The sequence below is a fragment of the Tamandua tetradactyla genome, chromosome 4, assembly GCF_023851605.1.
Source record: "Tamandua tetradactyla isolate mTamTet1 chromosome 4, mTamTet1.pri, whole genome shotgun sequence".
Lineage (NCBI taxonomy): Eukaryota > Metazoa > Chordata > Mammalia > Pilosa > Myrmecophagidae > Tamandua > Tamandua tetradactyla.
The window spans coordinates 19,854,982-19,999,160 of record NC_135330.1 but is presented as its reverse complement, the minus strand read 5'-3'; the positions used below and the strand labels follow the sequence as shown (position 1 = coordinate 19,999,160).

Sequence of the window (144,179 nt, the reverse complement as noted above, 5' to 3'; positions counted from 1 at the left end):
TAGATTCCTGATCCACTTGAAGAATGAGCGAGAATGAAATCATTGGTGCTATTTTAAGTCACTAAGTTTTGGTATAATTTATTATGTGGCAATAGCTCACTGGAATGAGTGTCTACTCACTAAAAAAACTCTTCATTTTGAAATAATGTCGAGCATACAGAATAGTTGCAAAAATATTACAAACCCCATACAGAGAACCCCAACATACTCCCAACCTCCCGATTCCCAGATCCACACATTTTAACATTTTGCCATATCATTATCTCTTAACTATCTATCTATCCATCTTTCTATCTCTATCAAATTTTCTGTATATTTGAGAGCAAGTTGCACACACTGTATTCCTTAAACACTTAAGACTTTCATGTATAGTTCCTATGAATAAGGATATTTATTTTTGTAATTACCTTAACTGTACTTGACAAGTTTAAGAAATTTAATGTTTAAATTAGGCTTACATTCTATGTTTCAATATTTTCTTATGTCCCAATAATGTCCTTTTGCACCTTTTCTCCTCCATTATTAGATCCCATCCAGTAACAGGTATTGCATTTAATTGTCATCGTCATTATCTCTTTCATTTCTGTTTCTTTTTGTAAATTGTGGAAACATATACAACATAATTCTTTCCGTCCCAGTCCCTCCCAAGTATACCATTCGGTGGCATTAATCACATACGCAATGTGTGGTACCCTTACCACCATCCGTTACTATAACTTTCCCTTTACCCCAAACAGGAACCCCTCACCTGTTTTGCATTAACTCCTTCTTGTCCCTGCCCCCACTCCTGGTAACCTTTCTGTTTCTCCAAGTTTTCGTATTCTCAGATATTTTCTTTTCGCTTACTGTGAGGCTTAAATGTAACATCCTCAGCAGCTTTGATACCAACTTAATAACTTCAATAGCATTCATAAACTATGCTCCTATACCCCTCCATCCCCACACCTATATGCAGTTCTAGTCACAAATGACATATTTATACAGTATGAGTCCAAAACCCTTGATTTATTATTCCACTTTATGCGTTTGCCTTTTTAGATTCTATAGAAGTAAAAAGTGGAGTTACAAATAAAAAATACAACTGTACTGGTATTTTTATTTACCTTTTAATAAAAGTGCCATTATCTTTACTTGAGATCTTTATTTTTCATGTGGCTTCGGTTAATTGTCCAGTATTCTTTTCTTTCAACCTGCAGAACTTCCTTTATTATTTCTTGTAGAGCAATCTAGTGTTGACAAAATTCCTCAATTTTCATTTATCTGGGGATGTCTTAATTCCTCTTTCATATTTGAAAGACAGTTTTGCTTTGCACAGAATTCTTCGTTGTCAGTTTTTGGTTTTCAGCAATTTAAATATGTCTTCCCACTGCCAGTGGGAAATCAGCACAATCTTATTAAGGTTCAGTAGTTTGTGACACGTTGCTTCTCACTTGTGGCTTTCAGAATTCTCTATCTTTGACATTTGGCAGTTTGATTATAACATAGCGTGGTATGGATCTATTTGGGTTTACACTGTTTGGAATTTGTGAGCATCTTGGATGTGTATATTCATGTCTTGAATTAAATTTGGGACATTTTCAGCCTTTATTTCCTAGACCATTGTGGTAGTTAGAGTCAGTTGTCAACTTGGCCAGGTGAAGATGCTTGCTGTGGACATGAGCCAATGGCATGTGAACCTCATCTGTTCCTGATTACATCTGCAGTTGTCTAGGAGGCGTGCCTGCAATGGATGACATTTGACTTAATTGGCTGGTGCTTAAATGAGAGAGCGCAATGTAGCACAGACCAAGCAGCTCAGCATACCTCATCTCAGCACTTGCAGCTCAGCCCAGGCCTTTGGAGATGCAAAAAGGAATCACCCCAGGGAAAGACGTTGGAACCCAGAGACCTGGAGAGAAGGCCCGCAGAGATCGCTTTGTGCCTTCCCACGTAAGAAAGAACCTCGGTCGAAAGTTAGCTGTCTTTCCTCTGAAGAACTATACATTAACTAAATAAATCCCCGTTTATTGAAAGCCAATCTGTCTCTGGTTTGTTGCATTCCAGCAGCTAGCAAACTAGAACAACCATCCTCTCTGCCCCTTTCTCACTTTCCTGTCTTCCTGGGACCCCCACTGTGTGTGTATTGATACGTCTGATGGCATCCCATTGATTCCTCAGGCTCTGCCCAAGTTTCTTTATTCTTTCCTCCATCTTTCCTCTTTCCTCAGACTGGATGATTTCAATTGTCTTATCATCAGGTTCATTGATTCTCTCTACTGTTAAGCTCCAGTCTGCTGTTGAATCCCTCTAGTGAATTTTTAATTTCTGTTAACTATGGACTTCAGCTCTGTTTGGTACATTTTTATAGTTTCTGTCTCTCTATTGATATTCTCTTTGTGTTCATCTATCATTTTCCTGATTTACTTTAGTTCTTTGTCCTGTTTTCCTTTAGCTCTTTGAGCATTTAGGACTATTTTTTGAAAGTCTTTTTCTGGTATGTCCCAGGTCTGGTCCTCCTTATTGATAACTTCTAATTCTTTAATCTTCAACAGGATCATCACTTCCTGTTTCTTTTTATGTTTTATAATATTTTGTTGAAATCTGTACATTTTGATATTTTAATATGCTATTGCTGCGATTTAGACTCTGAGGGTCTGTTCCTTAAGCTTATCTCCTGCTAGTGTTATGGCAGAAATTTCCTTGAATTCCAGGAGCTAGCAAATATAAAAAAGAAGGAAAAAATTAAAACCCTTTCCAAGTTTTTGCAGATTGATCTGTACAATCTGCATATGGGATTAGCTATACGATGAGTTTGAAGAACAGCTCCAGGCCAAAGAGTCCTCCCTGATCCTTTCTGCACATGTCTCTTATCTTGAGGTCCTAGGATTTACCCTGTTTACACAGGTAACAGATGTTTCCCTGGGAAGGTTTCCTCGTGTTCTAGGCAGTGGACTATGTTTCAACCAGCAATCTCTTGCCCCAGGAAACACAATTTAGGCCATCATGGCCTTTTGTAGGGAATGTGGTGAGCTGCCTTCTACCTGCAGGAGAAGATATTGGATGGGAAACCCCTCAGGTAACTACCAGACAGATTGGGCCACATATATGTGCTCCCAGGATGTGCATGAAGGTTACTCTCCCCCTCTGGAACTGGGACCAGCATCAGCACTGGGACATCAGGCTCATTCCATGACTGAGCTGATAAGGGGAGGGAGAAAGTCCAGTTAGGGCATCACAAGATCCTACTGCTTTTAGGTAGCTTTTCCTGGATTTGGAGCTTGCCCTGTTACTGCAGAACTTTAACTGTTTTCTAGAGCCAGTTCTTGCTGTCTGTTCAAAGCTTCTGTGGGGGAAGGAGCCCTGAAGTACATCACTCCATCACCTTAATTTTTTTTTTTTTTTTTTTTTTAGGTGCATGGTCTGGAAATTGAAGCTGGGCCTCCTGCATGGAAGGCAAGCATTCTACCACTGAATCCCCCCTCCCCCCACCCCTGTACTCATTTTTAAATCTTGAATTATTTGTTCTGTCTTCTCCATTGTATTGAAAAGCCCCTATGAAAGAATAATTCCTGGTTCCTGGATCTTTTTCTCCTTTATGTTTTTCACAGTGCCTGAAGAGGGAACTGTGTTCATTGGGGAAGTTTGTAAGCAGCCAAATTTGGGTAGTTGCTCATTGACTTCTCATTAATGTGTATTTACTGACTGGCTTCTACTCCCAATTTAAGCCTGAGATGGTGAACTCTGTTATCCTGAGAATAGGATCTAATGTTGGGAGTTCCTGGACTAATCCCTTCATGCATTAGTGAATCAGTGCAGTGCCTTAGGCCAGACAGCTCAAGATATCTGTTTCACTGTCTCTTAAGATGTTGAAAGGGATATTAAAGCTTCTTGACATCTGAGGGCTGTTATACAGAATGATTACTTGATTTTCATAATTGTTTTATTTGTATAAAAATTGTGCTTTGAAATAGATTCTTTGGCAGAGACAAACAACCCCACAAGCCTAAACTAAATCTGCTTAGTTGGTTAACAAAACTTAGGTTCAATGGTGATCTACATTCTCTGGCATAAATTAGAGGAAGGAATCTAAGGACTTAAGGAACTGGAAATGTTGACATAGATTTATCATATGCATACGTGCTCACCTTATTCTTGACTATTTTCTGGGAGAATCCAGAGAATATTCTCTTTATTAAGACATTGATAAATGCATTAGTGAGGGGAGCATGAACATTCTTGAATGGTTCTGTGGTAATTGTACTTTGTAGTCTGGGTATGACTGTGGGAGATGGCACTATTGAATTAGGTTCCTTGATTCCACTGATTCGTGTCTAATTGATCACTGTAGTTTTAGGAATGACATTGATGGGCAGTTTAGTAAGGTATTACTCCAATTAAACAAGCAGAAAAACTCTTGGTCTGATAAGCAAAAATCAGGCTTCAGTTTCCACAATGGGAAATCATGATGGATCTCTGATCCATTTCTCAAACCTATGCCAATTTGTAGCTTGAAGTCCATTAATTAAAAGGGAGACCACATACATACCCTTAAGGAATAACCCTTCAATATGTACTATAAATCTTCCTCCAAGTCTTTTTCAAAAAGGTCCTATGACCATTTGCTAGGATACTATTCAGAGATTATTAGACACTGACTCTGAGTTGATTCTAATCCCTAGGGCTTTGAAATATCACCAGATGGCTTGATGGAGGGGTGGAATAACTTATTGAAGATTCAATTGTAGTATAGCCTGGGAGATTAGGGTGCTTCCCTATAGGAGATAAGATAGTATTGTATGTATTTGAAAAATTGATCAATATTTATTCAAAGCTGTTTTTCTCCTGGGTCCAGAGTACATGGATCCAGGTATAAAGGAATGGAAATGGGGATAGCTCATTCAGATAATTTTTGCTTCCTATTTCCCATGGAGAGGGAGTGATACCCTTTGGTGAACACTGACATGAGACAGAAATATCCTTATACTTTATACCCCCAAACTTCATCCATATAACCCTTTCCTAGTTTTTCTTGTCATTAATATTTCTATCTTGTTCTTTCTAAATCACTGATCAACGAGTTAAATTGTAATGGGCTTTACTACTTTAGAAATATTTATTCCTGAAGGCTAAATGCTTACACTGGTACAGAGGTAGATTTTCCGCAAATATGGATTCCAACATCCCTGTATATGCATGTAGTTCTTCACATCAAAGGTGAAGGCTATTTAGTCTCTCCTTGAATATGGACTGGTCTTGTGACTTGCTTTGACTGGTAGAATTTGGAAGGAGTGATGTTCTAGGTCTTCTGAGCACAGACCTTAAGATGATTTACAGCTTAAATTTCCCTTCTTTGGGGATGTCAGCTGTCATATTACAAAGAAGCTTGGGTTAGACTATTGAATGATGAGAAATTATGTGGAGAGAGAGAGCTCATGTGGAGGAGCATCAAGGCACCAGGCATGTGAGTGAAGCCTCTCTGGGTCTTCCAGCTCAGCCAGACATCAGCTGAATGCGGCCAGTGAGTGGTCCCAGCTGATGCCACATGAAGAATGGCCCAGATGAGCCCTGCCTGAATTTCTGTACCACAGAATTTTTAGAAGTAATTAATCATGGTTTTGATCCACTAAGTTTATGAATGGGCTTGTTATACAACCATAGATATGTTAAAAGGATACAAAGATAGTCCCATTAAAATTGAACATTCAACATTGAGTAAGTTGGGCTCCTCATGCCACTGAGCCAACAGACAGAGAAGGTTACTGTATTGGCTGGGATGATTGATCCCAGTTACCATGGGGAAATGGGATAGCTGCTACACAATAAAGGCAGAGAAGACTTTCTGGAACTCAGGAAATTCACAGGCAAGGGAAGAAGGTGACTGGTACTTCCTTTTCCAATAGTAAGGGTTAATAAAGACCATAGCAACTGTATTAGTCAGGGTTCTCGAGGTAACCTTGCCAAGTTGATACACGAACCTAATCATCATAGTAAAGACAGGAATTTTAGGGACTCAGATTTTTCATCAGTGAAGGTGTGGGACACCCAAATGACCAAGGTGCTGGTTAATAGATAGGGGGCATCAAATGGGCAGTGGAAGGTGAAAGTATAAATAGTAAACCCAGCTTCACATCTGGTTATGGAAACAAGGACTATGTATTTTACACACACACACACACACACACATACTCCCTAATGGTTTATTTTTGCCTCCATTCCCCTTCCTCTACTATTTTGTGTGAGGAGTGTTTGTTGGTGACTAATGTTATAGTGTAGTTCACAGATGACTAGAGCATGAAGAGCCATCCCAGGACCTGATGGGGAGAACTATATGTTCTCTGGAGAGCCTAGATTTTAAATAAGATATCATTGATGTCTTTGTGTCTCCTCTTAATAGGAAGAAATTGACAGCTTCTTTATTTGATTTACAGTTGCCTCTTATAAGATCAGGATATAAATGTGCTGTAAAACAGTTCAATATGGGTAGAAGGGTGAGGATGGATACTAAGTAGCCAAAGGGGTGAACAGAGCTGACCATTGGTCTGTTTACTATTTCATCCATCCCTCATGATTCTCCTGCTCTGTTCTCAAGGGGGCTGGTCCCTGCAAGCTGAATTTCCCAGGATCCTGAGTCAAGTGGCTTCTGGTTGGGAGTGACCAATGGATTATATTTATGGGAAATTAGAGGGAAATTGGAGGAGGAGAAGGTCAGCATTTTTTCCCTTCCTCTCTCTGCCCCAGGCCACATCTCCAGTAGTAGCTGCTTCTCTTTTATAGCTTCATCTCCCTCAAGACAAGCTTGCCATGTTTCCAGCTTCCCGTGGAAGGCCCTTGGTCCCTGAGCTCTGGTGATGCAACCTCTTTTCTTTGACCCTCTAGATTAGGGGGTTGTAGTTTCCTGCTTTGCTAACTTTTGGGTTGCCTTACTGTTTTATGTTTGGCTCTGTAATTACTTTTATGGATTAAATTCCTTCTATTTTAGATAATTAAAGAAGTTTTAGTTATACCCAAATAGAGGGATTGGAAATACTGGACCACTATTATTATCATGCTGTTTTAGTTTCCTAGCTGCAAAAACAAATACCATACAATGCATTGGCTTTACAATAGGAATTTATTGACTCACAATTTCAAAGCCTAGAAGGCTTGCTTTCTCCTGCGATTGATATCTTCTGGTTGGCTGGAATTCTTTGGGTTTTTTTTGTTTGTTTGTTTTTCTGTCACATGGCACATGGTAGTGTCTTCTCCTTTCTTTTCTGGGTCCCATTGACTCCCAATTTCTTGCTTCTCCCATGGCTTTGCCTTCTGTGTCCAATTTCCTTTGCTTATAAGGACTTCAACCATATTTGAGTAAGGTCATTCAGATTGGTTCCATCTTAATAACATCTTCTAAATTGCTATTTACAAATGGATCCATACCCATAACCAAGGGTTGGGGCCTGACTATGCCTTTTGTGGGAGTCATGGTTCAATCCACAACACATGCCTTTAGGAAATGGATGAAGAAAGTATTTTATTTCTGCATGAAATTACCTGAGAATGTTAGAAGAAGCTACATCCCACTAATAACTCCTTGGCTGGATTTATTCAAAGCCAAAATAACTTAATAGATTAGGTCATGGGATCATAAAGGATATAATATTTTGACCACATGATTAATCTTTCAGCCTAATGGTCTGGCATTGAATAGATTCATCATTTAAGAAGCTTGTATTCTTGGACCTATCTTACTTAGTCTTATCTCAAATGATGAACAAATGTTGGTATTTTCTGATAAAAAGAAAAACTTTGGGGTGAATGTTAAAATTTTTATTATGTGAACATTTGGTAATTGTTGAATTTGCATGAGAGAAGTATTTTAAGTGATACTGATTATTTTTAGAACCTTTGAATACCTTTTTATAGAAAAGCAGAAACAGTGCCTGTGTGGTACAGTCTACCCATTGAATATAAACAGGAAAATATTCTGGTGTCTGGGTAGGTGGGTCTCAGTTGTTCTAACATAGACCCTTTCCTTAGGTTGTTTTGTCAGTGTAAAGAAACTGTATGGGAGAATTAGTTTAAAGGACAGGTAGGAAATATATTAAATTTATATATATCAATTACCATATAACTAGTGGAAATAAATCAGGAAAAAAGGAAAATGGGGGAGAAAAGTGAAATTTGATAGGAACAGGAAAAAGGAAGCAAGAAATAGGATGAGAAACAGAGAGAAAAGGGTACTAGGATTGAGTAGGAATAGAGGTAGCAACTCCCAAGTCCATAGTGTATGGCTGTAGCCATAGTAGTCCAATCTAATCTAGTGAAAGCCAGTTGCCTACTTTCATTCTTCTACTAATTTGTATCACTTGACCTCTGTGATGGAGAATTATCCCTTAAAGGTACTGTCATGGTTAGGGACAGGTGTCAACTTGGCCAAGTTGTGGTACCTGTTCACCTGATTGGGCAAGCGCTGGCCTCTCTGTTGCAATGAGGACATTTCATAGGATTAGGTCATGATCACGTCAGCTACATCCACAGCTGATTCCATTTGTAATCAGCCAAAGGGGAGTGTCTTCTGCAATTAGTGATGCTAAATCCAATCATGGGAAGCCTTTTAAGGAGGACTCAGAGGAGACAGGTTGCATTCCTGCTTTGGCTGGTGAGCCTCTCCTGTGGAGTTCGTCCAGGCCATCCATTGGAGTCATCGGCTTCGCAGCCTGCCCTGTGGATTTTGGACTCTGCGTTCCTACGGTCACGTGAGACACTTTCATAAATTTTATATTTGCAAGTGTTCCCTGTTGGTTCTGTTTCTCTAGAGAACCCTAACTAATACAGGTACCATGAGGGAAAACAAAGATAAGAGCAGTGTAGACACCTTTAAGCCAAAATGACACAGGGAAAGGGGCTTGATACATTTTAGGACACGTGTCCTCAGGGGTTTGATGATCTTGTCTCTTTGGATCAGGATGGCTGGCTGAGCCCCATCCCATTTCCCTGGTCCTTGCAAAATAATACTGGTATGGGAGTATGAGCCAAAGAAAATGTCTTTGGCCAGCTTTGGACCTGAGAATAAGAGGGTGAGAAGGTTGGGTTTCACTCCTATTTCAGAGGCAATTTCATCCATGTGGCATCTTGCAAGCAACACATGGACTTTTCAAGAATCTGAAACCAGAAGGGAACAATAAGAACCCCTTACCAGATTCTTATCCCCATCTTCACCTACAAGTACTGTTTCCCTTTCTTATATGACATGGAACTTGGTGTATGGAGAAGATTAGCTCAATTAATCCCATTTTTCATGTGTATGAATTGAGTGAAATAAAATAACTCTCTGTTCATACTCACGTTAGTTTCTATTCTTTAATAATTGCTGGAGTTATTTGATAGTCATAGACATGTTCATTGAATTTTTTTTGTATTTTAATGGATTATTCTCCTTTTCTAATTTCTATATTTTGGACTATTTCACTTTGTCCCAAAGTTGGTTGCCACTGCACATAGGAAGTCACTTTGGTCTTTAGGTGTTGACTTATGAATTATAAGAAGTATAGATTGGGTGATAGAAATAAGATTCTCATGTAGCTTAGCTCACATAATAATATCAATTAGCTTGTTTTAAGATTTCTTTGAAATATCATTTTTGTTTCTCCAATTAGAGTTAGCGTATGTTCCTAGAGTTTTGGTTTTCCATGTATAGATAATTTAACATGTGTGAAGAATCTCAACAAGTTCTAAACCTGCTCTTAATTTTGATCTTTGAGAGAAAATTTCCACTGTGATTAATCCACCTAGAGGTTCTTAATGACACCAAATAAAAAATAATTTTTCTGAATAATTTTATTAATTGTTCATATTATTTTGCCTGAGTTAAGTGCTTCAAATGAATAAATTAGTCCCTCATTCCTTCATTTGTTTCCTGATGAACTTTATTTAAAAGACCAGAACTTGCTGGTAAAGAGACATGTACCAGCAGTAAAAACCTACTCTCTCATGAAATCTTGTTTGACTCTGATTTCTCAGTGATAAGCATATAAAGGCATGTAGCATTATTACTTGAAGAAATTGATTTGGTTTTATTATAGTTAAATTTCTTACAGTTCTTCTAGTTTGTTTCTCTTCTGTTCACTGATGTTGGCCAGTGTTTCAGTTTGCAAAAACTGATGAAAAGCATTATACCGGAAATGGATTGGCTTTTATAAAGGGGATTTATTAAGGTATGAGTTACAGCCCTAAGGCTATGAAAATGTCCAAATTAAGGCACCAAGAAAAGGATAGCTTCTCAGAGGAAAGGTAGTATCTGGGTTCCTCTGTCTCATGGGAAGGCACATGGTGACGTCTGCTGGCCCTCCTGGGTTGGTTTTAAAATGGCTCTCTCAGCTCTTGTGGGTCCTTCTAGTTTCTCCTGGGGGGCTTTCCTTCTGCATCTTCAAAACTAAGTGTCTAGGTGTCTGCTCTCTGTATCAGCTTTGTGCTCTTTCTCTCATGTGAGATAAAAGGGAGTGAATGTTAATTTTATTTGGAAAGACGAACTAAGTGACTGTCTCAAAGAGGAATAACAATTCATCCAAATTTCACTCCTCAATACTTTTCTTGTGCCCTCAAAAAATATCAGATTAAAACTATTGCAATCAAATAAAATGACAGATTTTTGTCATCCTTTCCAAACATTTATTCTAACTTACTTTAGTCTGTGGGAGATTGCAAATGATTGCACTGGGTGTTTGTGGTCTGAGAAACTTTGATGCATGCAAATTGCAAATGAATCTGTATCAAGGTAAACATTTCAGTATAGTAGCAAGGCCTACTGCATTATGAAAAAGAGAGTAATAATGAGAGATAACGTTACAAAATGGGAGTATTTTAGATTCTATGTGCTAAAATAAATACCATATAATGATAGGCTTAAAGATTGGGAATTTATTGGCTCATGGTTTTGAGGCTAGGAGACGTTCAAAATCAAGGTATCACAAGGCGATTCCTTCTCTCTGAAGACTGACTATCTGGACTATCTGTTGGCAGTATTAGGGTACCTTGGCTTTTCCATCACATGCGATGTACATGCAGTGTTTTCTCCTTTCTCTTCCGGCTGTTTCTCATGGTTTTCTCCCTCTCTCTGTCTGAATTTCATTCTGCTTATGAAGGACTCCAGTCATCTCTAGAATAAAGCCCAACCTCTTTCATTGGGCCATATCTTAACTAAAGTACCATCTTGAAGAGATCTTATTTATAATGGATCCAAATCCCTCAAATACAGACCAACACCGAGAACATAATCTAAACTGGGGTACATAATTCAGTCCACCATAGGGGCTATTTGGACGTCTACAGTCGCAGCACTGTCTGTTGCAATGTATAGTACCCTCCTTGATGTTAATGGTGAGGAAAGAGTTTACAATAAACCATAAAATTTTCTCCTAATGAATCAATTAAGTGAAAGATGCATGCTACATCTTGGGGTTACAAATAAGAGATAGTGCCCCTTTTGCTCTCAAGGCATATATGATTTGTGATGGTTCAGATAAGTAAACAGGAAGTTACAATATAGTGATAATTATCATGACAGGGGAAGTAAATTATGCTTGTGTCCCCCTCTTATTCCAACAATCAAAAATAAAATAGTAAAAGCCAAGGGGATAAAGGTAGTACAACATGCAAAGGGTCGGAGCTGTTGGAGCTGCTGGGATATTTTAGGAATCTAATTTCTTCCTCCTATGCTCACAAGGAAGAAGAGGTGGTGATTATCTCCTCTATTTAGGAGATTCTATTTTAGGTTGGAAAGTGACTTTCAAGGTGCTCTAATTCCTGTTAACCTGGAACATTGGAGGGCATCTGTAGGGCTTACAGTCTACATTCTAGGTCTCTGATTGTCATCCCTACTCCAATTGTGAATTAAAAAAAAAATCTAAAGCCATAACTGTGCTGTGGTTGCAGACCATAAATAGAATGACTGAATTTAGCATTTAATTTATGTTCTACCTACTGATTGATCAAGGAAATGGGGAGATCGTCATTTAGAATACTCATAAAGGCAATGTCTATGGAGTTAGCATTATTCCAAACTCGGTTCCAATACCATGCTCCCCATCTTGTACTAAGGAACACCTGGAAGAGAGAGGAAAGAATATACAACAATCATTTCCTTTCATTGATGGTGTGTTTTATTAATAAAGAAATGTTTAATTGAATGATAAGTCATATTATTTTCTCTGTTTTTGTCATCCTATCCCATTCTCCTAAAAATCTTCATTTCACATATTTTTGCTGATAATGCCCTTTTCCCTCTCCCTCTCCTTTCTTTGAGGAAGACTCAACTTGAAAATTAAGCAACGTATTTGATTATGTTTTCTCCCTTCCAATTGCTTCTCTAAACACCAAAGTGAAAGGCTTTATGAGAGGCTAATTATCTTTGAGAAAACAGGTATTAAATATTTAAATATGAAGGGCCATCAGGCTACAGTCTAGACTACAAGTGAGCTATGCCCTTTATGAAACAGAGTGTGAGAACACAGTTGACTTATTAATTAATGATTAATATTCAAAGATCACATGTTCTGGTTCTATACATATGTTGTGAATGCAAAAATGAATGGAGGGCAGGCCGCGGTGGCTCAGCAGGCAGAGTTCTTGCCTGCCATGCCAGAGACCCAGGTTTGATTCCCGGTGCCTACCCATGGCAAAAAAAAAAAAAGAATAAAGCATGCTTCATTATTGCATGCAGATCATGTCTAAAACAGGGCACAGAGTACCAAATCTGTTCCTCAATGGGGTTGAGTTCATATGTTATATCTGCTCCAGAATTCTGAATGCCAATGATAACTATTCTTTTCTTTACGAATTTTTCTTTTGTCTCGTAGTCACAGCTATGTATATATGGACTTTTAAACCTTTTGATACCTGTGGAAAAAAAAAAAAGTAGAATTGCTCAGACCCAGAATGTCAATAGGAAATGAGATAAAAACACCTAATAGAAAAATGCTTATAATGCTCACATGTCATAGGTGTAGCTCTAAGGGCTTTACTTATATTAAATCGTTTAATGCTTGCAACTCACCGAGGGTAACACTAATATTATTCAAATCATTGGAAAAGAAGAAAAACTACTTCTCCTTACAGACTTACCTATGGGATACATTTGGGGGCTATGTACCAACGTGTCTCTGGAAACCATCTTTCTGGTGACCTACCTGGAAAGAACTGAAGTAGCAAAAAGGAGTCGGTGTAGTGACCACCGTACACCATGACCCCTCCAAAGGTGTGGACTTCTTGCCTCCCCCATTCTCAACCACGACATCCCACCGGCCAGTGGAAGGGAAGTCAGGATGCTTCTTCATACTGCACACCTTTGTCTGGGAACAAAGAACAATCATGATCTCTGGCCACCAGTTTTTAATTTCATCCTTTTCTGGACTTGCAGAACAGATAGTTCACAGCTCCTACTCTGGGTGGGGTCTAGCACCCAATTCTCTATCCTACATCTTTGGAAATGTATAAGCCTGAGTAAGGCTGTGGCGATGGCAATATAGTACAATATATATATAGTACAGTAGAGTATCAAAAGTACCAGATATATTAACTGCTATACATGTACCCAAATGTAAATAAGAAAATAGAATTGGAATACAGTGTTCTAGTGAGCAACTTTGACTTTCCTCGTAAGAGTCCTAATGCAATGTCAGTACTATATGGAAATTGTGGCAATTCTGCAGATGAGAACAGACCCTGCTTTGATAGTCTTGAGTCTGTCTGGACTCCACATTGAGTGGTGGTTATGATAAATTCACTATTTTCTTACCAGAAATCTTATTTTTTTTTTGTTTTTACATGGGCAGGCTCCAGGAATTGAACCCGGGTCCTCTGGCATCTCAGGCAAGCATTCCTGCCTGCTGAGCCACTGTGGCCCGCCCCTGATGTATTTTTTAAGGTTGAAGTGCTTGGTGTACATCTGGACATACTCCATAATTTTGGAATTATGCAAATAATTGGACTAATAATCAGGAGCAGGATAGTCACTTTAGGCTGTCATTTCCTTAGAAATGTTGCAGGTCACAGGTTTGTGCACACTGGGCTTTCAACCTTCAGGATTCTCCTGCAGGAAACAAAGACATCCGGACTGAACAACATGAGATTTCTGGGTCTAACATTTTCCTCAAAGTACAAAGCATAATGGAGAAGGTCAAATAGTGAAGGTAAATAATTCCTCTCAGTTATCTCAATTACTTTAAGGCTTTGACTCAACTTCCTCAGGAAGGAAAATACACCCTGGGGTTCAGGTACTGACCCTGATAAGGGCAATGGAGTTACAGGCAAAGCTGTATGGGGTGTCCTTACTTTCCTAGGCCACATTTCCAGCAATCTCTTCACAACAATGATAAAGGATCACATTAAAAAATATATCCCATCAATTATTTTATTTGGTCTTCACAATAAACTTATGATGCTGATATGATTATTATCTCCATTTAAATTTGACAAACTGTGGTATGGAAATGTTAAGTTCCCAAGTTATGTTGTCAAGTAAGTAGGCTAATTGGTGCTTGAACCTTCGTCTTCTAAGTCTGACTTCTAGGTTCTTTTCAATATATAATGATGCAATCTACAGCTATATGATTCATGAATCATTGATTGTACACTTTGGATGATTACATGGTATGCAAATATATAATATATATCAATTATAAATAAATAAATATAGATAATAATGCAATCTAAAGAAAAAGAAGAGTGAATATTTACATTCTATGAAGAAATGACATTGAAATAAGGGTTAAAGTAATAAAGTCATCAAAATAGAAGGGGAGGTGATAGTTTTGAAGATGGAGAAAAAATGGTAGATGGGCTAGTGGGAATTCCCTGTGTTTCCTTCAAAAGGTGGAAGGTTCAGAGATAAATAGGGAAATGAAGGCTGGCAGAAATAAATAATAATTGTGGAGGATCTAAAAAGTAATGCAGCAGCTAAAAACAATAATCAATCTGCCAGTGTATAAAGTATTTTTACCTTTGTTGATTCTATATGAATTAATATTTAAAGAGTAAGATATTATGATTTGACAAAAGTAGAATAATGAACATTTAATACTGCACATTATTAAATTGTCTTTGAATATGTTTCCAAATTGTCTTTTCATTAAATAGAATTTATGGCTCATTACACGTTCAATGAGACCAAAGTCTGATTGTACATAAAATTTCATTTTACAACAAACAGAAGCAAACTTTCAGGGTGTGCCGATTTGAAAGGATTTATGTACCCTAGAAAAGCCATGCTTTAATCCTAATCCAATTTTGTGGCATTTCTGAGCAAAATAAATCTTTCTTCCTTTGTTCTCAAAGAGTAGGTGAAGTTCTGAAATACAGGCAATGTCTTCCTTACACCTGTTTTCTGAATTACCTTAAACCTAACTTGATCGGCTTCCTTCTTTTCTCTAAATACCAGGTTATACAAATATAAAACAGCCTCTCAAAATTCAGAAATAACAATTACCACTCCAGACTAAATGTGACTCTATAAGAGCTTACAATCTAGGCCCCAGGTTTTTCATAAGTATTTTCTAAATGAGATCATACAATACTTGCTCTTTTGTTTCTGGCTTATTTTGCCTTACCAAATGTCCCACATGTTCATTCACATCATTGGATGCCTCACAACTTGGTTCCTTTTTATAGCAGCCTAATGTTTGATCGTATATATGTACCATCGTTTGCCAATCTACTTCTCAGTCAGTGTATCTTTCAGCCACCTCCATCTACTGGGCTGTATGTATAATGTCCAAAGTGAACAGTCCGTCAATTTTAGATAATTTCATTGTTCCCGAGAGAAAGATAGCCAATTAACATACCCTCACCAAATAGAAAAATCCAAACCTCCTCCTAAAACTTGCCTTTCCTTGGTACTGCTGCGGTACTATTGATATTTTCCTGTTAAACACAGCCCATAGCATACATTTCCCCCCATACCCTGAAATGATATACTCTTTGTACAAGATTGATACCTTTGCAGTAGTTCGTACAAGAACTTATTTATGTTTTTAGTGTTAATCAGTGGGGCACATGAGTCTGTACAACCCCTTTTAATCATGTTCACCTTCAATATGGTAATATTACTTATAGACCCACTAGTGAACCACTTTCATTTCTATCTATTCACTTATAATTAAGATCAATGTCATTAGCTAATTGTTCGCCCATATCAAACTTCTACGTATGTCTAGGTCCTCTATATTCTGTATTTTACCTTTAGTATGGTCATAAAAGTGGAATCATACAGTATCTATCCTTTTGTGTCTGGCATATTTCACTCAGCATTATGCCCTCAAGTCTCATCCACCTTGTCATGTGGCTCAGGAAGTCATTTCATCTTATTGCTGTGTAATACTCCATCCATTAACATTTTGTTAATCCACTCATCTGTTAATGGGCACTTGGGTTGCTTCTGTCTTTTGGCAATTGTGAATAATGCTGCTATGAACATCGGTGTGCAAATGTCTGTTTGTGTCATTGCTTTCAGCTCTTCTGGGTATATTCCATGTAGTGGTATTGCCAGGTCATAAAGCAACTCAATATCTAGTTTTTTGAGGAACTGCCTGACTGTCTTCCATGGCAGCTGTACCATCATACATTCCCACCAGCAGTGCATGAGTGTCCCAATTTCTTCACATCCTCTCCAACATCTGTCGTTTCTTGTTTGTTTAATAGCAGTCATGCATATAGGTGTGAGGTGGTATCTCCTTGTAGTCTTGATCTTCATTTCCCTTATAGCTAATGAGAATAAGCATCTCTTCATGTGCTTTTTAGCTATCTGTATTTGCTTTTCAGAAAAATGTCTATTCGCAAGTCTAGCCCATTTTATAATTGAGTTTTTTGTTCTTTTGTTGTTGAGTTGTATGATTTCTTTATGTATACAGGGTATCGACCCTCTATCCAATATGTGATTTCCAAATATTTTCTCTCATTGAGTTGGCTGCCTCTTCCTTCCTTTGACAAAGTCCTTTGAGGCACAGGGCATTTTATTTTAAGGAGTTCCCATTTATCTATTTTTTCCTTAAATGGGCAGTAAATGAACAGTTCCCCCAGACTCATTTACTGAAAAGACTCTTGTCCAAGTTTAGTGGATTTGGGGGCCTTGTCAAAGATCAGTTTGACCATAGAAATAGTGGTCTATTTCTGTAGTCTTGATTCAATTCCATTGGTCAATACTCCTATCTTTGTGCCAGTACCATGCTGTTTCGACCACTGTGGCTTTATAATAAGTTTTAAAATCAAAAAGTGTTAATCCTCCCACTTTGGGATGGGAGGATTTTTTAGCTATTTGGGGTCTCTTTCCCTTCCAGATGAATTTGGTAACCAGCTTTTCCAAGTCTTCAAAGTAAGTTGTTGATATTTGGATTGGTATTGCATTGAATCTATAGATCAATTTGAGTCAAATTGACATCTTAACTATATTTAACCTTCCTATCCATTAGCAGGGACTATCTTTCCACCTGTTTAGATCCTCTTTGATGTCTTTTAGCAGTGTTATATAGTTTTCTGTGTACAAGTCCTTTACATCCCTACTTAAGTTCATTCCTAGGTACTTGATTATTTTAGTTACTATTTTGAATGGAATTTTTTCCTCAATTGACTCCTCAGTTAGTTCATTTCTTGTGTACAGAAACCTTACTGATTTTTGCACATTAGTTTTATATCCTGTCACCTTGCTGAATTTATTAATTAGCTCAAGTTACTTTGCTATAGATTTCTCAGGACTTTCCAAGTATAATATCATGTTATCTGCAAATAATGAAAGTTTTACTTCTTCCTTTCCAGGTTGGGTATCTTTTATTACTTCTTCCTGCCTGATTGCTCTAGCCAAAACTTCTAGTACAATGTGGAATAATAGTGTTGACAGAGGGCATCCTTGTCTTGTTCCAATCTTAGGGGAAAGCTTTCAATCTCTCTCCATTGAGTACAATGCTGGCTATTAGTTTTTCATATATGCCTTTTATCATATTGTGGAAGTTACCTTTGATTCTTACCTTTTGGAGTGTTTTTATCAGAAAGGATGTGAATTTTGGGAATGAGATTTCAGCATCAATAGAGTTGATCATGTGATTTTTCCCTTTCATTTTGTTAATGTGCTGTATTACATTAATTGATTTTATTTGTTGAACCATCCTTGCATTCTGGTATAAAGCCCACTTGGTTGTGGTGTATAATTCTTTTAATGTGCTGTTGGATTCAATTTGCAAGTATTTTGTTAAAAATTTTTACAGCTATATTGTTAGGGAAATTGGCCTGTAGTTTTCCTTTCTTGTAGCATATTTACCTGGTTTTGGTATTAAAGTGATGTTAGTTTCATAAAATGAGTTAGATAGTGTTCCTTTTTCCTCAATTTTTTTGAAAAGTTTGAGCAAGATTGGTGTTAGTTCTTTTTGGAATGTTTGATAAACTTCCCCTGTGAAACCATGTTTTTACGAAGCTTTTCTTTGTAAGAAAATTTTTGATGACTGATTGAATCTTTTTATTTGTAATTGGTTTGTTGAGATCTATTTCTTTTTGAGTCAATATAGCTTGTTTATGTGTTTCCAGGAATTTTCTTACTTCATCTAAGTTGTCTAGTTTGTTGACATAAAGTTGTTCATAGTATTCTCTTATGATTTTTAAAAATTTCTTCAGGGTCTCTGATAATGACCCCATTCTCATTTCTGATTTTGTTTATTTGTATCCTCTCTCTTTTTGTCTTTGTCAGCTTTGCTAGTAGTCCACTGATTTTATTGATTTTCTCAAAGAACCAACTTTTGGTTTTATTGATTCTTTCTATTGTTCTTTTGTTTTCCCATTCATTGAACTGTTTTAATTTTTGTTATTTCTGTTTTTTCCATTTGGTTTGGAGTTAGTTTGCTGTTCTTTCTCAAGTTCCTCCAGGTGAGCAGTTAGGTCCTCGATTTTTGCTCTTTCTTCTTCTTCTTTTTTTTTTTTTTCACTTTTTTATTGTATAGTAAAATATATATACAAAGCAAAGAAATAAAAAAACAATAGTTTTCAAAGCACTCTTCAAAAAGTGGTTACAGGATAGATCCCAGAGTTTTTCATGGGCTACCACATGATCCTCTCATATTTTTCCTTCTAGCTGCTCCAGAATATAGGAGGCTAGAGGGCTTAAATACTTTTTAATCATCACAATTGACTTTCTTCTTCCTTTTTTTTGTGAACAATAACATATATACAAAAAAGCTATAAATTTCAAAGCATAGCACCACAATTAGTTTTAGAACATATTTTAGACTTTGACATGGGTTACAATTTCACAATTTTAGGTTTTTACATCTAGCTGTTCTAAAATACTGGAGACTAAAAGAGATATCAATTTAATGATTCAACACTCATATTCATTTGTTAAGTCCTATCTTCTATGTATAACTCCACCATCACCTTTATTCTTCCTATACCTCTCTTTGGGGTTGTTTGGCCTATGGCAATTCTAAATTTTTCAGATTGGAAGGGTATGTCACTAATATGGGGTAGGGAGATAGAACTGTCTGATTTTCTGGAGAACCTGGGCTAGATTTCAAGACTTATCTGGACTGGGGACCTATCTGGAGGTTGTAGGTTTCTGGAAAGTTACTCTAGTGCATGGAACCCTTGTGAAATCTTATAAATTGCCCTAGCTGTTCTTTAGAATTGGCTGGAATGGTCCTGGTTGGGGGTTGGCAGGTTATGATAGGTAGCAAGGTCTACCTGAAGCTTGCATAAGAGCAACCTCCAGAGTAGCCTCTTGACTCTATTTGAATTCTCTTTGCCACTGATATTTTATTAATTACATTTCTTTTTCCCCTTTTGGTCAGGATGTAATTGTTGATCCCATGGTGCCAGGTCTAGATTCATCCCTGTGAGTCATCTCCCATGTTGCCAGAGAGACTTTCACCCCTGGATGTCATGTCCCACGTAGGGGAGGGCAATGATTTCACTTGCAGAGTTTGGTTTAGAGAGACGAAGGCTACATCTGAGCAACAACAGAGGTCCTCCAGAAGTAACTCTTAGGCATGCCTATAGGTAGTCTAGGTTTCTCCGCTACTTACATAAGCTTCACAAGAGTAAACCTCATGATCAAGGGCATGGCCTGTTGATTTAGGTATCCCTAAAGTTTGACACAATATCAGGGGGTCCCCTGATGGTAAGGTTTAATAGTGCTATAGTCTTTCTCCCCTCCCTTAGGGGATTTTGCCAAAACTTCTTGATTATTTGCTTAATTTGCTCTAGGATGTTTCCAGGCATTACAATAATCTATACAGGATTAAAGGACCTCTTTTTTATTCTGTGCTTCCTGTGTTTCAATTGTTCAAATTAGCTATACAGATAGGTTGAATTTGATCATGCACTACAGAAAATTTCAGTTCCAGATCAAATAAACCTTTCTTTACTTGGTCTCAAAGAGTTTGTGTGGCTCTAAAATATAGACACTGCCTTCCTTACCCCTGTGTTCTGAATTACTTTAACCTCAACGTGTTTGGCTTCATTCTTATCTCTAAATATCAGGTTATATATATATATATATATATGTATATAAAACAGCCTCTCAAAATCCAGAAATAATAATCACTGCTCTGGACTTAATGTGTCTGCTCTAAAAACTTACAATCTAGGCCCTTGTTTTCTTATAAGCATTTTCTAAAGGTGACCATACCATTGCTGTTTTTTTTTTGTTTCTGGCTTATTTTGTCTCAACAAATGTTCCACATGTTCATTCACAATATTGCATGCCTCATGACATTGTTTCTTTTTGTAGCAGCACAACCTTCGTTCATAAGTATATACCATCGTTCACAAATCTACTTCTTCACGTGTGCATCCTTCAGCCACCTGCATTCATTGAGCATCATGTAGAGGGCCCAAAGTCCACAGTCCATCAACATCCTCAATTTTAGATAATTTCATTGTTCCCAAGAGACAGAAAACCAATAAACACACCCTCACCAAATAGGAAATCTAAACCTCCTCTTAACTTTTGTCCCACACCCCATCATTTACCTTTGCTGTTGCTGTGGTAGTACTTTTGGTTTCCTTTTGAACATAGCTCATAGCATGCAATAGCAGTTTTCCCCCAGTACCCTGGACTTAAACACTCTTTATACAATAATCGTATCTTTGAAGTAATTCTTACAAGAACTCATTCATATATCTAGTGTGAGTCAGTGGGGCATGTAGGTCTACACAACCCCTTTCAATCTTGTTCATCTTCAATATGGTAATATTAGACCCACTAGAGAATTGCCTTCACTCTTATCTTTTCCCTCACATCATTGGCATTCAACCTCATTAGCTAATGGTTCGCCCACCTCTACCTTCTAGGTATTTCTAAGTCCCCTATATTTTGTATTATAATCCTGGGATTATACCTTTATGCTGGTCATAAAAGTGGAATCATACAGTATCTGTCCTTTTGTGCCTGGTTAATTTCACTCAGCATTATGTCCTCAAGGCTCAACCATCTTGTCATGTGCTTCAGGATGTTATTTTGTCCTACTGCTGCATAATATTCCATCGTATGTATATACCACATTTTGTTGATCCACTTATCTGTTGATGGGCATTTAGTTTGTTTCCATCTTTTGGCAATTGTGAATAATGCTGCTATGAACATTGGTGTGCAAATGTCTGTTTGTGTCATTGCTTTCAGCTCTTCTGGGTATATATGCCAAGTAGTGCTTTTGCTGGGTGATAGAACAACTCAATATTTAGCTTCCTAAGGAACTGTCAAACAGTCTTCCATACTGGCCGCACCATTATACATTCCCACAAGCAATGCATAAGTGTCCCAGTTTCTCCGTATCCTCTCCAACATTTATAGTTTCCTGTTTGTTTAATAGCAGCCATTCTTATAGATGTGAGGTGGTATCTCATTGTAGTCTTGATCTGCATTTCCCTTATAGCCAGTGAAAATGAGCATCTCTTCATGTGCTTTTGAGCCATCTGTATTTGCTCTTAAGAAAAATGCCTATTCATAATCTTTAGCCCATTTTATAATTGGATTGTTTGTTCTTTTGTTGTTGAATTGTATGATTTTTTTGTATATACAAGAAATCAAACCTTTGTCTGATATGTGATTTCCAAATATTTTCTCCCATTGAGTTGGCTGCCTCTTCACCTTTTGACAAAGTCTTTTGAGGTGCAGAAAAAATTTGATTTTTTTGGGGGGGTGCATGGTCTGGGAATCGAACCCGGTTCTCTGACATGGAAGGTGGGCATTCTAATCACTGAACTACCCATACACCCCAGAAGCATTTGATTTTGAGGAGTTCCCATTTATCTGTTTTTCTTTTGTTGCTTTTGCTTTGGGTGTAAAGTTTAGGAAGCTTCCTCCTATTATAGGTCTTGAAGATGTTTCCCTACATTATCTTCTAGAAGCTTTATGGTGCTAGTTCTTATATTTAGGTGTTTGATCCACATTAAGTTATTTTTGTGTAGGGTATAAGGTAAGGGTCCTTTTTCATTCTTTCAGCTATTGATATCCAGTTCTCCCCATGCCCATTTATTGAAAATACTATTTTGTCCCTTTTCAGAGGATTTGGGGACCTCGTCAAAAATCAGTTGGCCATAGATTTGGTGGTCTATTTCTGCACTCTCAATTTGATTCCTTTGGTCAATGCTTCTGTCTTTGTGCCAGTACCAGACTGTTTTGACCACTGTGGTTTTATAATAGGTTTGAAAGTCAGGGAGTGTTAATCCTCCCATTTCGTTCTTCTTTTTTTTTTTTTAGGATGCTTTTAGCTATTCAGGGTCTCTTTCCCTTCCAGATGAATTTGGTAGTTAGCTTTTCCAATTCTTCAAAGTAGGTTGTTGGAATTTTGATTGGTACGGTGTTGAATCTGTAGGTCAACTGACATCTTAGCTATATTTAGCCTTTCTATCTAATGGAAGGGAATGTCTTTCCACCTGTTCAGTTCTCCTTTGATTTCTTTTAGCAATGTTATATAGTTTTCTGTGTATAAGTCCTTTATGTCCCTAGTTAAGTTCATTCCTAAGTATTTGACTCTCTTAGTTGCTATTTTGAGTGGAATTTTTTCCTTAACTGACTCGTCAGCTAGGTCATTGCTTGTGTATAGAAATGTTACTTATTTTTGCACATTAATTTTTATATCCTGCCACCTTGCTGAATTTGTTTATTAGCTCAAGGAACTTTGCTGTAGAATTCTCAGGATCTTCCAAGTATAGTATCATGTAATCTGCAAATAATGAGAGTTTTACTTCTTCCTTTCCAATTTGGATGCCTTTTATTTCTTTGTCTTGCCTGATTGCTCTAGCTAGAACTTCTAGCACAATATTGAATAATAGTGGTGGCAGTGGGCATCTTTGTCTTGTACCTGATGTTAGGGGGAAGCTTTCAGTCTCCACTGAGTACAATGCTGGCTATTTTTTCATATATTCCCTTTATCATATTGAGGTAGTTGTCTTTGATTCCTATCTTTTGGAGGGTTTTTATCAGAAAAGAATGATGAATTTTATTGAATGCTTTCTCAACATCAATCAAGATCATTATGTGATTTTTCCCTTTTGATTTATTAATGTGCTGTATTACATTAATTGATTTTCTTGTGTTGAACCATCCTTGCATTCCTGATATAAAGCCCACTTGGTCATGGTGTAAAATTCTTTTAATGTGCTGTTGGATTTGATTTGCTAGTATTTTATTGAGAATTTCTGCATATATGTTCATTAGGGAGATTGGCCTGTAGTTTTCCTTTCTTATAGCATCATTACCCAATTTTGGAATTAAAATGATATTAGCTTCATAAATTGAGTTAGGTAGAGTTCCTTTTTCCTCAATTTTTTGGAAAAGTTTGAGCAGGATTGGTGTTATTTCTATCTGGAATGTTTGATAAAATTCCTCTGTGAAGCCATCTGGCCCTGGGCTTTTCTTTGTAGGAAAATTTTTGATGACTGATTGAATGCCTTTACTTTAATTAGTTTGCTGAGATTTTCTATTTCTTCCTGAGTCATTGTAGCTTGTTTGTGTGTCTCCAGGAATTTGTCCATTTCATCTAAGTTGTCCAGTTTGTTGGCATATAGGTGTTTGTAGTATCCTCTTATGATTTCTTTTATTTCTTCAGGGTCTGTGGTAATGCAGCCCTTCTCATTTCTGATTTTGTTTATTTCCATCCTCTTTCTTTTTTTTTCTTCATCAGTCTTGCTAGTGGTCCATCAATTTTATTGATTTTCTCAAAGAATCAACTTTTGGTTTTATTGATTCTCTCTATTGTTCTTTCATTCTCCCATTCATTTACCTCTGCTTTACTCTTTGTTATTTCTCTTCTCCTATTTGCTTTGGGGTTAGTTTCTTGTACTTTCTCAAGTTCCTCCAGGTGTGCTGTTAAGTCCTCAATTTTTGCTATTTCTTGTTTTTTAATATAGGCATTTAGGGTAATAAATTTCCCTCTCAGCACAGCTTTTGCCACATCCCATAAGTTCTGATAAGTTGTGTTCTCATTTTCATTCATCTCCAGATAGCTACTGATTTCTATTGCAATTTCTTCTTTGACCCACTGGTTGTTTAAGAGTGTGCTTTTTAATCTCCATGTTTTTGTGAATGTTCTTGTTCTTTGGTGGTTACTGAGATCCAGTTTCATCCCATTGTTATCAGATAAAGTACTTTGAATAATTTCAATGTTTTTAAATTTATAAAGTCCTGTTTTGTGCCCCAGCATATGATCTATCCTGGAGAATGTTCCATGAGCACTAGAGAAGAATGTATATCCTTGTGCTTTGGAGTGCAATGACCTATATATGTCTTTTATGTCTAACTCATTTATCAAGTTATTTAACTTCCCCATTTCCTTGTTGATCTTCTGTCTGGTTGTTCTATCTACAGAGGAGATTGGTGCATTGAAATCTCTTGCTATTATTGTTGAAACATCTACTGCTCCCTTCAGTTTTACCAGTGGCTGTCTCTTGTACTTTGGTGCTCCTTGAATGGGAGCATAAACATTTATTATTGTTATATCTTCTTGGTGAATTGACCCTTTAATTAGTATATAGTATCCTTCTTTGTCTCTTATGATGTCTTTACATTTAAAGTCTATTTTGTCTGATATTAGTATAGCTACTCCTGTTTTCTTTTGGTTACAACTTGTGTGGAAAATCTTTTTCTATCATTTCACTTTCAATCTATTTGTATCCTTGTGTCTAAGATAAGTCTCTTAAAAGCAGCGTATAGCAGGATTATGTTTCTTAATCCATTCTGCCAATCTATATCATTTAATTGGTAAGTTTAGCCCATTAACATTCAAAGTTATTACTGAAAATGCACTTCTTGAATCAACCATCTTATCTATTTTTTTGGTCAGATCTATATATTTTTTTCCCTCTTTCTCTTTGTATTCTTTAAATTACTGCTAGTGGCACTCTTAATTTCTGTCCCCTTTCTCCAGATCTCCCTCTCCTGTCTTTTTTTTTTTCAGCTAGCAGAACTCCTTTTAGTGTTTCTTGTAGGGCCAGTCTCTTGTTGACAAATTCTTTAATCTCTCCTTCAATTTTGAAGGACAACTTGGCTGGGCACAGAATTCTTGGCTGGAAGTCTTTCGCTTTCAGAATCTTGAATATATCATACCACTGCCTTCTTGCCTCCAGGGTGCTGGTTGAGTAGTCTGAACTCAGTCTTATTTGGTTTCCCTTGTATATAGTAGATTGTTTTTCTTTTGCTGCTTTCAGAATTTTCTGCTTCTCTTCAACATTTGACAGACTGATTAGTATGTGCCTTGGGAAGGCCTATTTGGATTTATTCTGTTTGGAGTTCTCTGGGCTTCTTTGACTTGTATATTTATGCCCTTTATGAGGGTTGGGAAGTTTATCCCCATTATATCCTCAACTACTCTTCCTAGCCCTTTAATTCTCTCTTCTCCTTCTGGGACACCAATGATTCTTATATTTGTGCATTTTGTTTTGTCTACCATTTCCCTGAGTTCCTATTCATTGTTTTCCATCGTTTTTTTTTGCCATTTGCTGTTTTCAGTCTTTAAAGTTAATTTTCCTGTCCTCTATATCACTTATTCTTTCTTCTGTCTCTTCAAATCTGGTGTTGTGTGCCTCTAGTATGTTTTTTATTTGATCAACAGAGTCTTTAATCTCTGTGATAGCTGCTATTTTTCTATTTATTCTTTCAAATTCTTCTTTATGCTCTTCTACTGTCTTCTTGATCTCCTTTATGCCATTTGCTATCCCACTTATTTTATTAAGTAGAGTTATATGAAGATCTTTGATTAGTTCTTCCAATGTCTGTGTCTCCTCTGGTGTTTTAATTTGGTTATTAGGCAGGGCTATATCTGTCTGCATTGTGATATGCTTAATGATCTTCTGCTGTCTTCATGGCACATAAATATCTTGACTGATTTACTTTGGGAGTTGATTTCTTTCAATAGTCTAAGGCCTTATGTTTACAGGATGGTTGTACAGCAGGAAGCAGGGCACGGGGTGGAGCACTGAGTGCAGTGATTTGTTACAGGGCAGGTATAGGCACAGGTTGGGGATGTTATACTGATGCTTGTGAATGTGGGCACCCAGCAGCCAGTGAAGATGTAGCTGTGTGGGTGCACCAGTCTGGGGGGTGTAACCCTGGTGTTACAGGGCACTTAGTGCTCATGCGTAGAGCTGTGGCAGCAGGTCGGTGTTATGCCATCATGTACTGGTGGCAGATATGACCTGGCCATACATGTTGGCGTGTTCTCAGAGCTGGGAAGTGTGGCTGAGGGCTGTGCACATGTGTGGTTCTAGGACTGCTGTAAAGTGCGGTACCAGAGCCGAATGATGTGATTGGGGGCCTGTGCGCATGTGTGGGCCTGGGAGTGCTATAAATGGATGTGCAGAACTCAGGGGTGGGGTGGGGTGGTGAGATTATGCAACACTATGGGCAGTGGGGCAGGGGTATGGAGGTCAGTGCCCACAGCCTTTATGCACCGGCAACAGCCTATAGGGAACAGGGAGGGGAAGGCAGTGCTCAGGAGGGATGCCGGAGAGATGGGTTGGGCTGCACTTGGGGTAGGGGTATGGAGCAGGTACATGAACTGGGGGCTGTTGAGGTGGGGGCACCTAGAGTGTGGGGAATGGGAGAGGGTGATGGGGTCTGGGTACGTGGGGTGTGGGGTGAGTCGTCAGTCATAGGGCTGTGCTGAGGGTAGTGCACCCAAGGAACATGGCCTGGCTTATTTCCCAGTCCTGGGCTCCTGTCTGTGCACTCCTACAGGCTCTGTCACTCAACTCCTCCTCGCCAGGCTCCAGCCCTCTTCCTCTCAATTCCTCAGCCTCTGCAACCAGGGCTGCCCCATGTGGTGCAGAAGGCTTTCCCAGGTCAGCCACACTCCCAATCACGGCCTCAGTCACCCTCCTGTCCCTTCTCTAACTTTTCCATGGAGCAGGCCTCATCTCAAGTTACTCTATTCAGCCATCTTCCCGGAAATCCTGTCCATGCACTCTTGAGGGCTCTGGGCCTCCATTTGGAAATGGGCTCTAGGGTATTTGCACTAGCTGGATAGTCTCCACTTCTCTGCATCTCAATTCTTCGGCTTTTACAACCAGGGCTTCTTTGTGTGGAAGACCTTCCCAGGTCACTTACACCCTGGAATTGCTGTCCCAGTCACCTTCCCATCCCTTCTCTAGCTGTTCTTTGGAATAGGGGTGAACTTGACCTATCCTATTCCTCCATCTCCCTGGAACTCCTTCTGCTTGAAATCTTCAGTAAGTCATTTGTTTAACATTATTGTATGTTTTATAGAAATATTAATTTGGCGTTTGGTTTGGTATTCATTGTATTACTATATAAATTTTGTTATGTATTGTTTTTCCTAATAGAACATAAACTCCTAGAACTCTGAATTTGGCTTCTGTTACATTCTTGAGTCTTGCACATAATGAAAAAGACAATTATTTACTAAATTGAAGAAGTAAATATTTGAACATGGCCTAACATTAAATAAATTATATTTGTTATAGTACCTTATTAATTAATTTAAAATAATAGATCCTGATAGCTATTGCACTCTCTTTAAAAAAACCAGGCCATTATTTAACTTCTAGTCAGTATTGACACAGTTATGATAATAAAGGTAAATGCAATAAAAAGCACCCCCCAGACATTTATAGCCATCAAGAAACTTTGTTTAGAGTCTTGTCTTTGACACTTATGTGGTGGGAGATGCAATAACACTATGAAATTTTAGCGTTGATACAAGAACCCTCGTTAAAAGTATTAGATCTTGAACTTTTTTGTTGCTGCTCATGAATAATTTTGAAGAACTGATAGAAGTTGTGGTGTTTCTCATTAGAAAACTGACCATGCATTGTACACACAGGCGTTTGATGCAGAACATGAATTTGAGAACTTTCTGAGGTCTGTTTATAGGTCCATGGACTGTTTCCTATGTTGCTCAGTTTTGCTTTTTATGCAGTTCACAAATTTGTTCTGCAGTTAAGAAGTTTACAATTTCATACTGAGATCATTTTGTTTCTTTAATGACTAATTTTCTTGGCTGGGAGGCCATTCTGCCTCAACAAATGATGGTGAGATAATGCTCCATTGTGTGGACTATAGAAAAATTGACCCAGTGAAAATTCTGGTAAATATTAAGAGAGAAAATACTATATATTTGAAATTACCAGATAGTAAATTGATTACCACTTTTTAATTTTTGTCCTATCCCCAGATTACTACCCCCCACTATTGTCTCTTTATAAACTACAGAAGCCTTAGGATTTATCTTGTCAACTCGTTGATTCCCTTCTTCCCCTAATATGGTCTGTAGTGGGGAAACAGAAAGCATTACATCCAGTCAAGTGGAAACAGTAAGGAAGGAAATCATGTGTTGGTTGGAGCATTGGCCAGAAGGCCACAAGGCCCAGGTTTGATCCCAATGCTGCGACCAACTAGCTAAGTGAGTAATGCAAGCCCCTCAGCTTCCTTGGTTCTTGGTCCTCCTTTATAACAGAAGAGGTAAATTAGATAACTGGTAAGGCCACATCTATAGCTCTGAAATGCAATGGTATGTAAACAAGCAAGCAAATTTGTATGTAAGGGCTAAGATAGTGATAACATAAGGTTCCACTTTGATTTTCCTGCTTAGAAATATTTACAGATGCTACTAAGAATTTGCTGTAAAACTCAAGAAGTGCCCATACCTGATGTCCCTCTATAACCTCCCCTAATCTTCACCAGTTCTGTAGATTAAAAGCATTTATAACCATATCATGTAATAGAGAAATCCTTTCAGCAGTCAAATTCTGTGCCACCTGATAGCAGAATGACATTCTTTTAATGGAGAAAAAGCTCAACATACAATCAATTGATGAAATTAGAAATGTAAAAGCAAACAGAAAAAGATTCAAAGGCACAAAACCCTTTGAAGTATTGTGTTCTAGTTTTACAAACTAACGTAAAACTTAGTAGTCTATTGTTATAAACATCTAATTTGGGGCCTCCTTTAAGCATATTTCTATTCTGAATTGGAAGTTGTTGGAGGTGGAGGACATACAGATGAATTCTTTTTACTGATATTTTCAAATCCATAAAACTGCAGTTACTTTGTTTTTCTCAAAATTTTTATTTCCCTCTTTCCAAAAGATTCTAGGCAATAAGCTCTCTCTTCCTGTCATTGATAGACTGTATTCAAACTTATTTTCTATCAAAGTTTACATAAAGGTAGAGGATCTTTTATCACCATGGGCTTTTTTTGAGGGGATATGTGGACTCTTTAAACCTTCTATCACCTCTCACTTTGCATTTCTTACCCTGATAAGAAGTACCTTTTGTAGGTAGGTATGGAATGAAGGTGATAATATACTTGTAACTGTTTTTCTTCCTAAAGCATTTACAAAAACTTTTGTTATTACATATATAAAATACAATAAAACTAATCTTAAGCAAGAAGAAAAGTTAAATTTGACTCTGAAGCCCTCAGTGTTGCAGCATAATGAACTTTTTAATATTGAAAAATGGAGAGTGAATGTGTTGTTTCCTGCACTATCAGATGGATAAAGTTTACCTTTTTGTGATAGTTTAGATATTATGACTCCTCCTTGTTTCCCTTTCTTTTCCACTTAAATAAATTAGTTATGGTTGTTAAATGAGCATATTGTCTCTACTTTTTAAAGCCCAGTCATTGTTATTGATTGCATATAAGGAGTTAAAGGAGTAAATTAAATGTTTGTATTAGGGAAAGAGTCTGCTATAAATTAAGCATTTAACCTCACTAGGAGTAATCAAAGAAGTACTGATGAGATGGGGGCAGGTTTGTGTGAGTTCTGCTGCCACACCTGCTGTGTCACCCTGGCTTCTTTTCTGTTGTCCCAGGTCACCCCAACACTATCACCGCCACAACTGGGTGCCTCCCCACTGAGGAAAGTCTTCTCTACGGTCACGTTCTCACCACTGTCTTCTGCTACCGCTGGACCTGGGATATAGTTTACTCTACTGTATTTTTACATAACCTATCTCCTTTTTTAGAGGATGAGATCCTTATACAGAGTCCATATTACGCATATGTTTAATAAGGGTGGGGGACAAAATGAGAATAGAGGGAAAGGATTGGAAAAGTGATATCATGGGATAATATCTGATCACTAGAAAAGTGAGCTAGGAATAGTGCCTCAAAAATAAGCAATCAGGAGAGCAGACAGCGCCTACAGAAACCTCAAAAATGAGAGAAATGACAGAAAATTCACAGCAGAGCTGACAGATGTGGACACGTGGAGAACAGAGACACAGATGTCTGGAGATGCATGGAACCCAGCAGATGTTGCCATGAGATGTTAAGCAAACCAGAATCTGGAGAGAGCCAAGGGAAGCCAGGAGATGAAAACCAACCCTGGAGAAGCAAAGTGAGGAACCCCCACAGGAAGAGAGGCTGAAAGCAATGAACACAGGAGCAAGGGACCAGCAGATGCCAGCCATGTGACTACCAGAAACTACAGAGGTGTTTCTGATCCATTGGTCTTTCTTGAGTGAAGGTAACCTCTTGTAGGTGCCTTAATTTGGACACTTTCACTTCCTTAGAATGTAAACTTGTAACTTATTAAATTCCCCTTTTAAAAGCCAAAAAAAATAAAAAATAAAAAAAAGGCAATCAGTAGGCTTTCTACTCAAAGTTTCCCATGCTATTAGCATATGTACCACTTTGCTACTCATGGGAAATAAATTTCATTGAAGGAGATGGTAAATAATTCATTAAGGCAGTTGAGAAGGTTTCAAGTCTTTGCATCCAAGGGCTTGGTATTTCAATAAAGTCACTAACAATGGAATACACCCCAGGCACCCACTGGCTTCTTTTCCTCTTCCAGCATTACCACAACAACATGCTTCGATGCAGACGTGTCTGCTGAAAACTCCACAACTATTGCTATGAATGATTAAAAGAGGACAAACCACACTGTTCTAGCTTTATCTCACTTAGGAAGAAATCTTACTGTTGCATTACCCTGTCCAACCTATTTTCCTGGGAATCTTTGGCTGTGGTCTACGGGTGTATCTCCTCTTCAAATGTGCTTTCCAATAGCTCAAATATGCAGACAAGTAGAGGAAACAATATGAAGCACATCTCCCCAGCTGTGTGCAGAGGGACAAATGGGTTGTGTGTGGGCTGGACTAGGAATTCCCTTTGTCCTCAGGCGTGGTAAGGAGTGTCCTAGGGCTGCTGCCTCCCCAAGGCCAGTCACATGAAACCTCCAGGCAGCCTCATGTTCACTCATGTGACCTAAACATTTCATTATTTTTGATGTGTGCTGTGAAGTTAAAAGGATTGGGAAGCACTGATGGACACACCAGTCAGATTGACATATATCGTCATGTTCACTTTAGAATACTTTCTGAAAAAATAAAATATTACAGAAACAGCTAAAGCTCTGTAACCCTCATCACCCCCCTCCATCCCATTTCTTCTTCTACCCTCCCCAAAAGTAACCACTGTCCTGGAAGTGGTGAGTATCCTTACTGTGTACATGCAACGCTGAGGTACCCAGGTGTGCACACTTTTTAATTGACACGTTTGTGTTTGCAATTTTTACTTAAGTGATCTCACACTCTAAGCATTATTTCACAATTTATTTTTTTCATGAAAGAAATTTTTAAATATTTGTGCAGTTTATCACAGGCATTGTCCACCACAAAATTCACTGTGTTATACATTCCTATGTTTTAACCACTAACTTTCCTTCTTTTGACACACCGGACTCTAAAATTCCCCTTTCTACCACACTCACACACCATTCCCCACTGTTAATTATTCTCACGATAACATGTTACCAGCATCTCTGCCCATTTCCAAATGTTTAAGTTCACCCTAGTTAAACATTCTGCACATAGTAAGCAATCAGTCCTCATTCTTTAGCATCATTCTATGTCCTGGTAACCTATATTCTATATTGTATATCTATCAGTTTAAATAATATAATTAGTTCATATCAATGAGATCATAAAATATTTCCCTTTTGTGTCTGAGTTACTTCACTTAACATAATGTCCTCAAGGTTCATCCATATGAAGCATGAAGTCACATGCTTCAGTACTTCTTTCCTTCTTAGTGCTGAATAATATTCCATTTATAAAAAAAAACACATTTTGTTTATCCATTCATCTTTGATGGATACTTGGATTGTTTCCATGTTTTGGCAATTGTGAATAATGCCATTATAAACATTGTTGTGTAAATGTCTATTCGCGTCCCTGCTTTCAGATCTTACAGATATATCCCATTTGCTAGTTTGAATCTGTTGTGGACCCCAGAAAAGCCATGTCCTTTAATCCTCATTCAGTATTGCTGGGTGGGGGCCTTTTGATTGTTCCCATGGAAATGTGAACCTCCCAACTGTGGGCAGTAACTTTTGAATAGATGGTTTCCATGGAGATGTGTCTCCATCCATTCAAGGTGGGGTTGCTTACTGGAGCACTTTAAGAGGGAACCATTTTGGGAAAACTTGAGAGCCCATGCAGCAGGGACCTTTGGAGATGAAGAAGGAAAATGCACCCCAGGGGAGCTTCATGAAACAAGCCTGGAGAGAAAGTTAGCAGACGTCACTATGTTTACTATGTGCCTTTCCAGTTGAGAAAGAAACCCTGAACGTCATAGGCCTTCTTGAACCAAGACATCTTTCCTTGGATGCCCTAGATTGGTCATTTCTATAGCCTTGCTTCAATTTGGACATTCTCACAGCCTGAGAACATGTAAATTTGCAACTTAATAAATTCCCCTTTTAAAAAGCTGTTCCATTTCTGGTATATCACATTTCTACAGCTTGCAAACTAGAATACCCTGAGTAGTAGGATTCCTGGGTCATAAGGAAACTCTGTACTTAGCTTCTTGAGGAACTGTCAAAATGTCCTCCACAGCAGCTGTAACATTTTGCATTCCCACTAGCAGTAAATAAGTGTTCCAATTTCTGCACATCTTCTCCAACACTTGTAGATGCCTGTATCTTTAATAGCGGCCATTCTAGTAGGTATGAGATATCTTATTATGGTTTTGATTTGCATTTCCCTAATAGCTAGTGAAGTTGTGCATCTTTTTCTTTGCCTCTTATAATCTGTATTCCCTCTTTGGAGAAATGTCTTTTCATGTCCTTTGCCCATTTTTAAATTGGATTGTTTGACTTTTTATTGTTGAGTTGTAGGATTACTTTATATATGCTGGGTACCAAATCCTTATCAGATAAGTGGTTTCCAAACAGTTTCTCCCATTGAGTTGGTTGCCTTTTCATGTTTTTGACAAAGTTCTTTGAAGCAGTGGAAGTATTCTATTTTGAGGAGTTCCCATTGATCTGTTTTTTCTTTTATTGCTTGTGCTTTGGGTATAAAGTCTAAAAAACTGCTGCCTATCGTTAGATCTTGAAAATGTTTCCCTACATTTTCTTCTAGGGTTTTTATGGTATTGGTTCTTATATTCCAAATAAAATTGATATTTAGCTTTTCCATTTCTGCAAAGTAGTCTGTTGGAATTTTGATTGATATTGCATTTGAATCTGTAGATAAATTTGGGTAGAATTGCCATCTTAATGATATTTAGTCTTCCGATCAATGAACACAGAATGTCTTTCCATTTATTCAAGTTCTTTGATTTCTTTTAGCAATGTTCTATAGTTTTCTGCAAACAAGTCCTTTGTATCCTTGGTTAAATTTATTCCTAGCTATTTAATTCTTTTCGGTACTATTACAAATAGATTTTTTTCTTAATTACCTCATAGGATAGCTCATTATGAGGGTAAAGAAACACCATTGATTTTTGCGGACTGATCTCATATCTTGCACTTTGCTGAACTTGCTTATTAGCTCAAGTAGATTTGCTGTCATTTTTTTCTGGATTTTCTAAATATAGGATTATGTCATCTGCAAATAGTGACAATTTTACTTCTTCCTTTCCCATTTGAATGCCTTTTATTTCTTTTTCTTGCCCAATTGCTCTAGCTAGAACTTCTAGCACAGTGTTGAATAGCAGTGGTGACAGTGGACAGCCTTGCCTTGTTCCCAATCTTAGAGGGAAAACTGTCAGTCTCTAAACATTGAGTGTGATGTTAGCTGTAGGTTTTTCATGTATACTCTTTATCATGTTGAGGAATTTTCTTTTGATTTCTATCTTTTGAAGTGTTTTTATCAGGAAAGGGTGATGAGTTTTATCAAATGCTTTTTTTCTGAGTCAATTGAATTGATCTTGTGGGTTCTCCCTTTTAATTTGTTAATGTAGTGTATTACATTAATTGATTTTCTTGTGTTGAACCATCCTTGTGTTCCTGGTATAAACCCCACTTGATCATGGTGTATAATTCTTTTAACGTGCTGAGGATTCAATTTGCTAATTTTTTTTTGAGAATTTTTGCATCTGTGTTCATTAGGGAGATTGGCTTGTAGTTTTCCATTCTTGTGGCATATTTATCCTGTCTTGGTATTAAAATATCAGCTTCATAAGTTGAGTTAGGTAGAGTTCCTTTTTCCTCATTTTTTGGGAAAAGTCTGAGCAGGTTTGGTGTTAGTTCTTTCTGAAATGTTTGATAAAATTTCCCTGTTAAGCCATCTGGCCCTGGGCTTTCTTTGTAGGAAGATTTTTGATGACTTATTGAATCTCCTTACTTGTGATTGGTTGTTGAGATCTGTTTCTTTGTGAGTCATTGTAGCTTGTTTGCATGCAATTTGTCCATTCATCTAAGTTGTCTAGCTTGTTGGCATACAGTTGTTCATAGTAACCACTTATCATCATGTTTATATTGTCAGGGTTCATGGTAATGCCCCCCCCCCATTTCTGATTTTATGTATTTCCAGCTTCTCTCTTTTTGTCTTTGTTAGTCTAGCTAAGTGTTTATTGACTTTTTGATCTTCTCAAAGATCAACTTTTGGTTTTTTTGATTCTCTCTACTATCTTTTTGTTCTCCATTTCATTAATTTTTGCTCTATTCTTTGTTATTTCTTTCCTTCAGGTGGCTTTGAGATTAGTTTGCTGTTCTTTCTCCTTATTCACCAGTTGTTCAGTGAGGCCATTGATTTTAACTGTTTATTCCTTTTTAATGTAGGCATTTAGGCTAAAATTTCCCTCTCAGCACCGCCTTCACTCAGCACCACATCCCATAATTTTTCTCCCTATTGTTTTAAACTGTTTTATTAGCCCTACAAATGCAGGACTTACAAAAACTTGCTGCAAATGTTGGGTGAGTGTTTGGCATGTGTATGTATAATATATCACTTATCCCATAAGTTTTGATGTGTTTTGTTTTTGCTTTAATTCATCTCAAGATATTTACTGATTCCTCTTGCAATTTCTTTTTTGACCCATGATTGTTTAAAAGCATGCTGTTTAACCTCCAAATATTTGTGTATCTTGATTCTGTTATTGATTTCCACTTTCATTCCAAGATGATCAGAGAAAGTACTTGGTATAATTTCAATCTTTGTAAATGTATTAAGACCTGCTTTGTGCCCCAACATTTGGTCTGTCCTTGAGAATGTTCGATGAGTCTTTGAGAAGAATGTGTGTCCAGTTGTTTTAGGATGAAGTGTTCTGTATATGTCTGTTAGGTCTAGTTCATTTATTGTAATTCTAAGGCTCTCTGTTTCTTTACTGATCTTCTGTTTAGTTGCTCTCTACATTAGAGAGAGTGATGTGTTGAAGTCTCCCACTATTATGATAGAGTCATCTATTATTCCCTTCATGTTTGCCTCATGTACTTTGGGACACCTTGATTAGGAGCATAGATATTTATGACTGTTATTTCTTCATGCTGAATTATTATTTTTATTATTATAGTGTCCTTCTTTATGTCTTATAAAATTTTTGCATTTGAAGTCTGTTTTGTCTGTTGTTAGTATAACCACCTTAGATTTCTTTTAGTTGCTACTTGTGTGGAACATCTTTTTCCATACTTTCATTTTCAATCTATTTGCATATTTGGGTATAAGATGAGTCTTCTATAAACAACATAGAGAGGAATCATATTTTAAATCCATTTGCCAATCTGTATCTTTTGATTGGAGAACTTAGTCCATTAACATTCAGAATGATTATTGTAAAGCAAGCTCTTGATTCAATTGTCTTATCCTTTGATTTTCTTTCTTTCTTTCTTTCTTTTTTCTTTATAAGTGCATGGTCTGGGAATTGAACCCAGGTCTCCTACATAGAAGGCAAGCATTCTACCACTGAACCACTTGTGCACCCTATCCTTTGGTTTCATTTGTCAGATCTATTTTTCTCTCTCTCTTTTTATCCCTTAAGTTACTCTTACTAATATACTTCAATTCTGTACCCTTCTCCAGACTTCCCTCTCCTGTCTTTTCTTTTCACCAGGCAGGACTCCCTTTAGTAATTCTTGTAGGGCTGATCTCTTATTAATGAACTCTCTCAGCTTCTGTTTATCTGTGAATATTTTAAACTTTCCCTCATTTTTGATGGACAGCTTTGCTGGATAGAGAATTCCTGGTTGGTAGTTTTTCTCTTTCAGTATCTTAAGTATATCATTAGTTTTTCTCTTTCAGTATCTTAAGTATATCATATCACTGCCTTCTTGCTTCCATGGTGTCTGATGAGAAATCAACTTAGTCTTATTTAACTTCCCTTGTGTGCAGTGAATCGCTTTTCTCTTGCTACTTTCAGAATTTTCTTCTTCTCTTCAGCATTTGACAGTCTGATTACTATGTGTCTTGGAGTTGGTCTATTCAGATTTATTCTCTTTGGAATATGGTGGGCTTCTTGGACTTGCATATTTTTCTTCTATAAAGGTTGGGAAGTTTTCAGCCACTATTTCTTTGGATATTCCTCCTGGCCCCTTTCCCTTCTTTTCTCCTTCTGGGACACCCATGATGTGTATATTTTCAAACTTTGTGTTGTCAATCATTTTCCTGAAACTCCACTCAAGTTTTTCCACTTTTTCTCCATTTTTTTGTCTGTTTAAATTCAGTTGATCTGTCTTATGATTCACTGATTTTTCTTCTGCCTCTTCAAATGTGCTGTTGCGTGTCTCCAATATATTTTTGATTTCGCCTACAGCGTCTTTTATTTCCATAATATCTGTTATTTTTTCTGTGTATTCTTTCAAATTCTTTATGTTCTTCTACTGTCTTCTTAATATCCTTTATTTCTTCATGCACATTTTCCTTCACTTCTTTGAATATATTCAGGAACTTTTGGCACATATTTGATTAGTTTTTCTAGAATCTGTATGTCCTCTGACTTTTTGATCTCTTCCTTTGACTGGGCCATTTCTTCTTGAGTTTTGGTATGCCTTGTGATTTTTTTGCTGTTATCTGGTCACAGGATTATATTGGTTGGTCTATTTTGAAGGTTGATTTCTCCCTCTTGTCTAGGGTTAATTGTTTCCTGTGTTTGTATTATGGCACTGCTTTTACAGTTAGGTCACCCATATTTCTTAGCCAAACAGGGCTGGGTACCCACGCAGGGTGTATAGGCCAGCTCTGATGGGCCTAGGATAGGGTCTGGAGAGGCTCTGAAAAGCCCTGCAGTTCCTCTGCACTTTCTGGCCTTTCCAGCAGATGGCACTGTTTGGTGACTTGTCCTCAGAAACTGTTTTCCTTCGGGAGCCTCAGCAGCATCTGACTGGGTGGGGTTAAAACTGCAGAATTCCTATACAGTCACGTTGCCAGCCAAAACCTGGCTCACTGTGGGGCTGTGTCCCCCACTGTACTTGCAGCACAGGACTCCCCCAGCTGCCCCAGATTATAGCCAGGCCCCAGTCAAGGATCAGGCCACCTGCTGCTGTTTTTCCCAAGGGTAGGGGATCGACACCAGGACCCGGGGCTGGAAACAGTCTCTGTCTACATTTTCTCACACTCTTCATTCCTTACTCAGCTGAGCATTGAAATGTTGTCCCCTGTCACCTGGGTCCCCAAGCAACTCAGGTAGGTTCTGCCTGGTTAACTGCAGCTTTTAGAGAAGATTTGGTGGTTCCCTCCCTGATCCTTCAGTTGGAAGCTCTTTCTTGCTGCCCTTTTGTATTCTACCCTCCCCCATGGCTAAAGTCCCGCTGTATGCCCCTGTCGGCTTGGGTCTTTGTGTCTGGATATAGGTGGGGCTCCATCTCACTGCTTTGAGACATTTTATAGAATGTGTCTCTGGTGTCCCTCTGGGAACTAAGAGCTGGGTGAGACCGAGTGAGGGGGAAGGGAGAGGACCAGCTGGTCCTGGACGAAAGTTTTCTACCCGATATTTTTCTCTTTCTTCCGTTGAGCATTTGTGAGATCCTTCTCCAGTCTATGCCTTCCTACAGAGTTCTGAACAAGTGAGAATTGTCCTTTTCTTTTGCTGACTCTCTGGGGAGGGGTTTTCAGTAGCTGTTTATATCACCATGTTGATGACATCACTTCCTTCTCAATTTATTTTTAATTAGGCATTGTATTTTTAATATTTTAAACTTTGATTCATATGCATTTACAAGGATCACTGATACATTGTTATTTATTATTACCTTATTTGTATTTCCTGTTTACCACATCTTTTCTTAGTTCCCATCCCCTCCCGCCCTTTATCTTTCAATTTATACTGTTTGCATTTTTTTTCACCACTTACCTTCCTTTTTTCTACTGGTTTGGAAGTTATGTATTCTTTTTCTATTCTTTACTGACAAATCTTAAATCTTACTATGTATACTTGTTTAATCATGAGAGTTATTGAATGATATAAGAACCTTAGATTACTTGAAATAGAATCACTCCTCATTTCCCCATATTTCACTTATTTTGAGTAACCATTGTAAGGAATTTCATTTCTATCTTATTTTTAACTAGCTCCAATCAATAATTAATCTTTAATAGTTAATTATTTTTTGCAATTACTCATTTGTTTGTTGATATTTTGTATACTATTGCTCCTTGCAGTCCATTCTGTACTTCTAGTTCAGTTTTATTTACACTGAAGAAGACATTTAGTAGTTCTTTCAGAAAAAGGCTCTGAGCAGTAAATCCTGTAGCTGGTAAATTTTCAGTCTTTGTAAAAAGCAAACAAACAGAAAAACTCCACAATAACCCAGGCTTTGTTTTGCCTTCTTGAATTATAGTTATAGAATTTCTAGCTTTAGAATTCCTTCCTCTTAGTGCTCTGAAGATAATTTTCTGGCCTCTTGTGTTGCTGACAAGAAATATATCAATCTAATTAGTGTTTCTTTGAAAATAATGTTCTTCCCCCTTCTGAGTTTGTTTTTTTTTTTGAAATTTTCTCTTTGTCTTTGGTATTATTCAGTATCCCAATAAATATATGTAAGTTAGAATTTAAAACTTATTCTCTTTAGACCTTTTCAATAAATATTCCTGTCAGGTACCAAATCTGAAAATTCATAGCCATTCTCTCTTTGAATATTGCCCGCCTGCCATTTTTTTTCCTATTGTTTCTCTCTGGAACTTCTATTATACTTATGTTGGTCTTTCTTCTATTGACCACATGTATGCTAAACTCTTCTAAAAAGTATTTTCTACCATGTTTTCTTTTTAGCCGCCAAGTGGCCCTGAATGGCAGCCTTCCCTTGTTTGAAGCTATGAGTAACTGTGAGTGTCTTCCATGTATCCAAGCATCATTGTGTTGTGATCTACTATCCAAAGAATCTATAATCATAGCCAATATCATATAATTATAAATGAATTAATGATTTCCTGGTTTGTCAGTTTCTTGCCTTGGAAATTTATACACCCTGTTTACTGTAAATTTGGACTCCACACCCATGTGTGTTATATGCCTGGTGTTTTGATCTCCCATGGGAGTCTATTTTTCATCACTCAGAGTCTTGGGAAAGGATAAGCCTTCTTGATGCTTTCTGAGAGCATAACATTCTTCTAGTATACCTATTACTCAGAGGGTAACCTTTTTATGGTCCTGGCTCTTTACAGGGATCATACTTTGATATTCTCTTGTCATGTGGAATTCATACTCAGTTTAGTTTTAAAATTCCAGCCCATTGCCTATTGTGTCTATTGAGTCCAATAGCTCCTTTGTCATCAGAGATTTCAAGTTCCCTCTTCATTTTTAACCCAGGAGTTTCCTATCTTTATTTGAATTTGTTATATTATTTGTTGTGTTAGTCAGGGTTCCCCAAGGAAACAGAACCAACAAGAGATATCAATAAGTATGAGATTTTATAAAAGTGTCTCATGCAACTCTGGGGATGCACGAGTCCAAATTCCATAGGGCAGCCATGAGTTGGTGACAACAATGAGGGTTTTTGATGAATTCCCAGGAGAGGCTGGCTGGCTGAAGTAGAGATGAAAGTTCTCTTCTAACTGCTAAAGTTGTCAATCAGTCTTGTGACTGTTGAAGTTATCAATCAGTCTTTGGCTTAAATGGTTTAAATCCAGCTGATTGGATTCTCTGATTGCCAAAGACACTCCCCTTAGTTGATTGTAGATGTAATCAACTATATATGCAACCAACTGACTGGTGATTAAAGTCCACAAAATGTCCTCATCATAACGGTTAGGCTTGCTTGACCAGACAACTGGGCATGATCACCTGGCCAAGCTGAAACATGAACCTAGCCATCACAATTGTTATATTTGTTTGTGTGCAAAGGGAATTTGAATGGTTGTCCATGGTAACTCAGCCTACCAGATTATTAGAATCAGAAATCTCTTGATCCTATAAATTTTTAGAACCCAGAGTCTTTTGATAATCTCTATGGATCCTCTTTTATTTATGCATTAGTAATTAATATGTAGTTATCATCTATTTACCCTTGACCTTGAGAAGGGACTCCTCCAAGACTGGAGGGCAGGAGGGACACAAGGCAGATGGGGGTGGGGTTTTGAGGAGTCTTATATTTGATGGCATTAATTTTCTTAATGATGTAGGAGGTAGAACCACAGCCTAAGGGTGAGGGAGGATGAGATTGCGCTGAATCTGGGGTAAAGACTTTTCTAAGTGATGTAGCAGAAGTGCAGTATCCAGGCTGTGAGAAAGGTCCTGGGATAAGCATTCTTAGATAGGGCCTGGGGATGAACTGGACAGGGAGAGCATGCAGATGGCCCAAGTTCAGCAGAGTCCCAGCTCACGCAAGCTGCATTCCAGCCACATTCCAACCGATGGCAGTGGGACCTTCCTCCATTTCATCAGACTGAGGGTCCAAGAAGGGCTGTGCTGTAGGCTGCACCCTAGAATGTCTACTGCTGATTAGGGGAAGGGAGGCAAAGCGGGAAAGTGCATCACTATCATAATCTATTAATTAGTGTAGTTTAAATTGGTGGACGATCTCTGGATTTATATAACATATATTTGCCCAGTTGCTCTGTTAGCTAATCACATGTCAGATGAGAGATCTTTAACCAGGAGCCTGTGAGTAGAGCCATTCACTGGGGTGCAGGACGAAAGTATTACACTTCTACTCTATTTACTTTAGCTTTAAAAGCTAAATTATTGTATTCAAAATATGAATCTAAACTGGCATAACCTGTCAAAAGGCCAAAGGCACACGCCCTAGGAGATGGTCCTGGGGCAATGGAGGGTTTAACCCTGACACCCGCCATCATTTGCTCTCAGCATAGGGTCACCTGTGGCCATTTACCTGAGCTGGATTAAATGGATTTATAGAGCATGTTATTTTAGTTTAAGTTAACTAACCTTCTCAAAAAGGACAAGTAGCTTAAAAATTATTGTCAAGAAATCCTTGATTAAAGATAATATTAATAAATGCAAGCACCAGTTAACAAAGAGCCTGAGCTACTATATCTCTGATTCCTAGTATGAGATCTTCACCTGGCACATTAAGAGGTAAAAAATAATAAAAATTTATTCAATTTGTCACATTCTCTTGTTTTGTCAGTGTGGAGAGGTAATTGGGTGCCATGTACCCCAATATCCTGCCTTTAACAGACTTTGTTTTTAGTGTGTTCATTTTGTGAAACTTGATTTATACAGGCCTAGCCTAGAATTTATATAATATGTATTATGTAAAATTGAAATCCCAAATAAAGGCTTTTAGCTCTAGTTGTAGAATGTTTGCACGAAACATTTTACATAAGTGGAAGGTGAAATAAAAAACCCCTAAAGTGAATGAAGCTTTTCACCCTCATTTACCTTTCTAATTTAGCAACTTAATTAATAGTGGAAGTGTAAGGCAGCAGAGAGAGATACAAACAACTGCCCCTTGACCTAAGAAAGTTCTGAGAATTGTCTCAGGTTGAGGACATATTTTCTCTGAGAGTGTATGAACTTCCAGCCTCCAGTCCATTTCTGTGCTAATGTAGGCAATGCCTTAATGGGATATCTTACCCAGAGAATACTCATGGCTAGCCCTGAATACAAGAAAAGAAATTGTTTTCCTGATGTCAATCCTATTCTGGGTAAGTTTAGTGCCTGATAGACTCTACTTGCATTTTATGTTGTGTATACTTTTAAATCTAAGTGTTAAGTTTTTGGGAAAACTTCCTCAACTTCCAACAGCCACTGGCACCACCTGAAATACTGCAGTAATTCAAGCAATTCAATTCTGACTCTACCAGACTCAGACCCCACAGGTTAAGGGCACAATTCTCTACAAGACACCAGTTGCAAGTTCAGGCACCAGTTGCAAGTTCAGGGGCTGAGACCACCCACACCTCTGATCAACTGACTACAAATTCAGGTGTTCCCACCATCAACCCTGGCTCAATAATTTGCTAGAACAATTCACAGAACTGATCGAATGTGCTACATTTATGAGTATAGTTTAATTATAGTTAAAGGGCCCAAATGACAAGCCCCCAAAAGAGATGTATGCAGTGGAAGGGGTTTCAAATACAAGTTTCCTTGTCCTCTCCACACCGGAATCAGAACACATCATTCTCCCAGCACTGCAGTGATGTATTTTCTCAATCATGGTAGCTCATCATGGCTTCCAGTGTATCCAGTTTATTGGGGTCTCATTATGTAGGCATGGTTGATGGAATCAATGTCCACATGGCTGAGCTCAATCTGCAGCCCTCTCACCTCCAAGAGGTTGGGGAGTTGAGCTGATATGATGTGGTGCAAAACCCCAACTTCCTAATCACATGCTGGTCTTTAGATGTGACCAGCCCCCATGCTTAGATTGCAGGTGTGGCTGGCCCCACCCTGCAGCTATCACCTATGGTCCTCGGCCTACCATGAGGCACAGAAGGTACCTCTGTCAAAGGAAATGCCAAATAGCCAAAGGTTACCTCTTGTAACCCCAACAAAGTCATGTTCAGGTCCTATCTCTTCATCCTGTGGGCATGAACCTATCTGTAAATAGGACCTTTGAAGATGTTCATTAGTCAAGTTGTTCCCAAATGGAATGAATCCAATATGGCGGAAGTCCTTATAAGCAAAGCAAATTGGGGTAGAAGGTGAAGCCATGGGAGAAGCAAGAAGTTAGAAGTCAAGGGAACCCAGAAGAGAAAGGAGAAAACGCCATTATGTGCATTGCTGTGTGACAAAAAGCTGAGGAAGTGCAAAGATTGGTGGCCAGCCAGAAAACACCCACCAGGGAAGAGGGCAAGCCTTCTAGCCTCTGAAACTATGAGCTGGTAAACTCCTTTTGTTAAGCCCACACTTTGTGTGTTATTTATTTTAGCAGTAGAAAACTAAAACACCTCCCTAGGAACTGGGGACAAAGATCAGCCAAGTTTTTCGTTATGCTACACTAAGATAAACTAAAACTTTGGAATGATAGGATATCTGCAGTTTGTTTAAAGGAGCAAAAAGAATTTATTTTTAAATAACGTAAAATCTCCTATTTTCTGTAAAAAGTACTAGTGCTTACTGACAATTTATAATATCATAAGTATTTACTGAGAATTTTTGGGATGGGAGAGACCTTAGGTGAGGAACTTGAAGCCCAGGTTGGTTAAGTGAGCAGTGTGCAGCAGTTAAAAACAAAAACAAAAACAGACAATCCATAGACTTGGAGGTAGATAGATGGACATGACTTTGTATCCTAGTTCTTACTGGCTGTGTGACTTTAGGCAACCTACTTAACCTCTCTGATTAATTTAACCTTATAAATCTGGGCAAAGTAGACGGTATCTATCTCACAGTTTGCCTGGAGTATATAAGTCCTTGCCAGTGCTGGCTAACTGGGTATACAAGATTTTGTGGCTGACAGGAGCAGAGGGTGAAACAGAATTCAAGTATATTTTTGTCATATCACATTGACTAAATTGCCTTCAAAGAAAGGGAGATTCCTCTCCAGCATTTTGGTACCTTGCACCCCCTAAATTTTATTGTGTATTTTCAAGATATTTTTTTCAATCCTGAGAATGGCTTTCCTCTATGTGCCCTCCTAGGCACACAGAGGAAAATGAAATACTCGGCACCCCCACCCCATCACCCTATCCACCTGGTACTGTTGAACTGAGTACAGATTGCAGCTGATATTGGTGTGCTCCTTAGCGGTACTTTTGCTGCAAGATCAGAAAAGAAACTGGATCCTTCTCTGAGAAGAGCAGTTTCTTTGCTTAGGGGATGACTGTGGAATCAAGTGAGAGAGCAACACCCTTTGAGCCCCACATCTCTCCCACTCCCCAACCTGGGCTGGCGTGGGTGGGACCACACCTCCAGAGAAGCGTGGAGAGTTGGGAGGTGCTCCTTAATTAGGCTAGTGGCTGGAGGATGAAAGTGTCTTTATCGGATGGTGATGCAATTCATTTCTTTAGGATGAATTTCACTGGTATTGTCAATGGGGGAAATTAACAAGCAACTTTCACAATTTTGCATTTCCTTTGAAACTAAGGAGGAAGAATGATCCAAGTACATGGCCATTGTGTGTGTGTGTGTGTGTGTGTGTGTGTGTGAGAGAGAGAGAGAGAGAGAGAGAGAGAGAGAGAAATCATTCAAGGAAACTATGGTCTACCGAATGAGCTTCAGAATCAGTGGGATGTTTTCTTGGGGGCACGCATAACCCAAATTCCTGTAGATTTAAAAAGATCCTTGGTATCTAGATGCAAAAAATCATTATTGGGTCACAGCAGGGAACATACCATTAATACAGAAGGAAAGTCTTAATTGGTATATGGAAAAGCATTTGAGTACATAATTGAGTTAAAATTCTGTGGGCTTATTATACAATTCCAGGGAGCGGTCCTACAGGCACGGTTTTGTGACTTGGATTTCTGGAATAAATCTCCTAGAAGGACTCTTGCCTCTGTTGATGAGAGTAGCAGTAATGAAAAGACACAAAGTAAAAGTGAACTGTGGTTAGTTATATATGTTTATTTTGTAGTTTTTGTGACGCTGCATTATCCTAGATCCATTTATCTCTTTAGTCAACTAATAATTTTTGGATGACAGTTTTATTCCAGCTGCTGTACTTGGCAGTGGGGTATGCACTGGTGTTACTGTAATTTCTGATACACTAGTATTCAACTTCCCAGGCTAAAATCAAAATTTTAATTCACAATGTTCATTGATCCATGTTGGGATAGTGCTGTACACAAGTGTGTGCTACAAATCTTGTAAACTATCTACTGTTTAAAGAGAAATGGTTTCAGAGGTTTTACTTGGGAATTTGTAAGAGAAATTCCTGAGGTGGGAATGTCTCTCCAACCCCTACAAAATATATGCAATGAAAAAAATGAATTAGTTGTCTGTCCTCCCACATGGAGACTAAATCTTGGGTTTGGGACTTAGATTAAAATACTGAGATTCTCATATTGGAATATGGCATCTTTCTCCATTGTTCTAATTTTCCTTTAGGTTGCTGGAGGAAGTTACACTATTTTGTGTGTGTACGGGCTACAGTTGTTGAAAATGTTAATATATTTTGCCACTATTAGTGTTAGAATTAGCATCTCCAAGATAATTTAGTTGTACAAGCACGTGGCCCTAGAGCTTTTAAAGAGTAATTCTTTGATTCTTTTGTTTGGTTAACCATTTCATCACCCTTTTTTTTAAAAAATTCTTTTTTGTGACAATTTTGGAAATTTACTTTTTTCTCAGAAAATCAGCATCCTTAATTAAGATGTTTCATATATGAATCCATAATAGCAGCCAAATAATTTTTTGAAAATTTCTGTATCTGTTTTTAGGCCCCTTTCTTCTCAATTTTGTGTTTTCTCCCACATTGTATAGAGGAATTTCACTCTAGAATGCCCAATTCTGTATTTTACGTCTCTTTTTCGAGTGTACCTTTAAAATTTCCATTCATAAAGATGTTTGTGGTTGGCATCTTTTACTGAGAAGGTCTTTGTATTTCCTTTCTCTTCTTTTCCCTCCAGATTAGAGCTAGTAGAAGCCAGGGCCGCCCTGTGGCTTGCTCACCAGGGGAACTGAGTGGCCAGGGCAGCGGCTAGCCTCTGCCTCCTCAACTGAGTGCCAGCACGAATCTCATAGGCGTTGCTTTACGCATTGCTTTATGCTTTGAGCTCACAGATTTAAAAGAGGCAAAGACACCCAAAACAATAGAAACACACCAATTAAAACAAGACCATTTAGACAAAACAATACAGAAGCAAGATGAAATAAAGTTTTAACTAAAGTTAATAGTAATAAAATATTGAGGAGTAGAAAATCATACATCCAAAAAGAAATAATGTACTCATCAAGAGAATAATGAATTAGAAAATAGAAAAGCAGTACAATGAATTTATAATGCTAAGACATAAGTCTTTAAAAACAAAAAAAGCAAACCTCTTAAGGGAGAAAGGACACAGTGTTGCCTAAATAGTGCTTCTGAATACATTCTCTTCATCACAGTCATTCCATGAACAAATTGGAACCATAATAAATACTCATTAAAATTTAATTAGTACAGATACTGCTTACGATCAGATCCTCTTCCTCATTCAATATCTAAATCCCTTTGGATAAAACTCAAGGTAGGCTTCTTTACAATAAATTCTTCTTTAAAACAAAAACACTGTCAGTTATGGATAATCACCCTTTGTATAGTTTCTCCTAAATATGTGTCTGATTGATGATATTTTTGGATTCAAATTTGTCAGTGTTTTTTTTTTCCACACCCCCATTAGGTCAGTTGCAGCCAAGAGCAGTGATCCTGGATGTTCTTTATTTTCTTATATCCTTTCTGAGCCTTAGAACAGTACCCTCACCTGTATGCATAACATTTATTTAGTGAATATGTCATTATTATTGGTTCTGAAATTGGTGTGTTCTGTGATCCTTTGACCTCAGAAAAAGCTTCTGTGGACCTTTTTTTTTTTTTTTTTTAAAAAAAATGCTTTCAAGTTTAAAAATAAAAAGTGTTCAAGTTTATAAGTCCTAATAGGAAAGTATTTTCCGAATGGATACCCGAATGGCAAACCTATGTAAAATGTGTCAGCTGCATGAAGAGGTCAGAGGTACACTGGTTTGTATTATTGCGACATTCATTAAGTAATCTAGGTTGCTTTCCCTCCAGCAAACTGTCAAAAGGACGTTATGCTTGACTTCCAAATTTGGCTGACAATTTACCGAGGAGATTCGTAACCTTTGGATTGCTCTGATGTTCGGACTTATTTGCTGGGTTCTGGCCACATCCTGAAAAGCCCCCATAACTTCCGGATCCCCCGTGGCTGAGAAAACCTGTGGATCGCTAAGAATTTCATGGATCCCAGGCACAGCTGCCATTCCAGGCATGTCTCCTGCCATTCCAGGCATCCCCTCAGGAAGCAGCCTGGTAAACAGCCCCACTGAGATCCTGATTGCTTTCCGGCTTCTTCTTCCCTCTGGGCTGTCTCCTGCTCTTCCCCAGCCTTCTTAACTCTTTCTATTCTTTCTTTGCTCTCTCGCTCCTCACGCTTTTGCTTACACTTCCTCCGATGTTCTGTAATTTTCTGGGCCCTCGGTTGAACTTGCCTGAGCATTGCACTAACATCTTCATCATAATCCAGTTCACAAACAAGGGCAAGGTTGTGAGCTGCCTCTTCCCAGCAGCCCAGAAGTCTGTGCACTTTCCCTCATGACTTGTGAGGCTGAGCTGAATCAGGATTTATTCTCCTGGCTCTGTCACAGTCTTGGATGGCAGCTTTGGGCATCTATAATTGGATGAAGACACTGGCCTCTTGGCACACAGAACGGCCAAGCGAGGATTCAGCTTAATGGCACCTGTGAGCCAGGTGATGGATGGCTTTCTGTAGTTCACCATCATTCATTGCATCGGTGACAGCCACTTTCTCATCATTTCCCTGAACCATCATCTCCTCAGCTTCATCTCCCATTCCTTGAGGTGCACCAGTGTCTGGTTCAATGAATACCTTCATTGTCAATTTTTAGATCACTTTCCTCACTTGATGTTCTTCTGTCTTTATGTTTTCCTCTGTCTTCTTACTATCAGTTTTTTCTTCCTTGAAATTTTCTTCACCACCCGTGCTCTTCACCCACTCCCTCAGGAAGCACATTTCCTGGGTGTGCAATGCTGGGATCCTGATTACACATTTTCCCTTTACGGGGATCATGGTTCTGAGGCTGTGGGAAGTGACGGGCATGGCGGAGAAAGCTGCGGTTTGATTCCAGCCCCGAGCCCTAGCTCAGAGGAATCGCGTGGAAGGCGCTGGCTACCTGTGCATCTTTAAAAAGTTCCTTTACTTGAATCACAGAAATAGTTGGAAACATGTTGAATATGGAAACATGTTTCTCCTCTCTGGAGACAACCACTGTTACTAATCTCTTGGATAATGACAACTCACGGATAACTTTATTTATAAATTTTCTTCTTTCACACTTTTTAGCATACTCTAAATGCTGCATGTAAGTTTTTTTTTTAACTAATTGATATATTTTGGAGATGAGGTGAGGGAGGTTTTCTCTCCTAAGACTAATATGGGAGACTTCAAAAAGAAGCCCTATTTGGTAGAGTTTACAACTAGAGTTTTAATTAAAGTTCTGATATTTGATTGGTCAGGACATTTTTAATATCTTGAGAATGAATCAGTTTGATAAGATTCAAGAGTGACCAGAAGGATTTCAAGATTTGTCTGAGATTTTGTCCATGACAGAATGGATTGAAGGGAGTGGTGATGCAAAAGAATAAACTTGCTTTCCATTGAGTCCTTACAATAGCCAGCTCATTAAATAAATGGTTGGATTTATCAAGCAATTCCTTCTTACTGACATTAAACTGCTGCCTATTTTTTTTTTTTTTTTTGCTTTAAAAAAAACATGCATCAGTGAATCTTTACAGATAAATTTCACATGATTGCATCTGGAAATTCCTAGGAGGGAAATAAGCCAGACACATAAGGATGGATAGTGTATGACTCCACTTTTATGGCTACGGTAAAGGTAAAATCAGAGGCTTATAATGTAGAATACAGGGGAGTTAGAAATACATAGAAGAGATGGGTGAACGGTTAGCTAATGAGGTTGAACTCAAATGTAAGGGGATAGATAGAAGTGAAGGTGAGTCCCCAGTGGCTCTGTAAGTAATATTGCCTTATTGAAGGTGAACATGATTGAAAGGGGTTGTGTAGACCCATGTGTCCTACTAATTAACACTAGAAATATAAATTAGTTCTTGTAAGAACTACTTCAAAGGTATGATTCATGTAGAAGGAGTGTTTAAATCCAAGGTACAAGGGGAAACCTGCTGTTGCATGCCATGGGCTATGTTTAACAAAAATGGCCTCACACCATGGAAGCCCAACTCTGCAAGTGAAATCATTGCCCGACCCCCTATGTGGGACATGACATCCAGTGGTGAAAGTCTCCCTGGCGGCGTGGAAGATGGCTCCCAGGGATGAGTCCAGCCCTGGTACCATGGGATCAACAATTCTATCCTGACCAAAAACACGAAAAGAAGTATAATTAATAAAGTATTAGTGGCTGAGAAAGTTCAAATAGAGTCAAGAGGCTACTCTGGAGGTCACTTTTACGCAAGCTGACTATCATTAATGTATACTGTATAATTTCCTTATGGTCTGTTGCCAGTATAAAAATAAAATTTTAAAAACTATTGACTTTGTAATATCCAGCTATCTTGCTAAAATGTTCATTAGTTCCAGCAGTTGTTTGGAATTTCTCTGGATACATTATACTATCTGAGAACTTTTTTTAAAGAAGTCTTTCTTATTTTCAAAATTTTATGTCTTTCGTTTTATTTTTCTTACCTTATTGTACTTGGTAGGATCTCCAGAGCAGTGCTGAATAGAAGTTAGTGGACATCCTTATCTTCGTTCCAAAACCACAAGGAAAGTGTCCAATATTGCACCATTAGTAAAGGCTTATCTGTAGGTTTTTCTCATAGATTATCTTTTTTAGATGGAAGATTTCCTTCTAATCTTAGTTTGCTGAGTCTATTTTTAAAAAATCATAATGGATATTGAATTAATTAATGCTTTTCTGTATCTATTGAAATAGTCACAAGGTTTTTCTACTTTATTCTAGTAGTATAATGAATCACATTTTTATTTATTTGTTTGCTTGTTTGTTTACTTGTTTATTTATTTATTTGCTTGCAGCATGTCGTAGTTTCTTCATTGCCAAAGCAAAGACCATGCAATGGGTTGGCTTAACAATGGGAATTTATTGCCTCATGGTTTTTTTTTTTTACATGAATGAAGACAATTCAGCTATATTTCATGAAATTTATACAAAATCAATTTGTAGTGGATCATTAAAAGTAGTATTTAGAATACATATATAGAATTATTCACCATGTAAAGAAGATAATTTTATTAAAAACAAAATACCAATGATCCATAATCTCACTGAGAATTGATAAATGAGAAAAGCTATGTTTATTTTTCTAGCAGTAATGTTTTAGACAATTTTTTATAAAGGTATTAAATAAGTCATAATGGAAAATATTCTAGTAGTTTTTAATTAGGAGGTGGAACCTTCACTTTATCCCAATATTTTCTTCAGAGGTAGACTTTGTTTTTATTTCAATAAGTTCTTCTACTCGAGCCAGTACACTTTCAATCAAATCAAATGTAAAAAGAGCTGAATGTAAGACCTTAAGCTGCATTTCAGGAGGCATGTTAGGGATCTTCTCTCCACCTACTGTTATAGAACAAAGATCTTTACACTTCTGGGCTTCTTTGCTATTTTCTTGGCTATTTTTAATTTCTGCTTCATAGTGTGCCTTTGACATATTAAGTCCTGTATGGAGTGGCTTTAAGAAATTATTCTCAATCTTTCCAAGTTCTGTCCATAATCCAGTCTGACTGTCATTTTCATTATCTTTGATAACCAAATACCTCAATAAATTTAATGAAGCCATGATCCTATCTGAGTTTTGCAGTAAATCTGTTTCAGCACCTTCTGGGAGAAAGAGTACTAAATCCAGAAGGGAAATTAGCTGTGGTCCTGTAAACCATCTGTTGTTAGGTGTTCTCTTTAATGAAACATCAATTTGATTTTTGATATTCTGAATAATAAAGGCTTCCACACCCGAATGATTACTTGTATTCAATAAGCACCTAAACAATGTATATTTGCCTTGTGAGTCCAACTTGTTAATATATAGCTGAAGCATAGCTAAACCCTTTTTCCTCAATGTCTCAATGGGGCAAAGTGTCGTTACTTTCACTAAACTCTGAGGTACAGTAAGAAAACTCTTGATTTCTAAATACTGATGAAGTAGACTGTTGTCTTCCAGTCTCAATAAACCATCCTCCAACAGATTCAATCCCTTGGAGAAAACAGACTCTTCTGTTCTTTGCAAAAAGACTTCAACATGCCCCATATTAAGTTGCAGAAGGTACGATGGGCTGAGGACCACTGGAAGTCGATCAATACTGATACCCTGTACAAATACTAGATATGCCAGAGAAGCCATAGAGTCTGCTAATTGTTTGTCTTCTTCTTCCTCAAATTCAAGGTAATTCCAAATCCTCTTTTTCCTTCCATGATTCAAAATCATTTTGGGAAAAGAGTCTCCCATTGCTGATAAAAAACCTATTATTTCAGATGCAAAATACCTTAAAGGATCATTTTCAGCTTCTTCAGGCTGTTCATGGAATTGTGCTGTCAGCAAAGGGTATTTCAAGCTCTTGAAACAAAATTTCAGTAATTCATCCTTTAACTTTTCCTTTTCCAGTGAGTTTTCTTTGTCATCAATGACTTCTTCCACAAAAGGTTTAGTGAACTCTATTAAGGCCTTACAGCACCGACAAAGGCCATAGTCATCTGTTTGTATTTGTTCTTTTGAGTATGGAACAGGAAGAAGAGACAGCTGATTCCAAAGGGTCGACAACGCTAACCCAACTGAGTATGCCTTGTTGTTAGGACGTTTCTGAATCACTGTCTGTAATGGTTGAAGTAAAAGGAGAATAATTTGTGATATCTGTTTTCCAGAGGGTTCTTCAATCAGTTCAAGTAAACCCAACAATAATTCCTTTGGATTACATAACTTTACCAATAGATTAAGCATCAAAAAATAATCTTTTCTTTTATCATCTTCCTTATCATTCCATGAAAGGCACCGAACAACAGGACCAACAAGATTCCAGCCCATGTTCTTGATAATGACCTTATTCTTTTCATTTTGAATAATTTCTAATAGTTGGTCACTATGTCCTTCATCTATACACCTTTGGCCTGCTAACTGAAACAGGCTAAAATCTTCTTCTTTAAAATTTTGCTCTTCTAGGATTTGACATCTTTTTATTATGGATTGAAGCTCTTCCACAGCCATTCTTGGTTATTTTTCCCTGTTTTGATCCAGTCGGCCCTCTAGCCGTCCGCTGCCTCATGGTTTTGAGGGTAGGAGAAGTCCAAATTGAGGTGTCATGAAGGCGATGCTTTCTTCCTGAAGACTGGCATTCTGGGGCTGGCTGCTCGTGATCGCTGGTCCTTGGCTCCTCTGTCACATGACACTGCATGTGGAAGCCTCTCCTGGTCTCTTCCTTCTCTTCTGGGTTCCACTGATGTTCAGCTTCTGGCTCCTACCTCAGTGGCTTTTTTCTCTCTCTGTTACCTTTCCTATTAGGCCTTTAGTAACAGGATCAAGACCCATCCTGGGTCATACCATATCAGAAGAACCTCATCAAAAGGTCCTGTTTACATAGGTTCACTCCCACGGGAATGGATTAAGTTTAAGAACATGTTTTTCTGGTTTTCATGATTTTGAAGGTGTGGATTAATGTTCATTTGTTGAGTACGGAAAATTCTCATCCATTTTCTTTTAAAACATTGTTGCTCTCTCTCATCTTCTCTGTGACTCTATTAGTTATATATTGGACCTTTTAATTTTATCCACCCTGTCTTTTAATTTCTTTTTCTGCATTTTCCAAACATTATCTCTTTGCGTGGCATTCTGAATCATTTACTAAGATTCATCTTTCAGTTTTCTAATTCTGCCTTTGGGTGTTGTGCTGGTTTGAAAGGATTTCTGTACCCTAGAAAAGTCATGTTTTATGGGAGCATCTTGTGGGAGCAGCGGTTTCTTCTAATTCCTATTTGGTACTATAGGTTGGAAACTTGATTGGGTTATCTCCACGGGGATGTGATTCAATCAACTATGGGTATTAAATTTGATTACATGGAGATGTGTCTCTACCCATTCTAAGTGAGTCTTGATTAGTTTACTGGACTCCTATAAAAGAGGAGACATTTTTTGGAGAGAATGCCTTTTGAGAATGATGAGAAAGCCACAGCAAAGCCAAGCAGAACCACGAGACTGAGAGAACCAGAGTCGACCAGCCAGCAAACTTTGGAGATTCTAACAGACCAGAGAAGGATGATAGATTAACAAGAGCCATGACGCAGAGCCCACCAACCAGTGACCTTTGGAGATGAAGGAGAATGCCCCTGGGGTTGCTTCATGAAGCGAGAGATCTGGAGAAGAAGCTAGCAGACGGCACCATGTTCACCAGGTGCCTTTCCATCTGAACTTCATTGGCCTCCTTGAATATAAGCTATCTTTCCATGGATGCCTTAGATTGGACATTTCCATAGATTTACTTTGATCGGGATTTTCATGGCCTTAGAACTGTAAATTTGTAACTTATTAAATTCCTGATTTTAAAAAGCCATTCCATTTCTGGTGTATTGCATCCCGGTAGCTAACAAACTAGAACAGGTGTGTCAAAATTGCTGTTTAAGCCAATTTCTTAAATAATTTCAATTACCATAGTTTTATTTTCTTGATACTTTTTTCAAATCTGAGGGATCATTTTTTAATAGTTTTTGTTCTTTTATGCAGATTTATATGTAAAAGTTTTATCTTTTTAATCATTTTAATCATACTTATTTTTGAGTCTATTTTTTCACCTCCATGCTTCCTTCACTCTTGTCCATTCTCTATACCACACGTAGAATGATTGTTTTCAAATGAGGATCAGATTATAAAACTTCCCTGTTCAACTTCTTTAAAAGGTTTCCATCATAATTACTAACACACCCCTTTTCCCCCTGTCTGTTTTCCTTTTCTCCAGATATTTAAAAAACCCGTTCCCTCCTTTCCTTCAAATCTGTGCTCAAATATCACCTAATCAGGGAGGCCTTTGCAACAGACTCCTCTCTTGCACTGTCTCGTGCTCCCTCTACCTCACCTCTAATTCTAGCCTCATCTGTGGTAAACAGTACTTTGCGCGCTTCCTCTTGTCTCAGGCTGACAGCCTCTGCCTCAAGTTCATCCACCAAGTTTCCCACTTTATGACAAGGGACACCTTCAACAATGAGAACTCCTGAGGGAGTGCACTTAGCCCATACTCCTTGGAAATGCTTGAAAATGCTCAGGGACAGCCCTCAGATAATGAGGGATGAGAACCAGTGGATAAATTTTCTTGCCTCCTATCTTTTCTTTTTAACATTTTTTATTGTGAAATATAACATGTATACATTTTTTTCTTTTTCTAAAAAATAATTAATTATTTTTTATTAAAACATGTATTTCTGTCTCTTATCTTTTGCACAATTTTGGGAGGGAAAAAACCCTGTTACCCTTGGCAGTAATAACATTCCTTTATATGGACTTTCTTCTCCTATCCTGTCCAACTTTTTCTGCTGCCTCACTCCTGTTCCTGGGATCACCTCCATGACAAACCAGCTGCTCACATCCCTTACTTCAGGCTTGGATTTTGAGTGAATTCAACATAAGACACCTTCCCTAGCCACCCATCTAAAATTGCATCCTATTTTGTTTTGCCCTTACCTTGCTTTATTTTTATCCTTACCACATATTACTGTGTGACATAAGATTATATATTTGCATGTTTATTTGTTTATAAAGTACCTCAACTGAATGTTGTTTTCCTCGTTGTAGTATTCCCCAAGGGCGTAGAAAAATGCCCGACACATAGAGGGCACTCATGTGTTTTATTGAATATGGAGGATGGATGAAACACAGTGTGTGGTGGTGAATCCTGCTGCTTTTGCCTTGGTTTCTCAATGACAAGACACTTCCTCTTGATGGACTGTTTCTACGTGTGTTATAATTTTTGGTGATCAGATCATCTTAGTCCTATGTGGTGTGGATTGTTGATGTTTTCATCCAAACTGGTTTTATATTTGATTCTGTCAGACAGAATGATATAATGAGAAACAGCCACTGGCATTGAGTTTTTGTTCATTTTTCCTTCATTTCTAATACATATTACTTCATATACAGCAGTGCAATTTTTTTGTAGCATAAAGTTTCATAGTTATAATTGATCAATTTTGAATTGCATCATTTACCATTACAAATTGTTTAATTTACTGTTTTGCCTTAAATTCTTCTTCTGATTTTAACATAGAAAACTTTATTTTTTTCTTTACACATTTGCCTGATATATTAACATTGGCAAGTATTTTAATCTTTAATCATTTGGGACCCTTTGTTTCCCTTATGTAACCTGGAGTTAGATTTTAAATTCCAATATGAGAAATTTTTAAAAATTTGTCAGTTTAATCCATTTCCATTTATTCATATATTTTGTGTTCCTTGTGTCATCTTGTTATGTTTCCTTTTCCTTGTGCTCTTGCAATTTTCTTTCTTTTGCTTTATATGCTATGTTTTTAAAGAGGGAGTCTTAGATAATCTTTCTACTAATAGCCATAATAAAACATTTCTCTCTCTTTTTTTAAAATCTTTTTTTATTGTGGAATATAACATATATACAAAAAGCAATAAATTTCCAAGTACATTTTAACAAGTAGTTATAGAACAAATTTTAAAGTTAGGTATGGGTTGCATTTCCATGATTTGTCATTTTTTTCTTCTAGTGTTCCAAGACACTGGAGACCAACAGAAATATCATATAATGATTCAGCAGTCATACTCATTTGTTAAATCCTATCTTCTCTGTTATACTCCTCCTTCTCTTCAAATAACGTATATAAATAAAGCAGTAAATTTCAAAGTACATCGGAACAATTAGTTGTATAACAGATTTCAGAGTTTAGTATGGGTTACAATTCCACAATTGTAGATTTTTATTTCTAGCTGCTCTAAGATACTGGAGGCTAAAAGAAATACCATTATAATGATTCAGCGCTCATACTCATTTGTTAAACCCTATCTTCTCTGTTTAACTCCACCATCTCCTCTGATTTTTCTTCCATTCTTTAAGGTATTTGGGCTATGCCCATTCTAACTTTTTCACATTGGAAGGGGCTGTCAATAATATGGGATAGGGGGATGGTACTAGTTGATGTTCTGGAAAGGCTGGCCCCTCTGCATTTCAGGACTTATCCGGTCCATGTACCCATTTAAATGTGGTTGTAGGTTTTGAAAAGTTACCCTAGTGTATGGAAGCTTTGTAGAATCTTATATAATGTCCTAGGTTATTCTTCAGATTGGCAGGAATGGTTTTGGTTGGGGTTTGGTAAGATGATAGGTAGTAGTGTCTAACAGGCATGTGTAAAAGTAGCCTCTTTACTCTCTTTGAACTCTCTCAGCCACTGATACCTTATTAGTTACACTTCTTTCCCCCCTTTTGGTCAGATGGTATTGTTGCTCCCGCGGTCCCAATGCCAGGCTCATCCCTGGGAGCCACCTCCCACACCGCCAGTGAGACTTTCACCCCTGGCTGTCATATCCCACATAAGGGGCAGGCAATGATTTCACCCGCATAGTTGGGCTTAGAGAGAGAGGCCACATTGGAACAACAAAAGAGGTTTTCTGGAAGTAACTCTTAGGCGTAACTATAGGAAGGCTAAGCTTCTCTGCTACATATGTAAACTTCACAAGAGTAAGCCTCAAGATCAAGGGCATGGCCTATTGGTTTAAGTGTCCCTAACGTTTGACATAGTATCAGGGGTTTCCCTGGTGGTAAAGTTTAATAGTTGCATAATTTTCCTCCCATCCCTCAGGGGACTTTGTTAATACTTTTGATTATCTGCTTAATATACTCTGGGATGTATCCAGGCATTACATTAAGCTATACAGGATTAAAGTCTTTCCTTATTCTGGGCTCCCTGTGTTGGAATTGTTTAAATGATCTATCCGGACAGGTTGAGTTAGATTATGTGCTACAGAAAATCTAGGTTCTGGACATAAAACTTTCTTCCTTTGGTCTCAAAGAGTAGGTGAAGTTCTAAAATACAGGCAATGTCTTCCTTACCCCTGTATTCTGAGTTACCTTAATCCCTTTCCAACTGGCTTCATTCTTATCTCTAAATACCAGGTTATACATATGTAGAATAGGCCCTCAATATCCAGAAATAACAATTACCACTCTGGATTAAATGTGGCTGCTATAAGAGTTTACAATCTAGGCCCCAGTTTTCTTATAAAATATTTTCTAAATGGGATTATACAATATTTGCTCTTTCGTTTCTGGCTTATTTTGCCTCACCAAATGTCCCATAATGAAGTATTTCTGAAGCATTCTTTAAGCTGTATTTTTATTATTTTTTGGAGTCCAGAATAAAATTGAACTTTAAACCCTCCCCTCACTTTGTAACTTTTATACTAATTAAGTATCAGTTGCCTCTCTTAGTAAAAGGTAGAATTTGGGAAGATGTACAAAAGCCAGAAGCAAGAATGGAAACATTTCTTGGACAACACTATTTCCCTTTGCCTTTAGCTGTGAAAGCAACAGAACTGCTGGTCTCCTGCTGTATGAGAGGATTGCTTGAAATATGTAGACCAAAGCTATCAGTATCCTAATAAATAATATGATTGTGGGTTTGTACTATTACAAGACATTCTCTTTTCATCTTTTCTCTTTTGGAGAGTGTTTTTGCTTTGAGAGATGAGACTTGCTACATGTTACTGAACAAACTTCTAGAGGGCTATGACAATCCAGAGTTCACTTGATTTTGAAGAAATATTACAAAAATAGAGTCACAAGTTCATTTGTCCCAGACTATAAGTTTCTTGCGGGCAGAGGTCATATCTTAGTCATCCTTGCAACCCAAGACTGAAGACATTGTAGACCCACAATCATATAAATTGAAATAATTCAATGATTTAACATAAAATATACCCCAGTATTTTTTTGCCATCTTTTAATGACAACTTTGCCAAAGTCAAAAAAACCTAGAAATGAGGCTGCTGGGATTTAATTGGCACTAATATTTTCAAGTGGTTTAAATTCAAATTTACTTTTAACTTATTTTTTAAAAAGCCCAGTATCTAATTATCTCTAATATTTAGGTCTAGATTTAAGTCCTGCCTTTGTAGTTAGCAAACTGTGCTTTGGGAAGAATTTCCATGAGTTTGTGAAATCTCCTTTTCTCTTAATTGCTTTTTTGTCAGGTACCCCTTGAGCGATTAAATATTCTGTTACTCACGTCAAAATCATCAAGCTGTGTTTGCAGAGCTCATGGGATTATGTCATAGGATTATGGCTGTATACAGATAGAGGATTTATCTCTACAGTAGAGAGAAAATGGCAAGGTACGAGATTAAGTTGACTTTCCGTGGCCAAAGGCAAACAGTAATCAGCAGTGAAAGGAAATATTCTTGTCACACCTACAACACTGCATTGTTTTGAAGCAGTTGTATAGACCTCTCTACCTATCAGAGAATACTCAATACTCACAAATTATACATGGCCAAGAAAACATTGTTTTTAAAATATTCCAAATGTGACTTTACAAAGTGAGATTCACCTTAACAGTTTCACCTGTTCAGTAATTATGAACCTGCTTCTTATAAAACCCCTTTGTGAGTGAAATTCCCTTACTCCTGTTTTTATTATTCAACATGTAAATGTTTATTGAACATCTACTATGTGCCAGTTATTTTTCTAGCCACTGAGAATAAAGAGATAAAAAGACATTGTCCTGGCAGTGCAACGGTAGCTCAGTGGCAGAATTCTCACCCGCAATGTGGAAGACCGGAGTTCAATTCCCAAGCCCTGTACATGCCAAGAAAAAAAAATAGACATTGTCCCTGCCTTTCAATGTATTGCAGAAAAGACAACTTTGCCAGAGTTGCAATGACAAGACACTGCAAAGCCCTGTAGTGTTTATTCTAAACATGGTATGTGAAGGGTATGGTGGTACAGAGAGGAGGCAGAGTTTGCCCAGTTAGCTGCTGTGCCAGTTTGAAACTGTCATGTACCCCAGAAAAGCCATCTCCTTTAATCCTCATGCAGTATTGCTGGATGGGACCTTTTTTATTGTTTCCATGGAGAGTTGACCCACCCAATTGTGGGTGGTAACTTTTGATTAGATGGTTTCCATGGAGATGTGTCTCCACCCATTCAAGGTGGGGTTGCTTACTGGAGCCCTTTAAGAGGGAACCATTTTGGAAAAAGCTTTAGAGTCATGAGAGCCACCAGAACCGACAGAGCCCCCAGGACAGAGCCCACACAGCCAGAGACCTCTGGAGATGAAGAAGGAAACGGGAGTTTCATTAAACAAGAAACCGAGAGAGAGAGCTAGCAGATGTTGCCATGTGCCCTCCCAGCTGAAAGAGAAACCCTGAACTTTGTAGGCCTTTCCTGAGTGAAGGTAACCTGCTGTTGGCCCCTTAACTTGGACATTTTCACAGTCTTAGAACTGTAAACTTGCAACTTAATAAATTCCCCTTTTTAAAAGTCATTCCATTTTTGGTATATAGCATTCTAGCAGCTAGTAAACTAGAACAGCTGCCTTGTCAATTACTACTGCTTGAGTAGAGTCAGTTACTCCTGTTGTAATTCAAGTTGCAAGATTTAGTATTCTTAAATTGCTCCGTGTATAACAGACCACACTGTCACCTTTTTCAGTTTCTTTGGTCTGTGACATAGAAAATAGCCAATTCAAAGAGCAGCGAGTTTAAAGAATATGTTTCCAACATCATATTCTCTGTGGTGCTTTCTTTCATCTTGATATGGAGGTAATTGAGATTTTTAGATGACTCCATTATTCCATATATTTGAAGCCTCTTCAATACACACAGATTATCCTGTGAGAAATGGATTTACCTATAAAAAGCCTTACTGTCACAGAGGAAGTGTAATGGCATCATTTTTAGTTCAGGTCCCATCAGGAAATTGCCCTTGGAGCTGAGAGGAGACGAGTGGCATCTGGAGGATATAGTGATAACTGCGATGCAGTTTAGGAAGAAAGAGGAAATTTCAGAGCCACACAGGTGAGGATAGAAGCTGTTCATAAAGAAATGCAAGCAGAGATGAAGCATAAACTTTTAGAGGAAGAGAGTTATTTTACAAATATCATTGAAGAGACTCAGTGCTTACATTTTAGCAAATGAAAATAGGCTAAATTAAATTGCAATTCAGTTATAAGGAGATTTTATTTTCCAAGACTTCACAGAGAGGAAATTTCTTTTTTGTCTCTGGGTACTCTATGAAAATCAGAACACTTCTGTATTATTTACTGTGAACATTTTTTTGAGAGATCTATCCAGCTCTCAGTGACTTCCTTAATTGCTCCCTCTCAATTCAAGGGGTGAACTCACAGCAACTATGTCAGTATAAAATGACTCTGTCCTCTTCATAAGCTAAGCTGCTCGGTCCAAGGATAGGTACTTGACCCAGGTTGGGCCAGTGTCCCTTCACTGGGAATTTAAAACAGGAGCTGAGGAAGTCTTAGTTTCCTCACGTCACTGTCCCTGTAACTCAGCTTGGAACATATGGGCAGTCATGTTATGCCTTGCAGTCTGGGAGGAGAGCTCTGTCTGTGGAAAGGGGAGAAAAGGAAGCAACTGTAAGACAGACGCAGATCAGGGAAGGAGATCAGTACTTTTCATGGTTCTGGATCCAATCCTTCTTAAAATCAGAGTTAATAACCCTGCACACTTATCAAAACATTCTCTCTTTTGCTTAATTTAGCTCTCTACTACAAAGGACCTGACAAATTGGCATTAGTGCTTCATTTAACTGTAAAATAAACCATAATAAGTTCTTTTTCCAAAGTGCATATTCCATCATTGGCAGCCAACCCCTTTGTCATCTTCACAAAGAACTCATGTGCCATTGTTATAGTCAAGTCTCTGGGACAGTGGATGCCTCCTTGTTGATCAGTTACAATTTGGGGCCCAGAGTTGGTAGACAGCAACCTCTACAAGGCTATTTCATTCTCGCTTTCTGTCTCCTGTGCTGAGTTTTACATATCAATATTGTTTCTTAAACAACCTGCTCTTTTATTTTTCTTTTTATAGAAAAATCTTCACATACATACAGCCCATACATGGTATACGATCAGTGGCACACAGTATCATCACATAGTTGTGTATTCATCACTATGATTATTTTTAGAACATTTGTGTCTCTCCAGGGAAAGATATAAAAAGAAAAATTTCATACATCCCATACCCCTTATCCCTCCCTCTCATTGACCACCAGTATTTCAATCTACCCAATTTTTTACCCTTTATCTGCCCATCATTATTTCTTTATTTTTATCCTTATTTATTTTTTTTTAACATCTGTCCATATCCTGGATAAAAGGAGTAACAGATACAAGGTTTTCACAATCACTTGGTCACACTGTAAAAGCTATATCATTATAACATCATCTTCAATGATCAAGGCTGCTGGAACACAGCACAACAGTCTTAGGTACTTCACTCTAGCTATTCTAATATACCATAAACTAAAAAGGGAAATCTATATAATGTATAAGAATAACCTCCAGGAGAACCTCTCAACTTTGTTTAAAATCTCTCAGTCACTGAGACTATATTTTAACTCATTTCTCTCTTCTCCCTTTTGGTCAAGAAGGTTTTCTCAAGCCCATGAAGCTGGGTCCTGGCTCATTCCAGGAGATCTGTCTCACATTGCCAGGGAGGTTTACACCCTTGGGAGTCATGGCCCAAAAAGAGGGAGGGCAGTGTGTTCACCTGCCGAGTTGGCTTAGAGAGACCATATCTGGGCAACAAAAGAGGGTCTTAGGGGGTGATCCTTAGGCATAATTCACTTAGCTTCTCCTTTGTAGAAGAACCTATTATAGGAATAAGTTTCATAGGGGTAAACCCCAAGATCGAGGGCTCAGCCTATTGAATGGATTGTCCCCACTGCTTGGAAGAATATCAGGAATTCCCCAAATGGGGAAGTTGAATAGTTCCTCCTTTCTTCACAGTCCCCCAAGGAGACTTTGCAAATACTTTATTACTCACTGCCCAAATTACTCTGGGATATATCAGGCTTCACACTAACCTGTACAAACCAACCAGATCTCATGCCCTATTCGAGATTCCATGTACTTACAGTGTTCAACTTAACTGACCATACACGTTAAATTAGTTAATGCACTACCCAGATCATAAATTTTTCACCAAATAAGCACCTCTCCCTTTGGTATCACACAGAAGTTGAAGTTTTAAAATACGCCCATATCATCTTTTACCCTGTGTTCTGATATACCTTAGGCTTATCCAGATCAGCTTCATTCATATCTCTAGTCAAAGTTTAATCACTTTTTCAACTTTTTTCTAACAGTTACTATAAGGGGTACTGCTGACTTTCATAGCTTCAGAGCTCTAACTCTGAGTCTCAGGTGTCATATAAATATCCACAGTTTCTGGGAATGATCAGAAACAACCTCATCTTAATTTATGTGTTTAAAGGGTTCTAATGTTAAGGATTTCCTCAATTGCACAATAAGAACTGCTGCTAGTTATCTGTGCCCAGTACCTTTCTCAGTGTTTAACACAGATTGTTTATTTTCACAATAATCTTATGAGGGATGTACTATAATCATCTCCCTTTTACTGGTAAGAAAATAGAAACCCAAAGAGGTTAAATGAGTCACCCAACATTACTCAGCTAGAAAGTGATAGAGCCAAGATGCAAACCCAGTTCCATCTGACCCCAAACTGGTCTCCCTCCTAACCACTCTGTGGCCACTCTCTAAGCCTCCCTTGCCTTCCACAGCTGGGAGGGAAGGATGCCAAAAGGCATCTCTTTAAGTTTCCAGCTGAAGCTTCATTGGACGCTCCAAACCACTCCAAAGGCTGTCTTCTTCTCCTTTCCTCTCACCAGCTTTTTTGCACCAGGAACTATTTATTGCTATTGTTTTTTCTCCTCCTGTGTTGTGAGGGATCATTCCTACCTAGAATCAAGGGCATCCATGGATATCTGTAGAAAAAAAGAAAAAAAAATTGCTCTTAGAATCTTCCATACTCCTGAAATCCAAAACTCAGGAGACAACAATAAAGGAAATACTTTTTATATTTATTTTTAATTTTTTAATTAAAAAATATAACAACAAACAGACACATTCTTAACGTATGATCATTCCATTCTATGTATATAATCTGTAATTCACAATATCATCACATAGTTGCATATTCATCATCATGATCATTTCTTAGAACATTTGTATCAATTCAGAAAAAGAAATAAAAAGATAACAGAAAAAAATTCATACATTACTCCTTACTCCTCCTTTTCATTGATCACTAGCATTTCAATCTAAATTTATTTTAACATTTGTTCCCCCTATTATTTATTTTTATCCCATATATTTTACTTGTCTGTTGATAAGGTAGATAAAAGGAGCATCAGACACAAGGTTTTCACAATCACACAGTCACATTGTGAAAGCGATATCATTATACAGTCATCTCCAATAAACATGGCTACTGGAACACAGCTCTACATTTTCAGGCAGTTCCCTCTAGCCTCTCCATTATACCTTGAATAACAAGGTGATATCTATTTAACACTTAAGAATAATCTCCAGGATAACCTCTCGACTCTGTTTGGAATCTCTCATCCATCGATACCTTGTTTTGTCTCATTTCGCTCTTCCCCCTTTTGGTCCAGAAGATTTTCTCCATCCCTTGTTGCTGAGTCCTAGCTCATTCTAGGATTTCTGTTCCACATTGCTAGGAAGGTTCACACCCCTGGGAGTCATGTCCCACGAAAACAGGGGGAGGGCAGTGAGTTTGCTTGTTGTGTTGGCTGGAGAGAGAGGCCAATCTTAGCAAAAAAAGAGGTTCTCTTGGGGGTGACTATTGGGCCTAATTTTAAGTAGGCTTGACCTATTCTTTGTGGGGTTAAGTTTCATATGAACAAACCCCAAGATTGGGGGCTCAGCCTATTGCTTTGGTTGTCCCCACTGCTTGTGAGACTATCAAGAATTATCCACTTGGGGAAGTTGAATTTTCCCTCTTTCTGACCTTTCCCCAAAGGGGACTTTGCAAATACTTCTTTACTCACTGTTCAGATCACTCTGGGATTTATTGGGGCATCACTCTGGATAAACCTACAAAATTTCCTGCCCTACTCAAGGTTCCATGTACTTATGGTGTTCAATTAAGCTGTCCACATAAGTTATATTAGGAGCTGCACTAGTCAAAATAGAAATTTTGTACCAAATAAACATTTTTTTGCTTTAGTCTCACACATAAGTTAAAGTTTTAAAATATTAATTACCATCTATTTTCAACACCCTGCAGTAATGATATTCTAAAGGAACTACTTTGATGTAGTTTATGTAATCTCTTGAAGCAGTCTCAGGCACTATTTAATATTAACTAAGCTGAGCTGGTGGCTGAAATTGTTCCTATTGCCAGGCAAAGTGCCATTCAGTGAATTCAAACCAAAATCTAAATGTCATTCAGAGTCAGTGATAGCCTCGGATCCTCAACAGATTTTGGTGACTTTAATATCCGAACGTGTGTATGTGTGTTTCTTAAACTTCTAAACCACCTTAACCAACACACTTACTCTGACAACTTACTGAAGTGTTCCTTAATCTTGGGCAACAAATGCATTGTTTCTATTTTTGCGTGTAAATTTAGATTTAGTTTTTCCATAGGTAAAATTTTCATATGGTTCAAAAATGGAAACTATATACAAAATATCCTTTCACCCCACCCCACCCTTGTCTACACCCTCCTTTGCTCTCTCTAATCCTATCTAACCCTACTTTCATTAGTTTTTGGAACATCCTTCCAGTGTTTTTTATTTAATGTAAATGCAAGCAAATATATATGTATATTTCTATTCGTCCCCCTTTCTTACTTGTAAAGCAGTGTAATATACACCTTGTTCTGTACTTTTTTTCACTTAACAAATACCCTAGAGATTGCTCCATATCAACACAGAGGATTCTCTCTTGCTTTTTTGCAGTTATGTCATATTCATTGAGAAGCTGAGCCTACAAAGTACGTGAGAAACTATAATTCCAATACTTCTTCATATTTTTGCCCCACCTGCAGAGTTTTATTTGTGGACACCACACTTCTAGGGATACCACTCTCATTCCCAGCCCTCCCTGAGACTCCCCAGTGTCTCATCACCACTAGTCTAAGCCCACTATTCTCTGATAATCTCCATTTATGGATCAGTGTAGAAAGATGGAAGTGCAGTAGGGCACAGAAGAGTGGGAAACTACTTTAACGGGCTCAAAAAGTATGACAAATTTATGACCAGTAGAGCATCTCAGGTCTCTGGGTCAGAATAGCAAATGTGGAGAAAGGGCTGCTTGAGAGCCAGCCAAATGTCATATTAAAATAAAATTCTACTGAGCTGTTTGGTTGGTCCTTAGTGTCCTTTTTTTCTTCATATTTTCTTTCTTTTGTGCACCTTCTTTATGTCTTCATTTCAATATTTTAATGTTATGACAAGAATATATAGAATATATGCTACATCCTAAATAGCTTTCAGCATTCGCATCTCAGACTTTCACCGAATAGTTTTAGTGGCATTATCCTTAACTCTTCTTTCGCATTTGATTCCCAATATGTGAGCCATGGGACGAGTCTGGACACAACACTGTTCCTAAAAGCTTCAGGGTCCAAAGTTGGACTGATCTGGGTTCAAATCCAGAGTTATTTAATCAGTAATATATAAATGGATATTTGGGGTGTTTCCAATGTTTTGTAATTAAAAGCAATGCTGCAGTAAATGACCTTGATGGGCCCTCTTTAAATGAAAAATAATTCTTAAAGCTTTACAACTTTGATTTAAATTCTTTTTTTAAACTTACAAATGTACAAACCTAAAATCCAGGCATAAACTTCTTATACATATGGCTCTTATATTACTCTAAAACCAAAGCAAATTTAAAAATCTAATGCAAACAAATGTCTACCATTGATTTAATGTAGCAGATGCCATTGTGATGAAACTAAGGGCGCTCACAATAAGAGCATTATATAAACTACAGCAGTTCTTTGCCATCAGCATGGCTACACCACCATGTGCTATGGGATGAATTGCCTTTTCTTTTCACATTTGAACTACTACAAAAATGTTTTGCCTTCACTTAGTTGCTTATCCCTTACATATTACATTCTCAGTTCTGAAGTGATTAAAAACCTGTTCTTGTTGCCACCGATATAGTCATGAACATCGACAAATTTGGTCCCTGGTCATCCAGATGATCTAGAATATACTTATATTAATTTAAAAAATTTTTAAAAATTAAAAAAAAATTTATGCTTACATTAATTTAAAAAACTTACAATTTATCATGTAAATTGTTCCAGAAAAACATGTACATTCTTTAAGAGAAGCACAGACTAATGGGCTATATGGAGAGAATGTATTGATGCCCACATAGACTGTTTAACCTGCTCTTGGGCAAGTTAAACTGCTTTTTGGTCACAATAATAATACACCAGGTGACCCAAAACTAACAAAGTCAGATGTGTCCATGCTCTTGTCCTCAAACCCACATGGCTCCTAGCCAGACTTCTGCGTCTCTGAGTTAGTCTTTAGCAGGCCTCCTGTTTGCATGCCTGCCAGTTGTTCCCTAAAGGCTCCCTAATGTTGCCTTCCAACTGGAGGTGGGGAGGCCCAATAGCCGATATGACCTCTGCCAGCGGGTATGACCTGTGCCAGCGGGTATGACCTCTGCCAGCGGGTATGACTTGGCAGGACCCCTAGATTCTGCTTGTGTTCAGCCAGTTAAATCCTGGGCAGGGAGTCTAGGTCCAAATCCCAGCTCATCAGTCACTAGCTCCTTCCTTCAATTTGCTGAAATGAAAAATGGGACTAGAAATGCTGCTAAAAGTCACTCTGCTCTTCTTGGAAAATACACAAATTGTATAGGAAAATCTGTATAATCATCTGTCTCTGGTGAGAATTTTCTTGCAAATATTTGCATAGAGTGATGGGATTGATCACAGCTTTGACTCAGCATATTGCTTTAATTCTGTTATCTGTTCATTCACTCAGGCTTTTTTTAGAGCTGTGCATTTGCACTGAACTGAGAACAAAGGAGGTGAAAAGATGACTTCAGAATTTGGAGAATGAATTTAAATATTGTCATATCAAAAGTTCTAAGTCTGCTCTCTTGTCCCAGGTTTTGTTCATGTTTTATAGTTATTCATCTGTCCTAGATTTCTCTTGAAGGATCAAATTAGATGGCATTAATATAGTGCATTTCATAATCTTTATTATGCAAATGCAGCTACAAATGGGACTTATTTACATGATAAAATTGCCTCTGTGAGTCAGGATTCTGCCTCCAGGTGGAAGTGATCTTGTGTGCCCATCTTATAAGCAAAAACACTTTTCCAGAGAGGGTTCTAGAAAAATGCCTTTTCCACCCATCTTGCTGGCTCCCACTTTTTCTCTTTCCAGCCTTCTTTGCAATTTGGGGCATATTCTACAGTGCCACCATTCGCAGACATCCCCACCCTCAGAGTCTTTCCCTGACCACTTTATTTTAAAAAGCAATAGTCTCCTCCCAGTCACTTACTATTGCCTTAACCTGCCTTATTTTATTTCTGGTCTTTCTCCTTCCTTGACATGATGTTTATCTATCTATTTAGTGTCTGTCTTTCCCAAGGACTGTAAACCCCATGAGAGCAGGGAATTTGCTTTTCTTGTCGACTGCTGTATCCCTACTGCCTAGGACAGTACTGGAGGCTCAGGAAATATTTGTTGTCCAGACAAATAAATAATGGATGAACGAGTGAGTGAAATTTCAAAAATGGAAAATACTGCTCACACAGTGTTAAACAGTGCTGCTTTTTTTTAGGGTCACAGTAGATTCATGCTTCAACTGGCTCTGTCTGCTAATTAAGCAGTATACTGGAGCCAGGCAATGGAAGGATTTTCTGAGACTATAAGGGACCTACCTGCCCATGCTTTGAATCGTATGCAGCTGGGGTACTAAGCGACGAGCCACCCACTGTGATGTACACTTGAATGCCAATAACTAAAAAACCTGTGACCCTGCGAGTCCCTGTCATGGACATATCATTGCATGCGGGCGAAGCTGCCTCATGGTGGGCAACGCCAGCAGACTGTACTTCTTGACCGCTGACTGGGTGATCTCCTCCCAGGCTTTGGGAACAGTGACAGCACAGATGCACGAGTGGAACCACAAGATCTACTGGATCTGGGAGTTCCTGGGCCTTAATCCCCACTCCTTGAGATGCCGCAGGCCAGCTCACATATCTGTTTCATCATCACACACAAGAAGGGGTATTAATGTTTCCCGGGAGCTAAAGGACATTCTATAGAGTAATTAGCTCATGTTTCAAATTGCTTCACATTTATGTCTTATTACTTTGAAAGAGACTCCGACAAAGATTCAGGGAAAACCACATGTCAAAAATACTAAGCTTATAACATGTACTCTTAGTCATTTACTCCCTTCAGGCGCAGGCCTGTCCAGTGGGAATGATTAGTCAGGAGTGTTTGTTGAGCTTCACTGTGCAGTTCTTTTTTGGATGTCGTCTGTAGAGGAGGAGAGGGTGGTGGCTTTTTGGAACAACATGCCCTACAAAAGATCCAGGTGTTCTGAGGTATCTGCAGTGGATAGATCCATTCTCAGTAATACGTACATCTTATTTGGGGCTTCCTTTGGTATATCAGACTCCATCTGTCCTGAAGGGACAGATAGTAGAGTTATATCCAGCCCTGTCTCTACAAATACCGTGGGTCAGCCCCTCACTTTATGGTGTCTGAGACTTCTATAGACTCAAAGACAGCAGAATTTTCCTTAGCGTTCTCTAGATTGACATTACTGCTGTCATGCTCAAATGCCTTTGAAGCATAAAATGTGTTTGAGGACTTTGGCCTACATACCTATTTCTTTCTTAAATTTTTATTAATAAAACCAGTCAACATACAACATGAACATTCTTAACGTATGAACATTCCGTACTTGGTGTGCAATCAATGGCTCACAATATCATCACATAGTTGTATATTCATCATCATGATCATTTCTCAGAACATTTACATCACTCCAGAAAAAGGAATAAAGAGAAAAAAAGAAAAAATGCATACATAGCATACCCCTTATCCCTCCTTCTCATTGACCACGAGTATTTCCCTCTACCCAATTTATTTTAACGTTTGTTCCCCCTATTATTTATTTATTTTAATCCATATTTTTTACTCATCTGTCCCACATCCCTATATCTAATAAAACTTCTTTTCGTCCTCAAGGATTAGCTTGACAGATGTTTGTTTTTTAACTTTCATAAAACAGCATACTTATCATCAAAATTAACATTTGGGGCGGGCATACTTAGTATGCCAGAGCACTATATCAATTAGGAGGCACTTGGATTCTGAAAATTACACATGTAATACCCCTAAAAGGTGAAAGTATTGAGAGTTTGAAGAAGTTGAAAAGAATTTTCTTTGGAGGCTTTCCAGTCTTGACTTGGATAAACTTTTTCAGGTGCATAGTATGAATTCAGGGGAGTTTTGTTGTCCGCAGTGTCCCAGTAGTTTTATGTATGTCATTTGTCAAAGGTCAAGATCTAACTTGTTGACCTCCTCAGGAGCATAGGAATATAGCAGAAATTTAGAATAGCATAATAATATAATATCTAAACCTACAGGGCACCACCTATGCTTTCTGGATTTATTCCTCATGACTTCTCTGTGGAGTAGGAACTATTTTTATTCACGCAGAACTGATATCATTCAGGACACAGGCGATGTGGCTGAGTAAGACAACTTGCCCAGTTTCCTACAGCAAGAGGTAGGTAGGATTGGGATTTGAACCCAGGTCAGTCCGACTTTGGACCCTGAGGGTTTTAGGAACAGTGTTGGGTCCAGACTCCTCCCATGGCTCACATATTGGGAATTGAATGTGAAAGAGTTAAGGATAATACTACCAAAATTTCATTCAATGAAGGTTTGAGATGGGAAAGCTGAAAGCTATTTATAGTATAGCATACATTCTATATATTCCCATTATAACATTAAAGTATTAAAGTGAAGACATAAGGAAGGTATACAAAAGAAAAAAAAAGGTACACTAATGATCAACCAAACAGCACAGTAGAATTTTATTTTTATTTATTTATATTTTTTACATGGGTAGGCACTGGGAAATGAACCCAGGTCTCCGGCATGGTAGGCGAGAACTCTGCCTGCTAAGCCACCAGTAGAATTTTATTTTAAAATGACATTTGGGGCAGTGTGATGGTGGCTCAGCGGGTAGAATTCTCGCCTGCCATGCTGGAGACCTGGGTTCTATTCCTGGTGCCTGCCCATGCCAAAAAAAAAAAAAAAAAAAAGACATTTGGCTGGCTCTCAAGCAACCCCTTCTCCACATTTGCTATTCTGACCCAGAGACCTGAGATACTCTACTGGTCATAACTTTGTGATACTTTTTGAACTGGTTAAAGTAGTTTCCCACTCTTCTGTGCCCTACTGCACTTCCATCTTCCTACGCTGATTCATAAATGGTGATTATCAGAGAATAGTGGGCTTAGACTAGTGATGGCGAGATGCTGGGGAGTCTCAGGGAGTGCTGGGAATGAGAACAGTATTCCTAGAAGTGTGGTGTCCACAAATAAAACTCTGCCGGTGGGGCAAACATATAAAGAAATATTGGAATTATGGTTTCTCGTGTACTTTGCAGTTTCAGCTTACCCATGAATCAGTGTAGGGAAAAAATATGACAAGGTAGAGATGAAATAGATGAATGATGACTAGAAAGTGGGAAATTAACTGGATTGGGGTATCAATTTGCCCTTCAGGTTCTGTTCTGTGAAAAGTCTCCCACCATAGCGAGAGGAAAGCTGGGTCAAGCTCATGATGGGGAGATTATTTGGAATAACAGTAATATCCAATATTGGTGGCTTGATTAAACAACTTACAAGTAGGACAAAAGAGTATGTATGGTATAATCCCATTTTTGAAGAAAAAATTAATGTAGATATCCTCAATGAACCTTGACATTATATTAATTAGAAACACAAATGAACTTGTCAACTTGAAAATTGTCTACCTTGGTATCATATGAAAATTATTTCACTAAAGAATTACAGAGTCAGGGCCATAAATGGGTAATGTATACATGAGTGAGGTTGAAATAATAGCTATTTAGTAGGATAGCTATTTTCTGAGTGCTCAAGATGTGGTAGGTACTAGTTTAAGCGTCTTCAGTGTATTAACTTATTTAAACTTCATTATACCCTTTGAGGTTGTCCTTGAATTAGGTACCTCATGGGTGGGCCACAGTGGCTCAGTGGCAGAGTTCTCACCTGCCATGCCAGACACCCGGGTTCAATTACCGGTGCCTGCCCATTCAAAAAAAAAGAATTAGGTACCTCAATTTAGACATGTTCTTCATCTAAATCATGCTATAAGCTGGAACTCATTGTAAATAGGGTCTCTTAAAGATGTGATTTTAGTTAAGCTGTGGCTCAACTGAATGAGAGTGGGCCTTGACCCAGATTACCTCCTTTGTAAGAAAAAGAAATTCAGACCCAGGGAGAAAAAGCCTACAGAAGAGCTGGAAGCCAGAAGTCAGTGGAATCCAGAAGAGAAAGGAGAGGATGCTGCCATAACATGAGGCAGGGATATAAGCTAAGGAATCCCAGGGATGGCTGGCAGCCCAGGCTTTGGGGCAAATCTCACTTTGTCAATACCTTGAATTTGGACTTCTCATAGTCTCATAACTGTGAGCCAATAAATTCCCATTGTTTTAGCTGACCCATTTTGTGATATTTGATATTGCAGTGAGAAAAACTATGACAGGTAGGTACTGCATCTTCACCCCTATTTTACAGAAGAGGAAACTGAACATGTGAGGGCAAATAACCTGCCTAGATCACAGAGTTGACACAGAGCCAAGATATGAGCTCAAGCTGTCTGGCTCCAGAGCACAAACCCTTGGAAACTAAACATTACTGCCTCTTATATAAATAAACAAATCAGAGCCTCCAGATAACTTATGACAAGTGTACCCAAGTGTGAAAATAGAGGAATATTCCAGACCCTAGAATAAGTTTTCAAGAGAGCCTCTTAAGTTATTGATGGAGCAAATATTTTAGATATACATGGCTTCTGCTAGTGCTTGAGTAAATTGAGTCATTGACCTACTAAAGAACCTGTCAACTGAATGCACAGAATCTTGAGACCACAGATAAATTCAGTTAAAAGTCCCCTCAATCTCTTATTCATTGTATTAATACCATAATGTCTTCCAGAATTTTTAACAAAATTATAACAATGTGGCTATAGACTCAAATCATCTCAAGCCCTTGGACATATATGTTGATATTTTATTATCATGAAAATGATGAGACTCAATAATATTATTAGAGAAAGTTTGGGGTGATGATTGACCACACACTTCAAATCCATTTTGAGTTGAGAAACAATTCAAGATCAAGACACAGGAGTCAGCCAGATGGAAATGAAGACACTAACTTTATTACTGGCTGATGTTAGAATATGGCTTTGACTTGCAGTTCCAATGAGGACTCCTAATAGTTTCCTCCTAAATCTTAAGCCTAGGATGACCCATCATTTATCCAAATTTATCCCAAATTGCTGCTGGAAGAACCCAATAGTTAGAGAGACAGAGAGAGACTTCAAATGCAATAAGAAACTTCAGTCTGCATGGTGAAGAAAAGATGGACCCCAGTGAAGGCTCAACTCTCATTCACAAAAGGGATGAGAAGGTGAAGGTGATTTTCTAATGGAGGTTCCTCCTGAAACAGGAGACCAGGACAATGTAGATTTTCCCTTAACAATGTATATCTCAATTACATTTTTAACATCTATGGTTATTTTTGGGAAGCTATTCAGTCAACTCTGAAATAGTTTTGATTATTTGGAGCTGCTTTTTACAGTGAATTCTACCTAAGATGGAAAAAATAAGCCTTATCCAGTGCCAAGCAGTTGACCTTTTGGATGTTTAATTGAAAAGTCAGAGTGAGGGCACCATAGCAAACATTTTTCTTTAAAGTAAAACTGGATTTTTAACCAGAAATAACTGGCACATTTCAATCTCCTTTTCACCACACCTCCTCTTCCACCTTAACCTTAGGCTTTTTAAAAATAGATAATATGTTTTAAAAATTTTGATCTTTGAGGGGACTAAATAGATAAGTGATTCTGCTAGCTGGCTTTTGCTAGATGCAAATGGCAAAGATTAGTTATTTCACATCTAAACTTTATTATTTTTGATACATGTTTCTCAACTTTTAACTGGCCTATAAATCTTAAAACCCCTTCAAATGTTACCTCACTTGTATTGGGCTATAATTCACAGATTAAATATTTAGAGGGCTCAACAGGAAGCTTAAAGCTAAATATGCTTTAGAATCCTTGTTAAAATTATTTTGTCAGGATAAAAATCTTTTGGTCATGTGCCGGTTTGAAAGGATGTATGGACCCTAGAAAAGCCATATTTTAATCTAAATCCCATTTCGTAAAGGCAGAATAATCCCTATTCAATACTATATGTTTGAAACTGTAATTAGATCATCTCCCTGGAGGTGTGATTTAATCAAGAGTGGTTGTTAAGCTGGATTAGGTGACAACATGTCTCCACTTATTTGGGTGGGTCTTGATAAGTTTCTGGAGTCCTATAAAAGAGGAAACATTTTGGAGAATCAAAGAAATTCAGAGAGAGCAGAGCAGAACGACATAGCCATGAGAAACAGAGTCCACCAGCCAGTGACCTTTGGAAATGAAGAAGGAAAATGTCTCCCAGGGATCTTCATGAAACAAGAAGTCAGGAGAAGAAGTTAGCAGATGATGCTGTGTTTGCCATGTGCCCTTCCAGATGAGAGAGAAACTCTGACCGTGTTCACCATGTGCCTTTCCACTTTGGAAATGAAGAAGGAAAATGTCTCCCATGGATCTTCATGAAACAGGAAGTCAGGAGAAGAAGCTAGCAGATGATGCTGTGTTTGCCATGTGCCCTTCCAGATGAGAGAGAAACTCTGACCGTGTTCACCATGTGCCTTTCCAGATAAGAGAGAAACTCTGACTGTGTTTGCCGTGTGCCTTCTCACTTGAGAGAGAAACCTGAACTTCATTGGCCTTCTTAGACCAAGGTATCTTTTCCTGGATGCCGTTGATTGGACATTTCTATAGACTTGTTTTAATTGGGACAATTTCTCAGCCTTAGAGCTGTAAACTAGCAACTTATTAAATTCTTCTTTTTAAAAGCCATTCTGTTTCTGGTATATTGCATTCCTGCAGCTACCAAACTAGAACAGGTCATGTCATATAAAGCAGAGCAGGGGGCCTCAATCAGCGATTAGCCTATGTGGAACAGATTCAAAACCAAACTAAAGAGAATCCTGGCCTTGGGAGTGAGTCCTCCTTGGGCTCACATCTTCGGTAGGTGGGAAGGTCTTTTATAGAGACAGGTGTCCTATTCAGCCTCTCAGCCTCCACAAAAGGTGAACCCTTTTCTATTACAGCTGAGATGTAAAAACCTGTGATCATAATGTTTATCTTAAAAAATTTCTCTATTCCAGATGTGTTCAGAGATGGCAAGCTCAACATTTATTAAATTTTCTGTGAAGAGAAATAATATTTAGCAAAGAGTGTTCCAAAGACAGTAGTCCAACTATTCTAAAATAGAGCACGGTGACAAACCTCATCCGGGAAAGGAGAGGAACCAGATCACAATGACTCACGTCCCTGCTGAATTGCTCTTAGGGAATTGCACCTGTTCTAGTTCCCAATCTGCTGGAATGTGATATACCAGAAAATGGAACGGCGTTTAAAAGGGGGAATTTATTAAGTTGTTAGTTTACAGTTCTAAGACTGTGAAAATGTCCAAATTAAAGCAAGGCTATAGAAATGTTCAGTCTAAGGCATCCAGGGAAAGATACCTTGATTCAAGAAGGCTGATGAAGTTCAGGGTTTCTCTCTCAGCTAGGAAGGCACATGGAGAACATGGTAATGTCTGCTAGCTTTCTCTCCAGGCTTCTTGTTTCATGAAGCTCCTCTGGGTGCATTTTTCTTCTTCATCTCCAAACGTCTCTGGCTGCATGGGCTCTTGTGGTTCTCATGGCTCTGAACCTTTCTCCAAAATGTTTCCTCTTTTAAAGGAACCAATCAAGACCTACCTGGAATGGGTGGAGCCACATCTCCCTCTTAATTAATCAAAAGTTAATACCCACAATTGGGCATCACATCTCCCTGGAGATAATCTAATCAAGCTTCCAACCTACAGTGTTGAATAGGGATTGAAAGAAGCAGCTGCCTCCACAGATGGATCAGGATTAAAATATGGCTTTTCTAGGGCACATAATCCTTTCAAACTGGCACAGCACCTAACTCAGATTCTATTGCAATTAGGTTAAGGATGTCATGAAGGATACTATTGCTACAAAATAGTGTTCTCATTAATAAGAATCCCCGTAGAAGCTCTTGCTTCATCTTAATGTTAAGCATAGTTATTATTCTCCTTGGCAATTGGTCTGTTCTTATCTCATGAATCTTATGAGTTGAATATGTGACCAAGTTTTTCTTTTTGGTTTGGTTAATACTTGAATTTGTGGCCCAACAGTGGCACATGTATAAATCATTATAGAATATAAGTTTTTTTTTCCTCTAAAATCTTTATTCAGAAATTCTCAAACTTACAAAAGAACTGAAGGAATAGTACAATGAATGCTTGAATACCCTTCACCTCAATTCACCAATTATCCCTTTCATTTCTTTTTCTCTTATAAATGCACACACACACACACACATACATACTGTTTTGCTAAAACTTTAGAAAATATATTATAGACATTGGTACTTTACTTTTTAAACATCTGCATACATCTGTTAAAAATAGGATGCCCATATACATAACCATAATGCCTTTATTACACCAGATAATATTAACATTAATAAGATCATCTAATATGTAGTGTATATTTAAATTTCCCCTCTTGTGCCAAAATTGTCAAAGTTCAAATATTGTATTTGGTCATTATGACCATTTAGTATTTTTTATATGGGATCTTTTTCCTGCACATTCTTAGTTTTTTTTTTATGACATTGAATGTCTTTTAGAGGGCAAGCAAGAATTCTTGAGAATATCATCATTTCTCATTTTTCTGATTATTCCTCATGATTACATTCAGTTATGTTTCTTTGGCAACAATACTACCCAGGTATTTTAGTTTGCTAAGACTGCCAGAATGCAATACATCTGAGATGGAGATAGATTGGCTTTTATAAAGGGGACTGATTAAGTTACAAATTTACTATTTTGGGAAGGCGCATGGTGATGTCTGCAGGCCCTCTCTCCCAGTATCTGGGCTCAAATGGCTTTCCTGGGAGTGTTTCCTTTCTGCATCTCCAAATGTCTGGGTCTGAACCAGCTCCAAGTGCTGAGCTGAGGTGTGCCAGGCTGCTGAGTTCTGCAGAGCTCTGCTGAGCTTTTTCTCTTCTGACTTCTCCTACTAAGCCTCATTCATTGAGGAAGGCACTCCCATTAGCTGACTGCAGATGTAATCAGCTATAGATTTATTTCTCATGCCGATGATTTACGTCCATAGCCACAGAACAACTGGGCACCACCACCTGGCCAAGTTGACTCCTGAACCTAACTATCACATGTAGGTTATGTTGGATTTCTTATTGCGTCATATCGGAGACTGCAAAATTTCAGATTTATCTTCTATTGACAGTGCTGTTACATGGCCTGATTAAGGTGGTGAGTGCCAGATCTGTCCACTGAAAAAGAACACTTTTCCTTTGCAATAAATATGTTATCTGTGGGGTGTAATAAATATGTAATCTTTAGATCATAGATTGCTTCTTTTTTTTTTAACATGGGCAGATACCAGGAATTGAACCCAGGTCTCTGGTATGGCAGGCATGAACTCTGTCACTGAGCCACCGTGGCCCACCCCATAGATTGCTTTTTTAAAATTATTTTTTTAAAATTTGGAATGCTTCATGAATTTGCGTGTCATCCTTGCACAGGGGCCATGCTAATCTTCTCCATATTGTTCCAATTTTAGAATATGTGCCACCGAAGCAAGCACCATAGATTGCTTTTTAAAGCCTTATTCTTGGTTCCATTTTGCCTGTATCCTTGTTTTTTTTTTTTCAGTTGAACCACACTGTTAATTGCTGTTATAATTTTAGTATAACTGTAAGTCACTTCAAATTACTTCAGAAAAAAGTGGAGTTAAAACACACATTTTCAAAGCTCTCTTCATGAAAGGACTTTAGAAAATCATTATTGGAGTAATATTGTTTTCACTGAAATATCCATATGTGAGTTAGTTCAACAAATGTCTTTTTCTATAAAATTGATTGTCTTCATTTTGATACAATTTGAATGCAAATGAGTTGTTTTTCTCTAGTTCCTTAAGCATCTATGCCTATGTGAGCTTAAAGACATAATACTTAAATGATGACTGTGATGGTTTGAAGCTGTATGTACCCCAGAAAAACACGTTCTTAAATCTAATCCATTCCTGTGGGTGTAAATGCATTGTAAATAGAACCTTCGGATGAGGTTACTTCAGTTACGTCATGTTCTACCTCAACCAGGATGACTCTCAATCCTAATACTGGAGTCCTTTTTAAATGGAAAAGAGAGAGAGTAAAAGCAACAGAAGCAAGAAGCTGAAAGCAATGAAACCTAGAAAAGAAGGGAGAGACAGCAGATGCCACCATGTACCTGCCATGTAGCTTAGGAGCCAAGGATCACCGGCAGCTAGTCTTCTGGAAGAAAGCATTACCTGGATGATATCTTCAAAATTGTAAGCTTGTAAACTAATAAACTCCTATTGTTTAAGCTGAACCACTTTGTGGTATCTGCTTTGAGCAACCTAAGAAACTAAGACAATGACTACTATGGGAAAAAAGAAAAAAGAGCACAATTCCCTAGAGTCACATCCTCACGGGTGTGCAGATCCAGTGTCTGAGTGAGGATAACTTTCCCGTCCCAGTCCATTTCCCTGGCCACTGCAGATGACATTGATATGGGGTTAAGGGCCCAAGGAAAATCTCTTTGTCCAGCTTTGTATCCCAGTGGAGGTGGGAGATCAGGCTGGGTTTGACTCCTATTTTGGATGCAATTTCATTAATATAATTGCTATACTCCACTCGACATGTATCTTTTGAGCTTTTCATAAATCTGGAACCAACAGAAAATATTAGAGGCTCAATAACAGATTTCAGTCACTCTTCACCCCTGAATTTCTACTGAATTAGTCCAATGGAAGTCACTTTTGCTTTTTTTTATCTTCTACTTATTAAACCATCTTAATCTTATTCACCTGCATTATCTTCCTTATTAGACTACAGTTTAGAAGGATAAGATATGGATTCCTTACATCTTTAAAGTGCCCCAAGTACACATTAGAATGACATGCTTATAGAAGGTATTGAATGAATGAATGCATGATCTCTTAGACATTGATTTCTCTTCTAGATACAAAATCCATTTTCATTACGTAAACCTTCTGATTGGCGAGAGATATGAGTTGAGTGGAACAAACTGTCAAACTCCAATGCTCATTTCGTGTCTCCAAGTTGCATGATATGCAAATATTTTCTATTATTCATTTTTTAAAGTTACAGGTATAGGCTTTGTATTTGAATACTTCCAAACAGTTACAAATTAGTTTTTGTTTACTTTTATATGATTTATTCCAAATACTTAGAAATTAAAAATCTCTATAAAATTACTCTTGGGTCAATGAGAAAACAAAATGGTAGTATTTTAAAGATCTCAAATCTCATCAAAATTTCCAGAAGAAATAAATTGGCATTACTAGAGAAATAAATAATAATAAAGAGAAACAGATTAAGCAGACAACATAAATCTGAATGAAACAACAAAATAAAGAAAGAAGGAATAAGAAATTAAAGTAAAAGACTAAATTGAAGAATTGGGGAAAAAGGAGAATTGACAAATGAATCCCAAACATGGCTCTTTGAAGAATAAAAAATACACAATAAAAGGATGAACCTCCTGAAGTTTAATCAATAAAAAAGATAGAAGGCACAAATTCAGGCATAAAAAATAGATAAGAAAGGGATTTTATACAAGGATAGGGATGACATTAAAATTATTGGGGATACCTAACATAGCTGAAATGTTTAATTAATGGCATTTCAAATTTTCAAGGAACATGAAACCCACCTTCTATTTAGATTATTTCCAACTGTACAAAAGCACTAAAATTTTCATTCAGTTTGCAAGGATGATAATAAAAATAGGAAAAAGGGAATAAGAGGAAAAGGACATCATAGACCAATCCTATTTGTGAAATTAGATGTAAAAATATAAATGAAATCCTATCAAATAAAATTTTCAGTATTTAAAAATAATCATATACAATGACCAAGTAGACTGTATTCCTGGAAAATAAGAAATATTTAATATAACTAAATATAAGTGTCAACTATATTTTTATTTTATCATGCTATAATTATATTTAAAATATTCTAAATAATATTAAATTATGACTCAATATGTCAAATGTGAAAGTCTATGCCATTTTAGAATATGACCAAAAGGCAGTTAGTTGATAAGTTCAATAACCACTTCTTTGCACAAATTTGTCATGAAAGTATATTTTCTCGATTTTCAGGAGCCATTATCATAGTTGATGGTAAAACACAAAGGGGTTAGTCTTAACATAGTCAGGAATAAAACAAGAATATCTGTATTTCTATAATATCTAAAGTCATCCTCCAAGTTATAGCCAAGATAGTAACAATAGAAAAAGGTATAAATATAAGAAAGAGCCAAAATTAGTTATTTTCATTGTGTACCTAGCAAACCTAATGCAATCAAGTACAAATCTCTCATAGCCAATAAGAGAGTAAGGCCTGATTAGAAAATAATTACTTAAATCAATAGCTTTTACTCAAGCTAACAATAATCAATTAGAAAATACAAAGGGAAATTTTTCATTTATTTTAATTACAAAAATATAAACTACTAAGATTAATTTAAGTAGAGACATATAAGATCCAAAATATATAAATGACATTTATATATCATATTTAGTTTTATGTTGGTATAATTGGCTTATTTATGAAATTGTGATAAACTTACGCTATCATTTCTTCTAAAGTTTTCCTAAGAGTGTAAGTTCAAAAAACAACAATGAAAAAGAATATAAATTGATTATAGATGAGCAAAGTACATAGAATAGATGTTTGACAAATTGAAATGTGTATGTACTTGAGCTATTCTTTTCTTTTCTTTTTTTTTTTTTATTAACGGAAAGAAAAAAAAAAAGAAATTAACACAACATTTAGAAATCATACCATTCTACATATGCACTCAGTAATTCTTAACATCATCACATAGATGCATGATCATTGTTTCTTAGTACATTTGCATCGGTTTAGAGGAACTAGCAACACAACAGAAAAAGATATAAAATGTTAATATAAAGAAAAGAAATAAAAGTAGTAATAATAGTAAAAAACAACAACAACAAACAAACCAACAAGCAAACAAAAACAAAAAAAACCCTATAGCTCAGATGCAGCTTCATTCAGTATTTTAACATGATTACTTTACAATTAGGTATTATTGTGCTGTCCATTTTTGAGTTTTTGTATCTAGTCCTGTTGCACAGTCTGTATCCCTTCAGCTTCAATTACCCATTGTCTTACCCTGTTTCTAACTCCTGCTGAACTCTGTTACCAATGACATATTTCAAGTTTATTCTCGAATGTCCGTTCACATCAGTGGGACCATACAGTATTTGTCCTTTAGTTTTTGGCTGGATTCACTCAGCATAATATTCTCTAGGTCCATCCATGTTATTACATGGTTCATAAGTTTATCTTGTCTTAAAGCTGCATAATATTCCATCGTATGTATATACCACAGTTTGTTTAGCCACTCTTCTGTTGATGGAGATTTTGGCTGTTTCCATCTCTTTGCAATTGTAAATAACGCTGCTATAAACATTGGTGTGCAAATGTCCGTTTGTGTCTTTGCCCTTAAGTCCTTTGAGTAGATACCTAGCAATGGTATTGCTGGGTCGTATGGCAATTCTATATTCAGCTTTTTGAGGAACCGCCAAACTGCCTTCCACAGTGGTTGCACCCTTTGACATTCCCACCAACAGTGGATAAGTGTGCCTCTTTCTCCGCATCCTCTCCAGCACTTGTCATTTTCTGTTTTGTTGATAATGGCCATTCTGGTGGGTGTGAGATGATATCTCATTGTGGTTTTGATTTGCATTTCTCTAATGGCCAGGGACATTGAGCATCTCTTCATGTGCCTCTTGGCCATCCGTATTTCTTCTTCTGGTAGGTGTCTTTTTAAGTCTTTTTCCCATTTTGTAATTGGGTTGGCTGTCTTTTTGTTGTTGAGTTGAACAATCTCTTTATAAATTCTGGATACTAGACCTTTATCTGATATGTCGTTTCCAAATATTGTCTCCCATTGTGTAGGCTGTCTTTCTACTTTCTTGATGAAGTTCTTTGATGCACAAAAGTGTTTAATTTTGAGGAGCTCCCATTTATTTATTTCCTTCTTCAGTGTTCTTGCTTTAGGTTTAAGGTCCATAAAACCGCCTCCAGTTGTAAGATCCATAAGATATCTCCCAACATTTTCCTCTAACTGTTTTATGGTCTTAGACCTAATGTTTACATCTTTGATCCATTTTGAGTTAACTTTTGTATAGGGTGTGAGAGATGGGTCTTCTTTCATTCTTTTGCATATGGATATCCAGTTCTCTAGGCACCATTTATTGAAGAGACTGTTCTGTCCCAGGTGAGTTGGCTTGACTGCCTTATCAAAGATCAAATGTCCATAGATGAGAGGGTCTATATCTGAGCATTCTATTCGATTCCATTGGTCGATATATCTATCTTTATGCCAATACCATGCTGTTTTGACCACTGTGGCTTCATAATATGCCTTAAAGTCAGGCAGCGCGAGACCTCCAGTTTCGTTTTTTTTCCTCAAGATGTTTTTAGCAATTTGGGGCACCCTGCCCTTCCAGATAAATTTGCTTATTGGTTTTTCTATTTCTGAAAAATAAGTTGTTGGGATTTTGATTGGTATTGCATTGAATCTGTAAATCAATTTAGGTAGGATTGACATCTTGACTATATTTAGTCTTCCAATCCATGAACACGGTATGCCCTTCCATCTATTTAGGTCTTCTGTGATTTCTTTTAACAGTTTTTTGTAGTTTTCTTTATATAGGTTTTTTGTCTCTTTGGTTAAATTTATTCCTAGGTATTTTATTCTTTTAGTTGCGATTGTAAATGGGATTCGTTTCTTGATTTCCCCCTCAGCTTGTTCATTACTAGTGTATAGAAAAGCTACAGATATTTGAATGTTGATCTTGTAGCCTGCTACTTTGCTGTACTCATTTATTAGCTCTAGTAATTTTGTTGTGGATTTTTCTGGGTTTTCTACATATAGTATCATATCGTCTGCAAACAGTGATAGTTTTACTTCTTCCTTTCCAATTTTGATGCCTTGTATTTCTTTTTCTTGCCTAATTGCTCTGGCTAGAACTTCCAACACAATGTTGAATAATAGTGGTGATAGTGGACATCCTTGTCTTGTTCCTGATCTTAGGGGGAAAGTTTTCAATTTTTCCCCATTGAGGATGATATTAGCTGTGGGTTTTTCATATATTCCCTCTATCATTTTAAGGAAGTTCCCTTGTATTCCTATCTTTTGAAGTGTTTTCTGCAGGAAAGGATGTTGAATCTTGTCAAATGCCTTCTCTGCATCAATTGAGATGATCATGTGATTTTTCTGCTTTGATTTGTTGATATGGTGTATTACATTAATTGATTTTCTTATGTTGAACCATCCTTGCATACCTGGGATGAATCCTACTTGGTCATGATGTATAATTCTTTTAATGTGTTGTTGGATACGATTTGCTAGAATTTTATTGAGAATTTTTGCATCTGTATTCATTAGAGAGATTGGTCTGTAGTTTTCTTTTTTTGTAATATCTTTGCCTGGTTTTGGTATGAGGGTGATGTTGGCTTCATAGAATGAATTAGGTAGTTTTCCCTCCACTTCGATTATGTTGAACAGTTTGAGGAGAGTAGGTACTAATTCTTTCTGGAATGTTTGATAGAATTCACATGTGAAGCCGTCTGGTCCTGGACTTTTCTTTTTAGGGAGCTTTTGAATAACTAATTCAATCTCTTTACTTGTGATTGGTTTGTTGAGGTCGTCTATTTCTTCTTGAGTCAAAGTTGGTTGTTCATGTCTTTCCAGGAACCTATCCATTTCTTCTAAATTGTTGTATGTATTAGCGTAAAGTTGTTCATAGTATCCTGTTATTACCTCCTTTATTTCTGTGAGGTCAGTAGTTATGTCTCCTCTTTCATTTCTAATCTTATTTATTTGCATCCTCTCTCTTCTTCTTTTTGTCAATCTTGCTAAGGGCCCATCAATCTTGTTGATTTTCTCATAGAACCAACTTCTGGTCTTATTGATTTTCTCTATTGTTTTCATGTTTTCAGTTTCATTTATTTCTGCTCTAATCTTTGTTATTTCTTTCCTTTTGCTTGCTTTGGGATTAGTTTGCTGTTCTTTCTCCAGTTCTTCCAAGTGGACAGTTAATTCCTGCATTTTTGCCTTTTCTTCTTTTCTGATAAAGGCATTTAGGGCAATAAATTTCCCTCTTAGCACTGCCTTTGCTGCATCCCATAAGTTTTGATATGTTGTGTCTTCATTTTCATTTGCCTCTAGGTATTTACTAATTTCTCTTGCAATTTCTTCTTTGACCCACTTGTTGTTTAAGAGTGTGTTGTTGAGCCTCCATGTATTTATGAATTTTCTGGCACTCCGCCTATTATTGATTTCCAACTTCATTCCTTTATGATCCGAGAAAGTGTTGTGTATGATTTCAATATTTTTAAATTTGTTAAGACTTGCTTTGTGACCCAGCATATGGTCTATCTTTGAGAATGATCCATGAGCACTTGAGAAAAAGGTGTATCCTGCTGTTGTGGGATGTAATGTCCTATAAATGTCTGTTAAGTCAAGCTCATTTATAGTAATATCCAGGTTCTCTATTTCTTTATTGATCCTCTGTGTAGATGTTCTGTCCATTGATGAGAGTGGTGAATTGAAGTCTCCAACTATTATGGTATATGTGTCTATTTCCCTTTTCAGTGTTTGCAGTGTATTCCTCACGTATTTTGGGGCATTCTGGTTCGGTGCATAAATATTTATGATTGTTATGTCTTCTTGCTTAATTGTTCCTTTTAATAGTATATAGTGTCCTTCTTTGTCTCTTTTAACTGTTTTACATTTGAAGTCTAACTTGTTGGATATTAGTATAGCCACTCCTGCTCTTTTCTGGTTGTTATTTGCATGAAATATCTTTTCCCAACCTTTCACTTTCAACCTATATTTATCTTTGGGTCTAAGATGTGGTTCCTGTAGACAGCATATAGAAGGATCCTGTTTTTTAATCCATTCTGCCAGTCTATGTCTTTTAATTGGGGAATTCAGTCCATTAACATTTAGAGTTATTACTGTTTGGATAATATTTTCCTCTACCATTTTGCCTTTTGTATTATATATATCATATCTGACTTTCCTTCTTTCTACACTTTTCTCCATGTCTCTCTCTTCTGTCTTTTTGGTTCTGACTCTAGTGCTTCCTTTAGTATTTCTTGCAGAGCTGGTCTCTTGGTCACAAATTCTCTTAGTGACTTTTTGTCTGAGAATGTTTTAATTTCTCCCTCATTTTTGAAGGACAATTTTGCTGGATATAGGAGTCTTGGCTGGCAGTTTTTCTCTTTTAGTAACTTAAATATATCATCCCACTGTCTTCTAGCTTCCATGGTTTCTGCTGAGAAATCTACACATAGTCTTATTGGGTTTCCCTTGTATGTGATGGATTGTTTTTCTCTCGCTGCTTTCAAGATCCTCTCTTTCTCTTTGACCTCTGACATTCTAACTAGTAAGTGTCTTGGGGAACGCCTATTTGTGTCTAATCTCTTTGGGGTGCGCTGCACTTCTTGGATCTGTAATTTTAGGTCTTTCATAAGAGTTGGGAAATTTTCAGTGATAATTTCTTCCATTAGTTTTTCTCCTCCTTTTCCCTTCTCTTCTCCTTCTGGGATACCCACTACACGTATATTTGTACGGTTCACATTGTCCTTGAGTTCCCTGATACCTTGTTCAAATTTTTCCATTCTTTTCTGGATAGTTTCTGTTTCTTTTTGGAATTCAGATGTTTCATCCTCCAAATCACTAATTCTATCTTCTGTTTCTTTAAATCTGTCATTGTAGGTATCCATTGTTTTTTCCATCTTTTCTACTTTATCTTTCACTTCCATAAGTTCTGTGATTTGTTTTTTCAGTTTTTCTATTTCTTCTTTATGTTCAGCCCATGTCTTCTTCATGTCCTCCCTCAATTTATCGATTTCGTTTTTGAAGAGGTTTTCCATTTCTGTTCGTATATTCAGCATTAGTTGTTTCAGCTCCTGTATCTCATTTGAACTATTGGTTTCTTCGTTTGACTGGGCCATATGTTCAATTTTCTGAGCGTGATCCGTTATCTTCTGCTGGCGTCTGGGCATTTAGTCAGATTTCCCTGGGTGTTCGACCCCACAGGTTGAAAGATTTTTCTGTGCAATCTCTGGGTTCTGTTTTTCTTATCCTGCCCAGTAGGTGGCGCTCGTGGCACACGTTTGTCTACGGGTTCCACCAGTGAAAGTTGCTGTGGGTCCTTTAACTCTGGAAAATTCTCGCCGTAGGGGAGGTTCGGCAGCCGAAGCGTCTTGGAAGAATGCCAGCCGGCCTGGGGTTCCGAATGCGGGGAGGATCGCCGGCCGCCGCAGCATGGGAGAGCGTCCGGCCGAATTAGCTAGTCGGCCCGGGGCACCAAGCGTGGCGGGAGGGCGCCAGCTGTCGCAGCCCGGGAGAGTGCACTATTCCCAGCCGACGGGGGAGTCACGTGTTTGGAAGGGATCCCCCAGTCACTGTTCTCTGCAGGCTGGGAATTTCCGACCCAACTATCTCAGTTGTTCCGGGGGGCCTCGTGTGGTGGGGGCACCAGCTGCCGTGGCCTAAGGGGACCGCCTTTCCAATTCTACCAGCTGGTCTGGGAAGGTGGAAGGGAGGGACTCCGGTCGCTTGCCGTCCCACCCAGGAAAGCCCGTGCCCCTTGGTGATCTCACCGGAGCTGGTTCTCCCAGATAGTCAGCCGTTCCAGGATGGGGTACGCCGTCCCTTTGCTCTCCCTCGTGGCTCCGGGAGCTGCTCTGTATTATCTCCACTCCCCCAGTAGCTGTTCTGGAGGAGGAAAGGTGAGGGCGGCAAGGCTGTAGAGGCTGGTGTTGAAGGAGCCGGTGAAGGCGGGGGAAGAGGGCACCATGGTGGTTGGAGAGCGACCGGAGCAGGAGGGGGAGGAGGGGGGAGAAGGAGGGTGGGCGGGTCGGCTGCTGCGGGGCGTGGGCGCCGCGCGGCGGGCTGGCGGAGAAAGAGAGGGGAGAAGGAGGGCGGGCGGGTCGGCTGCTGCGGGGCGTGGGCGCCGCGCGGCGAGCTATTCTTTTCTTGATTATACATTTGAAAGCATTTTTTTTAGATTCTGAATTAATTAATTTCTCATGTAGTTCTTGTGACTTCAGATCTTACAACGAGTAAAGGAACTATTTATTTCTTCCCTTGTTTCTTTTTTTTCTCTCTTTTTTTATTAATTAAAAAAATTAACTAACACAACATTTAGAAATCATTCCATTCTACATATGCAATCATTAATTCTTAACATCATCACATAGATGCATGATCATCATTTCTTAGTACATTTGCATCGATTTAGAAAAAGAAATAGCGAGACAACAGAAAAAGAAATAAAATGATAATACAGAGAAAAAATAAAAATAAAAAATATATTAAAAAAACTATAGCTCAGATGCAGCTTCATTCAGTGTTTTAACATAATTACATTACAATTAGGTAGTATTGTGCTGTCCATTTTTGAGTTTTTGTATCCAGTCCTGTTGCACAGTCTGTATCCCTTCAGCTCCAATTACCTATTATCTTACCCTATTTCTAACTCCTGATGTTCTCTGTTACCAATGACATATTCCAAGTTTATTCTCTAATGTCGGTTCACATCAGTGGGACCATACAGTATTTGTCCTTTAGTTTTTGGCTAGTCTCACTCAGCATAATGTTCTCTAGGTCCATCCATGTTATTATATCCTTCATAAGTTTATCCTGTCTTAAAGCTGCATAATATTCCATCGTATGTATATACCACAGTTTGTTTAGCCACTCTTCTGTTGATGGACATTTTGGCTGTTTCCATCTCTTTGCAATTGTAAATAACGCTGCTATAAACATTGGTGTGCAAATGTCCGTTTGTGTCTTTGCCCTAAAGTCTTTTGAGTAGATACCTAGCAATGGTCCTGCTGGGTCGTATGGCAATTCTATATTCAGTTTTTTGAGGAACCGCCAAACTGCCTTCCACAGTGGTTGCACCATTTGACATTCCCACCAACAGTGGATAAGTGTGCCTCTTTCTCCACATCCTTTCCAGCACTTGTCATTTTTTGTTTTGTTGATAATGGCCATTCTGGTGGGTGTGAGATGATATCTCATTGTGGTTTTGATTTGCATTTCTCTAATGGCCAGGGACATTGAGCATCTCTTCATGTTCCTTTTGGCCATTTGTATTTCTTCTTCTGATAGGTGTCTGTTCAAGTCTTATTCCCATTTTGTAATTGGGTTAGCTGTCTTTTTGTTGTTGAGTTAAACAATCTCTTTATAAATTCTGGATACTAGACCTTTATCTGATATGTCGTTTCCAAATATTGTCTCCCATTATGTAGGCTGTCTTTCTACTTTCTTGATGAAGTTCTTTGATGCACAAAAGTGTTTAATTTTGAGGAGCTCCCATTTATTTCTTTCTTTCTTCAGTGCTCTTGCTTTAGGTTTAAGGTCCATAAAACCACCTCCAATTGTAAGAGTCATAAGATATCTCCCTACATTTTCCTCTAACTATTTTATGGTCTTAGACCTAATGTTTAGATCTCTGATCCATTTTGAGTTAACTTTTGTATAGGGTGTGAGGTACGGGTCCTCTTTCATTCTTTTGCATATGGATATCCAGTTCTCTAGGCACCATTTATTGAAGAGACTGCTCTGTCCCAGGTGAGTTGGCTTGACTGCCTTATCAAAGATCAAATGTCCATAGATGAGAGGTTCTATATCTGAGCACTCTATTCGATTCCATTGGTCGATATATCTATCTTTATGCCAATTTACCATGCTGTTTTGACCACTGTGGCTTCATAATATGCCTTAAAGTCCAGCAGCGTGAGACCTCCAGCTTCGTTTTTTTTCCTCAAGATACTTTTAGCAATTCAGGGCACCCTGCCCTTCCAGATAAATTTGCTTATTGGTTTTTCTATTTCTGAAAAATAAGTTGTTGGGATTTTGATTGGTATTGCATTGAATTTGTAAATCAATTTAGGTAGAATTGAGATCTTAACTATATTTAGTCTTCCAATCCATGAACACGGTAAGCCCTTCCATCTATTTAGGTATTCTGTGATTTCTTTTAATATTTTTTTGTAATTTTCTTTGTATAGGTCTTTTGTCTCTTTAGTTAAATTTATTCCTAAGTATTTTATTCTTTTAGTTGCAATTGTAAATGGGATTCGTTTCTTGATTTCCCCCTCAGCTTGTTCATTGCTAGTGTATAGAAACACTACAGATTTTTGAATGTTGATCTTGTAACCTGCTACTTTGCTGTACTCATTTATTAGCTCTAGTAGTTTTGTTGTGGATTTTTCCAGGTTTTCGACATATAGTATCATATCGTCTGCAAACAGTGATAGTTTTACTTCTTCCTTTCCAGTTTTGATGCCTTGTATTTCTTTTTCTTGTCTAATTGCTCTGGCTAGAACCTCCAACATGATGTTGAATAATAGTGGTGATAATGGACATCCTTGTCTTGTTCCTGATCTTAGGGGGAAAGTTTTCAATTTTTCCCCATTGAGGATGATATTAGCTGTGGGTTTTTCATATATTCCCTCTATCATTTTAAGGAAGTTCCCTTGTATTCCTATCCTTTGAAGTGTTTTCAACAGGAAAGGATGTTGAATCTTGTCAAATGCCTTCTCTGCATCAATTGAGATGATCATGTGATTTTTCTGCTTTGATTTGTTGATATGGTGTATTACATTAATTGATTTTCTTATGTTGAACCATCCTTGCATACCTGGGATGAATCCTACTTGGCCATGATGTATAATTCTTTTAATGTGTTGCTGGATTCGGTTTGCTAGAATTTTGCTGAGGATTTTTGCATCTATATTCATTAGAGAGATTGGTCTGTAGGTTTCTTTTTTTGTGATATCTTTGCCTGGTTTTGGTATGAGGGTGATGTTGGCTTCATAGAATGAATCAGGTAGCTTTCCTTCCACTTCAATTTTTTTGAAGAGTTTGAGCAGAGTTGGTACTAATTCTTTCTGGAATGTTTGGTAGAATTCACATGTGAAGCCTTCTGGTCCTGGACTTTTCTTTTTGGGAAGCTTTTGAATGACTGATTCAATTTCTTTACTTGTGATTGGTTTGTTGAGGTCATCTATTTCTTCTTGAGTCAAAGTTGGTTGTTCATGCCTTTCTAGGAACTTGTCTATTTCATCTACATTGTTGTATTTATTAGCGTAAAGTTGTTCATAGTATCCTGTTATTATCTCCTTTATTTCTGTGAGGTCAGTGGTTATGTCTCCTCCTCCATTTCTGATCTTATTTATTTGCATCCTCTCTCTTCTTCTTTTTGTCAATCTTACTAAGGGCCCATCAATCTTGTTGATTTTCTCATAGAACCAACTTCTGGTCTTACTGATTTTCTCTATTGTTTTCATGTTCTCAATTTCATTTATTTCTCCTCTAATCTTTGTTATTTCTTTCCTTTTGCTTGCTTTGGGGTTAGTTTGCTGTTTTTTCTCCAGTTCTTCCAAGTGGACACATAATTCCCGAATTTTTGCCCTTTCTTCTTTTCTGATATAGGCTTTTAGGGCAATAAATTTCCCTCTTAGCACTGCCTTTGCTGCATCCCATAGGTTTTGATATGTTGTGTTTTCATTTTCATTCGCCTGGAGATATTTATGAATTTCTCTTGTAATTTCTTCCTTGACACACTGGTTGTTTTAAGAGTGTGTTGTTGAGCCTCCACGTATTTGTGAATTTTCTGGCAGTCTGCCTATTATTGATTTCCAACATCATTCCTTTATGATCCGAGAAAGTGTTGTGTATGATTTCAATCTTTTTAAATTTGTTGAGACTTGCTTTGTGACCCAGCATATGGTCTATCTTTGAGAATGTCCATGAGCACTTGAGAAAAAGGTGTATCCTGCTGTTGTGGGATGTAATGTCCTATAAATGTCTGTTAAGTCTAGCTCATTTATTGTAATATTCAAATTATCTGTTTCTTTATTGATCCTCTGTCTAGATGTTCTGTCCATTGATGAGAGTGGGGAATTGAAGTCTCCAACTATTATGGTATATGTATCTATTTCCCTTTTCAGTGTTTGCAGTGTATTCCTCACGTATTTTGGGGCATTCTGATTCGGTGCATAAATATTTATGATTGTTATGTCTTCTTGTTTAATTGTTCCTTTTATTAGTAGATAGCATCCTTCTTTGTCTCTTTTAACTGTTTTACATTTGAAGTCTAATTTGTTGGATAGTATAGCTACTCCTGCTCTTTTCTGGTTGTTATTTGCATGAAATATCTTTTCCCAACCTTTCACTTTCAATCTATGTTTATCTTTGGGTCTAAGATGTGTTTCCTGTAGACAGCATGTAGAAGGATCCTGTTTTTTAATCCTTTCTGCCAGTCTATGTCTTTTGATTGGGGAATTCAGTCCATTAACATTTAGTGTTATTACTGTTTGGGTAATACTTTCCTCTACCATTTTGCCTTTTGTATTATATATTTCATATCTGACTTTCCTTCTTTCTACACTCTTCTCCATACCTCTCTCTTCTGTCTTTTTGTATCTGACTCTAGTGCTCTCTTTAGTATATCTTGCAGAACTTGTTTCTTGGTCACAAATTCTCTCAGTGACTTTTTGTCTGAGAATGTTTTAATTTCTCCCTCATTTTTGAAGGACAATTTTGCTGGATATAGGAGTCTTGGTTGGCAGTTTTTCTCTTTTAGTAATTTAAATATATCATCCCACTGTCTTCTAGCCTCCATGGTTTCTGCTGAGAAATCTACACATAGTCTTATTGGGTTTCCCTTGTATGTGATGGATTGTTTTTCTCTTGTTGCTTTCAAGATCCTCTCTTTCTCTTTGACCTCTGACATTCTAACTAGTAAGTGTCTTGGAGAATGCCTATTTGGATCTATTCTCTTTGGGGTGCTCTTCACTTCTTGGATATGTAATTTTAGGTCTTTCATAAGAGTTGGGAAATTTTCAGTGATAATTTCTTCCATTAGTTTTTCTCCTCCTTTTCCCTTCTCTTCTCCTTCTGGGACACCCACAACACGTATATTTGTGCGCTTCATATTATCATTCAATTCCCTGAGCCCCTGCTCAAATTTTTCCATTCTTTCCCCTATAGTTTCTGTTTCTTTTTGGATTTCAGATGTTCCATCCTCCAGTTCACTAATTCTAACCTCTATCTCTTTAAATCTACCATTGTAGGTTTTCATTGTTTTTTTCATCTCTTCTACTGTATCTTTCATTCCCATAAGTTCTGTGATTTGTTTTTTCAGATTTTCCATTTCTTCTTTTTGTTCATCCCATGCCTTCTTCATGTCTTCCCTCAATTTATTGATTTGGTTTTTGCAGAGGTTTTCCATTTCTGTTCATATGTTCAGAATTAGTTGTCTCAGCTCCTGTATCTCATTTGAGCTATTGGCTTGTTCCTTTAACTGGGCCATATCTTCAATTTTCCTGGTGTGATTTGTTATTTTTTGCTGGCGTCTGGGCATTTAATCAGATTTCCCTGAGTGTGGGACCCAGCAGGTTGAAAGGCTTTCTTGTGAAGTCTCTGGGCTCTGTTTTTCTTATCCTGCCCAGTATGTGGTGCTTGTCTGTCTGCAGGTCCCACCAGCAAAAGATTTTGTGGCTCCTTTAACTTTGGAAGACTCTCGCTGCTGGGTGTATGGTGGAAACAAAGGAAAGGTTGTAGGTTGGTTTTAATGGCTTCAAATTGTGAAGTTCTGGGATCTGAATTCCTTGAGAGAGGGATTCCACCTGAGTTGTGTCTCACCCGTCCTGCGGGGAAGGTTCAGGTGGTAGAGAAAGCAGCCTGTTTCTGCGTTCAGGGCAGTTGCAACCTGTGTAATCCCAGTGCTGAGCCCAGAGGCAACCAAGCCTCAGTAGAAACAGCCGCAGAAGTCTCTGTTTTGCCCCTTTCCTCTTTTTCAGTTAGCCCAATAGGCGACTTCCACCTTGATCAGTTTAGCCTGAACTGAGGGCCTATTTTTAGTAGTCAGAAGTTGTTCATTAATGCCACTATTAGTGTTAGGTTGGACTCAGTTTCTACTACTGTTGGAGACTCTTTCCTTTCCTTCCGGGAAGTCGCCTGTGGGGGAGGGGTGCCGGCCACCACGGCTTGGGGAACTGCTGATCCGAGGCTCCCAGCCGGCCCGGGAAACTGCGTGTGTGTGAGGGGCGCCAGTCGCCGGCTACTGCGGCTTGGGGAACCGTGATCCGAGGCTCCCAGCCATCCGGGAAGCTGCGTGTGGGAGGGGCGCCAGTCGCCGGCTGCTGCGGTTTGGGGAACCGCTGATCCGAGTTTCCCAGCTGGCCCGGGAAACTGCGTGTGTGGGAGGGGCGCCGGTCACCGGCTGCCGCGGCTTGGGGAACCGCTGATCCGAAGCTCCCAGCCGGCCCAGGAAGCCGCCTGTGAGGGAGGGGCACTGGCCGCCAGCTGCCACGGCTTGGGGAACTCCCCTCTCTGAGTCTCTCAGCCGGACGGAAGGAGGGAGGGAGGGGCGCTGGCCACCAGCCGCTGCGGCCCGGGGAAGCGCGCTGCTCGGGGACCTCACTGCAGTGGAGTCTCGTAGCCGGTCCAGCCATTCCAGACTGGGGTACACTGTGTGTTCAGTCTCTGTCGTGGCTCCGGGAGCTGTTCTGTACTGTTTCTAGTTATTTAGTAGTTGTTCTGGAGAAGGAACTAAGACGTGCGCACCTTACTAAGCCACCATCTTCTCTGGAAGTCAGCTGTACTCAATATTCTTGATGAAGAAATTTGTCTCCCATGGCAGTGCGACAGTATCTGATCCCTCAAAAGGCTCTCGAAGGGATTCAAAGCCACTTGGTGTGGTTAGAAGCACACCAAATCATCCGACCGTGCAACTCTCCATGGAACACTCCACTGCTGCCCATGAGAAAAGCTCAAACCAGGGAATTCCGCCCCATCCAGGACCTGCGAGCAGTTAATACAGCCGCAGAAATGATCTATCCTGTGGTTCCAAATCCATACACCCTCCTCAGCCTGGTTCCAGGGAAATCTTCCCTTGTTTCTTAATAGTTCTCAGTTTTGAACATTGTTCACTTCCTAGGTTAACAGGCTATGGCTGTTAAACAGGTGTTGAGATTTATATTGCCTAGCCAGGCATTTTGTACATCTGTGAACCATGGACTTTTTTTCCCCCTGTAATCACTGAACTAAAATTTCAAGGAATATCTCATTTAGCTCCAAATTACATAATGACAAAAATCAAACAGTGCCATCTAAACAGGTTCCATCTACTTTAACAAGTTTCTAACAGTTTGCCATTTTCTTTCTCTGTTATATCACTCACTCACTGAGCATAATTTGTTTGCTACTTAGAGAAAAATATAGATGTTTGAAGACTCTCAGGAAGGCTGGTAGAGACAACTAAATTGAAAGGAACGTTTTAGAAAGAAAGTAGTTATAATAACCCTTAGGCTTAATTTCAAGTAGGCTTACCCTGTCCTTTGCAGGAATAAGTTTCATAGGGTGAACCCCTAAATTGAGGGCTCAACTTATTGATTTGGTTGTCCCCACTTCTTGCAAGAATATAAAAAATTATCCAAATGGGGAAGTGAAATATTTCCTCCTTTCTCCCCACTGCCCCAAGGGGAACTTGCAAATACTTATTTATTCACTGCCCAAATTATCTGGGATATATCGAGGCATCACACTAATATGGAAAAACCAACAAAATCTCATGCTGTATTCATGATTCCATGTACCTATGGTGTTCAACTAAGCTGACCATACAAGTTAAATTAGGAAATGCACCACCCAAAATGTAAATTTTTCACCAAATAAACAACTTTCCCTTTGGTCTCACACAGAAGTTGAAGTTTTAAAATATGAACATTATCCTTCACCCTGTATTCTGATCTATCTCAGTCCTGTCCAGATTATGTTCACCCGTATCTCGTCGAAGTTTGATCAGTTTTTCAACAGTTCTGTATGGGGTACTCCTGACTTTCATAGCTACAGAGCTCCAATTCAGGTGTCACATAAATATCCAAAGTTTCTGGAAATGACCAGGCTATAAACAAACTGCTCAGTATCACAGAATTTAGAAATAGCAGTTACAACTCCTGAACATACGTGATTGTTGTAAGAGCTTACAAACTAGGACCCTTTATAATAGGCCCCAACCTGATAACCCATGCTCTCAAAATCAGTTCACTAGGTTTTTATATTATAGTTAGTCCATATGAGTGAGGGATGATAATATTTGTCTTTTTGTTTCTGACATTTCATTCAACATACAGTCCTTAAGATTCATTCACCTAGTTGCACGCCTCACAGCTTCATTCCTTCTTGAGGCTGCTCAGTAGTGTTTTGCATGTTTACACCATGGTTCCCCCTTCTGTTCCTCAGTTATTATACCCCTAGGCTGTCTCCATTCATTGTGGATCAGGAATATCAGAAATAAAACTGCTGCCATGGACACCAGTGTGCAAATGTCCATTCAGGTCCCCATACTCAGTTCCTCCAGGTATACATTGAGCAATGGAGTTTTAGGATCATATGGCAACCCCACCCTTAGCCTCCTGTGGAACCATCACTCTGCCCTCCATGGGACTGCACCTCTCAGTTTTCCTACTGACAGTGAACAGATATAGCTCTTTCTCCAATTTTTCTAGCACTTATTTCTCTCTGTTCAATTTTTAAGTTTTATTCATACAGCATACAATCCAACCTAAGTGTATAGACATGCCTTCACCACTATAACCTATCTGAAGACATTTCTAATTCTTCCACAAAAAATCTATACCCCTTCTCCATATCCCCCTCCTGTTGACATTTAGTTTTGGCATAATGTCTGTTAAATTCAGTGGAAGCATATTAAAATGCTACTGTTGACTGTAGACCCTAGCTTGCATTGGTTGTACATTTTTCCATCTACCATCTGTGCCAGTTTGAAAGGATTCATGTATCCTAGGAAAGCCATGTTTTAATCCTAATCCATTTTGTGGATCTTTTAATCCCTATTCAGTACTATAGGTTGGAAACTTGATTAGGTTATCTCCACGGAGATGTGACTCACCCAATTGTGGGTATTAACTTTTGAATAGAGGGAGATGTGACTAACCATTCCATGTAGGTCTTGATGTGTTTAGTGAAATCCTTTAAAAGAGGAAGCATTTTGGAGCAAGCTTCAGAATGACAGAATTCCAAGAGAGTAGAGCCACGACAGGGTGATGAGAATGATGAGAGTCAGAGCCCATGCAACCAGAGACCTTTGGAGATGAAGAAGGAATATGCCACTGGGAGAGCTTCATGAAACAAGAAGCCTGGAGAGAAAGCTAGCAGATGCTGTCATGTTTGTTATGTGCTTTTCCAGTTGAAAGAGAAACCTTGAACTTCATCAACTTTCTTGAACCAAGGTATCTTTCCCTGATGCCTTAGACTGGACATTTTTATAGACTTACTTTAATTGGGACATTTTCTTGGCCTTAGAACTGTAAACTAGCAACTTAATAAATTCCCCCTTTTAAAAGCCATTCCATTTCTGGTAAATTGCATTCCAGCGGATAGCAAACTAGAATACTATCCACTTTCAACACCCTGCAATATTGACATTCATTTGTTCTCCCTCATGCAAACATGTTTTTTTTAATTTGTATATTTAATTACCATCATTGTCCACTCTAGGCATTCCTGAATTATACTGTCTCAGCCTTTATCCTCTATCTTGCCTTTTAGTTTCATACATGCCCCCAGCCATTCTTCCTCTATTATACTCACATTCAGCTTCATTCAGTGTAGTTATATTATTGTGTTATAATCAGGTAGTATTGTGCTATCCATTTCTGAAATTTTAAAACCAGTCCTGTTGTACAATCTGTATTCCTTTAGCACCAATTGCCCAATCTCTACCATATTTCTTTTTTTTGCAAAATCACATGGTCATATTGTGAAAGTTATACAGTTATACAATTATCTTCAAGAATCAAGGGTACTGGAACACAACTCAACAGGTTCAGGTACTTCCAGCTATTCCAATACACCACAAACTAAAAAAGGATATCTATATAATATATAAGAATAACCTCCAGGATAACCTCTTGACTCCATTTGAAATCTCTCAGTCACCGAAACTTTATTTTGTCTCATTTCTTTCTTCCCCCTTTGGTCAAGAAGGCTTTCTCAATCCCATAATTCTGGGTGCCTGCTCACCCTAGGAGTCCCACATTGCTAGGGAGATTTACACCCCTGGGAGTCATGTCCCATGTAGTGGGGAGGGCAATGAGTTCACCTGCTGAGTTGGCTTAGAGAGGGAGCTATGTCTGAGCAACAAAAGAGGTTCTCTGGGAGTGACTCTTAGGCATAATTATAAGTAGTCTTAGCTTCTCCTTTGCAGGAATAAGTTTCATAGGGATGACCCCCAAGACCAAGGACTCAGCCTATTGAATTGGTTGAATGGACTGGCTTTTAACAGTGGAGGTTTTATCAGCTTACAAGTTTGCAGTTCTGAGGCAATGAAAATGTCCATTTCAAGGCATCAACAGGACAACACATTCTCTGCTTCTCTGCTTCTGCTGGTCTCTCCCTTCTCTCTCAAATTTTTTTTGCTTTCAGCTTCTGGCTGCTCCAGAAGCTGAGCTGTTGCTTTATTTCATTTCTTCTGTGTGAGCCCTTTTCTATTTGCTTTGTCCTGGGGGTGTTCCAACAATGACAGATTATAGAGCTGGGCCCTGAGCAATCTAAAGTTGCTAGTCAATAGCCTTGATCAGCGATTGGCATGCCTACCTCTGGTCTTGGAGAAGAAGATTTTTATGCCCCTTTCTGTCACCAGTCAACTACCCAGAGCCTGAACCCCGCAGTGGCCAGGCCAGTCACAAGACTGGGGTAACTACAATGTACAGAAAGCAATTTACTAGTTCTTACTGTAATTTACCAGCTTCTAGCTTTCTCCTGGATGTAGTACAGTGTCCTACTGGCCTCTGGATTTTCAAAATTGCTATTTTTGAGAGTTTCTGTGTGTTTTATAGTTACTCTGATGAAAGTACTGAATCCTGGAGCTTCCTGCCCTGCCATTTTCCTACAATCCTCTTTTTTTTTTTTTTTTTTAACATTTGGCGATTACTTTTATTGAGCCTCCACGTATTTGTGGATTTTCTGGCACTCTGCCTATTATTGATTTCCAATCTCATTCCTTTATGATCCGAGAAAGTGTTGTGTATGATTTCAATCTTTTTAAATTTGTTAAGACTTGCTTTGTGACCCAGCATATGGTCTATCTTTGAGAATGATCCATGAGCACTTGAGAAAAAGGTGTATCCTGCTGTTGTGGGATGTAATGTCCTATAAATGTCTGTTAAGTCTAGCTCATTTATAGTAATATTCAGATTCTCTATTTCTTTATTGATCCTCTGTCTAGATGTTCTGTCCATTGATGAGAGTGGGGAATTGAAGTCTCCAACTATTATGGTATATGTGTCTATTTCCCTTTTCAGTGTTTGCAGTGTATTCCTTACGTATTTTGGGGCATTCTGGTTCGGTGCGTAAATATTTATGATTGTTATGTCTTCTTGTTTAATTGTTCCTTTTATTAGTAGATAGTGTCCTTCTTTGTCTCTTTTAACTGTTTTACATTTGAAGTCTAATTTGTTGGATATTAGTATAGCCACTCCTGCTCTTTTCTGGTTGTTATTTGCATGAAATATCTTTTCCCAACCTTTCACTTTCAACCTATGTTTATCTTTGGGTCTAAGATGTGTTTCCTGTAGACAGCATATAGAAGGATCCTGTTTTTTAATCCATTCTGCCAATCTATGTCTTTTGATTGGGGAATTCAGTCCATTAACATTTAGTGTTATTACTGTTTGGATAATATTTTCCTCTACCATTTTGCCTTTTGTATTATATATATCATATCTGACTTTCCTTCTTTCTACACTCTTCTCCATACCTCTCTCTTCTGTCTTTTCGTATCTGACTCTAGTGCTCCCTTTAGTATTTCTTGCAGAGCTGGTCTCTTGGTCACAAATTCTCTCAGTGACTTTTTGTCTGAGAATGTTTTAATTTCTCCCTCATTTTTGAAGGACAATTTTGCTGGATATAGGAGTCTTGGTTGGCAGTTTTTATCTTTTAGTAATTTAAATATATCATCCCACTGTCTTCTAGCCTCCATGGTTTCTGCTGAGAAATCTACACATAGTCTTATTGGGTTTCCCTTGTATGTGATGGATTGTTTTTCTCTTGCTGCTTTCAAGATCCTCTCTTTCTCTTTGACCTCTGACATTCTAACTAGTAAGTGTCTTGGAGAACGCCTGTTTGGGTCTAATCTCTTTGGGGTGCGCTGCACTTCTTGGATCTGTAATTTTAGGTCTTTCATAAGAGTTGGGAAGTTTTCAGTGATAATTTCTTCCATTAGTTTTTCTCCTCCTTTTCCCTTCTCTTCTCCTTCTGGGACACCCACAACACGTATATTTGTGCGGTTCATATTGTCCTTGAGTTCCCTGATACCCTGTTCAAATTTTTCCATTCTTTTCCTGATAGTTTCTGTTTCTTTTTGGAATTCAGATGTTTCATCCTCCAAATCACTAATTCTATCTTCTGTCTCTTTAAATCTATCATTGTAGGTATCCATTGTTTTTTCCATCTTTTCTACTTTATCCTTCACTTCCATAAGTTCTGTGATTTGTTTTTTCAGTTTTTCTATTTCTTCTTTTTGTTCAGCCCATGTCTTCTTCATGTCCTCCCTCAATTTATCGAATTCGTTTTTGAAGAGGTTTTCCATTTCTGTTTGTATATTCAGCATTAGTTGTCTCAGCTCCTGTATCTCATTTGAACTATTCGTTTGTTCCTTTGACTGGGCCATATTTTCAATTTTTTTAGTGTGATCCGTTATCTTCTGCTGGTGTCTGGGCATTTAGTCAGATTTCCCTGGGTGCTGGACCCAACAATTTGGAAGATTTTTCTGTGAAATCTCTGGGATCTGTTTTTCTTATCCTGCCCAGTAGGTGGCGCTCGTGGCACACGTTTGTCTGCGGGTCCCACCAGTAAAAGGTGCTGTGGGTCCTTTAACTTTGGAAAACTCTCGCCGTCGGGGAGGTTCACCAGCCGAAGCGGCTTCGAAGAGTGTCAGCCGGCCCAGGGACTGAACGCGGGGAGGGTCGCCGGCTGCCGCAGCCCGGGAGAGCGCCCGTCTGAATTTCCTAGTCGGCCTGGGGCGCCAAGCGTGGTGGGAGGGCGCCAGCCACTGCGGCCCGCCTGGGAGAGTGCACTGTTCCCGGGGAGTCACGTGTTTGGAAGGCCCCCCCCCCCCCGTCACCGTTCTCCGAGGCCTGGGAATTTCCGATCCAATTCTCTCAGTTGGTCTGGGGAGCTGTGCGTGGTGTGGGCGCCAGCCGCCGCGGCTTGAGGGGACCGCCTGCCCAATTTTCCCAGCCGGCCTGGGAAGGGGGAAGGGAGGGACTCCGGCCGCTTGCCACCCTGCCCGGTGAAGCCCGCGCCCCTCGGCGATCTCACCAGAGCGGGTTCTCTCAACCAGTCAGCCGTTCCAGGATGGGGTATGCTGTCTTTTTTATCTCTGTCGTGGCTCTGGGAGCTGTTCTGTATCATTTCTACTCCCCTAGTAGCTGTTCTGGAGGAGGAACTAAGATCCACACGTCTTACTAAGCTGCCATCTTCTCCGGAAGTTCTATCATATTTCTATCTCCTGATAATTTGTATTCTTAACTTCAATTCTTCAACTTCACTTATTAATGTTAGTTCATATCAGTGAGACCATGCAGTATTTGTTCTTTTGTTTCTGACTAATTTTACTCAGCATAATGTCCTCAAGATTCATCCAGGTTGTTACATGCTTCATGATTTTATTATGTTTTGCAGCTGCATAATATTCCAGCATATGTATATACCACTGCTTGTTTAGCCACTCATCTATTGATGAACATTTGGGCTGTTTCCATCTTTTTGTCAATTGTAAATAATGCTGCTATAAACATTGGTGTGCAAATGTCTGTTTGTATCCTTGCCTTCAGGTCCTCTGAATATATACCTAGTAATGGGATTGCTGGATTATATGGCAATTCTGCACTTAACTTCCTGAGGAACTGCCAAGCTGCATTCCACAGAAGTTGTACCATTTTAAATTCCTACTGTTAATGGATGAGTGTGTCTGTTTCTCCACGTCTTCTTCAGCACTTACCATTTTCTGTTTTTTTGATAATGGCCCTTCTAGTGGGTTTCAGATGATATATCATTGTGGTTTTGATTTGCATTTCCCTAGTAGCCTGTGAAGTTGAGTATCTTTTCATATGCCTTTTAGCCATTTGTATTTCTTTTTCTGAAAAATGTCTGTTCATGTCTTTTGCCCATTTTTAATTGGGTTTTTTGTCTTTTTGTTGTTGAGTTGAAGAATATTTTTATATATTCTGTATACCCTTATCTGATATGTGGTTTCTAAATATTGTCTCCCATTGTATAGGCTGCCTTTTTATTTTCTTGACAAAATTTTTTGATGCACCATATGTTTAATTTTGAGAAGTTCCCATTTATCTATTTCTTTCTTCAATGTTAGTGCCTTTGATGTAAAGTCTAGGAAACCACCTCCTATTACAAGTTTTATAAGATATTTCCCTACATTTTCTTCTAGAAATTTTATGAACTTAGCTCTAATGTTTAGGTCTTTGATCTATTTTGAGTTATTTTTTGTATAGGGTGTGAGTTATGGATTCTTTTCGTTCTTTTGCATGTCCAGTTCTCCAAGCACCAATTATTGAAGAAGCTGTTCTATCCCAGGTGGGTTGACTTGATGGGCTTATCAAAGATCTATTGTCCATAGATGAGAGGATCTATATCTGAGCACCCTATTCAATTCTATTGGCCAGTATATCTATCTTTATGCCAGTATCATGCTGTTTTTGACCACTGTAGCTTTGTAATATGCTTAAAAGTTAGGTAGTCTGAGACCTCCCACTTCATTTTTCTTTCTGAAGATATTTTTAGCTATTTGGGCACACTTCTATTCCAAATAAATTAGGAATTTGGTTTTTCTACTTCTGCAAAGTAAGTTGTTGGGATTTTAATTGGCATTGAGTTGAATCTGTAAATCAATTTGGATAGAATTGACCTCTTAACTATATTTAGTCTCCCAATCCATGAAAATTGCATGCTCTTCCATTTAGCTAGGGCTTCCATGACTTCTTTCAACAATTTCTTGTAATTTTCTGCATATGGATCTTTGTATACACAGTTAAATTTATTCCTAAATATTTTATTCTTTTGGTTGCAATTGTAAATGGAATTCTTTCCTGATTTCTTCCTCATATTGCTCATTACTAGTGTATAGAAACACTACTGATTTTAGTGTGCTGATCTTGTATGATGCCACTTTACTGTATTCATTTATTGACTCTGCTAGCTTTGCTGTAGCTTTTTTTGGGGGATTTTCACATATATTATCATGTTATCTGCAAACAGTGAGAGTTTTACTTCTTCATTTCCAGTTTGGATGCCTTTTATTTCTTTTTCTTGCCTAATTGCTCTGGCTGGAACTTCCAGCACAATGTTGAGTAACAGTGGTGAGAATGGGTATCCTTGTCTTGTTCCTGATCTTAGAGGGAAAGCTTCCAGTCTTTTCCCATTCAGGATGATATTAGCTGTGGGAGAGGTACAGGATCTCTATTTCTATGGGCTTTCTCCCACCCCCCCCCATTCTGTTTAAATCTCATGCCATCTCTCATGCATATCCGTTTTTTTAAATCTGATGAAAACCTCTCTTTTAGCCGTCGGTATGACAAAAAAAAAATAGAGGTGATAACTATGTTATTAAAACAGAAATGGGAATGAGAAGACCCAGATGCTTTTCAGAACAGGAATTCTCAGTGGCAAACCTCCCCTCTCCTCCGCCCCATTTCTGGAGACTGGCTGCAGTCGGACTTCCTCCCCCACTGTTTTGAATTATTTGGGCTGTATAAGTGACAAGATTATTAGCCCTTTCTAGGAACTTTATTCTGTGCAAGTAATTAAGGGGTCATTTGCAAAAAAGTCTCTGTTGTGCCCTGAATTGTATTCACATGACACAACTTGCTCCACATTCTCTGCTTGGCTTTAATGAAGGTGATATAGTTGTAGAAATGAATATGCAGCTAACATTTTTTTAAAATTAAGAATCATTGTTGACTTCATGGGGCAGAATTGAGTTAAAAGTTCATATGAAAGGAAATAACCTTCTGTGAGTTAAGGATTTAATATCATTAGGAATATTAAAGGATATTCTAATTTGGTCAGGCAAGATTTGTTTGAGCACTACTGCCACTCCTGTTGTGTTATCCTGATTTCCTTCCTGTGTTTCCCAGGTCACCCCAACACTATCACCACCATTGGGTGCCTCCCCATAGGAAAGACTTCTCGGAGGTCCCATCTTTACAACTCTCCCTGTTATCACTGTACCTGTGATACATTTTATTTTACTGTATTTTCATGGTTTTTTTTTTTTTTTAACATATCCAACTCCTCTCCTACAGGAGGAAATCCATATGCAGAGTCCATATTGTTCATGTGTGAAATAAGGGTGGGGGACAAAATGAGGATAGAGTGAAAGGATTAGGAAAAAGTGGTATCATGGGATGGCTTCTGATCACTAGAAAAGTGGGTCCAGATTTAGTGCCTCAAAAATAAATAATCAGGGGTGGGCCGTAGTGGCTCAGCAGACAGAGCTCTCGCTGGCCATGCCAGAGACCTAGATTCGATCCCTGGTGCCCGTGGTAAAAAAAAAAGCAATCAATAGGCTTTCTACTCAAATTCTCCCATGCCATTAGTGTAATGTACCACTCATGGGAAATAAATTGCACTGAAGAGGAGAGTTAATGATGCAATAAAGCAGCTGAGCAGGTTTCAAATCTTTGCAACCAAGACCTTGGACAATTCATTAAGGTCACTACCAATGAAATACACCCCAGGCACCCACTGGCTTCTTTGCCTCTTCCGCCTGCATTGTCAAGTATCACCACAACAACATGCTTCTGTGCAGACTCAACCAGAACTATTGCTGTGAATGATTAAAAGAGGACAAACTGGGCAGGTCGTGGTGGCTCAGCAGGCAGAGTTCTCGCCTGCCCTGCTGGAGACCCGGGCTCAATTCCTAGTGCCTGTCCATGTAAAAGAAAAAAAAAAAAGAGGACAAACTACACAGCTTTAGATTTATCTCACTTAGGAAGAAATCTTACTGTTGCCCTACCCTGTCTAAACTATTTTGCTGGAAATCTTTGGCTGTGGTACCCAGTTATATCTCCTCTTTGAATCTGCTTTCCAATAGCTCAAATATACAGGAAAATAGGAAAAACATTATGAAAGCAGATCTTTCCAACTGTGTGAAGAGTGACAAATGGGTTGTGTGTGGGCTGGACTAGGAATTCCTTTTGTCTTCAGGGGTAATGAGGAGTGTCCTAGGGCTGCTGCCTCCCCAAGGCCAGTCATGTGAAACCTCCAGGCAGCCTCATGTTCACTCATGTGACTTAAACAGTTCATTATTTTTGATGTGTGCCATGAAGTTTAAAGGATTGGGAAGCACTGATGTACACACAAGTCAGATTAACATATATTGTCATTTTGCCATGTTCATTTTAGAATACTTTCTGAAAGAATAAAACATTACAGATGCAGCTAAAGCTCTGTAACCTTCACTATCCCCCTCCATCCCATTCCTTCTTCTGTTCTCCCCAAAGGTCACCATTGTCCTGGAAGTGGCGAGTATCCTTCCTGTGCACATGCAATGCCGAGTTACACATGTGTGCACACTTTTCAATCTGCACTGTTGTGTATTTGTAATTTTTACTTAGGTGATCTCACACTTAGTATTATTTCATATTTACTTTTTAAATTAGGTATCACATTTTTATAAAGTTTGATTAATTTGAATATTTTAGGATTTCTGATATATTTTGTTTATTCCTGTCCTATTATTTTGTGTTTTCTATTTAACATGCCTTTTCTTTGTTGATTCCCCCTTTTACCTTTCAATTTGATTGATTGCATTTATTTTCTGCCACCTATGTTCTTTCCTTCTACTTGTTTGGATGTTATGTTATTTCTGTCTTTTAACTGATTATTCTTAAATTTTAATATGCGTAATTGACTATGAAAACTAACAAAAATATAAGAACCTTGGAAAACTAGTTACAATCACTATGTACCTTCTTGTTTTCACTTATCTAAACTTACCCTTTTCTGATATTTTATTTTCACTTATTTAAATCCCCAGTTAGTTATTGCTTTTATTATGTTATAGTTAATCATTCTTTAATACACTAATTTTATTAGTATTTTGTTCACTGTTCCATTTAACATCCCATTCTCAGTCCTTATTTTTTAAAAAAGAGGCTTTATTTTGCACTCTCAAATTATACTCCTAATGAATGCATAATTTGTAGCTTTAGAGTTACTTCCCCTTAGCATTTTGAAGATATTTTTCTGCTGGTAAGAAAATATCAATATAATTATTGTTTCTTTGGTGATAATGTTTTTTTCTTCCTCTGTCTGAGTGTATTTAAGATTTTCTTCTTTGTTATTAGCATTATGCAGTTCTCTACATGTTTAAGTTGTAAATTATTTAAAAACCTATTCTGCTTTGAACTATACAATCTGAGAATTCATGTCAGTCATTAATTCTAGAAAATACTTCAGCTGTTATTATGTCTTTGAATATAGCCTCTCTGCCATTTTTTCAATTCTTTCTTTTTGGACTTCTATTAGTCACACAGGTAACTTTCTCCTACAAGCCCTGATTTGTTGTAACTTCTTTACTGTTTCTATCAATTTATCTCTCGATGTTGCATTCTGGATTATTCCTCCAATGTATCTTCCACTTCTTGGATTCTCTTTTCAGCTCTGTCTAATTTATGAGTATATATTTTTATTCCAGAAGTTTTATTTATTATTTTTACAGCCCTTTCAATATTACTTATATTCATTCTTTTATCTTTTTAATAATTTAAACTCACTTTATATTTCCTTGACTTTGTTCTGTTGTTCTAAGATTGTTCCATTGGCTTGTATTCGAAGTTTTTCTATTATCTTAAATATCTGAGGAATTAATCATGTTATATTTTGTCACTTTTGGTACTGTCTCTTGTTGGATAATTTCCACTTGTATGGTTTGAAATTTTTTGTTATAATCTCATTATCTGTGCAGATGTTTTTACCATATTTGAATTCTATGCATCCTGAAGTATACAAGAGCAATTTCACATATGCTTTTGCTAGGTACCCTAGGAAGTTTATGATCTTTCAATTTTTTGCCTTGGAAATTTGTATATATGATGCATGTAGTTTAAATTCTGACTCCAGGCCTATGTGTTATAGGAGTTTTATTTCTCATCAGGACCTATTTTCCACATTCATGCATTCAAGCAAAATAAATTTCCTTGGTGCTTCCTTAATATAGAGGTCAAAATTTGCCTATATTTTATTTTATTCAAAGGTAGCCTTTCTGAGCTCCTGGCTCTATGTAGTGGTTATATATAACTTTATATATATGTTCATATATATATATATAACTTCTTATATATATTTAACTTTTTATTGCATGTTATAACATACATACAACGTGAAGAATTTCCTTCCTTTTGAAATTTGCTTCCATTGAAAGCAATAGTTTTCAAAGCACTCTTCAATAAATAGTTACAGGACAGATCTCAGAGTTTGTTATGGGCCACCATACCATCATTTCACATTTTTCTTTCTAGCTGCTCCAGAATATTGGAGTCTAGAAGGAATATATATATTTTTATCATCATTTTTAATTTTCTTTTTTACAAAAAATAACAAATATACTAAAAAAAAAATATTCAAAGCACAGCTCAACAATTAGTTGTAGAACAGATTTCAGAGTTTGGATGAGTTACAACTCTACAATTTTAGGTTTTACTCCTAGCTGCTCTAAGACACTGGAAACTAAAGGAAATATAAATACAATGATTCAGCAATCATACTTGTTTGTTAAACCCTACCTTCTCTGTATAACTCCATCATCAACTTTGATCTTTCTATTCCACTCTTTAGGGGTATTTGGGCAATGGCTGTTTAAATTTTTCATGTTGGAAGGGGCTGTTAATAATATGGGGTAGGAGGATGGAACTAGCTGATGCTCTGGAGAGGCTGGACCTTCTAGGTTTCAGGACTTATCTGGTCCAGAGACTCATCTGGAGGCTGTAGGTTTCTGGAAAGTTACCCTAGTGCATAGAAGCTTTGTAGAATCTTACATATTGCCCCTAGATATTCTTTAGGATCGTCTGGAATGGTTTTGGTTGGGATTTGACAAATCATGATAGGCAGCAATGTCTAACTGAAGCTTGCATAACAGTGACCTCCAGAGTAGCCTCTTGACTCTATTTGAACTGTCTCAGCCACTGATACTTTATTAGTTACACTTCTTTTCTCCCTTTTGGTCAGGATGGAATTGTTGATCCCACGGTGCCAGGGCCTGTAGCAGTCATATTTTGAGACACTCATGTCATATGGTCTCTGTATGCAATAGGGTTTTCAGGTTCCAGCCCATAACCTATTGGGTCTCTTTAGCCTGATATTTCTACTGGCCACCTTGATATTATTTCACAAACTTACTGTTCTGGCTTTCTTTCCTCTTCATATCTGAATCCAGGAATTTCCCATTCTTTATTTTCCACTCACTTTAAATTGTTATATTTGTTTGTAGTCAGAATAGGTGAATGGTTTTCTGTATTAGCTCAGTCTATCAGGTTGTTGGTACTAGAACTCTAGCAATTCTATTAATCTTTAGAACCCAAAGCCTTCTTTTTTTTTTCAAAGAGATAAAGAGTTTATAACTAGTCCTGTAGTAGGAGAGCAGATGGCCCAGCAGCCCAAAATAACCCAAAGCCTTTTGATAATTTTTACAGAGCCTTTTTAAATTTATGCACTAATTAAGATATACTTAAGTATATACATGTATATTTATACCCACATTATGTATGTGTGTGTGTGTGTGTGTCTCTCTCTGTGTATGCAAGTGCATATAGATAGGCCTAATTTTATTACAAATTAAATCCTGTGTATGTGAAGTGGCTCAACATACGAACAGCATTTGCATTTCTTATTTTGTTGCAAATCTTAACTACTTCTTGACTATTGTACATGAGACAAGACAACTTTCTTTCGAATTCACAGAGAATTCAAACTGGAGAAAATGGCCTACTTACCCACTTGGAGACTCTAGTATATTCTAATTAATTAGTGTAGTTTTAATTGGAGAATTATTTCTGATTTTATATGGTATGTAGTTGCCCGGATGCCAATCATAAGTTAGCTAGTCATAAGTCAGATGACTGATCTTTAAAGAAGATCCATGAAAAAAGCCATTCAAGAAGAAAATATTACATTTCTACTACTTTTGCTTGAAAAATATGAAATGCATTAGCTTTAGTGTACTCAATATATGGATCTATACTGGCATTAGTCCCATAATGGAAGGTCTGAGGCACACACCCTTGGAGATGATCCTGGGACAATGGAGTGTTTGACTGTGAGATCCTCACTCAGTCATTTGCTGCCAGCATAGGGTGATTATGGCAATTATATGGATTTATGGATTATGTCATTCTAGATCAACAAAGGCCATGTAGCTTAAAAAAGATTATGTCAAGAAATCCTTGATTGATGATAATATTAATCATGCAAGGACCATTTAACAAACAGCCTGGGCTGACTTGACTCTGACTCCTGGTGTGCACCTTTTTTTCTACCACAGCAGACTTTTCAAGTTGGTTTGTTCTGTTGGTGTGGAGAGGAATGTGGTGCCACATATCCTGAGCCCCCACCTTTAAAATTACGTACATTATGATTTGATTTGTAAAGGGGGGTTTGTAACACGGGTTGTTAAATTATGGCCCATGGGCCAAACCTAGTCTACAAGCTGAGAATGGTTTTTATGTTTCAAAGAATTGAAAAAAATAATAATAATATTTCATGACAGGTGAAAATTATATGAAATTCAAATTTCAGCCATCCATAGATAAAGCTGCATTGGCACACAACTGTGCTTATTGTTTTTACATATTATCTATGGCTAGATAATATTATCTATGGCTAGATAGTGAGAGGCAACCAAAACTATTAAAAAACAAAACAAAACAAAACAAAACAGAAACTTCCTTTAGGCTTGGGACTACTCTTATGTGACTTTTTTTGTAAGTGACTATGGAACAAGAGGAGGCCATGGTGGTGATGAGTTTCCTCAGAAGTGTGATCAGAGGTGTGATGGGGGGGCAATTGATCTTGTATCAGATTTAAATTTGGATTCCAATGATACCTTTCTGGATTAATCAAGGAAAGAAAACTTAAAATTGGAAAGCTCCACTTCACCTACAAACTACAAAAAAAACTTTAAATGCATGCTAAGGAGTTTGAGATTTGTACATTAGGCAATGAAGATTGAGACAGTTTTAAGTAGGAGAATGATGGGGCCAGACTTGACTTTTAGAAAGTCAACTTTTCTGGCAGTTTGGAGATGGTACGGTGTGAGGACAAGCTGGATTCAGGAAGATGGAGGTGGTTGTGGTGGGGGTGGGTTGTGTGGGGTGAGGGGCTATGGTTCTGCTTTGGGTGAACCAAGGAGTGGAGATAGGTGTGCAGGGAAGGGAGTCTTCCAATTCAGTCCTTAGCCCAACTCTTCAGATTCACTTCTGTCACCCACTCCCACCTACCCTGAACTATGGTCACTCCCTGAGCACTCTAGCATTCCAGGCTGTTCCTCTCACCCACACATTGCTTCGTTGATGCCCTTCTCTTTTTCCAGAAAAAATCTTCTATGTGTCTTTAAAGATCCTTCTCAACTTCCCTCACTTCTGCAAATCGTTCCTTATCTCCCTTCGCTGAATTCTTGGCTGTATTCTTTGTATTCCAATAGCATTTGTTCATATTTTTAGTGTAGACTGATGCGTAAATGTTGAATTTTCATTTATATGTGTATGTGCTAACTTTTCTCGTTAAATTGTGAACTCTTTGAAGACAAGAACGATATCTACTTGTTAATTATTCAGCAAATATTTTGAGTATCTGTCATGTGCCAAGAATGATCTATAACCTAGACATAAAACAGTAAAGGTTCCTGTCATATTGAGCTTATTTCATATGGCAAGAAACAATTTTGAACGTTAGAGATCGAAAAACAGAATAACAGTTCATATATAGTATGACAGTGAGAAAATAAAGCAGGTTAAGGAGGGTAGGGAGTGACACTTTTGAACTGTGTTATCTTATGTTGAGTAGTAGGGAAAGGTCCCACTGACAAGGTGACATTTGAGCAAAGGCCTGAAGGAAGTAAAGGAGGGAGCTCTGTGGGCATCCAGGGGAAGTTGTTCCAGAAAAGGTGACAGCAAGTGTGATGATCCTGAATAGAAAGTGGGCTTGTATTGTACAAGGAATGAGCATGGAAGCACATAGTACTTGGTGGAGTCAGAGTAGTAGTGGGGAAGCAGGTCACGAAGGGACTTGCAGGTCATCATTACAAATTGGTTTTTCCTTGGAGTGGTTTGGAAACCATGGTCAGTTTGAAGCAGAAGGTGACATGATCTGACTTAACATTTTAAAAATATCATTTTCCAGCTGCCGTAATGACAAGGGGTCATAGAGATTAAAGGAATCCAGTTAGGTGAGTACTATAATAACACAAACAAAATATGGTGAGTTGGGCTAAGGTGGTAGCAATGCAATAGTGACAAGGGGTGAGATTCTGGATTTACTTTGAAGGTGATAAGATTTGTTGATAGACTAGATATGGCGTATGAAAGAGAGGAATCAAGGAGACTTGAAACGTTTCTGCTTGAGATTGAAAAGCTGCAGTTGTCATTTAAGGAGATGGGGATGTCTGCAGGAGGAGCAGGTTTAGGGGAAAATGTTAGAAGTTTGGTTTAGTGTGCTAAGTTTGAATATGCTGAATTGGCATTTGGTGATGTGAATGTAGGCTTTAGAGAGAGGTCAGGGGTGGAGACGTGTGCTTGGACATTACACTGGTTTGGAACTATTATGTACCCCAGAAATGCCATATTTTAATCCTGATCCAATCTTGTGGAGGCAGCCATTTCTTTTAGTCTTGATTCAGTATTGTAGGGTGGAAACTTTTGATTAGATTATCTCCACAGAGGTGTGGCATGTCCAACTGTGGGTATGACTTCTTGAATAGATGGAGATGTGACTCCACCCATTCAGGATGGGTTTTGAAAAGTTTACTAGAATTCTTTAAAAAGGGAAACATTTTGGAGATACCTCAGAAATGACAGAGATGCTTGGAAATGCAGATGCTTGGGGAACAGTTGCTTCAGAGCTGACAGAGTCAACACAAAACCCAGATATTTGGAGACGTAAGGCCCAGCAGACATCGCCATGTGCCTTCGCATGAGATGCTAAGTGAGCCAGAACCCAGAGCTGTGTCCTGGAGGAGCTGAGTGAAGGCCCACTGATGCCAAGGGAGGCCCCACAAGAAACAGAGGCTGAAAGCAATGGATCCCAGGAACAAGGGACCAGCAGATACCAGCCATGTGCCTTCCCAGCTGACAGAGGTGTTCCAGATGGCATCAGCTTTTCTTGAGTGAAGGTAACCTCTTATTGGTGCCTTAGTTTGAACATTTTCTCAGCACTAGAACCGTAAACTTGTAACTTATTAAATTCCATTTTAAAAGCTGTTCCATTTCTGACTATGTTCAGAAATGGACATAACATGTTCATTCATACATTATGGCAGTTTAATAAAATAATACAGGCATTATCAGAGCATAAATGATATTGAAACCATAAGACCAAATGATATTGAATACATCCATTTATTCCCAGTGCTAAGCTCATGTTTGGCATGGCAGAAGCTCAATAAATATTTCTTTGAGTAAATGAAAGAATGAATGATATAATTCAGTTATAGGGAAACAAACATAAACAATATGAGAACCAGGCCCATTCATAGCCTGGTGATATGAGTGATTGAATTAGTGACAAAGACATATTTCAACTCTCTGATTAATTATAAAAGTTTCTGTAAATGTTCCAAATACCTGTTACTCTTTTGCCCCATTTCTGCTTCTCATTTTCCTGAGCATTTTTACAGAAGTTTGTAGCACTTATTCCATGCAATTTTGATAGTTTTAATAAAATGTAAAATTATGCTTATTTTCCTTTCTTCTTTTATTCCCTTTTCCCATTCATGCTACAGTCCATACCATAAAAAATATAAGACCTAAAATAACCTATTACCTCAACGTCTGTGATTCAATAGAATGTGGCCCTAGTGGAAAGGGTTTCTGATGAAGACATTTGTTCACTGCTAATTTTTTCTAGATAATTTGAAGAGATACTTTTTCCCAATCTGTATGGTAGTTGCAGAACCAATAATTCACCGATTGCAAACACCCAGCAAATTGCCTATTCACTATCAGGGTTGGGCTAGGAGAACTTCATGGCCCTGAGAACCTTTGTCCCGTTTTAGAAATTAAACGTGTACTTCCCAAATAAACTATTATTCAAACCCCTTCATTTGAAATCCTCTCGCCCGTGAAATTGTGAAGTATTCGATAATTCACTGCTCTAGTCTGAGCTGAGGGATAAAGAGTTGTACAAGCCCCACTTCCCAATTAGTGTGCGTCACCGTTGGCCTGAAACATCGCAATGACTGTAGAACTATCCTTTAATAATGACTAAAGTGAAGAGAAAAAGGAGGAGGACTGCACAGAGACTTTTAACCCAAAGTGGCACAGAGAAAGGCGGCTGGTCACCGCGGAGGGTGCGCGTCTTCAGGGGCTTTATGATTCGCTCCCTCTGGGTCAGGATGGCCTGCCGAGCCCCCGCCCACTTCCCCGGCCCCTGCAGTCGGTACTGATATGGGGTGCACGGGCCAAAGAAGATTTCCATGGTCAGCTTCGGATCCTGCAGAAAGAGCGAGAACAGGTTGGGCTTCACGCCTATTTCCGAGGCAATTTCATCCATGTACTCGATGTAGGGCACTCTGCGGGAATCACGGGGATTGCTCAGGAATCTGAAACCAGAGGGAAGAAAACCCAGCAACCCGAGTCAGGTGAACTTCTCCAGCCTGCCAAGCATGATATCCTCTGAACGTTTCATTGACCTCATATGAGGGGATATAGTCCCTGGAGAAAAGCATCAATGGCGACTAAGCCGTTGGTGATTTCTCCAACAAACAAGGCATAAAATGACGTTCTTTGTTTTCAGTTACCTTGGTCTTGGTGGTTTCTAACAAAATACTCATCGTGTGCACTTCCGCCCCCCGCCCCCGCCCCCGCCCCCGCCCCCGCGATTCCTCCCCAGGGTTTCTGGATAGTTATAAGTGGGCTTCAGAAGATTTTGTTGTCTTAATGATATTCTTCTTTTTTTAAAATTCTGTAACTGAGGCCATTCTGTTTTTGCCACATATTTGGTTCTCATTCGGAACACAATTTCATTTTGGTAAGTTGGTGGTGAGAATCATGATATTCGAATTGCATAGGGCAGTTATTTAGATAATGCATGAAACTACACTCCATTTCCCAGTCTTGGGTATGTGTAAAATTAATGTGCTTTTAAATACTATTGAAATGCAATTCCTAAAATGCCCACATTTTTTAAACAAAAGTCACTGGAAAACTGATTGTTTTTAGGATGCAAACTCCTTGACCTTAGAGAACATGCTGTGACACTTGCATTGCAGATTCTCAACAGATATTTGTTGCATGTAAGTAAAGTACATTCCCAACTCCAATGTTTGAGAATAATTTTCCAATGTTTGAGAATAAAATTCCAAGAAGATTTGGCACAACCTGCAGGTTTCTGCCCTCATGTCAAAATTTTAATCAGATTCTGTAGGGATTTGCCAACTAACTTCTCATGTTGATGTACTCTTCCAACTCCTTAAAAGAATGAAACAATCCTTCATTTCATCTTATATTTTCATATGCCTTGTATCCATAAGGCTATGATATTATAAATTTATAATTATGTTTCATATGTACTGTTCTATGGACTTTAAATAAAGTTCCAATGTTTCCATGCAGATCATTCTGCATCCATTCTACCCCATAAACATTCCATGAATGATATTATGCTGGTTTGAGAGGAAATGAGAAAGTTGATATTTTGAGACCTTATCTATGCAAACTGATCCAGATCCTAGGATGAGAAAAATAGAAAGACTACATGTTAGGCTTACAGTTCCACCTAAACACATTCAGTTGACTTTCACACACACACACAAGTTTCTTACATTTTTTCCATTTTTTCCCTCTTCTTTCTTATGTCAGCCATCATGTCACTCACTGAAGGTAATTTGCTTAATCCTAAGAAAGAAATTTGAAATTTGAAAATGTTTTTTTTTTATTGAGAAGATGTGTTTTAGGAAGAAAAGATATCCTGAGAGTCCATTTGCTAAAGAACATCATAAAGAAGATAGCACAGGAGTGGGGGGGGAGGGGGAGATGGATTTAGAGGTTGCTCTGGAAGGCCCTTCACTCATTGTTTATCAGGTGCATGTGTGTCCTTGTTGCATGTCTGATGCATGGTTGCATGTCTGCACCAACAGGTGCAGAGATGTGTCCTTGTTGCATGTCTGATGATTCCACAGTCTTGACCAGCAGATTCTAACCCTCATGAAGAAGAATGAGCTGAAGGGAGCCCCACCCAACTGACAGCACATAAATTATAGTGCTTGTGGTCCCGTTGCTAGAGTATTCAGTCTGGCTTGCCATTGAATAGTGAAGTTATTCTTGTGCATTTACAATATGACTCAGTTTACACATATGTAACTGTAGGTACTAATGGTAACTCAGTATCTCTTGCACTTTTTCTCCATTGGATAGATATTTATTCCTAATTTTCTATATTAAATAATGGAAGGCACCTCCTCACAACTCTCCTTCATTCCTATGATGGGAGACATCCTACATTCTGAGAGCCATAGAATGTTCCAGAGAAATATGGGAAATTTTTTAAGGGGAAGAAATCAATGAGCAGAATTATTAAACTGTGATAGGTGTCATTGCATGAAGGTAGCTGTTGTGTCTGAGTCAATGTGGTAATTGTTCATTCTTACCACTCTGAAAGTAGATACAGATATGTATCTTGTGAATGTCAGGTAGCCAAGATCATGTAGCCGGTACATAATGGAGTGGGGTTTCAACCCCAAATTTGATTATAAAGACCTTGCTCTTTTGATTGTGCTGTGGCGTTGTTCCGGTTACTCTGTGACTCTTCCATAATTACTTGTCTGTTTGCCTGTTTTTTTAATATTGTGAATGGACCCTGAAGAGACAGGCAAAAAAAGTCCTTTGATTTCAGATAATTTCAGAATGAGCTTGACAACTTTGGGAAGTAATTGTTATTTCTCACCTATATTTCAGGTTAATATCTCTTTCGTCTTACACCCCCAATTCCTACACCGTATATATCCCTACATGCTCTGATGAACTATTTGCCAATTTTATGATAGCTTAGGGTAGCAGTTTTCCATTTTCCTTCTCACACAGGAACCAAAGATTAAATAGCTATCAAATGCTGAGATAATACATCTCAAGTGGTGGAATTTCAGATATTATAAAGGTTAATTGCAGAAATATTTTGCTGCAGCAGCTCTTCACACTGCCTCTGAACTTGTACCACCTGGGTGGCTACCTTTTCTAAATGTGTGTAAGGTTAGCACATACCCTTGAATATGCGGGCAGCCCACCGGCTCTGGAGTTCTGATGTGGGAATGGTGGCTCCCACTGGCTGGAGAATGCCAATGAAGGCAAGTGTTGGCTTCTCTAGCTGAGGAGGGAAGACGAATTTAAACATAGAAAAATGATTATCCAGAACTGTTGGATCATTTTCCATAAAAGGGAAAGAGAGGGTATATCCTGTGGCAAAGATGACCACGTCGATGCCCTCTTCTGTGCCATCCTCAAAGATGGCGGATGTCTCCATGAACTCTCTCACATTTGGTTTCATCAGAACTCTCCCAGAGATTATGTGGTTGGGTAGATCATCGCCGAAAGTAGCTTGATGGCTCAGAAATCTGCAGGATTAATTGAAGTCCAGGAGAGTTAATATAAATCTTTTTGGAAAAGAGTTGAGCTAAGAAAACGCTTAATGAAGGAACTGCATTTTTTAAAAAAGATTTCTTTCCCTTAATTATTTTTTCTGAATTATTTACTGAATAAATATTCAAAATAGATTTTGAAATGTAGCATATATGCATATACCGGTGATGCAGCAATATCTAACTTCCGTAAAACAATGTCTTTATATAGAGTTTTTAAAATCATAAGCAAGGTGTTAATATTGAAACAGGAAAATCAGATCATATTGTGATTTCCATTTTATTATGAGAACCTATGCTTTATGATAGTGTAAGAACCAATGTACCTTTTTTCTAAATTTTACCAACATTCATTGTTTATTTTGACAGTATTAGCAACCTCTCCACTTTCACCCTTGATTCTGTACAATTTCTCCTCCACTCAGCAGCCAGAATGATCCTAACCTCTGTGGTTTATTTATCTGATAGATAAATCTCTGTCAGAAAGCTCAGGGCCAGGAAAAGCATGTGTTGCAATTCAAAGACACCCCCCTCTACCAATCCTTGGCCAAATCTCTTTTCTTATTGCTTTATAGTATCAGATTCCTGACTCTTTCTCTTGACCTGGGAAAATGGAGTTCATTCTTATCAATGAACAATATTCCATCTGCTACTTGTCAACCCTATGAAAGTCTCAGAGTTTAAAGAAGTGAACAGTAGCCGAAGCCTAAGGACACACGGAGGGTAAGAACAGATGTAGCTGTCACCAGATTCCTGAAACTAAATTTCTTTCCTCTAAAATAAATAAGTAGAATGGCCCAAAGAAAAATGAGGAGGGAAATGATGCTCGACATTCTAATAAGATAGCTGAAATCTATTTCGAGGTGACATAACAAGCCATCCCTATGTTTCCAGTCTGAATTCTTAATGCCAAAAGACAGAGGTAAAATTACTTTTTTTTTTTTTTTCAAATGTAAGAACATACCTGTGTTGAGGTTGCAAACCATAAATGTCATGGTTAAATCGTGTGTTTAATTTATTCTCTGCCCATCTGTTGATCAAGAACGTAGGGTAAAATTTGTAGAGGAAAGAGTTAAAACGGGTGAAGAGGACAGTGTCCATGGGCATCCCATTATCCCAGACCCGGCTCCAAATCCAGGCACCCCGCCTTGTGCTGAGAAATACCTAGGAGAGAACGCAAAACACTAAAACAGGTGACTCACAATATGACATTTTTATTTCATATTTTATTTCATATTATTTACAGGACCCTTTTCTCAACTCCTTAGATATCTTTTATTTGGTTCACAAGGAAAAGTGTCTGAGGACTGTCTCGCTATTTCAAAGACAGGAAGAGCAACAGAAACTGTCACAAAGACACACACACACACACACACTCACACACAGGCACACACCCAAAGTGTTGTTTATGGCTCCTGACATCTTCCCGAGCTTCCCTCTGGCTCTCATCCACTATTCTTTTGAACCTTCCCTGGTACAGTGTTTGATTCCAGAAATCTTCTAAGTTCTAAATGTTGGGAAAAAAAATAATGCATGAAAACTAGAGATCAACAAATTGATACATAAAGTCTCATCAATCTGTTCATTAACGAATGATGGTATCTAGGGCATTTAATTAATCTATGTGCCTAGAAATTTGAGTATGGAGGGGATCAGAGTTGGGAGATGGTGAAAAGTGTCATGTCTATGAAAAATAAAGAGATTTTAAAAGATGGTTGGTTAGTATGTTCATTTTTCAAACTCTTGGCTGAAACTCTTGATGAAGCCTCCCAATCTCTGGTAAAAATAAATAAGGTATCAGTCATTGAAGTTTGAAGTATTATTTTTATTCCATTCTCAATTATTTTTTAGAATGGATTTTCAAAATGTCTTCTTCGAAAACAGGTGTAAAGAGGTAATTATCAGGCTGAACCAGTGCGGGACATGCTACATGCATTTTGTACAATTTCCATGTACCAAAGGGTGGTGGGTAGGTTCCACTGAGGGTAAAAGAATTTTTGGAGCCAAACCTGTGCAGCTACGTGACTGAGCTCAATCGCCAAATCAGCTCCAGAATTTCCAATGCCAATCACAATGACTCTCTTCCCTTGGAATTTCTCTGGAGTCTTGTATTCCCAACTGTGGAAATATTGACCTTTGAACTTCTCGATACCTGAGGGCAAGAACACAGTTGCTCAAGCCTTGGTCCTTACTTTATTTTATTTTTCCTAACTTCTGGTGTTTTCTAAAGTTTGTTACGGAACTCAAAGGCCATCCTATTTAAATGTCTCATCTTTGTTATTCTATTGATGTCAATTCTGTGGACATCATGAGGCAGAATGAATCCTTCTATAGTTTTGTTCTAGATGGTCAATCCCATGCTCAGCCCAGTCTTCTGATATCTCGTTTCTGTCTCCTTTTCAACTTATTCTACATTCTGCCATGCCTTCAAGGAGGAGCTTGGCTCTTATTTGAGTAATACATCTTCCTGACCAGGCATCCTCATTATGTACAACTACTGCTCTGGACCCAATTCCCTTTGTCTTGCTTTCCCAGCCCAAGATTCCTCCTTGTCTACTTTGTTTTATCTCTTCCTGGACCCAGAGTACCCTTTCTTCTTACAGTGCTTTCTATTCTGCTCTTCTTCTGGGGCCAGATATTTCAACATCAACCACAGGGGCTGAAGCTGAGAGGATGCAGGACTTTTCTATTTTTGCCTAAAGTTTAAAGGAAAACTTTACATGGCAAAGCTGTAAAAGCTGGTTGGTTTCTCAGTATTTCATCTTTTATGCAACACTGAAGTCTGCCCATATGAGCATCCCCTGCTTCTCTTACCAGGTTGGACAGCCCTGCTTGGTCCTAACTGTGGTTCAGCCCGTGTCCTGTTCTTTTATCCTTACAGGATAGGCTCCAAAACTTTGGCTTTCTCTTGAAAGCCATTCATTTCTCATCACCTAATGAACTCCTGGCATGGATATACTTGTTCCTAAACTTCATGTTTGTCCTATCAAATTACTTGCCACAGCGATTTCAGGTATTTCCCTTCTCCTTTACCCCACTGCTACCCCTTTCACTACCCAACAATAATCTTTCTTCTCATTTGTATGAGACAACAAAGATATATGTGAGTTTCTCAACACCTAAAAGTTACTGTGTTTTCATCCATCCTTCCTGTTTCTCCTTTTTTCCCTTGGGAGAAAATGTTTTTGTTTTCTTCCAAACTGTATCCTTTTCCCTGTGAGTTAATGGGGGAGGAGACTTTGAGGTCAAACAGATCTACGCATAAATCCCAGATTTTTTACTAGTAGCTGCACTTATAATATGAAAATCAGAATCATTTCACATATTTCATAGTATGATGTATCTCTTGAAGTATCTGAAAAATAAGCGCTCCTCCCTTAAATGACTTCAACCCCATCCAATCCCACCCCATTTTAAAATAGCGTTTCTGGGACCTTGCAGCTTTGTGGTCTCCTCAGCCTCTCCTATTCATACAAGCAGATTTCACTATTCCTGAAGACTTCCCCATCTCAGGGAAAGGTACCTCCATAGCTCAGGCACAAAAGAGTCATCCCTGACTCCTCCCTTTTAGTCATATCTCACATCTTACCCACAAGCAAACCCTGTCATCTCTACCTGTAAAGAATATTCAGGATACAACTACTTCTCTACATCTCCACTGTTGCATCTTTGGTCCAAGTTGCCATTCTCTCCCATTTGAATTAGTACAATAGCCTCCTAACTGGTCTCCTTCCATCTTTACCATAGCCCACCTCAGCTATTCTCAACCCAGCAGCCAAGGGTTGGAAGCATGTCTTTCCTCTGCCCAAAACCTCTCAGTGACTCTCATTTCAGTCAAATCAAAGCCAAAGTCCAAACAATGGCCTATAAGGCCCTACTCAATCTGGTTCACCATTTATTTCCTGACATCATCTCCTTCCTACTCACTCCTGGACTCCATTCACACTGGATATGGTGGGCAGTCCTACCTCAAGGAATTTGCAGTCACTGTTCCTTCTGCACAGCATGCTTTTCCCAGATTCCTGCATCACCTGCATGACTCCTTTGGGTGTCCATGCAAATGTCCCTTTCTCACTAAAACCTTGCCTGGCCATGTTATCCTTATCCCTAAAAATCTCATCTTCCTCCCCAGATTAACTTTTCTCTTGAACAGTTATCGCTTCCAACATATTGATCCTGAGTGTGCGTGCCTCAATTTTACTAGCATGCAGACTCCTTGAGGGCAGATGTTTCACGTGTTTTACTCTCTGTCACACAGTGGGTCTCAATATGCATGACTTGAAAGAATGTTGAATGAATGAATGCAAAACTTTTAAATCTTTGGTTAACTAAATAAAACAAAATAAACTTCTCTTGACTAATTATTACCTTCTCTATTTTCTAAAACAGTGGGAAACAGAGACACTTATAGCTACATAAGTAGGGGGGAGTCCATCATCTTTTGAGAACACAAAGAGTCTAAAAACTTCAGCCCTCTTCAGGAAGACTGAGAATGTGCCCGGCTTCTCAAGATAAACAAGGAGACCTCATTCAAATAAATCATCCTGCCATTCTTCTTTGTAGGCAGGGCTCCAAGTAGTAAATAATAGCAGTGGCAGTCTGTTCTAATACATGTGGTGATGCTAATACATAGCCATTTGTAGTCATAGTATGCCTATATGCACACTTTCATAGATAAAATTTAATCTTAAAATATTTTCTGTAGCTTTGAACTTAGTATTTAACACAAACTATTATCTACACAAAACAACTCCTGCATTTTGCCTTCTGATTGTGTTATATGTAGGATTTTTCTCTTAAAATAGCTCAGAAGTAGTGATGATGGGATGTTAGTCATTTTACTTCCAATTTTATAACATTTTGAATTCTTTGAATGATCTTTCAAAGAGCATACATTACTTTAAAACCAGAAAAAGCTGTATTTATTTCAGAAATAAGATGATTTTCAAAGTTATAAATTTTCTTCAAAAATAACAACAGCAACAAAGATAAAACTTTGCAAAACCAATGCCTTGGACATCTGTATGACATACCTGGAAAGTTATGGAGTGGCAAGACGGGATGTGCATAGAGGCCACTGCACACCATGACCCCATCGAAGACATAGGCTTCCTGCTTCCCTTTAGCCTCAACCACAACATCCCACTGTCCCGTGGAAGAGAAGTCGGAGCGCTTCCTCACACTGCACACCTTTGACTGGGAACGAGACAAACCCAGACTCACGACTCCAGTTGCCAACTTCCCCCCCTTCCCAGAATTCTTGGCCTTAATGAATAAAATAAGTTATAGCAACTCTCTCCTGGCAGGTTTCCATTTCTGCAGTTTCATTGAAGAGTTGTGTTAGGATTGCTTTTCTCTCTTGAGGCCTCTTTGAGTAGAAATATCGCCTGATTGGTTCTTTTTTTTTTTTTTTTTTAAAGGAAAGACAGAGAGAAGGAAGGAAAGATAGAAGGAAGGAAGGGAGGAAGAAAGGGAAACATTTTTAAACATTTTCTTGTTTTATTGTATTCTGTTTCTCCGTTTTTGTTACATGGGCTGGGGCCGGGAATCGAACCGAGGTCCTCCGGCATAGCAGGCAAGCACTTTGCCCGCTGAGCCACCGCGGCCTGCCCAGCCTGATTGGTTCTTAATTGTGATTCTGAATTTAGTTACTGGTGAGTAAACATCTGGGTGTCCAGTCTGGTGCTTCAGCTAATGGGCCATATTTTTTCCCTGAAGGAAGTGAGAAGAGAAGCTCTGGTTGACGTCTCTAAAGATGTATGTAAAGCTAATGCTGTGATGTTGGGGTCATCTCCGAGACTGTGTGGACACTTAACTGTGCTTTGCTCTGGCCTGGCTTTGGACTCTATGATAAATGTTCCACCTATGCTGAGAGTTCTCTACCCCACTTACCAGAAACTGAATGTATTTCAGAAGCTGAAAGTGTTTGGCATACATCCTGATGTATTCCATGAGTTTGGAATTGTGCAAATAGTTGGGATGATGATCAGAGAAAAGGTAATCGCTATAAGCTGTCATCTCCTTTGAAGTGTTGGTGGTGGCAGATTTATAGATACTGGGCCGGCCACCTTCCGTCTTCTCCTACCAAGAGAAAAAGAAGACACCCATTTTAAAATAAAGGAGGAACGATTAAAAAAGAAATCTTTATATATACCAAATTACAAGGCATTTGGGTTGAGTTCTTGCAAAGAAAGGAAAATCAAGTTTCCATTACATTCATTAAGGAATAGGACACTTTATGGCAAATATTTTAAAATCACAAATAATTTTGTTGAGGAACAAACACATGGGCATGAAAAAAAAATGCATATAGAACACCAAAGAGGAAAAATAAGCAAAAGAAAATGTGGTTTGACAGGAAGAAAATGTGGTTTGACAGGAAGTTCCGGGTGAGGTTGGGGGTAGGTGGGTCATGTCCAGGAAGCCCTAGTTTGCTTAGGGTGGCTGATGGAAAAGGATAAAGGTCATAATGAGACTAGACTGCTCCCTTACTCCTTTTTTTCTTAGCAAGTCTTTCCAACTGCAAAATCATCATGTTCATTGCAATTTTATAGAAAATTACAAGAGAAGAAGAATATAATTCATGATAATTGCTTTAGAGATTTCAATGTATGTCTTCCAATATCAGCTCTCAATCTTTTTAAGTATCTCTCTATAAAATCTGTTTATTTGTTACCTATACAGATAGATATATATTATCTAGTGTGTTAGTTTGCTAGCTGCCAGAATGTGATATACCATAACTGGAATGGCTTTTAAAAAGTGGAATTTAATAAGTTACAAGTTTACAGTTCTGTGGTGGTGAAAATGTCCAAACTAAGGCATCCAGGTAAAGAGACTTTAATGCAAGAAAGGACTATGGGTCAGGAGCACCTCTGTCAGCTGGGAAGTCACATGGCTGGCATCTGCTGGTACCTTGGTCCTGGGCTCCTTGCTTTCAGCCTCTGTTCCTGTGGGAGTTCCTCACTTGTCTTCTCTGGAACTGGCTTTTATCTCTTGGCTTCCCTTGGCTCTCTCCAGGTTCTGGCTTGCTTAACACCTCATGGGAAGGCACACGGCAATGTTTGCTGGACTCCAAGCATCTCCATGTGTCAGCTCTGCTCTGTTGGCTCTGTCATTTCTTGCTCTCTCCAAAATGTTTCCTTTTTTAAAGGATCCCAGTAAACTAAACAAGACCCATCTTGAATGGGTGGAGTCACATTTCCATCTAATCAAATAGCCATGACACACCATGGTTAGGCATGTCACATCTTTGTGGAGATAATCTAATCAAAAGTTTCCAACCTACAGTGTTGAACCAGGATTAAAAGAAATGGCTGCTCCCACAAAGTTGCATCAGAATTAAAACATGGCTTTTCTGGGGTATATAATACTTTCAAACTGGTACATCTAGTATTTTATCACTTTACAGCACTTTATAGTTTATAAAGATTTTTTTCACCTACATTACTTAATTCAACCCTGTGAAGTACATTATCCTCTATTTCAGATTATAATAGTCCATAAAACATACATCTGCTATGCACTTTAATTTACTTTTAAATTAAGGCTAGATACTGAAGTAATTTAAGGCTCAGAAAAAAAACACATCACCAATAGAAATGTTGTTTCCTTGTAGAGGAACTAATGATTAGATGAACTAATTGTAATCCAAACTAGGTTGTTTTTTTTTCTTTTTTTTGGTGGGGGGGCAGGGTGCATGGTCCAGGAATTGAACCCAGGTCTCCCATGTGGAAGGCAAGCATTCAAACTATGTACTTTCAATAAATGAACATAGAAAGCACAATTTTAAGGGGTTTAATAATTTTTTCCTGTATCTTGTGTGTAACATTGGTGAAGTAAAGAATCAGTAATACATGTGTGATGGATATTCTGAACTTAGAGTTAGGAAATATGGACTCTAATTCCTAGTAAGGTATATCAGCTTTATAAGGATATCAAAGCATGTGTTTCCTTCTTCTTCAAAGTGAAGAGTACTAATTATTAATGAAACTCATTGTTCTGATGCATTCACATAAAGATATGCCTCCTGATAACAATAGTCTCTGCAAATTTGACCAGCATTTATTATAAGTGAAAGTTTACACTGTGAGCATCTCCTGTGGATTCAGAGGACATGATGTGGTACTTCGTGGTATTTCAATGTGGTCCTTGACATCTCTCATTACATGACTTAAGACACTGACATCAAATCATTTTTCTGAATCTATTTCATTTATAAATAAGTGCTTCCCTATCTCATGTGGTTGTTGTCAGGATGAGATAAGGCATAACAAATGCTTTAAAAACTGCACACAGGAAGCTGACGATCACGTGCCGGTGGTAGGGTTAGTAGTGGATGTGCACGCAGAGTTCTATGAGAGCACATGAAATCAAGTTGGGAGGTTGGGAGAAGCTTTTCCGGAGACAAGCCTCTATAAGTTATCTTCCATCCAGGCACATAGAAACCACTCTCAATACTTGAAACAGGGAGTGTGTGCTGGGAATTGGTTACAGAGGTAATGAAAGACCTGAAAAGATGACGAGTTCATGACGTATCTCCGAGATTAGCAAGAGCCACCACCACCTGTAGGCCAGACTTGCCTCCACAGTCCCTCTTTTCCTCTCTATGGCAACTTTGGAGGTCATGTAGTCCAGAGATATGACTATAAATTAAACCTCCTTAAATTCTACACCCAACCACATTCGATCATGATAAGGGTTACCTGTGTTCACTGCCCTTACTCTCTGTAAACTGCCCTTACAGATGCCTTTGACAGGCTGAAGATAAAGATCTGAGAATTATTATCATGCATTTGATAGCTGAAACCAAGGGGGGCGTAGCAAGTGTTCTAGGGAACTTGTGAAAAGTTAAATGACAATAGGACTTAACATGATCTGTGTGGAAGATAAAGAAAAGAATTTGCTCTCAGTTAAGGATCTGCTCTTACTCTACTCAAAGAAAACTTGAAACCTATGTATTGGAGTCAAAGAAACTTGTGCAAGCAACATGATTCAGGTTTTCATGATTCCCATAGATGTTTGAGTCAGGAAAATAAGGAAGGCAGGTGACTGGATGAGGCATCTTCTCTTTTTAATTCAGCAACTGAGGGTTGCAAATGCAGAAGAATGTATTCAGTAGGGTGCAGGGGATGCCTTAGCCTAATAATAAACTAGTTTAGTATGTAAAGGCTAAAATATTCTATATATGAAGCATTCCAAGCAAGATGAATAGGCAGGTGTGTAGGTTCATTCAGCAGGTGAATTGTGACTGAGATCCACAGGATGGCATTTGAACCAAATGAGAACAGATGCATTTATAACAGGTGTGGATGCCTAAAGAAATTATCTTCTTGCAAAGGAAATAATAAATGATTCAATAGCCTCCGTATGTGTTAATGTTTCAAATAAATGCATTTGTATCATAAGTACATTTTGTTACACATACACAATTATGTTACACATACACAAATTTGTATGTGTAACATAATTGTGTAACAAAAATGTCTGCAACAAATCTTTTAGTATTTGTGATGGCACAAAAAGTCCAAACCACCAAATTTAAAAGTCAAATGAAGTAACATTGAGAAGGAAAAGTAGAGAAGGAAAAAAGTAGAATCACAGAAGATAGGGGCAAGCAGTTTTGAAAGGAATTGGTTTCAACTTTATTAAATCCTCTTGGAAAAGAAAGAAAATTTAGGTCATTTGATTTGGCAAATTTGATGGTGAGAATCTTTCTTGGGACTTGGTAGGGATGACTGTCATGCCACATGGTTGAGACATGGAGGGAAATGGGAAAATGCATACACTTTAAGACACTAGATCCCAAAAGGAAGAAGAATTGATAGGGCATCATCCTTGGGAGAGGAGAGTGGGAGTCAAAGCACAGGTGCAGGCATTGATAAAAATAATAAATGTTAATAGGGTATCAGTGTGTAATCTTTACATTCCTATTTCTCACCTGTGGAGGGGGAGAAGCAATCATACTTACAAGAACATAAGACTATGCAAACCGACCTCATATCTCCACAGTCCTCCAATGTCATCACTTCCTTCAAAACAGACGGGCTCCAGTCCTTCCTCCAGACAGCTCTTAATGGCACCTAATCCACTGACTCCAGCACCAATCACTGCAATTCTTTTCCCCGGCATTGTTTCTTGTATCCAAGAAATGTATTAGAACAAAATTAGATTTTATTGCCATGTAAATTTTCCTATAGTACAAGCTCATTCATTTTTCCCCCCTAAAATTGCTATTTAATGCATTTAAGAAATAACCTTGCTCAAAGCTTTTATGCCATTCAAAGGCTTTTAGAGTGACAGAAAATCCTACCACAGAAAATGCTCTCTTATTTTCAAATACAGAGTAGGTTGTTTTAAATAAAGGTTTTGACTCCTAAAAATTTCCAGGCTATGCAGCTTCATTTTTACGCTAGTTTTTTGATAGCTTCCTTCTACCTGGTGAACACACATACACACACACACACACACACACACACACACACACACACACACATTTTGTAAAAACCTTTCCATATAAACATTTTGCCCAAACTGACATTTAATCCCTCTGCTACTACTCTTTACTTGTTGAAACATTTCATGTTGGGTACTGTTTTGCTTTGCTAATGCTGCTGGAATGCATTATACCAGAAATGGATTGGCTTTTAAAAAGGGGATTTATAGATTACAAATGTACAGTTCTAAGGCCTCGAAAATGTCCAAGTTAAGGCATCTTTCACATCAAGAAAGGCCTATAGCATCCAGGGGTTCTCTGTCACATGGGAAAAGCACATGGCAATGTCTGCTGGCCCTTTTCTACTGGGTTGGTTTCCAGAATGGCTCTCTCAGCTCCTGTGGGTCCTTCTGGCCTCTCCTGGGGTATTTTCCCTCTCTAAGCATCTTGTGGGCCCTCTCAGCTTCTCCTGGAAAAACTCAGGATTTCGTCTCTTAGCTTAACAACTCCTGGGGCATTTTCTGTCTTCAGGCATCTGTCATCTCTCTGTTTCCTGTATTGGCTCTCTTAAAAGACTCTAGCAAATGGATTAAGACCCACCTTGAATGGGTGGGATCATATCTCCATGGAAACAAGCTAATTAAAAAAAAATCCCACCCAACAATATGTCAGTCCCCATAAGATTGGATTAAAAGAACATGGCTTTTCTGGGATACCTACCAGTTTCAAGCCCGCACAGGTTCTTTTGTACAGTTTGCTCTATTTGGGCCAGAGAATCCCTAATTTTGCTCCTTGATTTGAAGTGGGTGGTGTTGGGACAAAGGAAACCCACATATAGCATTTCCTCAAGTAAATATCACTTACTACATTCTTAGAGTAGAGTGCAAGGCATGTAAATGGTATTTAGACCAACTTTCTTCATACCAGAGATTAATTAATCCTCTGCCATTCATCCATCCAACAAATATTTATTGAGTACCTACTATGTGCCAGACACTGCCTTCGTGGAGGTGGATACAGCAACGTACATATCAGACATAGCTCTTTAGAAACCTTTTAATGGGACAGAAAGAGACTAAAAGAATGAGTAAATAAATAATAAGCCAGATGCTAAGTACTATGGAGAAAAATGAAAGCAGGGTAATGGCTATCAGAAATACAGGAGGAGGGGTATTTAATATATTTTATATGATGTGGTCAGGGAAGGCATGCTAATGACATTCAACTAGGAAGTGCAGGGCCAAACCACGTGGACATCTGAAAGAAGATGAATTCCAGACAGAGGGAAGAGTAACTAAAAAAAATCTGAGGCAGATATTTGCTGGGCATTTTTGAAGACAAGCAAGGAAAGTATTGTGAGTGGCTGAGAAGAGGATATTAATGGGTATGAGATAGGAGAAGCAGTGGTGGGTCAGATCAGGTAAAGTTTTGTAAATTGATGTTTGGTCTTTATTTCATTTTGCTTGACATAGAAAGCCATTCAGGGTTTTGAGAAGAATGACATGATCTGACGTGTTTTAGAAGATCACTCTGCCTGTCATGATGAGAATAGAATACATGGGGATGGGGTGGGAGTGGGGAGAGAGATGGCAGCAGATGGAACGGATGCAGCTATCAGTAAGGAGGCCAGTGAGTAACTGAGACTTCAGATGATGAGAATTTATAGTGGATTGGTCATAGACTAGGGTGGTTAAAGAGGGACATCCAAGGGAGACTTATAGTTTCTGCTGTTGAATTGGATAGGATATGAAATAAAAGGGGAATTCAAGGATGACTTCAGATTTTTTGGCCTGAGTAACTAGAAGTCTGGAGTGTCTAGTACTCTGAAGGGGAAATGTGAGGGAAGAGCAGATAAGGGTGGGTGGAATCAGAAGTTGTGTTTAGCCTGTCAGTTTTCAGATACTTATCTGACATCCAAGAGGAGGTGTCAAATAAGCAGTTGTATATACAGATCTGAATCCTCTTCACTCATGTTATTACCTGTATAAAAGAACAAAGTGCCTACTTGTTATAAATACTTCTGGAGTTCCAAAAAAAAAAAAAAAAAAGAAAAGACAGAATATAGTAACTGTTAAAGCACCATAATAGCTCCTATAGAGGCACCCGAGAATAAATAGGATATCTATAAAGGTTTCAGGATCCTTACAATCTAGTCGAAGAAGAAAGAAACAAACAAGCCCACAAAGGGAAAATTTTAAATAATGAATGAAAGGTAGTACAATGGGATTCGAAAGAGGAAGAAATCATACTTGGTCATTGAACTCACAGAACTTTTCTGATTCAAGTGGATCTTGGAAAGATAGCAGGATTCTGACATGTGGAGATGGAGAATGAGGTGGAAGAACCTTCTAGACTTTAGATAGAAGAAATTGCATGAAGTTCAGAAGTTGGGAAGCATTAAGCAATTTTCCAGAATGGTCGTTAGTGGTGTAGGGCTCAGCCCAGGAAATAGTGGCAGGTAGCACAAGAAACTACTGAGGCTAGTCAAGATATAGTTGAATTTCATGCAGACTTTGATTTATGCAGACTTAATTTGGTCTTATCAGAAAAGAGGACCGTGCTATAATTTTCCTTAATCACATTAACTTCCCCTTGCCTTATTTCTTCAATTTTTTAAATTGTTCAATGAGAACAAGATTTTAAAAACTTGCTCATCAATAAGAAATAGAAGTAATTCTAGTAAGCCAGAACTTATAAATAGCAAATAAAGTACATTATGCATATTAATTCTGAGGCATCATCATAATACTGTACTCAAAATAAGAAATACAGTGATCACCATAGTCTTCCTTCTGGTAGTAGATACACACTTGGTGCTGAATAACAAATAAAAGTTATAATAGATAAAAAAAAAAGAACAGGATCATTATCTTTTTAATTCCAGCATAATTTATTAAAGGACAGAGCAAGGAAAATATGTGGACTGTGTAATATCAACACATATTCAGAAATACCACTTACCTATATGTGCCTCTGAGGACACTTCTCTCCTCTGCCAACCTTCTCACCAAGGATATGTTTCACCCTCCACCACTCAGCTCAACTACTGAGCAACAGATTTTCCTTAAGATATATTCTCCCCATTTATCACCTGGTGATTGCTTCCCTGCACATTTGCTCTCTACCCTGAATCAAAAGATGAATGGAGTTCTGTGCTGCATTTTATTAAGCGTGTGTTATTTATAGTGGTTTATATCAGCTTTTTAAAAATCTGGAGTTCCTTGGTAACTTCCTTTTATTTAAGGTTTATTAGCATCACCCTGTGCCATTGCTGTTCACTACTTGAAAATGTATTCAGAAGGCAATAACCAATAAATCCACCTAATGAAACAGTAAATACCTAAATAATCCCCACTGAGCATTTACCAGTTAATGCATAGACCCTCCAGGTACTTTGCAAAATTATAATGTCAGCCAACGCCCTGGACCACACAGTAGCAGAAGGAGTCTATCAACACAAATCAAAAAATCGCAGAATTATGTGCATAAAGAGTATTGCATGTATTAATTAAAAAATAGACTCAATTAAGCAGTGTCCATTTGAAAATGCCAACACTTATGTTTCCTATTGCATACATAAATTTATTTGGAAAATGATGTTTCAAATGTTAAAAATATCTTAGATGCTTTTCTTCAAGGTATTTGAATTCCGTGAAGTAAAAAAGCTATTAACACATACATTTTGCATTTGGTATAATACGTGTGTCCTTGAGCACCTCTATCCCCTCGCTTCTCCGGCAGCTCATCTTAAATTCTATTTCCCAATCGCCTCTGTTCGTTTATCCTCTCGTCTGACACAAGCTCAAATAAAACCGCAGCAGGTCAAATCCCTTTCCGTCTGTGCTGCCGACATTGACCACAAACTGTCTTCTGCCTCTCTGGAAACAACCTGCTGCTTTTCTCATGGAAAGCCTAAAAAGCTTTATATCTTCTTTCCTTTGAGACGATCCCAAAGGAATTAGTTAGCTTTTCTCTTTTTGTTTGCATATATGAAACAAAGATATTTTACTAATTATGCAATTATATGGCATAAAATAAAAATTTAAAACTCCCGTTAAGTCCCTGAATCGTCATGAAAATAAAAGTACAAAACAAAACAAAACAAAAAACAAACAAAAAAACTAACCTGCAGCTAGAAGAGAAAAAACAGATACGCTCTTGAAGTCTCGAGGTGCTGAGGTAAAGCAGCGGGCTGCAGAACGCTTGTCACCTAAGAAGCTTACTTCTTATTTCCTTTTTCCTGGGCTGAGGGAGCCCAGCAAGGTGAGTTTTATGTGATGGCTCATTTACAAAACTCCTCCTCATGTCTTTGTCCTCTCCACCTGGCTTTATAAGTTGGGGTGCAGGTAAAAAAGCTGGCACGTTGTCAGATTCTTCTAAACATAGTAATTGTTGGTCTCACAAATTTTAAGCACATCAGAGGAACTGAGAAACTCGGCTGGAGCTTCTTTAAGACAGTGCAAAGCCAGGAATTGATCAATAGCGAAACTTGGGCAATATGAATGTGGAAACATTTCAGCTCCCGGGCTGATAGATAATGAATTTATATTCAATTATATTAATTGAAATATGCGTTTCAATTGACAGAGCATTATCACCAACGCTAGAACTGGAGATGGGAGGGATCCACAAAAAAACACACTCTACATAACTTTTTGTATATTTCTGACTACTTCTTAATGGTAAATTCCTAAAACCCCAATGGCTGAGTCAAACGGCATTTGAAGAACAATGTTTCAAATCTTCTATATTCTTTCTCTTGCAAAGATTACATCAGTTTTTATTTTTTGTTTCTAAATGTTTGATGATACCCTAGTCCTCCTACTTACTAATTACATAAGCATTTCAATTCTCGTTAATCTGCAATTCTTTGAATACCAGCGAATCTAAACTCTGTTCATATATTTTTAGACCACTTGTATGCCTCCTTTGGCGAATTTGATGGTTATCATTTCTTCAGTTTTGTATTTTTTTTTCCTTTTTGTTTAAAGAGATCTTTTCATATTATAAATAGGAACCGTATGCCCTCTCGTATATCTTTCAAATATTTTCTTTTATTTTGCCATTAGCTTTTAAAAAGTATATAGATACAATAGTACATATACGTTCCTACATCCGTATCATTTCAGTCAGTTGCTAAACTCTCATTCATTCTCAATATTTCATGGATTATTTTATCATTGGTCCAATTAAAGAATCAAAATGATAAAATAATTTCATTTCTCTCTTTTCTGATAATTATTCCTGTATTTCCCCTTTCATTTCCTGAGTTGTTAGGAATTTTCAGAACAGTTTCTAGCACAAGTAGTGACTGAGCATGTTATTCTGTGTGTTTCATCATTGAGTATAATGTTGGCTTTTGGTCTTGCAGGCATATGCCCTATCATATGAAAGAGATATCCTCTTCCTAGGTAATTCTGTGTGTGTTTAATAAAGAAAGAGTGTTGATTTAATTGATCTGAGCACGTTGTTTTTGAAGGTAATTTTTTTTGTTGGTCTTTATTTTTTGTTTGAAGGTAATTTTTATTTTTTAGACTCTGTTTTTATATGGTTCCTACTTATTTGTCAGTTTAATTATTTTCTTTGAAGATTATTCATTTGCGTTTCAAAATTTTAATCTCTTATGCTATAGAATATTATTTTATAACTTTTTGATCTCTGTTAATATGTAATTATCTTTTTGTTCTTTATTAATTTTGTATCTTTGTGTATTAGCTTAATTTTACTGTAGACTGATCACAGAACCATGCCGGCTAGTCATCAGATAGATAAGAAGCTTGCACTAGCTTGTAAGTCAATGCACTGGATGCCTTTTTATTTCTTTTTCTTGCCTAATTGCTCTGATTAAAACCTCCAGTACAATGTTGAAGAAGCGTGGTGAGAGCAGACAGTCTTGCTCTGTTCCTTACCTTAGAAAGAAAGCACTGTCTTTTTCCGTTATGTTATAAGCATATGTTCTCCAAAGATGTCCTTAATCAGTTTAAGAAAACTTCCTTTTATTCCTAGTTTGTTGAAGGTTTTTAACATAAATGGATATTGAATTTGGTCAATGTTTGGATTTTTTTCCACATCTGTCCAGATGCTTCTGTGAGTTTTTTAATCTTTAATTCTATTAATTTTATGTAATGCATTAATTGATTTTCAGATGTTAAAGCAGACTTCGTTCCTGGAATAAATTCCACTTTGTCATGAAGGAAAAAAAAAAAAGGCATCAATCTTTTTTATGTTGCTGCAATTGAGTTTCTTGTTGAGGATTTTGCATCTATATTTATAAAAGATATTGGTCTGTAGTTTTTTTTCATTGGTATATATTTGACTGGTTTTGGTATCAAGGTTATACTAACCTCATATAATGAGTTGAGAGTGTTCCCTCTTCCTTGTTTTCTGGAAGAATTTGTGAATAATTGACATTAATTATTTTTAAAAATATTTGGTAGAATGTACCAGTGAAGCCATCTGAGCCAGGGCTTTTCTTTGTGGGAAGATTTCTAATTACTAATTTAATAATTTTGTTATAAATCTTTTCAGATTTCCTATTTCCTCTTTATTCTGTTTTAGTGATTTATATTTTTCTAGGAGTTTTCCCATTTCATCTAAGTTATAATTTTTGGCATGCAGTTTTTCAAATTTTTTTAAATAATCCTTCTACTTTCTATAAGATTAATAGTGAAGTCCCCTCTTTCATGTCTGATTTTAGTAATTTGAATCTTCTCTCCTGCTTTCTTGGTTAGCCTAGCTGAAGAAATATTAATTTTGTTGATCTTTTTAAAAATAAGTGTCTTTTGGGTTTCATTGTTTTTTTCTCTATTGTTTGTCTATTCTCTATTGCATTGATTTCTACTCTAATCTTCATTATTTCCTTATTGCTGCTTGCTTTGGTTTTAGTTTGCTCTTCTTCTAGTTCCTTAGATGGAAGGTGAGATTATTTATTTGTGGTCTTTCTTCTTTTCCAATATGGGCATGTACGGTTGTAAATTTTCCCTCTAAGCACGTCTTTTACTGCATTCCTTAGTTTTGAAATGTTATATTTTAATTTCCATTCATCTCAAAGAATTATTTCATTTCTTGTATAATTTCTTCCTTGACCCATTGGATATTTTGGAAGTATGGTATTTAATTTCCACAAGTTTGCAAACTGCCACATTTCTCTTTGGTGCTTATAATTCCTTTGTGATCTGTTAATACTTTGTATGATTTCAATTCTTTTAAATTTGGTGATACTTGTTTTATAGCTTAGCATATGGTTTCTCTCCTAGAGAATGTTCCTTGTGTGCTTGAGGAAAATAGGTATTCTTCTGTTGTTGAGTGAAGAGTTGCATCGATATCAGTTAGGGCTAGTTTATTAATCATGTTGTTGAAGTCTTCTGTATCCTCTGGTTTTCTCTCTAATTGATGTATCCATCATTGAGAGTGGTATACTGATGTTCTCAGCTGCTACTGTTGAATTCTTTATTTCTTCCTTTAATTATCCCAGTTTTTGTTTAAGGTATTTTGGGGACATGTTGATAGATGGATTGCTATAATTCTTATAAATTCCTGGTAGATGGACCCCTTTATCATTGTAAAATGTCCCTTTTTATTTCTAGTAACATTTTTTTTATCTTAAAGTCTCTTTTGTCTGATGTTAGTGTAGCTATTCCAACTCTCTTGGATTGCTGTTTGTACAGTATATCTCTTGCCATCTCTCTAACTTCATCCTACTAATATTTTTGAATGTAAAGTGTTTCTCTGTAGACAGTACATTGTTGGATCTTGCTTTTTCATTGTTTCACAATTTCTTCCTTTTGATTGGATTGCTTAGTCCATTCACATTTCATGTTATTGTTTGTATAGTTTGATTTGCATCTGCCATTTTACTTTTTGTTTTCTATACATTTCATATATTTTTTCATCCCTTTGTTTTCGTCTACTGACTTTTATATTAAGTGTATATTTTCTAACATACCCACTTTAATTCTTTTATTTATTTATCATTATTTTTTTAATTTTTAATTTTTGGCATGAACAGGCTCTGGGAATCAAACCTGGGTCTCTGACATGCAGACGAGAATCCTGCCACTGAGCCATTGCACTGCCCTCTTTTATTTATTTTTAACTTTATACTTGAGGTTTTTCTTAGTGCTGCCTTATGGATTACAATATACATATTCATTTATCAGAATGTACCTAAGATTTATACTAACTGGAATCTAGTGATATATAAAATATTTACTCTATATAGTCCATTTCCTCTCCACTCCTAGGTTCTATTACTGTCATATGTATTATGGCTAGATATGCAACGAACCCAACAATACAATTTTATAAATGTTATTTTTGGTAGCCATTGTCATTTTTTTTAAGTTGTAGATTTTTTTAAGTTGTAGTTGTATTATTATTAGAAAATCATGCAGAAAACACAAGTTCCCATATACCCCCTCTATTATTTTTAAATTAATTAATTTATTAATTAAAAAATTAAGAGCAAACAAAAACATTAACATATCATTCCGTCTACATATATAATCAGTAATTCTCAATATCATCACATAGTTGCATATTCATCATTTCTTAGAACATTTGCATCAATTCAGAAAAAGAAATAAAAAGACAACAGAAAAAGAAATAAAACGATAACAGAGGAAAAAAAACAATTATACGTACCATACCCCTTACCCCTCGCTTTCATTTATCACTAGCATTTCAAACTAAATTTATTTTAACATTTGTTTCCCCTATTATTTATTTTTATTCCATATGTTCTACTTGTCTTTTGACAAGGTAGATAAAAGGAGCATCAGACACAAGGTTTTCACAATCACAGTCACATTGTGAAACCTATATCATTATTCAGTCATCATCAAGAAACATGGCTACTGGAACACAGCTCTACATTTTCAGGCAGTTCCCTCCAGCCTCTCCACTACATCTTGAATAACAAGGTAATATCTACTTAATGCATAAAAATAACCTCCAGGATAACCTCTTGACTCTGTTTGGAATCTCTCAGCCATTGACACTGTCTCATTTCATGCTTTCCCCTTTTGGTCGAGAAGGTTTTCTCAATCCCTTGATGCTGAGTCTCAGCTCATTCTAGGTTTTTTCTCAATCCCTTGATGCAGAGTCTCAGCTCATTCCAGGATTTCTGTCCCATTGTGCCAGGAAGGTCCACACCCCTGGGAGTCATGTCCCATATAGACAGGGGGAGGGTGGTGAGTTTGCTTGTTATGTTGGCTGAGAGAGACAGGCTACATCTGAGCAACAAAAGCTCTCTTGCGGGTGACTCTTAGGTCTAAATTTTAAGTAGACTTGACCTATCTTTTGTGGGGTTACCCCCCCTATTATTAACATATTGTATGGTGTGGTACATTTGTTACAACTGATGAAAGAATATTATTATAATTGTACTATTAGCTATAAACCATGATTTATATTAAGGCTCCCTGTTTGCATTGTACAGTCCTGTGGTTTTGTCAAAAAGTGTTAGTCTGGTAACATATATGCAACCTAAAATTTCCCCTTTTAACTACATAGAAACATACAATTCAGTGCTATTAATTACATTCACAATGTTGTACTCACATCACCTTTATCCATTAACAAAACTTTTTCATCACCCCCAAAAAAGAAGCTCTGTACAATTTAATCATTAACTCTCCATGCCCTAAATCCACCCCAAACCCTGGTAAACTATATTCTAGTTTCTGACTCTGTGAACTTGCTTATTCTAAGTATTTTGTATCAATGAGATCATAACATATACATCCTTTTGTGACTGGCTTATTGTACTTAACATGATGTCTTCAAGATTCATCTATGTTGTTGCATGTATCAGAACTTCATTCCTTTTATGGCAGTATAATGATCTATTGCATGTTTATGCCACATTTTGCTTATCCATGCATCTGATAATGGACACCTGGACTGCCTCCATCTTTTAACAATTAGGAGTAATACTGCTATGAACGTTGGTGTGCAAATATCTGATCTAGGTATTTGAGTGTAGACCTGGAAATGGGATAGCTGGGCCATATTGTAATTCTATACTCAAATTTCTGAAGAATTATCAAGCAGTCTGTCACAGAGGCTGCATGATTTTAAATTCCTACCACAGAGGAGTGAGTGTCCCTGTTTCTCCACGTACTCTCTTACACTTGTAATTTTCTGTTTTTTTTTTTGACAATAGTGAGTATAAAGTGATATCTCATTATGGTTTTGATGTCCATGTCTCTAATGGTTAATGATGTTGAGCATCTTTTCATGTGCTTTTTTAGCTATTTGTATATTTTTAGAGAAATGTCTGTTCAAGAGTTTTGCCCATTTTTAAATTGGAGTGACCTCCAGAGTAGCCTCTCGACTCTATTTGAACTCTCCCAGCCACTGATATTTTATTAGTTACACTTCTTTTCTTCCTTTTGGTCAGGATGGGATTGTTGATTTCATGGTACCAGGGCCAGACTCTTCCCTGGGAGTCCTCTCCCACGTTGCCAGGGAGATTTTCACCCGTGGATGTCATGTCCCATGTAGCAGGGAGGGCAATGGATTTCACTTGCAGAGTTGGGCTTAGAGAGAATGAGACCACCTATGAGCAACAAAAGAGGACCTTCAGAAGTAACCCTTAGGCATACCTATAGGTAGACTGAGTTTCTGTGCTACCTACATAAGTTTCATAAGAGTAAGCCTCAAGATCAAGGGCTTGGCCTATTGATTTGGGTGTCTCTAATGTTTGGCACAGTATCAGGGGGTTCCCTGATGGTAGAGATTAATAGTTCCATATTTTTCTCCCATCCCTCAAGGGACTTTGCCAATACTTTTTGGTTATCTGCTTAATACATTCAAGGATGTATCCAGGCATTACATTAAGCTATAAATAATTAAAGACCCTCATTCTTATTCTGGGCTCCCTGTGTTTTGATTGTTCAAGTGAGTTATCTAGACAGGTTGAGTTAGACTATGTGCTACAGAAAATTTAGGTTCCAGACAAAATAAGCCTTTCTTCCTTTGGTCTCAAAGAATAGGTGAGGTTTTAAATATAGATAATGTCTTCCTTACCCCTGTGTTCTGAATTACCTTAATCCTGATCTAATTGATATTATTCTTATCTCTAAACACCAGGTTATATATATATATATATATATGCCTCGCCAAACCCAGAAATAATAATTACCACTCCAGACTAAATATGTCTGCTATAACAGCTTACAATTTATGCCCCTGTTTCTTATAAGCATTTTCTAAAGGAGACCATACACTAATTGTTCTTTTGTTTCTGGTTTATTTTGCCTCACCAAATGTCCCACAGGTTCATTCACATCTTTGCATGCCTCATGAGTTTGTTCCTTTTTGTAGCAGTGCAGTATTCTATCATATGTATACACCATCATTCACCAATCTACTTCTTAGTCAGTGTATTCTTCAGCCACCTGCATTCATTAGGCATCATGTATAATGCCCAAAGTCCACAGTCCATCAATACCATCAATTTTAGATAATTTCATTGCTCCCAGGAGAAAGATAACCAATAAACACACCCTCACCAAATAAGAAATCTAAACCTCCCCTTAACTCTCGTCCCTCCCCCCATTATTTACCTCTGCTGTTGCTGTGGTAGTGCTGATGGTTTCCTGTTAAACATAGCCCATAGCATGAAATAGCAGTTTTCCTCCTGTACCCTGAACTTAAACACTCTTGTACACGAATCATACTCTTGAAGTAGTTCTTACAAGAACTAATTTATATTTCTAGTGTTAATCAGTAGGACACATGGGTCTACACAACCCCTTTCAATCATGTTTACCTTCAATATGGTACTATTATTATAGACCCACTAGAGAACCGTCTTCACTTCTATTTGCCCTTACATTTGAGTTCACCCTCATTAGCTAGCTGTTCATCCATCTCTAGCATCTATGTATCTCTAAGTCCCCTATATCCTGTATTACAAGCCTCTGGTTTTACCTTTATCAGGGTCATAAAAGCGGAGGCATACAGTTTCTATTCTTTTGTGTCTGGCTTACTTCACTCAGCACTGTGTCCTCAAGGATTATCCATCTTGTTATATGCTTTGGGACATCATTTCCTCTTACTGCTGCATAATATTCCATCGTATGTATATACCACATTTTGTTAATCCACTCATCTGTTGGTGGGCATTTGCATTGTTTCCATCTTTTGGCAATTGTGAATAATGCTGCTATGAACATTGGCAAATGAACAAAGCAAATGACTGTGTCACTGCTTTCAGCTCTTCTGGGTATATACCAAGTAGTGCTATTGCTGGTCATAAAGCAACTTGATGTTTAGTTTCCTAAGGAACCGCCAAACTGTCTTCTATGGCAGCTGTAGCTTACACATTTCACCAGCAGTGCATAAGTGTCCCAATTTCTCCACATCCTCTCTAACTTTTGTAGTTTACTGTTTAATAGCAGCCATTCTTATAGGTGTGAGGTAGTATCTTCTTATTGTAGCCTTGATCTGCATTTCCCTTATAGCTAATGAAAATGGGCATCTCTTCATGTGCTTTTGAGCCATCTGTATTTGCTCTTCAGAAAAATTATATCTTTAGCCCATTTTATAATTGGATTGTTTGTTCTTTTGTTGTTGAGTTGTATGATTTCTTTATGTATACATGATATCAAACTTTTGTCCAATGTGTGATTTCCAAATATTTTCTCCCATTGAGTTGGCTGTCTCTTCACCTTTTTGACAAAGTCTTTTGAGGTCATTTGATTTTGAGGAGTTCTCATTTATCTATTTTTTCTTTTGTGGCTTGTGCTTTGGATGTAAAATTTAGGAAGCTTCCTCCTATTACTAGGTCTTGAAGATGTTTCCCTACATTTTCTTCTCGATGCTTTATGGTGCTAGTTCTTATAATTAGGTGTTTGATCCACTTTGAGTTAATTTTTGTATAGGGTGTAAGGTAAGGATCCTTTTCCATTTTTTGGCTATTGATATCCAGTTCTCCCCATGCCCATCTATTGAAAAGACTATTTTGTTCTCATTCAGTGGATTTGGGGGCCTTGTCAAAAATCAGTTAACCATAGACTTGGTGATCTATTTCTGCACTCTCAATTTTATTCCATTGCTCAATACTTCTGTCTTTGTACCAGTACCATGCTGCTTTGACCACTGTTTTTTTTTTTTATAATAAGTTTTAAAGTGAGAAAGTGTTTTCCTCCCACTTCATTCTTCTTTTTTAGGATGCTTTTAGCTATTCAGGGTCTCTTTCCCTTCCAGGTGAATTTGGTAACTAGCTTTTCCAAGTCTTCAAAGGAGGTTGTTGGGATTTTGATTTGTATTGCATTGAATCTGTGGATAAATCTTGGTAGAATTGACACATTAACTACATTTAACCTTCCTGTCCATGAACAGGGAATGTCTTTCCACCTATTTAGGCCTTTTTTGATTTCTTTTAGCAACGTTATGCAGTTTTCTGTGTACAAGTCCTTTATGTCCCTAGTTAAGTTCATTCCTAGGTACTTGATTTTTTTAGTTGCTATTTTGAATGGAATTTTTTCCTTAAGTGACTCCTCAGTTAGGTCACTGCTTGTATATAGAAATGTTACTGATTTTTGCACATTAATTTTATATCCTGCCACCTTGCTGAATTTGTTTATTAGCTCAAGGAACTTTGCTGTAGATTTCTCAGGATTTTCCAAGTATGGTATCATGTCACCTGCAAATATTGAGAGTTTTACTTTTTCCTTTCCAATTTGGATGCCTTTTATTTCTTTGTTCTGCCTGATTGTTTTAGCTAGAACTTCTAGTGCAATGTTGAATAATTGTGGTGACAGAGGGCATCCTTGTCTTGTTCCTGATCTTAGAGGGAAATCTCTCATTCTCTCTCCATTGAGTATGATGCTGGCTATAGGTTTTTCATATATGCCCTTTATGATATTGAGGAAGTTACCTTTGATTCCTATCTTTTGAAGTGTTTTTATCAGAAAAGGATGTTGAATTTTGTCGAATGTTTTTCAGCAATTGAGATGATCAAGTGATTTTTCCCTTTCAATCTGTTAATGTGTTTTATTACATCAACTGATTTTCTTGTGTTGAACCATCCCTGCATTCCTGGTATAAACCTCACTTGGTAATGGTGTATAATTATTTTAATGTGTTGTTGATTCAATTTGCTTGTATTTTATTGAGAATTTTTGCATCCTTGTTCAATGGGGAGATTGACCTGTAGTTTTCCTTCTTATAGCATCTTTATGCAGTTTTGGTATTAAAATGATACTAGCTTAATAAAATGAGCTATGTGATATTCTTTTCTCCTCACACTTTTTGAAAAGTTTGAGCAGGACTGGTGTTAGCTCTTTCTGGACTGTTTGATAAAATTCTCCTGTGAAGCCATCTGGTCCTGGGCTTTTCTTTTTAGGAAGATTTTTGATAATTGATTGAAACTCTTTACTTGTGATTGGTTTGTTGAGTCCTTCTATTTCTTCTGAGTCAGTGTAGCTTGTTTGTGTATTTCCAAGAATTTGTCCATTTCATCTAAGTTTTCTGGTTTGTTGGCATATAGTTGTTCATAGTATCCTTTTATGATTTATTTTACTTCTTCAGGGTCTGTGGTAATGCACCCCATCTCATTTCTGATTTTTTTTATTTATCTCCTCTCTCTTTTTTTCTTTGTTAGTCCTGCTAGTGGCCCATCAATTTAATTGAGTTTCTCAAAGAACCAACCTTTGGTTTTATTGATTCTTTCTATCGTTCTTTTGTTCTCCCATTCATTTAACTCTGCTTTAATCTTTGTTATTTCTCTTCTTCTGTTTGCTTTGGGGTTAGTTTGCTGTCCTTTCTCAAGTTCCTCCAGGTGAGCAGTTAAATCCTCGATTTTTGCTATTTTTTGTTTTTTAATATAGGCATTTAGGGCAATAAATTTCCCTCTCAGCACAGCCACATCTCATAAGTTCTGATATGTTGTATTCTCATTTTCATTCATCTCCAGGTACCTACTGATTTCTCTAGCAATTTCTTCTTTGACTCACTACTGGTTTAAGAGTGGGTTATTTAATCTCTATATATTTGTGAAAGTTCTCATTTTTTGGTGGTTATTGAGATTCAGTTTCATTCCATTGTTATCAGAGAAAGTTCTTTGAATAATGTCAATGCTTTTGAATTTATGAAGACCTGTCTTGAGCCCCAGCCTATGATCTATCCTGGAGAATGTTCTATGAGCACTAGAGAAAAATGTATATCCTGTTTTTTTGAGGGTGTTCATTGATCCATTTTGAGTTGAGTTTTGTATATGGTGTGAAGTAGGGCTCCTTCTTCACTCTTTTGCATACAGACATCTAGTTTTCCCTGAACCATTTGTTGAAGATACAATTTTTAACTCATTGATAGACTTAGCACCCTCATCAAAAAAACAGTTGGACATGGATAAGAGAGTTTATTTCTATACTTTCTATTCAATTCCATTGGTCTGTTCGTGTGCCAGGATCATGCTGTTTTGATTACCGTGGTTTTTTAATAAGTTTTAAATTTGAGAAATGTGAGTTTTCTAATTTCATTCTTCTTTTTTAAGATGGCTTTGACTATTTAGAATCCCTTACACTTCCATATAAATTTGATGATTGACTCTTCCATTCATTCAAAGAAGACTGTTGAAATTTTTATTGAGATTGCATTGATTCTGTTAATCACTTTGGGTAGAATTGACATCTTAACAATATTTATTCTTCCAATCCATGAACACAGATTATCTTCCATTTATTTAGGTTTTCTTTTAAAAATGTTTTGCAGTTCTCTGTGTATAAGTCTTTATATCTTTATTTAGATACATTCCTTTTTATTTATTTTTCAAACTGTTATTGTAATGGTATTTTTTCTTGATTTCCTCTTCAGATTGTTCATTTTTTAGCTATAGAAACACTATAAAAAAAAAGGAAACACTATGGATTTTTGTGTGTTGATCTGTACCTGCTAATTTTCTGAATTAATTTATTAGATCTAGTATTTTTGTGGATTTTGCAGGATTTTCTATATAAAAGATCATGTCATCTGCAAATGGACAAAGTTTTACTTCTTTTCCAATTTAGATTCCTTTTATTTGTTTTCTTGCCTAATGCTCTGGCTAGAATTTCCACTATAATGTTGAATAACAGTGATGACAGTTGGCATCCTTTTCATGTTCCTGAAACTTTTAGACTTTCATTATTGAGTATGATGTTATCAGTGACTTTTTCATATAAGCCCTTTATCATGTTGAGGAAATTTCCTTCTGTTCATAGTTTTCTAAGTGTTTTTTTTTTTATCAAGAAAAGGTGCTGGATTTTGTCAAATGCCCTTTCTTCATCAGCTGAGATGATCATGTCCTTTTTTTTCTTTCTTTGTTCTGTTAATGTGGTTTATTATATTAGTCAATTTATTAATATTGAACTACCCTTGCATACTTTGGATGAATCTAACTTGATCACGATTTGTAATTCTTTAGATGTGCTCTTGGCCTTGGTTTGCTTGTATTTTATTGAGGGTTTTTGCATATATATTCATAGGTGTTATTGGTCTGTAATTTTCTTTTTTTGTGATATTTTCTCTGGCTTTAGTATAGAATGACATTGGCCTCATTCAATGAGTTAGAGAGTGCTTCTCTTGCTTCAATTTTTTTGGAAGGGTTTGTGCAGGATTGGTGTTAATTCTTTTTTGGAATGTTCAGTAAAATTCACCTGTGAAGCTATCTGGTTCTGGGGTTTTCTTTTTTGGGAGGATTTTGAATGCTAATTCATTCTTTTTACTAGTTTACTTTCTTTGTTGAGATCTTTGATTTCTTTCTGAGTCAGCATAGGTAGTTTGTGTCTGTGTATGGATTTGTCCATTTCATTTAGGATCTAATTTTTTGGTGTACAGTTGTTTATGGTTTCCTCTTATAATCCTTTTTATCTCCATGGGGCGGGCATTAATATACCCTTTTTCATTTCTGACTTTACTTGTTTGTCCCCTCTCTTTTTTCTTTGTCAATCTACCTTAAGGTTTGTTGATTTTATTGACCTTTTCACAAAACCAACTGTTGGTTTTCTCATTTATCTCTATTGTTTTTAAGTTATCTACTTCATTTATTTCTACTCTAATCTTTGTTATTTCCTTCCTTCTGCTCACTTTTGGTTTAATTTGCTCTTCTTTTTCTAGGTCTTCCTGTGAGGTTAGGCCTATGGTTTTTAAATCTTTCTTCTTTTATAATAGAACCATTTATAGCTATGAATTTTGCTCTCTGCACTGCCTTTGCTGCATCTTGTAAGATTTGAATGCTAATTCATTGTTTTTACTAGTTTACTTTCTCAGTAAAACAAAGATTTATGTTGTATTTTCATTTTCATTTACCTTACGATGTTTCTTAATTTCCCTTGTGAATTTTATTTGACTCATTAATTGTTTAAATTATTTTTAAATTTCCACATCTCTGGAATTCCCCACTCCTTCTGTTATTGATTTCTACTTTCATTCCATTGTAGTAAGAGAAGATACATTGTATAATCTCTATATTTTTGAATTTATTGAGACTTGTTTTGTGACCTAACATGTGGTCTATCCTGGAGAATGATCTATG

General features: G+C 37.8%; 1 protein-coding gene, 1 non-coding gene and 2 pseudogenes across 2 annotated transcripts; all 4 read right to left on the bottom strand.

Moving 5' to 3' along the window:
- Positions 1-47,751: 47,751 nt before the first annotated feature.
- Positions 47,752-48,749, bottom strand: LOC143678824 (hsc70-interacting protein pseudogene; annotated as a pseudogene).
- Positions 48,750-50,966: 2,217 nt separating this feature from the next.
- On the bottom strand, positions 50,967-52,974 carry LOC143678823 (glomulin pseudogene; annotated as a pseudogene).
- Positions 52,975-54,740: 1,766 nt separating this feature from the next.
- On the bottom strand, positions 54,741-126,351 carry LOC143680178 (flavin-containing monooxygenase 5-like). Its single transcript, XM_077156779.1, has 9 exons — positions 126,217-126,351; positions 122,113-122,301; positions 121,254-121,416; positions 118,230-118,372; positions 117,185-117,384; positions 115,847-116,196; positions 114,412-114,484; positions 112,931-113,190; positions 54,741-54,925 (listed from the first exon to the last, which is right to left on the bottom strand). The coding sequence occupies exons 1-9, from the start codon at positions 126,349-126,351 to the stop codon at positions 54,741-54,743; spliced, it is 1,698 nt and encodes a 565-aa protein (XP_077012894.1).
- Positions 77,699-77,805, bottom strand: LOC143681802 (U6 spliceosomal RNA). The gene has a single exon (XR_013174860.1). It is a non-coding gene; the product is annotated as a U6 spliceosomal RNA (small nuclear RNA).
- Positions 126,352-144,179: the final 17,828 nt, after the last annotated feature.

Bases quoted from the DNA above. Each gene is read 5' to 3' on its own strand.
- LOC143680178 (XM_077156779.1), bottom strand. From the start codon at position 126,351: ATGCCGGGGAAAAGAATTGCAGTGATTGGTGCTGGAGTCAGTGGATTA. The intron at 117,385-118,229 runs GTTTGGCTCCAA...GTTCTCTCCTAG, and splicing joins TCAGTCACGTAGCTGCACAG to GTATTTCTCAGCACAAGGCG. The intron at 113,191-114,411 runs GTAAGAAACTTG...CTCTGGTTTCAG, and splicing joins AGGGAAAAAATGGAAAAAAT to ATTCCTGAGCAATCCCCGTG.